This window comes from Lissotriton helveticus, chromosome 4_1 (assembly GCF_964261635.1).
Source record: "Lissotriton helveticus chromosome 4_1, aLisHel1.1, whole genome shotgun sequence".
NCBI classification, from domain to species: Eukaryota; Metazoa; Chordata; class Amphibia; order Caudata; family Salamandridae; genus Lissotriton; species Lissotriton helveticus.
This window is the reverse complement of record NC_136063.1, coordinates 65,790,201-65,934,379: the sequence shown is the minus strand read 5'-3', so window position 1 is coordinate 65,934,379 and position 144,179 is coordinate 65,790,201. Positions and strand designations below refer to the sequence as shown.

Genomic DNA, 144,179 nt, shown 5'->3' with positions numbered 1-144,179 from the left:
CGCTTTTTTGGTTAGCGAGTGTTATGGTTAATGTTAGTTTAGATCAGTCATAAGTGTGCCACGTGTTAGGAATTGTTGGTAAAATCAAAATATTAGTTTTTCACCCGCCCAGTACAGAGCCCTTCAACCTTAGCTTCCAACTGGGCAGTTCTGATACGCGCACCTCCTTTCTCCACCATTGGTGGTTATGCGCTTTCACAATGCGTTATTGGCAGCTTAATTTTTGCTCTACAGTTATATTGCTTTGTGCGAGGGATGCTTTGAGGTATATCCCCCTTTTTATGTCACAAGTGCCACTACCAGCGCTAGCTCCGCCTGCGCATGTACTGTTCTCGCATGTACTAAGCCTCACAGGTGCCACTCGTGCCACTCATGCACGTTCATCTTTACCGTGCCACCATTCTTGTACCGACAATCACCTGTGGCACACCTTTGAGCAGCTGCTGGCCTACATTTACACACACCCCGCATTGCTGAGCGGGTGTCTCTTTGTCTTTGCCAGCTTTTAATCCATGTTAGGACAGGTCACATTCCGCTTGGTTTGTTGAAGCTCTTCTGAGTAAACCCCTTGTTACTTATAACGACACTCGTACTCTCTTCTCTTCTTGACCTTAACGCTACCAACTTTATTCACTTGGCTGGTTGGCATATATACCTTGGCTCAAAGCCCAGGACAGATGCGGGAAATTCCCTGACTATTGTAGGTCAGTCTTGCATTAGTAACCACGTATTACTGTTTTAGAGTGGTTTGATTGATTACATCATGTGATGTACTGTATTGTTTGTCTTTTGTGCAGTGGTTCTACGTTTTTCTACCTCATTGTAAATGGCGCTGTCTTTTTTGTTTTGCCACCGGTTCCACCGTTGAATTTACTGAACAACAGGACAACTGGTTCAGTATTACATACCGGTGTCCATTGTGATTTCACTCACTATTGTACATATTCATATTCACTAATTGCAGTAGCTGAAATTTTATCCTGATGAAGGCCACAACACTTTTATAATTCTTGAGTCCGAAACATGTTGACGTTTCCGAATGCAGCTGTCTCTAATGTCTGCAGTTACATTGTAAACTATCTGTTTTTAATCCTGTCACAGGGTAGCATAATAAAGTTTGCCTTAGCTAACCTTGTAGTCAGTTTTAAACCGCTACTCATTATAGCACTGCACTTCACCTACAACATACCACGCTCACATAGGGTTTTAGGACCACCCTCTTTTCAAAAAACATCCCTGAGCTCCTCCCTCATAGCAAGGGGGTTGTAGCCCTTGTCACGACTAGGTTCTTGACGCGAGGAGGCACCCCTATAATGAAGCATGACACCTCGGGTGTTTGAGGGGAACAGCCCTTAAAAAGGGATTCCCCTCCTGAGCATTGTAGGCATAATTCACACGCCTCTAGAATTACGATTGGGACCCGTGGGCTCTTTCTGTATTTGGCATTCCTATGGTAAGCCACTGAGATTTGAGCGGGCTGGTTGATGAATCCTCCTAATCGGGCTCACAGCATGGAACAGTTGGGCACTAGTTTTTCCATGCTCTGCAGAGACTCCAAAGTGAACGTTTCACCCATTGAACAGTTTATTTAGTCCTTGGTTATCTCTTGGTGTATGGTCGGGGACTCGACGTGATCGGGGGGAGCAATTGTTATGTTGTTTTACATTTGTTTTTATGAAGCATTTGTATCTTGTCGAGCTTATCTGGAATGCATATTGGTATTGGGAAGGATACGATGTGCTGGTGTGAGCAGTGTTGGACATGGAGTGCATAAGGACTTGGGGCATCAGTTTGTTGCCTGACAAACACAGGACCATTACACGTCATAGGAAAACCCGCATTTATAATCTTACCCTACAGTACAATGTGATAACATGGAATGTGCGTGGGAGGACAACTCCTGCTAAACAATATAGAACGTATGCCTACCTTAAGCACAGTCATACACATATTGCCATGTTTCAGGAAACACGCCTCACAACCACAGAACTCTAAAAGGTCTGTGCAAAGTGGTGAGGTCAGGTCGATGGTACATCTCCATCAGCATTTGCATGAGGGATGCTTATATGGATTGCTCCAATGGCCCCCTATGGGGTGGATTACCACAGTGGGGATACCGAGGGTAGATATGTGATAACGGAGGGACACTTAGACCGAGCCAGCTGACACTAGTGGGGGTCTTTGCACCCAACTCCAATCAGTTGGACTTCTTCAACACACGTAATCCTGCACTTTTCCAAAATCCCCATGCACTGGGCCTTTGGGGTGAGGACTTCAACTGTGTGCCAGATGTGGACAGGGACTGTTCTCTACCTCCCTTGCGCAATGCGACCTGTATCAGAACGCAACACTTCCACAACTGGCTGACCCAAATACTATAATATGATGTGTGGATAACCAATGCTACAATAACCAATAATATGATGTGTGGTGCCTGAGGCACTCGGTGGACCGTGAATATTCATTTTATTCCCTGGTTGACAATCTCCAAACCAGACTAGATTTAATTCTATGTACCGAACGACTGGGGATGCAGGTTATCCAATCTGAGTATCCAGTTCCCACACTTTCGGACCATTGTTCTTTGGAAATAGCTTTCAAGTGGCGCTGGCTCTGTGGGGGTGAGCCTTTTCAGGGGCCCACCGGTGCATGGGTTCGCCCTTCTTTGCGCCTTGGTCCTTTAGGCTGACAAAGTAGAGATTGGCACGGAAGCTGTAATATTAAAGATATAGTTTATTAACACTCATGAGTGGAACTGCATCAAAACATAACCCTCAGGCAATGTATGAGGCAGTACATGGAGTACAGAAACCATGGTGCTCATATACTGTGATAGTTGCAGTGTAAGCATGCAGGTTAAAAAAGAGGCAGTACATGTGTACACACAAATAACTTTTCACATATAAGGGTACATGACAATCACTTAGTCAACAGAGTGGGAGGAGTCACATAGTTGCTGACATCAGTAAAAATAGCCTGACAGTAAAGTTTGTAACAGGTTCATTCCAGCAGCCACAGGCCTTTCTGAGCATGCGCAGTGCCCTGGCTCAGTACTGAAGGAGTTAACTATACTGATGACTCAGACGAAATACAAGGGCAGGCAACAGTGAAGAAGGGAGAAGCACATGGCGAGCACATGGCTAACAAACAATGGCTGCCACAAACAAAATGGCTTCAGCTCATGCTAACAGCGATCTCTGCTAGTTTCCACAGACAACCCTTTTAGCATTAGCTGAAGACATTTATGATTTAGAAGGAACAAAGAAAATATCTTGTATATCAATTTGCATCATCTGATTAACTTCTTGGTCTAATACATATTGGACGTTTACATTCTTAACGTTGCGTTTGGTAGGTATACAAGCAGTGACACTATAGGAACAAAGCATTGGACCACATTGTAGACATAAGCAACATAATAGTAGGATCGCAAAGAATATACATATTGTCAAAAGTTTCCAGCTCCAGGTAACAAATAGTGTCCACAGCCAACCGGTTACAGTCCATGTTCCAGTATCAGGGTGAATCTCAGCAGCGATTTTATGCTGTTTACAGATTGCATCAAAAACTGAAGAGGTGTGATCAGGGATGTAAACATAACAACTGCTCCCGATGATGCGACATGCACCACCTCGAACAGCCAACACGATGTCGAGGACCATTAGATTTTTGAGAGCCACAATCCTCTCAATTTGCAGTTCTTCTGTGATGTTTCCAAGTGCCATAGCTGTCTGGTTGGTCACAGCCTCTACAACACGTGTCAAGCGTCTGATTTTCCGACTGTTTAAGGCGGCACCAACAAAGAAGAACAATCCCAAATTAAAGTCAACATATTGCTGCAGTGCAGTATCAGTCTGATCCACCTCATCATGATTTATTGTCCTCTTGTATCGGTTCTTGGAAATGTCATTATACAATTTATAGTCTTTATGGTAGGATGCAGGAGCCAAAAACACAGGGGGTAACAAAAAGGACACATAGCAAGCTCCTGACCATCCAATGGGTAGATGGTAGTATCCTTTATTCCCACATATGAAGTAGGTATTATGTGATAACATAAAACTGCTGTTATTTACCCCAGTAATATTCAACACCGAAGTACAGTTGCTTTTCCCCACAGGAATTCTTCCAACACTGTTCACACACAAGTCTGCTCGTGCTATAGTAACAGCTATAACAGGAGGTCTATTACCCTTGGTTGTTCGAGTGTTTGGGAAAACATAGCGCATGGAGGAGTTTCCTCGGTGATACTCCTCCATTTCCCATACAGTTCCTTTAGCCTGTGGATCTCCTTCTTCAGAAGGATAACACACTTTATTAAGCTGAAAATGTAGTCTCCCTACAGCAGCATCAGTAATATCAGCAACTTCAGAAGCCCACAGCAATGCAAACCAGGCTTGACAAGAACCATTGTGTGAAAACAGCAGAAGAATGAAAGGTGTCCCTCCCTTTTTCTGATGAGCTGGCATGATTCCACACACCCAACAGTTGGTGACGTTCGTAGCATTATGGGTGTGGTGCAACATCTGAATAAACGTATTAGCGTTTGTCGAGCAGGAGCCACTTCCTTTACAACCCAAGTTATTATTGCCATAATAATCACAACCCAACACTGAACATAGTCTTCTTGTCGCAGATTCTCGCAGCAGTCGATGTCTTTTCCATAGGCATGTTTATCTTGTTGTTGAAATAACAAAGCAGGTGGAGCTCTAAAGTCCTGGGCAGCCATTGGTTTCTTCACTGAGAGTTAAGACGGGTGTCACTAAGAAAAAGATCCTCCCCCTCAATCTTTCACTAACCCAAGACGGTTGCTCAACCAGTCTTTTTCGGCAATGCAGTTTCTCTCCGGGGTCGCAGCTGATATCCAGATGCACCAGGGATCTTGTGGTCCGGGAAGACTTCCTCAGGTTCTTCAGGTGATATGACTTGGCCTCTCTCTGTGTCCAGGATGTCTCGATGGTCGGTGAGTGCAGCGCGCTCCACCAGGGCAGATGGCACACTCTTACAGTGGGTGGAGTTAACCCAATTTTTCCTATTGGTCACTCGGACTGCAGTTCTGGTCTCCAAGAGCACCTGCTCGGGGCCGTGCCACATCGGTTCCAGGCTATTCGACCTCTGGAAGACTTTTACCATCGATTGGTCGCCGGGCCAGAGATCATTGCCTTCACCTCGCGACCTGTCAAGAAGAGCTTCTCGAACCTGCTGATGAATATAATGCAAGCTGTCAGTCAACTGTGACAGGTAGTCACTCATCAAGACACAAGGTACATCATGTATAGTACATGGCTTAGGAATCCACCAAATATTCATGGGCCTTCCAAATACCTCATACGGTGTGAGGCCAGATTGTGTATGTGGTACCGATCAATGGATAACAATGCCAAGGGTAGTGCATCAGGCCATTTCAGAGATGTGGAAGCCTGGATTTTTGCCAACTTAAGTTTGAGGGTGGAATTGTATCGTTCCACTAGCCCCGCTGATTGTGGGTGGAAGGCAGCATGAAACTTCTGCTTGATTCCCAATCCTTTCAAGACATACTCAACCACTTGCCCAATGAAATGGGGTCCGTTGTCACTCCACAAAAGTTGGCAAACGCAGAATCTAGGGAAAAACTCCTTTAGAAGCACCTTTGCTGTAGTAGGAGCTGTATTATCTTTCGTAGGGTACACTTCTATCCACTTACTGAAGTAACATACCACTACTAGGACATACTTTAAGTTATTACAGCGATCAAGCTGGATGTAATCCATTTGCAGAACCTCTAAAGGTGCAGTAGGTGTGGCAAACCCTCCTGTTGGAGTTCTTGTCCCTTTCCACAATCATACTGAAGACAAATCAGACAAGGCTGGACTATCTTTTCAGCTGTGCTGGCAGTTTCAGGAGGATCCCAAACTTGTGTAAGCAACTTCGCTATTGAGGATGCTCCAACATGTGCCGGCCCATGTGCCATGTGAATCATAGGGTGTAAATAGGCTGTGGGCAATCTCCATTTGGTCATGTCTTTACTTCTCCAATAGCCCTCATCATCCAATATTCCCTCCTTAGCCCATTGTTTTAGTTCATCTGCAGAGGCAGATCGCTGTATGTCCAGCACTTCTTGTCTGGCATCATGCCAACGTTCAGCCTGTGACTTCACCACATACATAGATGTAGTGCTTCGCTGCATTGCAGTTTCATGGGCTTTATGATCTGTGAAGGCATTGCCCTGTCCTATTTTATCAGTCACTTTCTTGTGTGCACTGCATTTAACGATCGCTATTTTCTTCGGATATGTCAAAGCAATAAGGAGATTATACACTAATTCTCCATGCACTGTTTGTGTCCCATATTATGTAAGAAAGCCTCTTTCCGTCCAAGGTAGCCCAAAAGTGTGAGCCACTCCAAAGGCATATCGGCTATCGGTGTAGATGTTAACAGACAAGTCAGTGCTAAGCTCACACGCCCTTCGTTAATGCTATCAACTCAGCTGCCTGAGCTGACTTCTTTGGGATGCGAGCTGTCTCAACCACCGTCTGAAGTGTTGTAATTGCATGTGCAGCTGATGTCGTGCCATCTAGTAGTTTCAAACAGGATCCATCAACCCATAATTACCCATAAACATTTGAAAGTGGCGTATCTTGCAGGTCAACGTGACCCTTTGTCTGTTCCTCAGTAAGGAATATACAGTCATGGGACTCTTGTAACTGGGACTGAGTAGCTGAGAATGGCAATAGAGTAGCCGGATTAAGAGTCGAACATCTTTTCAAGGTGATATGAGGGGCCAAAAGCGTCAATTCATATCCTGTCAAATGAGCACTAGTTAAGTGCTGCGTTTTGGTTTGGTTCAAAAGGGCATCAACTGCATGGGGTACTAACACAAGCAATCTATGTGACAAAACTATCCCATAACTCTAACTGATGGACACAGCTGCCGCTGCCACAGAGCGAAAACACCCAGGCAACGCACACGTGACTGGATCAAGGACAGGGGAGAAATATGCACAAGGACGCTGCTTATCACAGTGTGTCTGTGTTAAAACTGAGAGCGCAACCATCCATCTCGTGTACATAGAGTGTGAAGGCCTTAGTGTAGTCTGGAGTGCTTAATACTGGTGCAGAACATAGAGCTTAACACAATTGTTGAAAAGCATTCTGGCATTCAGTAGTCCATGGGATGGGCATCGGAGTGTTTTTAGTCAAAAGGGCCAACAATGGTTTAACAATATGTGAAAAGCTAGGGATCCACTGCCTACAAAAAGAAGTAAGGCCAATCAGTGCACAAACATTCTTCTGAGTACGGGGCACAGGCGTGTCTAAAATAGCTTGTATGCGGTCTGGTGTGAGTGCACGTCCCTCCTTAGACAGGAGGTGACCTTAATAGGTAACCTGCTGTCTACAATATTGCAATTTCATCCTTGAAACCATGTGATGGTGAGATGCAAGAAAGGAGAGCAATGACAGTGATCCTTCTTCACACTGTTCAGGGGTATCTGCAGCCAACAAGAAGTCATTTTCAATGCCTGGCTATAAATACTAGGACTCTCTGTATACCCCTGTGGAGCTGTACAAAATCTGAATGATCGATTATTTAAAGTGAAGCCGAACAAATAACGGCTGTCAGGATGAATAGGTATTGAGAAGAAAGCATTCTTCAAATCGATCATACTGAATGTAGTTGCAGTCGGAGGAACCATAGTAAGAAGTGTTGTGATGTCCGAGACAACTGGATATTGGGGCACTACAATCTCATTAACCTCTTGCAAATCAATGATAAACCTGTATATTTTAGTATCAGTATCTTTCTTCAAAATGGAAAGGATAGGACTATTACAAGCATTGTAAGGGACTTCTTCCACAACTCCTACTGTAATCAAATCTTGAACAATACGTATTAGTGCCTTCTCGAGATATTCTATATTGAGGCAGTCGAGGCAATGAAGCACCCTCCTTCACTTGAATATGAACTGGTGGGAAAACCATTTGCCCAACATCAGTATCTGATGTAGCCCACAAAGTGCTAGGTAGTGATGCCAAAGCAATATCTTGTTTAAGAAGGCAAGACGTCGTAGCCATAGGATAGTTGTCATTTAAAATAACACGCACACCTTCTGGGCAACATCGTATTGTGGCACGAAAATGTTTGAGTATATCGAGACCCACAATATTATTCGGTGTGTTAGGAGAAAGCAAGAATGGACATGCAGTAGAGAATTTATCAACATGAAATGCAAGTGGTTGTGACAGAGGGCTAAGGGAAGGTGCCCCATCGAATCCTATCAATGTTATTGTTGAGCCAGACAGGGGAGTCCTAGGAACCAATTGTTTAGACGGGGCACTACGAGTAGCTCCTGTGTCGTCCAAAAACCGATCAGTAGAAACCAAAACGTTTACATTAACATAGGGACCCTTCTGATCTGGGATTTCATCTGATTCCTTACCCCATCATAGGCATTCCTATGCATAATTAGAATCCTTCAAATCATTGGGCGAGTAATCAGACATCTGATACTGATTTCATCTGTCAAAAGTATTAGAAGAATTATGAGTATGCTCTACTGCCTCAAACCTAGTGCGATAATCCATACCTCCCCTATTCCCTTAGGTCCCTGGGTGGATTCTCATTTGTCCTCTACCACGCTGATACTGTTGACCTTGCAAAAGTGGGCAGTCAACACACCAATGTCCAATCTCCTTACAATAAGCACATTGTTCAGAAGACAAAGCAGCTCGAGGGAAATAGGGTGCGTCAGGACGAAACATCGCACGTCCGCCTCTACCACCACCTCTATAAGATGACCATAAACCTTGAGCTAACATAACTTTTGTTTTTAAATCCTTAGCATTTTTCTCCTTCTTGCCTTTTTCTTCCAATTTCTGACGTTCATAGTACTGGGCCATAGACAAAAGGGAAATGGGGGAAGATATAGTCCATGAACTCTCGCTGGCCTTTAGAGGACTGGCTATTCCTGGCAACATGTTCACATCAAATTTGTCGACAGATGCTTGCCCGTGTCATCTGTCAATGACTGCCCACTAAAGTCATGGAATTTCTCCTCAAAATGTGTAAAGAAATCAGAAACTGACACATCCACCTTTTGCTTACAGGATGCTAACATAGTCCAATCTATCGTTTTAGGAGGTGTAAGGGTTTTTAATTTAGTTTTGATAGCCTTTGTAAGGTCTAATATCTCTTGTTGCGGTTTCTGCGCAGGCTCTCTTTCTGCATCTTTTCTCTCTATTTCCTTCCAAATATCTTCAAAAGCGGTATGATTGTTTACTCTACGAATAGATCTCCACATATCGGGGGGTAAGATAAGCCCACAAAACATGTCAATATCAGGCAAAGTCATAGTGCAAGGACTAATAGCCCCTTCAACTTCTTCAAAAAAACAGCCAGATTTTTCCGCGGGTCAGGCAAAGCAGCTTTAAGAGCCATGACATCCGCTCTACTCCAAGGAGTATAGACCCAATTATAAACAAAATATCCTTTTGCATCAGTTGAATCTTTATTGTCACTTATTCCCGCACCCCTAGGAGGGACATACAAAGGTGCAGCTTCAGGCATTGGTTTCCCATGAACTACAATATCCTTATCTGTCCCAGGATCTTCCTCCTGCGGCACGGGTCTGAGCTGTTTGGTCAGCTGCAACTGCTGCCTTTTTCTCCTCTCGCAAACGGAATGCATCAGTTCGTAGTTTAACCGCACGTCTAATTAACGCGGCCACCTGGGAAGGGAGAAAAAGACCATTACTCAATTGTTTATGATAAGTTTTTATATCAACAAGCTCTAAGTCTTTGAAATGTTTCCTGAAATTTGCTGTTACTTCTCCAGTAAACAACTCTGCACAATGTAACTGCTCTGATTCCGGCCATCGCTGAACATTTGCTATAATGTCTAGAGCACAGAGCAGCAGAGCTAAGAGTGGCCTCATGGTCAGCAGTCAAAATGGAGCGAGTCTGTCGTTTAGCGTCTAATTCTGACCCTTACTGACCTGCGGGAGATTTGTCATCATCAGAATTATCCTCGGGGTCAGAGGGAAAAGTATATGGAGGCAAAGATCGATCTAATAGAATTGAATCATCCTGAGGTTGATTAAGTAGAGGATAAAGGGGGCGCTGAACAGGGTATTGGCCATTTACCTGTAGACGACGCTCCCTAACCTCTTTCTCTTTTATTTCCTTCATTTCTTTATTTTTCATCTCCAGCACTTTCACATAAATATTTTTGCGCTGTTCTTTTTCTACTACTGCTTGTTCTTTTTTTTATTTTTTATTTCATTTTCTGAACTATACAGCCGTCAGCAGGGTACAAGAAATCCTCAATATGCACAGTAAAGGTACATTATCATCATAGGCAGTTTAGAAAAATGCAATCTTCAAATGTCAAACTGTGTCATTTAGAGTAAATGGATGTCAATGAGCAACAAAATACATTACAGGTATATAACAGTACTATGATTAGCGATGGCAAAGCATTCTGTATAGCTTATCACAAACAAAACAACGGGAGGGAACTTCCACAGCGGGTTTCACAGCCACAGGCGGGAAAGGCACAACCAAATAACGTTCGAAGCAGGCAGATTTCATGAGTCAGCAATGACAGGGTGTTCAAGCAAGTACGTCTGCAGCGGGCCCCATATGTCACGGGGTCGTGAGGAAAGGGGAAGTAATTCAGTGTAAGTGCAAATTTGATCTTGCCAAAGGATCATGTCACCTAGCCACTCCTTAAATTTAGGTGCACGGCCACGGCCCCACCTACAGGCAACGCGGCGCCTGGCCAAAACTAAACAAAAGGAGATAAACTGTCTGTACGTGGCAGGAATGTGTTCAGTATAGCCCAGAAGTGTAATAGGTGGTGATCCGGGGATAGATGTGGAGGTCATGGAATCAAGGGCCGCAAGGACCTGGTGCCAGTAGTCAAACACCCCAGGGCAATTCCACGCTAGGTGTAGGAAGTCTGCATGTTCCGCCCAACATCTAGCACATGTCAGAATCGTGCAGCCCATACCTGTGGAGCTTAACTGGGGTATAGTTGTTGCGGTGAAGAAATCTGTAATGGATAACATGCAGCCTGCTATTCGAGGAGACCTGCTCAGTCTGCTTGCAGCAGTAAGCCCATTGGTTGTCGGTTACGTCCTGGTCTTACTCTGCCCCCCATTTAGCACGGGAAGTGCAGGGCGGGTAGTCTCTATCTAAGTACAAGGTGTGGTAAAGTGTAGATACTAAGTGTGAAGCAGAATCCACCCGCAAAATTTGATGTAAAGGTGTCAAGGTGGCTGGTTCAGAGAGGAACGTGGAGTGGCAAGCCTGTACACCATGACGTAGACGAGCATACAGAAAAGTGTCCATATTGTCTCGTGTCTGTATTCCTGGGCTTTTCTCACAAGCAGCAACTGACTCACTGATCATACTGAACTTTTGAATCTCTGTGACGTAGCCCCTCCTCTCCTGGTGAACCAATAGTGAATCGGCAATCATTTATCTCCCATACTTTAGACTACCCTCCCCACAATGCAATGTTTCTGTACGTGCTCATTCACGAGGAGAGGAAGGGCTATGTCACAGAGATTCAAAAGTTCAGTATGATCAGTGAGTCAGTTTCTGCTTGTGAGAAAAGCCCAGGAATACAGACACGAGACAATATGAAGGTATGCGAACACCAGGGTGAACATTGGAGTGAGGGCATGGAGTCACGGGAGATTGATGTTGGTTTATAATGTTGGGGGTTTTAACAACTGTACGACAGTATAGAAAGTGCAATGTGAAGTACTTTGATTATGGGACTTCCAGGACATTTATTGGGTAACAGAATGTTACGGTTGTAGAGGGAATACGTTGCCTTAGTGTTTGTTATAATATGAGGCATGGCATTTAAATACCTAAAAAGTGCAGATTCCTTGTAGTTACGGCTTGGTAGTTGTAATTTATTGACTGATGTTTTTCTTATTTTTAGTGAAACACCTGAGCTTATTCACAGCTCGAAATGCATTGGGTATTTTATAATTCACTTCTGAAGATGTTTTATGTGTTGTGTCGTGCCCAGAGAAAGGCTCGGATGGGCATATCTGAGGCATTAGAATCATTTCAAGACATATTGTCTCACGTGTGATTTAACATCTGAAAAATAAATGAAGTTACGAGAATTTGTGGAGGATATGGACTAAGTTGTTGAAAAACTGAAAACAGACATTAATCTATAGGAAAACGCTGTGCGTCCGTGCAAGGAACGCAAACACGGTCCTACTTTTCAAGTCAGTTACGCAAGCGTGAACCAGGGCGGATCACGCAGCCGGGCGGCACGCTAAGTATGTTTAAGAAGAGTACGTTGATAAATTACAAAAGGAATAAGGTGTGCACAGAAGCATGTTTATGATTAATAAAATGGCTGCCACAAATAAAAAGGCTTCAGCTCATGCTAACAGCGATCTCTGCTAGTTTCCACAGCACCGCCTGAGAATTTCCACCTGGCGCCTATAAACTGAGGTGCTGCTTGATCCCCCATTTAGGGATGACTTACTGAAATGCATCACTCACTATATTGACCTCAATAAAGGGTCCACCCCGTTTAGGGCTCTGGAATGGGATGTGCATAAAGTGGTCATAGGGGGTCACTGCATGGCTGCCACATGGGAGGCCCACCGAGTACTACAGGACGAAGGGATGGAGATAGACAGGGAGCTGTGCTCCTTTGAGAGGGATGTGGCTAATGGCACAGCAGGGATCCAGCATTTTCATCCACTGTGCAAACAATATAGAGAGACGGATACATGATTGGAAAGGCAGGGCTATAAACATCGCCTGACCATGCTGCATGCAGTGGATGACTGGTCGGGTAGGTTGCTGGCGTGGTGGGTTAAGGGGCAGGGGCAAGTGCACGTTGGCACTTGCAATGGATACATGGTTAAGGAAGACCAGCAGCATGCTCCCATTAGAGCTATTCAGTACGGTGATGGCTCATTGGTACTCACACAGGCTGGTGTAAACGATTCTTTTCGGGACTACTGTCCCACTCTGTACGAAGATGGGGTTCCCTTGATCTTGACTTGGTACGTGGGTTTTTGAGCGGGCTGCTGCTGCCTCGCCTGTCCCCGCTCCAGATGGCCAACCTAGATGAACCAATCCAGTTGGAAGAGAAAAGAACAGCTATAGTGGAACAAGTCTCCGGGCACAGATGAGTTGCCAGTTGATTACTACGCCACATTTTCGTCCCTGATTACCCAGCACCTCCTAAAGGTGTTTAATGAAGCCAAATCGAATGGCTAGCTCCCAGACTCGCTACACAAGTCTTTGATCGGGTGCTTCCCAAACCGTGATGTGACCTCTTAGACTTGCATTCATACCGCCCATTATCCCTCCTTAACCTTGACTGTAAAGTCTTGGGAAAGGTGCTCGCAAACAGTTTGCTTCCTATAATCGGCAGCTTGGTGCATGGCGATCAATCAGGATTCATACCTGGGCATAGCGTTTTCCTCAATATCCGGCGACTCTTGCCGCCGGATATTGAGGAAGACGCTATTGTCTTTTTTTCATGATAGCCATGGAACCATTTGCTTGCCTCTTATGCTTGCAAGCACGGGAATGGGGAATCCCAGAGATTGACATCCACCACATCATATCACGTTATGCAGACGATGCCCTGGTCTTCTTATGCAAGGCCGAGACCTCCCTTTCGGGATTGATGCGCTTGTTAGATGACTGTGGAGTTATATCTTGGCTAACAGTTAATTGGCCCAAATACTGCCCGTTTCCTCTCACTCCATCTGTGCCCCATAGAGGTGATTCACTAGAACACCATCTCAAATGGTGTTATTACACATTTAAGTACTTGGGCGTCCAAATCTACCACACTGACAGAGCCCTAAGGGAGGGCTAAGTGGGTGGGACACCAAAATCGATTCAGGGATCCCTCTCCTTTTGGCGTTCACTACCTCTCTCCGTTGTGTGAGTAGCGATTGCTTAGATGCTCATGCTACCCAGATTATTATATTTTTTGCAGCCCTTCCGTTCCTGCTCCCCAAATGTTTTTTTCCCGGGAGTTGAATGGTCTTCTAATGGAACAGATATGGCAGGCGGGTTGCCGATGCGTGGCTCTTGCCATTGCACAAAAAACCCTGCTTGAGGGAGGGCTTCGTGCGCCCAACTGTGAAATGTATTATGCAGTGGCACAGCTATAATGGCCAGTGCACTGGCTAGAGATGGCTCCTTATCCTGAGAGGGCGGGCATCCGAAAGAAACTGGGTGACACTGGTGTTTATACCTGGATGATGGATCATGACTGTCTACTCAAGACAAGGGCTGGGAGATTTCTTAAACACATTCAGGCTTGCACAAGCCAGAATGAGCCCTGTCTGAGTGACACCGAATTTTGGCAAGCATCTTTAAAATTAACAAGCCACAGAAGAGGACTGCCTTATTTTAGACACTGCAGCTAGAAACTAATCTGCAGTGCAAAAGAGTTGATGGAAAGCCTGTTAAGGGGATTGTTCTGTTCAGATGCTGCAGCCACAAATTACAAAGGCATATAACAAAGCCTCGCTAGTAAAAATCTGATTCAAACATCGCTGAGACACCACCAAATACACTTCCAGCTTTTGTGTTTAAAAAATCACCCAGCTCTTGTCCTGAGGAGAACCTGTTAGAAATTGGATTTCTGGTTGGCTAAGGCTTGCGCCAGCCAGGCAGAAACCACCACTCTAGTAAGGGCAAGGGAGTTACACGCTGAAGATAACCCCTGCTCACCCCCTTGGTAGCTTGGCACGAGCAGTCAGGCTTATCCCAGAGGCAATGTGTAAAGCATTTGCGTAACACACACACACACAGCAGCAACACACTAGGCACACCACAAAAAGGAACTCCACACAAGGTTATATATAAAAATAGCCTTTGTATTATCATAACCACTTTAGAATAGTAATCACACAATCTACACTGTGCCAACTGGCACTAGGCAATATTTACCAAGGATTATATACACCTGACAGGGCCAATTCGGCCACTGTCAGAACCATCACAAGCACAAATAGTGAATGTAGAACACAACCATTAATGACTGGCAAAACACTGTACTCAGCATTATATCCTGCAACATAAATCATATTATGCAATCAGCATCACATTAGGCGTAACATACATTATGCTCCAACCTCATAAGCCTAAATGCATTAGACAATAACCTCACAAGCATAAACACAGTATTCCATAACCTCATAAGCATAAATAAATTATGCAATAAACCTCACCAGCAGCATAAATACATTAGCAACAGTGCCCCACCATGCCCACTCTCAGCGGGCACACCTAAGAGAAAAGCATTAGGCATAAATAATGAGCATAAACATATGCATATTAGCACATAAATCACATTAGGGCCTGGCGCCCTACCAACCTCACACTGTCCCCCTGGCCAATTGGCCTTCTCAGAGTGCTCAAATGCTCTATGTCCAAAATGTCAGGGAGGGCTGCCTATGCAGCAGAATCCAAAAGTGAGCAATGGCGCTGACCTAAACGTTGCAGCTGCCACTAATTGCTGTGCAGCTATGAAAATGACTGTAGGCCCTGGCACTCACTGTGCCATTGGGCCCCCACTGGGGCTTTCTCAACAAATGTTCCCCCACGTTGCAGTTGCCTGCTATGGCGCGCAACTTAGGGAAATACAGCAGAACTGGCACCATTGTGCCTCTCCAGTCCCACTGGGACTAACTAAACAACTATGCCAATCGCTGCAGCTGCCCACTGTCAGGGGGGTGGCAGCTGTGACAATATACACAAAGAGGCCCGGCACCACAGGGCTCTAAAGACAAATATGCCCCCATCGTTGGAGCTGCCCGCTCTCTGGCGAGTCCGCTCAGGAAATAGGAACTGGCAATGTGCCACGATCTGCACTAACGATGCTTGCCCCACTCACCGGATCTGCTGGGGAACTCTGCCCCTCTCTGCCTTCGTTTGGCACCAGCGCTGTCCCCAAGTGAGCCCCATTCATCGGGCTCTGGTTGGGGACTCCTCCGGTCCAGGGCGGCATGCAAAGGGACAGCCCCCACTCCTCGGAGTCTTTCTCTTCTTCTGCGGTGCACGTGGGGCTTCGAGCCCCGCTTGGCATTTTCCGGACTTCCGGCCACACGCTGCTGCCACTTCTGGTTTTGGGCCCCGCCCAGAGTCAGGCGCACACGCCTTGCTTCTGGGCTGCGTTGACAGTGGCCCGGCAGTTCACTTTCTCTTCGGCCACAACGTGGGGTGGGCACGTGCTTTAAATAACATAAGAGTGGGGTGGGCACCCGCTCGTTAAAACAAACTCATCCATGCGGGGTGGGCACCCACGAAGAAATAGGTGAATGTGGGGTGGGCACCCACCTCGTTCATATTGATGAAGCGGGGTAGGCTCCCGCTCGGCAGCAAACTCAAATGCGGCAATTGCGGGGGAGTCCCCACGTCAGGATTTTCCCCAAAAAGGCTGCAGCACCGCGCTGCGAAGCCCAAGCTCTTCATCTTGGGAAAATTAAAGAAAGCGCTCACAGGGGGCAAGCAGCAACAAAAAGTCCTTGGAGATTAAGGGGGCAAGGCTGGGCCCAGGGAGGCAAGCCTTTATGGCGGTTCCTCCTGGGCCCCAGCAGCAACACGCCCCAGCAAGTTCAGGAACAAGCACAAAATCATGGGGTCACAGCCCCTATATTTATACTACTTCTTCCTTTGCAGTACAGGGTTTGGGGGAACCAGACGCAACTGGTTCAGGGGGGAATTAGAGCACTTTGTTTACAATGCTCCTCTTCCCCTTTGTCAGGTGGAGGCTTGGTGATCAGACACACCACAGGGGGTGGAGCCAGCATTGTACAGGATTGGCACAGACCTATTCAGGGTCAGGGGATTACTCCTCCCACTACTCACAATGCAGATGTCCCATTCAGCCTAGTGCTGACTCACCCTGCCCCTCCTGGAGCCACACACACCTCCCCGTTCCTGTCACTCAACAGCCAGACTTGCAATTCACATCAGGCAGGCAGACACATAGCACACAGAAATGCCACCTTCTAAAAGTGGCATTTCTAAAATAGTTATAATAAATCTGCGCACAACATTGTGCAACATTTATTAGGACAATTCCAAATATACCATACTTGACCACGCTGCTCCTATCTTATCAGGAATTACCACTGAAACACTTATCAGGGAATCCCCAATGCATTCCTATGGGAGGGCAGTCCCTCAGTAGTGAGAAAACAAAAATGGCTGTTTGTCACTACGAGGACATGTCACAAATTTAAGGTACATGTCCTATCTTTTACCTACAATGCGCCCTGCCCATAGGGCTAGCTAGGGCCTAACTTAGGGGTGACTGACATGCAGGAAAAGGGGGGGTCACGGACATGGCACACACTTTACGTGCCACGTCACAGCGGCAGTGACACTGCACGCACAGGCCCTGCAATGGGAGAGGCCTGGGATAGGTTGAAAGGCTACTTTGGGGGGGTGGCGCAACCAGCGCTGCAAGCCCACCAGTAGCATTTAATTTACCAGCCTTGGGTATATGAGATACCACTTTACAAGGGACTGACAGGTAAATTAAATAGGCCAAACAGGTGTAGACGAAGCTTAACATCTTTAACACAGAGAGTGCACGCACTTTAAACTGGACAGCAGTGCTACAGTGCCCAGAGGCTTAAAACCACCAACACCATGTCAGAAAAAAGGCTAGGAGAAAGGCAAAAAGTTTAGGGAGGACCCTGCAAAAAGGGCCACGTCCAACAGAACCCATAAAGGAAGTGGGGTTTGAAACATGCAGACCACGAACAATGGGTTATCCTTGTATAACACACATCAATATAGATCAATACAATTAAGTTGTAGTGAAAGACACTTTCTCTGAGTCCATATTCGAAATATCTGTACCCCCATACTCTGTTCCAAGAGCATCTGTTGTTAATGTAACGTTCTCCCTCTCCAATGGAAGGACTGGTGGAACACTGATTACCACATGCTTTTATTTGTCTTTTGTATACATTTCAATTTGTGTTTGTTAATTTTTTGATAGAGCACAATGTCCCTTTAGAATCAGCACATCTCAGAATCAGTAGTTGGTATCACTCCCTTCTTTGTAATGAGATTGAAGCTTTGAAAAGTGTTATAATCAAGTGTTAAAAATAACCAGAGATCATGTTTATTGAATAAGATGATTTTTACACAAAAGTAAAAATGTGTTCAAAATCAAGCAGCCAGCTAGTGTTGTTACAAGACCACAATAAGAGGCACTCTCACCTACGTACTCCCAGGATCCAGTCCAGCTTTCTGTGATGCCATCTCCAACGTCATCGCCCCCCTAGCCATCGATTCCCCCCACTACATCCTACTCGGCGGCCTCAATTTCCACATTGATGATCCCAGCGATGCCAACTTCATCACGCTCCTGTAGAACCTGAGCAACATCAGCCTCACCCAACTGGTCACCGAACACACGCACAAAGCCAGTCACACACTCAACTCCATCTTTACCTCCAGTGACAGGGTCAAATTAACCCATGTTACTGATCTCACCTGGACCGACAGCTCCATTGTCCACTTCACTATCTCCGACCACCAGCACACCACTGACAAACACCCATGCCTTTCCCACCAAAGCTGGAGCTAGGTGACTGAGACTCAGTGGACTCAAGCCCTTAGGACCTCACATCCTGAAATGGCAGCAGACCTCAACCAGGCTGCCCAAAACCTCACCGCCTGGATCACCCACCAAATGCACCAACAGAGGCTTCCTGTGGAAATCAATCAGCAAACGCCAACAAAACCTCAAAACAAGCAAGTTGGTACACCCCAGAGCTCAACCCCACCAAATGCAACTGCTACCGACTCAAGAAGATATGGCACACCACAATTCCTCCAACAAAGCCACTCACAAAGCAGTCCTCAGTAACTACCACCTACGCCTCAAGGAAGCCAAGAGGGCAACCATCACCACTTGCATCGATACAGCAGCCAACCACACGAAGAATCTTATCAAAATAGTCATGGAATTCTCCAACTAGACAGCCACAGAGAACACCATCCACCCCTCCCAAGAACTCTGCGACACTCTCTTGGACTACTTTCACAGTAAAATCACCACCATCGACAACAACTTCAACTCCCAACCCACCTCTCTCAGTCTCGGCGACCCCAACCTCACAGCAGATACCAGCTGAACGATCATCACCTGATCTTCACTCAGACCACTACAGTCATCATGTCGTCCATACACTTTGGGGCACCCACCGAACCCTGCCTCCACCATCTCTTCAACCTTGGAACCAGCCCGATCAGCATGGAGGGCACCCGCATCAACACCTACATCTCCACAGCGACCTTCCTGGAAAGACGGAAACAAGCAGAGGTCAGACCCCTCCTGAAGAAACCCTCTGCAGACCCCAGAGAACTCAAAAACTACTTATCGATCTCCCTGCTCCTCTACCCAGGCCAAAGTACTTGAGAAAGCCATCAATCAACAGCTCACAGAATACTGGAACACAGACAACTCCTCAACACCTTACAATCAGGATTCTCTGCCAACCACAGAACCGAGACCACGCTGTTCACTGCCACAGATTACATCAGAACTCTCCTCAACCATGGAGAAACTCTGGCCCTGATCCTCCTCGACCTCTCTGCTGCATTCAACACCGTCTCTCACCTGAACCCCATTAACAAACTCTATAACATCTGCATACAGCAAAACGCCCTCAAGTGGTCACCTCCTTCCCTACAGGTCACAAACAGAGCATCCGACTGCACCCTTTCACCTCCGCATCCAAAGACATCATATGCAGCGTACCACAATGATCATTACTCAGCCCCATCCTGTTCAACATAAACATGACCCCCCTCGCAGATGTCATCAGAGCCCACGGACTCAACATAATCTCTGACGTAGGTAACACTCAGCTAAAAAAGACAACTGCCCCAAACTCAACTACGACAAACAGAACTGATCTTCTGGAAGAACACCTCCATTTGGGACCACAGCTGATGGCCAGCAGAACTCAGACCCATGTCCACACCGACCGACCACGCACACAACCTCAGCATCATCCTCGACTGCCAACTGACCATTAAAAACAAGTCAACGCAGTTGTCTCCTCCTGCTTTCATACCATCTGCGGAAGCTTCAGATGGATCTAAATCAACACTAGAAAAACCGTCACACAGGCCCTTGTCACCAGCCGCCTCAACTATGACAACGTTCTCTACATCTGAATCCCAAGCCAGCTCCTCACAAGACTCCAGACCATACAGAACACTGCAGCTAAACTGATCCTGGATCTCCCCAAATGGACACCACAGAAACCTCAACTGGATTTCCATCCAGAAGATATACCAGTTCAGGACCCTCACACAAGCCTACAAAGCTCTTCATGACCAAGGACCATCATTCATCAACCATCGACTGAACTACCATCAGCCCTCAAGGAACCTGCACTCCCCCTCACTCTCCCTTGCACACCCCTCCCGCATCCAACACAGCTGCATCCGTGGCCACTCCTTCTCCTACATCACCGCCAAGACCTGGAACAACCTACTCTTCCACCTCCGGACAACACCCTCCCTGGCAGACTTCAGGAAGAAACTCAAGACCTGGCCTTTCGACTGAGACACGGCACCCTCAGCACCCAGATACTATTAGGGGTGACATACAGCACTATACAAATGACTGATTGATTGAAGTACCACAGCTGTCCAAGTGTGAAATAAAGCGATCAAGGACCATAACTGATTTAATAAGCTGTTTGCAGTTTCACTGTATTGGTCCTGTGTACTTGCACATGCATAGATTAATCTTTGAGACAAGCATATGCTACTGGCAAGATGACTCAAGTAGCCGCACCTGCTGGAAGAGCCATGTGGCCATCTCCTACTGACCTCCACACCACTCTAGAGTCTGTGGGCCCCTGCTGCCATTAGGGGCTGGGTGGTTACTTTGATTGCACAGGCACCAGCGGGCCAGACTGCACCTAAGTGTGAAAGGGAGCAGTGGTCTGATGCACACCGTAGGGGATACATAGAAGTTCCTAACTCACCATCAGCATGGATGATGGGAACAACCTACAGAACAGTTCTACCAAACTGCTGCAGATATGCACTGGAGGGGAAGAAGGGCAATGGCATAAAATAAGGGGCTGTGATTTCCAGGCAGCATGCAGTGCTTGTAACATCCAATGCCATCCTCCCTGGTAAGAACACTGGAGTGACAGCCTGCTAAGATGATTGGTCTTAACTGTCATGGCTAGGGGGGCCCTCTGAGAGTGCCTCCACAAAATGCAGACCCTAGAGTTAGACAATTCCAGGCAGGATGGAAGCTCTTTAAGTGAAACAGTTAATGCAAGCCCAGCTGCCCATCCCTAATTAGACCATGTATGATCACTAGACTAGAGTACAATGCAAGTGAGCAGGCACCCTGCTTAAGATGTCTGCTTTGCACCCCTGCCTGAGTCAGGCTCAATGAACTGCTAATTGATCAGAGTATGGTGCTGGTTAGACCATCCTAGAACAGGCTACCATGCATGCAATGTTTGCTTTGCACCACTGCCTGCACTTTAGGAATGAAGGGATGAAGTGCCCTTGGAGTAGTCTGGAAGATATCTGCAGACTCAGGCGCCTGGGGGACCTGTTCAGGGTGGCGCCTGGGGGACCTGTTCATGCACTGTCTGAGGAGAACAACCCGATGAACAGAAGGTCACACACACCTTCTCTCTACTGATTTGGAGCAAGGCCACCAGCCTTTCTTGTAATATGTTCACTTGGCCACTGGATTCAAGATAGCCTGGCTGATTAGGATTATGAATCCGAAACCGGTCCCAGGATGCTTGTTTCCGGTCCAGGGAAGACATGGCTTGGCAGTTCGGGCTGGACTGTTCCCATAAGGCACAGGGTCAGACTGATTTGCATATAGCCATGTCTGAACTGGGGTGGCTGAGTGAACTAAAGAATGGTGATGGATTAAACCCAGATCAGTTGACTGGGGGTGAGTGTTTGATTTGTTCAAACGCTCCGTCCATCATCCCCTTTTGTATCGCTTTCTTGTAATATGTGCACAAAAGGTGACAGGGGGAAGTTTAAGTGAATGTATGAGATTATCTGAAGCCCTGGCTTGGCTTTAAGCTTTGAATGAGCCATTATCAGGAATTGCAGGGCAGAATGACCATCTGCTTGACCATGCATTCCAATGGCGTGCTCAGCAAGACGGTTTAACACATTTATGACTGGTACTCAATCAGACATTTCGACTTTTGCAAAACAGGAGAGCCATCACAGGGTCTGTGGAAACCCATCCTGGGCACTTTGTGGCACAGCAGGTTGACATATGAAGCTCAGTTAGAGCTTTCCATACTGCCACACATAGAGACTGACTACCTGGTCGCTTGTACAGGGTGGCCAAGGCCATTGCACTGTTTGGGGAGAAGAGCCAAAGGTCACATAAACCCAACTCCTACTAATCTGGAGGAAGGCCACCACCCTTTCTTGTAATACATGCACACCGGGTGGCAGAGAGGGAAGTTTGGCAAGTGTATCGGACCTCCTGGAGGCCTGTCTAGGTTTGATACTTCAAATGAGCCCGAATTGAGACTTCCAGAATTCTTTCTCAGCCCTGAGTTTTGCCCAGGAATCATGCGCTTTCTTTAAATATTTTTTTTTTTTACAAATTTTCACCATTGATGGTGGCATGGCAAAGGAGAATGTCCTCTTGGGGAGGAGATTATAAGGCGCCCTCATTTATGAAAAGTGATGCATTGCTGCGAGAAAACAGTGATGCGTCACTTTTCATTGCGTCCTCCTTGCAACACCAAAGATGCGTCATATTTACAGAATGGCGTATCAAGTCTCAAGGAGTTACAGATACGTCAGTATTTCTGACTTATCTGAAGACACAAAAATGACACATTGCTGGAGTGTGTCACAACCCATTGCTGTGACGCAACCAGCAATGGGTCTTTTACACATGGGCAAGTCTCAAGGTAAATGTGCCTGCGTCAGTCTTACACCTGCCATAAGATATTGACGTATTTGCGTCCTAGAAGTGGCGCAGTGAAATCTCATAAATTTCACTGCATCACTTCTACGACCCTTTCCTGCGTCGGAACGCCCCCCTGAATACATTATACCTGGTGCAGGTATAATTTTGTGCAGGGGTTTACAAAGTGACGCATCTACCTCGATGCATCACTTTGTCAATATGGAGCAAGATGGCTCATTTTTTACACCGCTGGTGCGTCACAAAAAGTGACGCACCAGCGGTGCAAAAGTGATGGAGGAACCCATAAATAAGCCCCTAAGCTTGTATCATTTGCATAAGGATTATACAAAATGGTTCAGTTTCAAAGTAAAGATTAAAAAGAGCTGGCAATGGAATTGAACCTTGTAGAACTCTCTGGCATACAGTTGAATCGTCTGTAAAGTTACTGCTACGTTTTATTTGCATGCCTCAGTTTTCAAAGTATTCTAGCTATCTCAGTACTGTGCCATTTACTTCCATATTTACCTTGAGTGTGATAAGTACAATTTAGCCAAATGCTGATCTGTAAACAAGGACAAAGCTCTTCAGGGCATGGAGTCTGACACCGGCACAATTTCATAAGCCCTTTGGATTTTGTGACTCCAAAAGATTTCATCTCCTTGTGTTTGCTTTGTTCGCCCTAAATTGGCATGGTATGCCCAGACGTGGGTCCTTTGCTCACTTTGCCACTGGATTCAAGCAAGCCTGGCTAATGAGGGCTGCTAGCCCGAAACCGGTCCCAGGATGCTTGTTTCCGGTCCAGGAAAGACATGACTTGGCAGTTCGGGCTGGACTTTTCCCATGAGGCACAGGGTCAAGGCTGATTTGCAAATAGCTCTGTCTGAACTGGGGTGTCAAAGTGAGCTAAAGAAGGATGATGGATTCAACCCAGATCTGTGACTGGGGGTGAGTGTCTGAAAAGTTTCAGCGCTCCATCCATCATCTCCTTGTGTTTGCTCCAGAAAATCACAGAGCAACAGGGGAGGTGCCTTGTAGTAAGCATCCCAACCAAGGCAATATAACATCACCCCAGTTTTACGACAGTGATATTTTACAGAAATCACTGACAGGACTACCAAAAGCCTTTGAAGAACCAACGAGGTTCTTCGGGCTCCTGAGGCAAAGACACAAACGAGAGTTCCTCGCCCTGTGTGTTACCCCCATCCTCAACTCTGAATTGGGGATATGCGGTGGTTCAGTATGACCTTATATTGTTAGGACAACACTACACATCTTCGGGTACTACAGATTGTCCAGTGCACTGAAATGAAAGCAAAAGCTGCCATGCTGTCTCGATGGGCTACATACAGGGGCATAGACCTTCCCCCTCTTCCTTCGCAAACCCCCTAAGCATCAGTTCCCACGGGATGTTTGTGACCATACTATATGATTATGAGTTTTCTCTCTCTGGACATTTGTTTGTTTCTAAAAATGCTCGCCAGTGTGGGTGGGGTAGAAATGTCTGGGTAAAGTTTTGGTTTTCCCTTTTGTCATATATATACAAATTGTACCCAATGATATTTCCATACTTGGTAATTTGTCCGTATCCTGGTTTCAAATGGTATATGTCGGGCGAATGCCCATGTAGTACTGTAAAAACTAAATAAAATGTTTTTTTTTTTAAATAACTGCCATGCTGCCCACCAGCCAGAGAACATCATAACCACATTGAACTAATGCCACACAAAATCCTTGATCTTCTGCCCACAGGTGCTGTTGAGAAAGTACAGAAGAACCAATGCTATTAAGGTTTTTATTTTATAGTCTTAACAAAAAAAGACGGGGGCCAAAGACCCATCCTAGATCTGCGGGAACTCAACATGTTCCTGAAGATGCAGTCCGTCAGAATGGTTACACTTCAGCAACTTCTCTTGATGCTCCAAGAAGGGGAGTTCCTGATGTGCTTATACCTTCAGGACACTTAGTTCCATTTCCTAGTTCAACAGAGTCACAGGCAATATGTGCATTTTTGTAGATAAGCTGCCTTTTTAATACAGAGCTCTAACAGTCTCTTTCAAGTTGACCCAAAGAGTCTTCACCAAATGCTTGGCACCAGTGGCAGCGCATACGTGGAAGGAAGGCTGTCTGACTTACTCATACTTGGACTACTGGCTGATAAAAATATCACAATCACAGGAGGAAACAGAAGACTCCACAAACACTTGCCTGCCACTCTTCCATTGCTCAAAGTGTGTCACACTGCAGAGCCTGGGGTTGTTGTCCCGCGCTGATCCAGAGGGATCGTTAACACCTTGTCATGGGGGTGGGAGTCCCCGAGGATTCCTCACTGTCCCTGAATGCATGAGCCCACACTTCACAGAGACACAGCTAGGTGGAGGACAGACACTAGGATTATTTCAATGGCTTGGCTAATCCTTTATGTCCAGGGCAAGGTACAAATGGGCTCCTTTTTTCCACTTCATACTGAGGTGGCTCTATTTAGTGAAACTATTTCAAATATTTAGGAAGGTTATCCACGGGGGTTAGAGGGTGCCATTCTTAAAAAATTGGTGTGATTGCAATAAGTGAAAGTGCTGGGAAGAGTTGTACGTTTCTTGCACACTCAGCGTCACTCTATCACTCAGCACCACCACAGCATCACTCTATCACTCAGCGTCACCACAGTATCACTCAGCGTCACCTGAGCATCTCAGTGCCACCACAGCATCCCTTAGCACTACAACAGCATCACTCAGCATTACTTTGCGCCACCCCAGCATCACACAGCGCCACCACACCATCCCTTAGCACCACCACAGCATCACTCAGTGCCACCACAGCATCACTCAGTGCTACAACATCATCACTCTGCGCCACCACAGCATCACTCACCGCCACTGCACCATCTCTCAGCGTCACCACAGCATCACTTAGCACCACCACAGCATCACTCAGCACACTTCAGTGTCACCACAGCATCACTCAGTGCGACCACAGCATCACTCAGCGTCACAATAGCATCACTCAGCCCCACCTCAGCATCTTTCAGCGCTACAACAGCATCACTCTGTGCCACCTCAGCATCACCACAGCATCACTCAGCGTCACCACAGCATCACTCAGCACCACCACAGCATCACTCAGCGCCACCGCAGCATCTCTCAGCGTCACCACAGCATCCCTTAGCACCACCACAGCATCACTTTGCGCAACCTCAGCATCATTCAGCGCCACCACAGCATCACACAGCACCACCACAGCATCACTCAGCGTCACAACAGCATCACTCAGCAACATCTCTCAGTACCACAACAGCATCACTCACCGCCACCACAGCATCACTCAGCATTACTTTGCGCCACCTCAGCATCTCTCAGCGCCACCACGGCATCCCTTAGCACCACCACAGCGTCACTCAGAGCCACCTTAGCATCACGAAGGACCACCACCGCTACATCACTCAGCGCTACCTCTGCATCTCTCAGCGTCACCACAGCATCCCTTAGCACCACCACAGCATCACTCAGCGCCACCACAGCATCACTTAGCATTACTTTGAGCAACCTCAGCATCACTCAGCACCACACCACAGCATCACTCAGCCCCACCTAAGCATCTTTAAGAGCCACTACAGCATCACTCAGCACCACCACTGCATAGTTCAAGTTCCAAAATTTGTATAGCGCACTACTCACCCAGAGGGTCTCAAGGCGCTTGGGGGAGGGAGGTGTATTTATTTATCGAATATCCAAGTTTTTAGTTGCTTTCTGAAGGAGAGGTGGTTCTGTGTAAGGCGGAGGTGGGTGGGGAGAGAATTTCAGGTTTTGGCCGCTAAGTAGGAGAAGGATCTTCCTCCCATGGTGGATCTGTGGATGCGCGGAATTGCGGCGAGGGCTTGATTGGACGATCGTAGTTGTCGGGAGGGGGTGTAGAAGGATAGACGCGTGTTGAGACATTCGGGTCCTAGGTCGTAGAGGGCTTTGTGTGCGTGGGTGAGGCGACGGAACGTTATTCTCTTGTTGACAGGGAGCCAATGGAGGTCTTTCAGGTGGCTGGAGATGTGAGCTTGTCGAGGGATGTCCAAAATGAGTCTGGCTGAGGCGTTTTGGATGCGTTGGAGTTTTTTCTGTAGTTTGGCTGTGGTTCCGGCGTAGAGGGTGTTTCCGTAATCCAGTCGGCTTGTGACCAGTGCGTGGGTGACCGTATTTCCTGTTTCGGTGGGGATCCAGCAGAAGATTTTTTTGAGCATTCGTAGGATGTTGAAGCAAGATGATGAGACGGCGTTGACTTGTCTGGTCATCGAGAGGGAGGAGTCCAGGATGAAGCCCAGGTTACGTGCATGGTCCGTAGGTATGGGTGCGGTTCCGAGGGCCGGAGGCCACCAAGAGTCGTCCCAGGCAGAGGGGGATGGCCCTAGGATGAGGACTTCTGTTTTGTCCGAGTTTAGTTTTAAACGGCTGTTCTTCATCCATTCGGCTACTTCTTTCATTCCTTCGTGTAAGTTGGTTTTGGCGGTGTTTGGGTCTTTGGTGAGGGAGAGGATCAGCTGGGTGTCGTCCGCGTAGGATATGATGTTGAGGTTGTGTTGGCGTACGATGGAGGCGAGGGGGCTCATGTATACGTTGAAGAGGGTGGGGATGAGTGAAGATCCTTGTGGTACGCCGCAGATGACTTCCGTGGCCTCTGATTTGAAAGGGGGGAGGCGGACTCTCTGTGTTCTTCCGGTGAGGAACGAGATGATCCAGTCCAATGCTTTTCCTTGTATTCCGACGTTGCTGAGGCGTTGTATGAGGGTGCTGTGACAGACTGTGTCGAAGGCTGCGGAGAGGTCAAGTAGGATGAGAGCGACTGTTTCTCCGTTGTCCAGTAGTGTTCGGATGTCGTCTGTTGCAGCGATGAGGGCAGTTTCGGTGCTGTGTTTGGCTCGGAAGCCGGACTGTGAGGGGTCGAGGGATTTGTTGGATTCGAGGAAGGCAGCGAGTTGACTGTTGACCGCTTTCTCAATGACTTTGGCAGGGAATGGGAGGAGTGAAATGGGGCGGTAGTTCTTAAGTTCAGTGGGGTCTGCTGTGGGTTTCTTCAGGAGGGCGCTCAGTTCGGCATGTTTCCAACTTTCCGGGAAGGTAGCGGAGTTCAGGGAGCAGTTGATGACGTCTCGGAGATGGGGTGCGATGATAGAGTCTGCTTTGTTGAAAATGTGGTGGGGACATGGGTCGGTTGGTGATCCTGAGTGGATGGAGTTCATCAGGCGGATGGTGTCTTCGGTGGTGATTGGGTTCCAGTCGCAAAGGTTGTTAGGGTGCGGTTTTGGTTCGGAGGTGGGTGGAGTGGACTGGTCTTCTGACTGGTTTTCAAAGCTGTTATGTATTTCGGCGATTTTGTTGTGGAAGAACGAGGCTAGAGAGTCGCAGAGGTCTTGGGAGGGAGTGATGTCGTTAGTGCCGGCGGAGGGGTTAGTGAATTCTTTGACGATGTTGAATAGCTCCTTGCTGTTATGGGTATTGTTGTCAAGTCTATCCTTGAATGCTGATTTCTTGGTGGATCGGATCAGTTGATGGTGTTTGCGGGTGGCGTTCTTGAAGGTGGCTAGGTTGTCAGTGGTTGGGTTTTTTCTCCACGTTTTCTCGAGAGTACGACAGAGCTTCTTGGATTTTTTAAGGTCATCGTTGAACCAGGGGGCTTTTTTGCCACCTTGCTTGATTAGATGGTTTTTCAAGGGTGTCAGTTCGTCTGCGCTGTGGGTGATCCACTGTGTGAGGTTGGCGGCTGCTTGGTTAGGGTCCGATGAATTGGCAGGGGTGTTTTGGTGAAGCGATGTGAAGAGCTGGTCGGTGGTGATTTTGTTCCAATTTCTTTTGGGAATGGGTTGTGGTAGGTTGTGGGTCGTGGACTTTTTGTAGTTGAAGTGAACGCAGCTGTGGTCCGTCCAATGGAGAGCTGTGGTGTGATCGAAGGAGATGTGCTTGCTGGAGGTGAAGATAGGGTCAAGCGTGTGTCCGGCAAAATGGGTGGGGGTGTCAACGAGTTGTTTGAGTCCGAGATTGGCCAGGTTTTCCAGGAGGGTGGTGGTGTTGTTGTCGTTTTTCTTTTCCAGGTGAAAATTGAGGTCTCCCAGTAGAATGTAGTTCTCGGATGGGAGGGCGTGTGGGCTGATGAAGTCAGTGATGTCTTCGCTGAATTGTGTGCGGGGCCCTGGGGTCTGTAGATGAGGGTGCCTTTGGGGTCGGTGTGGATCTGGAAGTGAAGGTGTTCGGCGGTGGCGAGGTTATCGTCAGAAATGGTCGTGATGCGGATGGTGTTCTTATGGACGATGGCGATACCTCCTCCTGTTTGGTTGGTGCGATCTTTTCGGATGATCTTGTAGGTGTCCGGGATGGCTATGGCGATGTCGGGGGCTGATGAGGCGTTCATCCATGTTTCTGTAAGGAAGGCGACGTCCGGCGATGTAGTGTCGAGTAGGTTCCAGAGTTCGATGGAGTGTCTGTGGACAGAGCGGGTGTTGAGCAGGAAGCACTTTAGGTGGTTGGTGTCGGAGCTCAGTTTGGAGTTTGTGGATTTGGTGTGGGTCCCGATGCAGTCGAACTTGCAGGAGTAGCAGGTGAAGGATCCATGGGTGTGTCCTGGGGCGGCTTGGTAGCAGTTTGGTGAACAGCCGGGGTTAAGGGCAGAGGGTAGCGGCGTCGTAGGTAATGCGGGTGGGATGGGATTTGCGGGGAGCAGGGGGTCTGGCGCTGGGCGCGGTCCAGGCACGGACGGGCGTAGATGGGCTTACCTTTGGCGCACCTTCGGCGCGCATGGGGCGCGTCCACTGCGCGCAAAAGCATCGGTCATATGTGGATGGTGGAGGGGGCGAGGGAGGAGCAGCTGGGAGGCGGGAGCGGGGCGGAGAGCCGGGCTGGGGGTCACCACAACAACAACAAAATGGCAGCAAGCCAAAAGGCAAGCAGGACGAGATTGGGGCACAGGTAATGCTAATGGCAATGAAATGGGCAGTGGAAACGGCACAATCAGGCACAAATCGGCAAGCAGGCAAAGGCAGCAATGTACAACAATAAATAATTAATGCGCAGTCTAGCGGCACAGCGCTACGATAAAATCGAATTCAGCAATAGCAGTGCGAGCAATGCGACAACGCTTCGAGGTCAGAGAGCAGCTTTGATCAAATCGAGTTCAGCAATAGCAGTGCGAGCAGCGCTACGATACCAGATCAGGTACTGGGCTGGGAGCAGCGTGGGGAGCGACCGCCTTCGAGGAGCTCAGGACGGTCACAGCGCTTAATGCGAAGGGTAGGATCTATACTCTCAGAGAGAGGGAGGAGCAGCTGGGAGGCGGGAGCGGGGCGGAGAGCCGGGCTGGGGGTCACCACAACAACAACAAAATGGCAGCAAGCCAAAAGGCAAGCAGGACGAGATTGGGGCACAGGTAATGCTAATGGCAATGAAATGGGCAGTGGAAACGGCACAATCAGGCACAAATCGGCAAGCAGGCAAAGGCAGCAATGTACAACAATAAATAATCAATGCGCAGTCTAGCGGCACAGCGCTACGATAAAATCGAATTCAGCAATAGCAGTGCGAGCAATGCGACAACGCTTCGAAGTCAGAGAGCAGCTTTGCATCACTCAGTGCCACCGCAGCATCTCTCAGCGTTACCACAGCATCCATTAGCACCACCACAGCATCACCCAGTGCCTTTGCGCAACCTCAGCATCACTCAGCGCCACCACAGAGTCACTCAGCGCCACCACAGCATCACTCAGCGCCACCTCAGCATCTCGCAGTGCCACCACAGCATCCCTTAGCACTACAACAGCATCACTCAGCATTACTTTGCGCCACCTCAGCATCACTCAGAGCCACCTCACCATCTCTCAGCGACACCACGGCATCCCTTAGCACCGCCACATCTTTCAGCGCTACCTCAGCATCACTCAGCATCACCACAGCATCACTAAGCACCACCAAAGCATCACTCAGCGCCACCATGGCATCTCTCAGCATCACCACAGCATCCCTTAGGGCCACCACAGCATCACTTAGCATTTCTTTGCGCAACCTCAGCACACCACAGCATCACTCAGCACAACAGCATCTCTCTGCATCCCTTAGTGTCAACACAGCATTCCTTAGCACCAACACAGTATCACTCAGCGCCCCCTCCGAATCATTTAGCATCACTCAGCGCCACCACATCACCTAGTGCCACCGCATGATCACTCACCGCCACCACAGCATCACTCAGTGCCACCACAACATCACTGAGTGCAACCACATCATCATTCAGCATCACTCAGTGCCACCACAGAATCACTCAGCATCACTAAGCGTCACAACAGTACCACTCAGCGCCACCTCAGCATCTTTCAGCGTCACCACAGCATCACTCAGCACCACCCAGCATCACTCAGAATTATTTTGCGCAATCTCAGCATCACCACAGCATAACTCAGCACAACAGCATCTCTCTGCATCCCTTAGTGTCAACACAGCATTCCTTAGCACCAACACAGCATCACTCAGCGCCACCTCAGCATCTCTCAGCATCACCACAGTATCCCTTAGAACCACCGCAGCATCACTCAGCTTTACTTTGCGTAACCTCAGCGTCACTCAGTGCCACCTCAGCATTACACAGCGCCACCACAGCATCACTCAGCAGCACCACCACATCACTTAGTGCCACCACATCATCACACAGCGCCACCTCAGCATCACTCAGCACCACCACATCACTCAGCGCAACCACATCATCACTCAGCGCCACCTCAGAACCACAACAGCATCACTCAGCACCACAACCATCACTCAGCGTCACAGCATCACTCAGCACCACATCAGCATCACTCAGCGCCACCACAGCATCACTCAGCGTCACCACAGCACCACCTCAGCATCACTCAGCGCCACCTAAGCCTCACACAGTCACCACAGTATCACTCAGCACCACCTTAGCATCACTCAGCTGTGGCTTTGTCCCCACCTCTTGGAAGCAAGCGCTCATCACCCCGCTTCTGAAGAAACCTACGCTCAACCCAGAATGCTTGTCCAACTTCCGCCCCATATCACTTCTGCCATTCCCGGTGAAGGTGCTGGAACGTTGGGTCAGTAACTGCCTCTCGACCCACCTCGAGCAGCACCACATTCTGGACGAATTCCAATTCGGTTTTCGCCCAGCCCATGGCACCGAAACCGCTGTGCTTACCACCATGGAGGAGCTTCGAATGCGTGCAGACAGGGGCCAAGCTGTGGCCTTGATTCTATTAGACCTGTCTGCCGCATTTGATACGGTCAACCACGGGATTCTGCTCGAGCGGCTGAGAGAGGCAGGGATCGACGGCACGGCCCTGATCTGGCTCCACTCTTACCTCAGTGACAGAGCACAGGCGGTATCCCTTCCCCCTTTCCAATCGGCCTTCTCCCCTGTCCCTCACGGTGTTCCTCAGGGCTCCTCCATCAGCCCGATTCTATTTAATGTTTACTTGAAACCTTTGGTCACCCTAATTAAATCATACAACATGACCACAGTAAACTACGCGGACGACACGCAGCTTCTTCTCTCTTGGGAGGGCGAAGATTCCATCCCCTTAGAAGCTTTTCACAACTGTCTAAGAGACACTGCGAGCTGGCTGCACAGAAACTCCCTCCAGTTTAACTCCTCGAAAACCGAGGTTCTGTTTTGCCCGGCGAGCCGAATACCGCGCCCTCTGCCTGCTGAGTTTTGGCCCCCGGAAAACTCTAATAACCCGCCACCGGTCACTAGTGTCCGCAATCTGGGCGTCATGCTTAACCACCAACTAAGCATGGAAACGCAGGTTTCAAGAACAGTCGCCACCTGCTCAGGCCTCTTACGCTCACTGCGCAAAGTCTTGCCTCTATTACCATCTTCTGCCCGAGCACTGATAGTCAGGTGTACTATTCTTAGTCGCCTAGACTATTGTAATGCGCTGCTGTTTGAATCTCCTGCGACACTATTGGACAGACTCCAACGAGTTCAGTCGGCAGCAGCCAAACTGGCCCTTGGCTGGACCAGGAGATCCTCGGCCACTGCAGCACTGGCCGAGCTGCACTGGCTGCCGCTGAAGCAACGCATTGCCTTTAAAGCCCTCTGCCTGGTCTTTAAGGCACTACACGGTGCCGGACCCAGGCCTCTCCAACGTCTGTTCTCGTGGTATACTCCCACCAGAACACTTAGGTCGACAACTGCCTGCCTTGTGAAAGTGCCCAGATGTAAGAAGACCAGGACTGGGGGAAGATCGTTCAGAGTAGCTGCTGCCAAGTTGTGGAACAGTCTGCCTGTCGATATTCGCCAAATCCCCCATCTCCTTCCCTTCAGAAAACGAATTAAAACCTGGCTCTTTCCCCCGTCCCTTTAAATCCCTAACCATTGTTTAACTCCCGTCTAAGAACCTTTAGGAGTAGCCAACAGCGCCAGGATACCTGCCAGGTGACAGTCGCGCTTTATAAATATTTTAAATAAATAAATAAACTCAGCGTCACAACAGCACATCAGCATCACTCAGTGCAACCACAGCATCACTCAGCGCCAGCACCGCACCAACACAGCATCACTCAGCGCCACCTCAGCATCATACAGTCACCACAGTATCACTCAGCGCCACCACAGCACCACCTTAGCATCACTCAGCGTCACAACAGTATCACTCAGCACCACATCAGCATCACTCAGTGCCACCACAGCAGCACCTCAGCACCAACTAAGCATCACACAGTCATTACAGTATCACTCAGCACCACCACACGATCACTCAGCCCTGCTTCAGCACCAGTGCAGCATCACTCAACACCACCACAGCACCACCTCAGTTTCAGCACAGCACTGCTTCAGCATCAGTGCACCAACTCAGCATTACCCGAGCTCCACCAAACCTTCGCTCTGTATCACCTCACCATCACTCAGCATAACACCACCCCCACATCAGTGCACCACCACCAGCACAGCCCCACCTTAGCACCATTTCAGCATCAGCTCAGCATCAGTGCAGCACCACCTCAGCACAGCACCAACTCAGTGTCACTCAGTACCACCGGAGCACCAGCTCCGCACCCCCTGAGCACCAGTGTAGCACCACCACCTCTGCATGACTCAGCTCCACCACATCAGTGTAGCACCACCTCAGTACGGATCACTGACATAATATCGAGGGACATAATATCGACTAGCAAAAATATTGGCGAAAAAATATCAACTTTGTATCTACAAACAGGTAAGTACAAAAATATAGAGTAAAAAATATTGTTTACAAAAATAGTTTATAAAAATATCGACTTTATTAAAAACAATATTAAATTTAATTAATACTAAAAATTAATTACTAAAATATACTTAAAAATACTTAAATTACCTTATAATGATAACATAATTAATTAAAGTTATAAAAATTACTATTCCCACTCCAGAGAGTGCAACAGTAGGTAAGGCGCTGGATAGCGTAGAGGTAAAAATTACTATTCCCACTCCAGAGAGTGCAACAGTAGGGAAAGCGTTGGATAGCGTAGGGGTACAAATGACTATTCCCACTCCAGAGAGAGCAACAGTAGGGAAAGCGTTGGATAGCGTAGGGGTAAAAATTACTATTCCCACTCCAGAGAGTGCAACAGTAGGGAAAGCGTTGGATAGCGTAGGGGTAAAAATTACTATTCCCACTCCAGAGAGTGCAACAGTAGGGAAAGCGTTGGATAGTGTAGGGGTAAAAATTACTATTCCCATTCCAGAGAGTGCAACAGTAGGGAATGCGTTGGGATAGCGTAGGGGTAAAAATTACTATTCCCACTCCAAAGAGTGCAACAGTAGGAAAAGCGTTGGATAGCGTAGGGGTAAAAATGACTATTCCCACTCCAGAGAGTGCAACAGTAGGTAAGGCGCTGGATAGCGTAGAGGTAAAAATTACTATTCCCACTCCAGAGAGTGCAACAGTAGGGAAAGCGTTGGATAGCGTAGGGGTACAAATTACTATTCCCACTCCAGAGAGTGCAACAGTAGGGAAAGCGTTGGATAGCGTAGGGGTAAAAATTACTATTCCCACTCCAGAGAGTGCAACAGTAGAGAAAGGGTTGGATAGCGTAGGGGTAAAAATTACTATTCCCACTCCAGAGAGTGCAACAGTAGAGAAAGGGTTGGATAGCGTAGGGGTAAAAATTACTATTCCCACTCCAGAGAGTGCAACAGTAGGGAAAGGGTTGGATAGCGTAGGGGTAAAATTTACTATTCCCACTCCAGAGAGTGCAACAGTAGGGAATGCGTTGGATAGCGTAGGGGTAAAAATTACTATTCCCACTCCAAAGAGTGCAACAGTAGGGAAAGGGTTGGATAGCGTAGGGGTAAAAATTACTATTCCCACTCCAGAGATTGCAACAGTAGGGAAAGCGTTGGATAGCGTAGGGGTAATTATTACTATTCCCACTCCAGAGAGTGCAACAGTAGGGAAAGCGTTGGATAGCGCAGGGGTAAAAATTACTATTCCCATTCCGGGGAGTGCAAGAGTAGGGAAAGCGTTGGGATAGCGTAGGGGTAAAAATTACTATTCCCACTCCAAAGAGTGCAACAGTAGGGAAAGCGTTGGATAGCGTAGGGGTAAAAATGACTATTCCCACTCCAGAGAGTGCAACAGTAGGGAAAGCGTTGGATAGCGTAGGGGTAAAAATGACTATTACCACTCCAGAGAGTGCAACAGTAGGGAAAGCGTTGGATAGCGTAGGGGTAAAAATTACTATTGCCACTCCAGTGAGTGCAACAGTAGGGAAAGTAGATACTTCATATATTATTTAAAAATATATATATATTAATATCTATAAAAAACTTAATTAAATGTAAATACCAATTTAAAATAATATAATAATTAATTACAAATACTATTTAAATTAATCATTACAATTAGTTATCTATTAATACTAATTAATTACAAATTAACAATTAATTATTTAGTAATCAAAAAGTTACTTAACCCCTTCGATGCTTATGACGGAACGGTTCAGTCATCAGCGTCGGTTGAGCTGTGCTGATGACGGAACCGGTCCGTCATGACCACACCCGTTTTTTAGAACCTTCAGCACAGCGCGAAAATTCGCACCACGCTGAAGGTGTTAACAATTACAATTTAATAAATACCAACAAAAAAATTAACATATGTAATTAGGTATAATTAAATTACTTCCCACCCTATTCCCCTATAAACCCACAACCCACTACAGAAAATAAATTAGTAAAATTAACATAATTATCAATTAATTAATTTAATAAAATTAATTGTCAAATAAAATTTAATTAATTACCAAATAACAATTATTTAACAATTAATTATAAATACCAATACATAAATTAACATATTTAATTTATTATAAATAAATTACTTCCCACCCTATTCCCCTATAAACCCACAACCCGCTAAAGAAATTAAATTAGTTAAATTACCATAATTATCAATTAATCAATTAAATAAAAATTAATTGGCAATTAAAATGTAATTAATTACGAAATACAAATTAATTAACAATTAAATATAAACAAATACCAATAAATACATTTACATATTTAATTAATTATAATTAAATTACTTCCCACCCTATTCCCCTATAAACCCACAACCCGCTACAGAATTAAATCACGCAAAATTTAAATAACATTAAATTCATTAATTAAATTACATTATAACATAAATAAACACTTTTCACACATAAAAAAACACTATAAAAATTTCGATATTACATTTTAGATATTTTTATTAACCTATATTATGTACTTCGATATTTTGACTATCTATATTTTAAAATTCGATATTACATTACTTACCTTCAAAACGATATTTATGATGTCTATATTCTGTCCATTCGATATTTTGTCCAGCCTATATTTTGTACTCGATATTATGTCCATTCGATATTTTTTAGTCGATATTTTGTCTGTTTACCCCTCAGTACAGCACCAGCTCAGTGTCACTCAGTATCACCGGAGGACCAGCTCTGCACCCCCTGAGCACCAGTGCAGGAGCACCACCTCCGCATGACTCAGCACCACAGCATCAGTCAGCACCACCTTGGCATCACCCAGCTCCACCTCAGTATCACTCAGCATTGCCTCTGCACCAGTACACCACCACCTCAGTATCACTCAGCATTGCCTCTGCACCAGTACACCACCACCTCAGTATCACTCAGCATTGCCTCTGCACCAATACACCACCACCTCAGCAAGACCGGAGTATCATTTAGCATCACCTGAGCATCACCTCCGCACCAGCCACCACCACCACCATAGCATCACTCAGTCCCACCTTAGCCTGCCCTCAGAACCTGGCATCTGTTGATTCTCCCCTAGCGTCCTTCCGCTGCTAGTGTTGTAGTACAAGTACTATTTCTCAGCCTTCACCCTCCCGTTGTTTATGGCCCCCATAATAACAAAAAAAACTATAACAAATAACCATTGGAACAGGCAGAAAAAAGTTGCCAGCATTGCAAGGACAAAAGAAAACTGAAGACTTTTATTGTAAATACTTTAAATGTTGTCGTTCAGTTGTACATAATGCATTCTTGATCATACACAAGGCAACAAAAATGCTTCTGACACTTTTTTATTGTAACTTTTCATCGTGCTGCACAGCAGTCATACTTCTCTACCGCAAGACATTGGCAAAGTCAATATCTGTGTCTGAAACACTTATCAGGGCCCAAAGGTGAGACCTATTGGCTATGCCAATGCTTGTTTATTATGTTTTCATTTGGAATATCCGCATCATTCTCGTTACTTCTTCTGACATCTTTGGACGTTTCACAAGCTTCCTAGTATCCAGTCTCCTTACTGTTCTCTGGCCTTTCCTGTTATAAGTTGACTACCCACAACCCTAATGCTACTTCTTTCGTGTTTTCAAAACGTTCCTAGTTCGTATTATCTTTGAGGCATTCAGACAGTTTTCTCATTGGTTCTCATTCTTTACACTTTTTCAGCTCTCCTGTCGCCCCTTGTTCTCCTTGGCATCACAAGTTAGCAGTGAGCCATTCATCAACTTTTACAAGCATTCCATTCTTGTCAGACTGGATCTGTTACTGGTGCTTACCTATTATCTCTTTGGCCTTTACCTGTTGCTATTGGGAATATTCCAAGCTCTCTTATGTACAAATATTCAGTCTTAACTGTTATATTAGCCTTTCCACAGCCCAGCACAGTTCTCATCAATTTATTGCATTTTTTTTAGAAATAAAACTATAAAATAATAAATAAGGCATGTACATAAAAAGTTAAAATTATAAATCCACAAGAGATCTTAATTTGAAAACATCTCGTAGATCAGAGGAAAACAATTATAAATACAGCAAGGGCGGCCTGGGTTGAATAAAATTCAGATCTTAACAAGGGCAAAATATAGCTCGACCCGAGCTGTGCAAAGCACCTGCAGAACAAAGAGAAGTGTGACATGTCCTGGACAGGAAAAGAGTCACAACCCCAGCGGCACAGACTTTTGACCTGGGGCCAGCACTTTGGAACAGCAGATAAACAGTGCACCGAATGTATTTTGGACCTCGTTAAAAGGTAACATGGTTCTTGCTTAGCACTGAGGCCAGAGGGTGCCATGAATAAGGTAGATTTCAAATGAGCGCGAGCTCGAATGCATGGATTTCTCTTGATTCCACTTGAGCCTGTCTCGGGTCTTCTTTCATAGTACAGGCCAGGATATCGCAAGGTTTCGGCCGCCCAAACACTCTAAAAACACATGTAATGTAGTTGAACACAGGGATCCTACGTCCCCCAACAAGGTTCACCCAAACCCTCAAAATGGCTCTGGTTAGGCTCAGTGTCACAGTTGACCCAGACAGCAAGCCATCTGGGCAAGTGCGATAGGCAGTGACATCAGAAATATAGCCCAAACCTAGCTATATATATATATATATATATATATATATATATATATATATATATATATCAGACATCTTGCAAAATTATTCTCAGCAGATTGTAATGCAGAAGTATCCACATAGCCCCAAATATACCATATTAAACTGCTGAAACACATTTAGCTTGATAGAATTTTTTAAAATTTACTTTATTCAATTTTAAACAACTGAGCAGGCGTACAGTCTTCAACAACTCCATCCAGTGACATATCAATCATGCATTTTTATATACGACAAAAAGCTTGATTGAATTTTAACACAGCTTTCATTTTTTTGTGCCCCACTCGAGGCAAAATCAAAAATAGAAATAGTGCTCACTAATCATTGTTTTTTGGAGGTCAAGAGCACGGACCATGACCCTTCATCGTCAAATTGCACACCTAAATAAGGGAATGCCAAGACCCTGCTAATTTCACGTCCCTGAATAAAAGGTCTTGATTTTGTTGATTTCGGGCTTGCTACCGTTACGTGTGGTTTCCTCACAGTACTTAATTCTTATTGGATCTTTCAACCAGCTCCCTTATTGATTACCTATTATCAGCATTCTTACAAGTAATCACCGTCCTTCAATATGACTGGCTGAAGAGTTTCCTATCTGATCGCACCCAGAGAGTCACCATGGGTGCGTATCACTCAGCGGAAATAGAGGTTTCTAAGGGGGTGCCACAGGGCTCATGTTTGAGCCCCACTCTTTTTAATATCTACGTGGCACCCCTGGCAGGAGTACTGCGTAGGTACGGCTTCATCCCCGTATCATACGCAGATGATACCCAGCTCCTCTTTCCTTTTAAAACTCTTTCCGCTGAGGTTAGGAACTCTTTTTCTTCAGGTATGAAGGAAGTGGCAAAATGGATGTCTACCAACTATCTCCAATGTAATGTCAGCAAAACGGAGGTCATGTTGTTTGGAGAGACTAAAATACTATGGACTCCGGAATGGTGGCCATCAGAATTAGGAGCAGTCCCTGAACCTAAACAGGTCGTGAAGAATCTGGGAATTCGGTTTGATCACGACCTGTCATTAAAACAACATACAAGCTACATCTCAGGGATATGTTTCCATACCATCGGTCTGCTCCGCAAAGTCTTCCCACTTCTACCCGACTCTGTTAGGAAAACATTAGTTCAGGCACTGATCCTTAGTCGGATCGATTACTGCAATGGCTTGTTGCTCTCTGCAAACGAAGGAGTGTTGGCTAAGTTACAAGTCATTCAGAACACAGCAGCCCGCCTTGTTCTGAATGCCCCCTCGAGAACTGCCTCTAAGCCCCTCCTCGAACAACTTCATTGGCTCCCAGTTCGACAAAGAGCCAAATTCAAAATATGCTGCTTGATCCATAAGTGCTTGAATGGACAGGAGCCGATTTATCTTGAGCGGAAATTTGTCCCTTACGTTCCAGCACGATCCCTTAGATCAAGTAATGATCTCCTCCTCGTGGTTCCTCGAGTTAAAAAAGCCAGACACGGAGATAGAGCTCTGTCCATCATGGGTCCCAAGTTGTGGAATAAACTCCCTTTGTATTTAAGACGATGTAAAGAACATCTTATATTCCGGAAATCTTTAAAAACCATCTTGTTTAAAAATGAAATCTAAACGTCAGCTTCATACCATGCCCATTAACCTACCGGTTCTAAAAAAGCGCAGAGATACTCCTGCTGGAGTGGATTCAAGCGCTATATAAACCAATAAATAAATATTTTCAGCATGTTTTACCTGTTAAGCAGAATATGAGTTTAAATACTGTGGTAAACGTATAGCACCGAATACCAGTTCATATAGGCTTGAAAGGGATATTCTCCCACTTGCCATTTGGTGTTTGTAACCAGTAACAAGAACAAGTGAAGATAGGATCCGGTCACAAACAGCCACAGAGCTGTTTCACTGCCTTTGCAGATATGTCCAGTTTCTAGGAGATATAAATTGCTGTTGTGTGGGCCTCTCCTGTGAAAGATCTGTAAACCTCTTCAGAGCACTATAAATATGTATAGAGCGTCCTCTGTACAAAAGACCTAAAGGTAGATAGGTAGATTCACATGATGTGATCCCTAAGAAAGCGCAACCTTCAGAGCAAGCAAGCAAGCAAAAAGGCCTTGGCATTAAAGGGGGTTGAGTGTATTTTGCATTAACCGTAGTCGCTGGCTGTGGTCTCTCAACACAAAGTCCAAGAACCCCTCTAAAATCTGAGAGTCTTGTAGGCAGTAGAGTTCTACTATAATGGGGATCTCAGAGGTCTTGGTAAGGACATAGAGTGCTGCTGCCAATGGGAATTCTACTCTCCAACTGATAGTTCAAATTTGGAAAACTAAGATTCGGACATTACCCCGGAGGGATTTTTTATTTCATATACCCTGTAATGTTTAATGATTTGCATATAATTGACACTGAATACCAGTCCAAAAATAGTTTTTTCCCTAAGAATTGCAGGCAATTCACATTTTCGGAGAATGACTTAATCGCTTTCATTAATTTTTATAACTAATTATATTAAATGACTTATTAATCTGCTGCCTGGATCAATCAGATTTCTAATTAATGCCCCTTATCATTTGCACTTTCCCCAGCTATCCTACCAGTCATGCATTTAGGTCTTACACCGGTCAATTGTCCTTACCTGTTTTTATTAACCTTTTTCTCACATTGCCATATTGTAACCAATGACCGCTGTGCCCTGTAGTCATGGCTCTGCCTTAAACCCTTACCTGTTCTCTTTCCGTCTCTGGCACATCCCTTCCTGGTCCCCTGCACACTGTTCCAGTGATCCATCCAGGCGAGATTTATGCATGACCTCGTGATCTTTCTTCAGACCCCTGCTGAAGTGAAGGCCCTCACTGACATAGACACACACCAGTTGTGTTTTCAGGTATTTTAATGATTTTCTATCTGGTTGCCACAGGCAGGACCAGATTTGATCAGTAGTGATGGTTTTCTGGAATGAACTTTAATGGGGGGATTCATGGGTCTGGAAATGTTTTACCAGTCAAGAGTTTCTTTCTCTCTCTTGTTCTACCAGATGAAGAGGGGTTTCCCGTCTTCCTTTGCCAGCTGTACTAAGCAGTTGAGTAGAAGATGCACATCCTTCAGCACATCTGCGGGCATGGCCTCGGCTGCCATCTTGCGCAGTACCTCCGGGTCACTGAAGGAAGCCAGCTCTCCACTGCCTGGCAGGGGCCGGTCTTTCATGATGCCATACGTATTAACCAGATACTCTGAGAAGAGGGGGTGCACTCGTGGGTCATAGCCATACTTCTTAAGGCGGCACATCATGTCCTGGTATCGCCGGTTCATCTCACAGCGTTGAGCCTCGTCCACCTTGATGTTCAATGGACAAGTCGTTGCCTGTGGAAAAGAACACCATGGTCATTCTATAGGTGGAGATGCCACGCTACACTGGAGGCATTTAACCAATAGTTATAAGAGCTGTAAAAATAGGCAATGTAATATAATGACTCTCACTCATGACTGACCCTCTGGAGTATTACACAATCTTTAAGACGGGCGATAGACGTATAAACCAAGACAATGGTCATTAGCCTAAATGAGCTTTAGTCACTATTTTCGGTTCTCATTTTTTGCAACAAAATAAAATATTACATTGCAAAAGTAATACTTTCTTATCAGCTGTGATATTAAAATCATGTTACAGAACTACATCTTTGTTTCTCCAACCAATCACCGTCTATCAAGGAAAGTACATTTTGTCTACATTAAAAAAAAAAATTCACACACAGAAATTACTATAACCCTTATTCCCCACTCATTCTGGGAACTCCAAAAGGGCTGTTGAAACACTCATTTAGAGTTACCGATTGGTTAAGAATTGGTTAGTTATTGTAGCTTCCTCCGCTTACCCTTATCCACATGTATTAGCTCTATAAATGGAAAATGAATTACAAACTAAATACACATCCAAAAGTGAAGGAAACATAGTAAATAAGAACAATAGTTACTTACCTGTAATCTGTGGTTCTCCAGTATTGGTGTCTTTCATAGATTCACATGCCTGAATCATTCCCCGTCGTCGGAGTAGGAGTCCCACGGTACATAAAAAAGCAGTAATATGCCATTTGTACATAGCAAATAACAGTTATACTAAACCAGGAAGTAAAGTAGCCCCAGCTACCAAGGAAAAACTTCCACATTAGTGACTATCTAAGTCATTATGTTAGACCAAACTGCAGCCAATCAGGCCACAGCTCCCACCAGAATACTCTCCCCAGAGACCCAGGCTGCCAGATTTTTGTAGCACCGGAGTGTACCAAGTGTATATAGATATATCTGAACAACCTGGGTGAGACTCTGAGGGGAGGTGGGTGGGTGCATGTGAATCTATGAAAGACACCAATACTGGAGAACCACAGATTACAGGTAAGTAACTATTGTTCTTCTCCAGTATTAGGGGTGTCTTTCATAGATTCACATGCCTGAATCCGAGTAGTTAGCAGTAATACCATATGTCGCTCTTAGATGCCAAGGAACAGTTTTCATGCATGAAAATAAAGTAATGCAATAACATATGAAAGCGACAAAAGAGCAATAGGAGGTGGGAGAGATCATCAGAGGCTCACCTTATTGAAAAAGATTGCGCAGGACTGCTCTCCCCACCGAGGCATCGGTATCACTTGAAGAATCCAGACAGTAATGCCTCGTGAATGTGTGCCTGCTGGACCAGGTTGCAGCTCTGCAAATCTGTAGGAGAGGCACTCCAGCAAACAAAGCAGTCGAAGAGGAGACTGCTCTCGTAGAATGTGCTCTAGGTCAGGTCTGTAAGGGTTTACCTGCTTGCTGATGGCAGAGCCCTATCGTGGATGAGACCCACCTGGCGATAGTCTGTTTTGTCACTGCACAGCCTTGTCTCGGTCTGCCATGCGCTACAAATAGCTGATCCGTCTTTCTGATGGCAGCTGTCCTTGAAAGATAAAACTTAAGGCATCGGGGAGGAGCTACGCCGCGAACCAAGATGGCCACATAAGCTCCCGGCTCCGTCGACCTCCGCCGGCGGCTCGTATATCCTGTCGAATATCCTCTACCCATGCCCGATACCTGTGTGTATGAAGGTTGCCTGATGCCGCTGGTGCCATCCCAGACTTCCTACCTCACTCGGTGACGGAGTTATGTCGTGTCTCCTTCTCGGCCTGCTCCAGGGCTGCCGCCGGGTCCTCGATTCCTAGCCCACCCGGGTTGGGATTATCAACATCGGCTGCGGGACCAAGACCTCGACCGGTCTTCCGGGCTCGGACCAATTTTTGCATCTCTGCTTTGTGCTCCAGTTTCTGGAGGGTGCCGACGATGTGGCATCGTGACGAACGCTATTCTTCCTAAGCCGCTGCCGGGGGTTGCGTGCCCGGAACCCTGTTGCGGGATGCGGGGCTGAAGGGCTGCTCCCGCGGCGGTGTTGAGCCTGCCAGCTTGGAGCGCTCCTGTTGTTGTCATCGACTGTGTGTGTGCCTAGAGCCTAGCGGCGCAGTCCGGGGCTCGCGTCCTCCGTCTTCCGAGGCCCGGGATGGAGGGGACAGATGGCGCACTCTCGATGGGATCCGTAATGGCGGCCATCGGGGCGCTCCGCTCCCACCTCACCGTCACGTATGTCAATCTGGTCGCAAATTTGGACAATATCTGCTTGCGTCCGGCCGAGGATGCCGCTCTGTCTGAACAGTATGCTTTCGTCCCGTTCAGCGATTTGGCCCACCATTTTGAGGCTCCCGAGCGGCAGCCTGACTTTGCCCACTTGGAAGATTTTGGCCCCGTTTATACTTCGCCAGTAACCTTGACTGGCCTTCCCTTTGAGTCTCCTGTTCGGTGGAGTATCGTCGCTGGAAGTTCTGCACGCCTGCATCATGTCTCAGGTTTTCGTTTGAAGGGACTGCCTTTCTTCTTTGTCTTTCCCTGTCTGAAATGCAGATGCCGCCATTTTGTGCTCGATCTTTCTTCCATCTTTTGTGACTCGGACTGTCGTGGATGCTTCTACCGACTCCGGATGGCTGTGGCCTGGTTGGCGTGTGTGACTCGGCGGATTCGCACTGGACAGGGCTGAAATTTTTCTTGTAAGCGTTGCTCGATCCTCACCACTGTTTGGACTACCTGAGACGCTCCTTCGGATTGTGACTGTTGTGACTTTGGCGATATGTGTTTCAGAGGGACACCGGACCTTTCAGGGTTGATTTTTGCTTTTTGGGATTGCTTGGCTAATTTGTCTGCCGGGATGGTGCCAAGTACTTCGCCGGGTGCCGGGGTGGGGGGGGTTTTCTTTTAGTGGTTGTCCTCCCCATGTTACTGCTGGATATTTGCTTTTATGGATGGCGTACACGCCTTGGGGAGGTCGCTGCGGGCGGGGGGTAGCGGAAGTCCGGGAGTGTGTTTGTCTCCCTCTCCTCCTCCATTTTCTCTTTTTCCCTTCTGTGGGGCAGTTCCGGGGCGACAGGCACGCTGTTAGTGGGTTAGGCCATAGCCATTACAGGGGTGCAGGGTGGCGGGTGTGGGGGGGGTTTGTTATGTTAGTTTGTTTTGTTCTATGGTCCCTTTCGCTCTTTTCCGTCTTCGGGAGGGTCTTCTGTAGTACGGTTGGCTGTCTATCTTTGTTACACTCCTTCCTCTCGTTGGTGTCTGAACGTGACTCTGACTTTCGGTCTTTGGGGGGTGGGGTTTTCTGGGACGAAACTCAGCTATATCGCATTCTGTTGCATTGTTTTTTGCCCTGTTCTGCCTCAGCGGCTGGTTGGACTTATTTGTTACCGGTGTCACCACCTGCTTCTGGCTGTACCAGGGTGCGTCCCCCCCCCGTCTTTTTTGTATTTCTCCTGTACGGTGTGACACCATTTTTGATGCAGCCATTACCCTTCTCTCTTAGTTGAAAAAACGAAAACCTCATATCCTCTGCTTCGCAACTCCCACAGCCACGTGTGGTCTATATCGTAATTCCTGATTGTATGTTCGATGTGTGTTTCTCCAATGTATGTTGGCTGTTTTTGCGGCCGGCCCTAGTGGTTGTGGGCCTGCGCATGTTACTCTTTGCTTTGGACAATAAAGGTTTAAAAAAAACAAAACAAAAAAAAAAACTTTAGGCATCTCTTAATGTCTAATGTGTGTAAAGTCCGCTCAGCTGGGGACTGCGGATTGGGAAAGAATGTCTTAAGTATCACTGGCTCATTTAAATGAAAATCCGATGGCACCTTGGGCATGTACTTCGGGTTGGTGCGTAGTATCACAGAGTCGTTTGTGAATTGCAAGAAAGGCGGCTTAGACGTGAACGCCTGCATGTCACTCACCCTTCTGGCTGATGTTAATGCCAGTAGTAATGCAACCTTCCAAGTGATAAACTTGAGATCAACTTTATGGATTGGCTCAAAGGGATGGCGCATGAGCTGAGCTAGTACTATATTCAAGTGCCAGGATGGGGGTGGCCGACGTATTGGAGGAAACATACGAAATAAACCTTTAAAGAATTGTTGGATTATTCTTGAAGAATATAGAGAATTCGTACCATCCTGACGGTATCGGGATATGGCCGCTAAAAACACTTTAAGTGTTGAGTGAGCCAAACCTGATTTAGCCAACTGTAGAAAGAAGGGTAAGATCTTTTCCGGTTCCGCATTCATGGGATGTAAATTCATAGTTTGGCACCAAACACAAAAGCGCTTCCATTTAAGCTTATAAGTTTTGTTTGTTGAAGGTGCTCTAGCATTGGCTAGGACTTCTTGACAGTCATGCGGAATGTTCAAGTGTGCAAACTCATGGTGTTGAGGAGCTAAGCCGATAATTTCAGAGAATGAGGATCTGGATGATACACCCTGCCTTCTTGAATTGTCAGAAGATTCGGAATTTGAGGCAGTTGGACTGGTTCGCGTTCTGATAGAAGAAGAAGCTGTGTGAACCAATACTGTCGTGGCCACCGTGGAGCAATCAGAATAAATTGACACGGCTGTCTCCTCATTTTCTTGATGACCTTGGGAATTAAAGGAATTGGCGGGAAAGCGTAGGCAAATATCCGCTCCCAATTCATTGACAGCGCATCCCCGCAAGATTCTGTGTGGGGAATCCAGCTCGCAAAGTGTGTACATTTTTTGTTCTGATACGTTGCGAAAAGGTCCAGATCGGGGTGACCCCATCTTGGAAGATCCGATCCAGCGCTGGCTGATGCAGTTCCCACTCGTGAGTGCTGCTCTTGGATCTGCTCAATGAGTCTGCCAGCACATTGACTACTCCTGGAACATGCACCGCTGACAAGTTGATGTCGTGAGCCAGAGCCCAAGTCCAGATCTCTTGAGCCTGCTGGGACAACCGGGCTGATCTTGTGCCCCCCTGCTTGTTCAGGTAATGCATGCTCGTTGTGTTGTCTGTTCGAATTAACACTGTCGAGCCTTCCAGAATCGCCTGAAAAGATTTCATGGCGAGGAAAATGGCCCTTAATTCCAATAGATTGATGTGCAATTTCTTTCTTCATCCCTTGAAGGTGCGCGCCCGAACCTTCTAGCGAGGCATCTGTGGTTACTATGAATCTGGGGAATTCTGCGAGGAAAGAACAACCCACTTGCAGGTTGTGTGTCTGACTCCACCACAGGACTGTATTCTTCATTTGAGGTATTAAGGTGATGATATCCTCGAAGGAACCTGATACCTGCACCCATTGGTGACTGAGTTCCTCTTGTAATGGTCTCATCCTCAGACGACAGTTTGGAGTGAGAGGAATGCACGATGAGATCATCCCTAGGAAAGATTTGAATTTCCGAACAGAAACGCACTCTTTTCTGAGGAGTGTAGTCGCCATTTTTTGGATCTTCTCCTGTCTTTCGCTTGAAATGAAGACCTGAGCGAGCCTGGAGTCCAGTGTTGCTCCTAGGAAAGACTTCCCTTGTGATGGTATCAGATCTGATTTCTCGAAGTTCACTGAGAAACCCAGGCTTTGAAGCAGGCAAAGGCATTTCTGGACATGTCTGCTTGTTGTGGTGTAGGAATTGGCCTTGATAAGGCAATCGTCCAGATACGGGTATATCTGAATACCCTGTAATCGCAAGTGGGCCGCTACAGGTGCCAACATCTTTGTGAACACCCTCGGGGCTGAACGTAGTCCAAAGGGAAGCACCTTGAATTGGAAATCCCTGCCAGCCATTCTGAACCTCAGGAACTTCCTGTGTCTGGGGAAAATGGGTACATGGAAGTAAGCATCCTGAAGGTCGAGTGTTGCCAAGTGGTCTCCTTCTGCCAAGAACTGGAGGATCTCTTGGAGGGTTAACATTCTGAACGTTAATTTTTTGATGTATTTGTTGAGGGCCCGCAAATCGAGGATTGGGCGCCATTCCCCTGATTTTTTGCGTATCAAGAAAAAACGAGAGTAAAAGCCTTTTCCTCTCTGATGTTGAGGTACTCTCTCGATTGCCCCCTTCCGAATCATTGTATTGATTTGGATGAATAGCTCCTTGAGATGAGCTGGGGGCGGCCCTTTTGGGGGTGAATTTGGAGGGGTTTTTACAAATTCTAATATGTGGCCCTTGGAAACCACATCCAGCACCCATTTGTCTGTGGTAATATTTGACCATTTTGAGTAATGTAGGGATATTCTTCCTCCAATTTTTTTCTGGCTGGGACAAAGTGGCGGCAGGAAGTGATTCTCACTTTTTGCTGGTGTTGTCTCTACCCCGATATGTTGTTTTCCCTCGGGGCTGTGAATAATTATTTCTTCTCTGGCCATAAGGTTGTTGTTTATATGGCTGGTACCTCTGGGTATTTTGGGTGTTCGTATAGGAACGCTGTTGGTAATATCCTCCTCTATCTGTGAAGGTTCCTCTTCCTCTGGCACCACGAAAGGAAGATTTCCGATACTGCAAAGTACCCAACGATCGTGCAGTCTCTGTATCCTTTTTGATGGCCTGTAAAGCCTCATCCACATGCGAGCCGAATAGGTACTCGCCATCATAAGCCATGTTTAACACCTTGGCTTGCACCTCCTGCCTAAAGGACGTAGATTTCAACCATCCCTCTCTTCTAAGGACAGCGGCTCCTGCCAACTGTCTGAATCCTGTAGCTGCTACATCTACTGCAGCATCAATGATCTCCGACGAAGCACATTCCCCTTCCTGCAGGATTTTCATGGCTTCGGTCCGGTCCAGTTCAGGCATTTTTTAATGTAAGGCGATATGTCTGACCACATTTGCCTATCATACCTGCCTAGAATTGCCATAGAATTAGCAACCCTAACTGTGGTCGCTGCAATCGTTGATACCTTTTTCCCAATGGTATCGAGTCGTCTCACGTCTCTGTCCGTTGGAGTGGAGATTTAAGACGACGGGTTCTTTGCTCTCTTTTGAGCTGCTTGTGAAATGACTGACTCCGTCTTGGCCTGGCCAATCAGGCAAGCAGGTGAAGATGCTGGTGCTCTGTATTTCTTATCCACTCGTGGTAAAACCGCAGGTAAAGAATTCGGCGTGGCCATAATCTTGAGACCTTCTTTCCAAATAAAGTCTATAATAGGAATAGACCAGCTTTGCCTCTGAGACAAACTCTTAAAGTCGTATAGGAAACATTCATCCTGTTTAGTCTCCATGGTAATGAGAAATCTCTTGGTTGCATTGTCCATAATCCTATGGAAATTCGCAATATCCACCGGTGGTGACTCAGCCTTTGGTTGTTCATCCGGAGACGGTGTGTCAGCCTGATAATCCTCATACTCCGACGAATCCGATTTATCTAATTCACCTTCTTCCTGAGCCTCCTCCTCAGAGTTCTCATCCTCCGTTTGGTTATAAGGCACCGGTATGGAGGGGTTATGCCCCGTTTCTTCTGGCCTAGTAGGCATTGAATTCAGGGTCACTTGAGGCTGTGGGGACGAGATTTGAGATTCGCCAGACTCTGAAGGCGGAAAACGGCGATAGTAATCGCTCAACATGTACTGTAAATTGTGGAACAGTTCCATAGGCATATGCATTCCTGGTGTTGGTGTAGTATCCAACCTGGGCGGTTGCGTCACTTGCTCTTCTTCTTCCTGATCTTTCACCAGAATAAGCAAGTCAGATGGACTCTTGGCTGCTTGAAATAATTCATCACCAGAGTCCTCTACCTCAGAATCCAAGAGCCTGTCTGGCAGCGTCAGTGGCGACATAGATGCAGACTGAGATGGGTGCTTTTGTAATAGCGCCGCAGTGGTGGCTGGAGATGGCAGCGATATCACATCGCTTCTTGCTGACCAGACTTGGATGTCTGTGCAGGATGACAGCTTTGGTGTTATTGGAGTTTTTTGAGGCACTGGCAAGTCTTGTGGCTTAGACTTGGCTGTGCACGATGCACTCTTCGACGACGATTGCTCCGTTGACGACTGCGGCTGGTTAGAGTTCATCGATGCGGATTTTGTCGTCGACGACGAAGTCTTCGACGGGACCATTTTCTTCGTCGACGGGGCCGTCGACGAGGTCGTCGGCGGAACTATCTTCTTCGTCGACGAGACCGTCGACGACGACTTCGTCGACGAGGTCTTCCGCGTCGACGGGGTCTTCCTCGTCGTCGATGGGATCGTCGACGGCTGCTTAGTCGACGGCGTCGTCATCGACGGTACGGTCTTCTTCGTCGACGGTAAGGCTGTCGTCGACGGCAAGCTGTTTGTCGACGCTGATCTGTGCTTCGTCGACGGGGGCTCGTCGACGGGGGGTGAAATTTTCTTCGGCGACGAGATGGGACGTACCTGTACATGAACAAAGGTAGGAGAGGACGCTGAGGACATCACCAAAGAGGGTTTTGGTGAGGAAAAAGTCATGGTAGAAGTTACTGCAGTGGCTGTTTGGCAGGAAACCGGCAGAGAAGTTGCTGCCTTGGTTATGGGCCTCTGAGGTGACATTAAAGACGCAGTCTGTTTAGTTTCTGGTGGCCTCACAGATTTTTCAGAGGATTTCTTCAGTTTTGAGGTAGAAGGCTCATCAGCGTCCTGAGAGAGCTGGGCCTGCCTCGCCACCTTCGCCTTAGGAGTAGTCACCTTACCCTCAGCCATCCTTTTCCTAGAGCCCATAGAAGACACTGAGGCCAAACTTCCTACCTCAGAGAGTGGCAAATCCTTGTCCTTAATCCTCTGTATCCACAGCAGTAGGCGACCCTCTCTGTCCCTGAGGGTTTTAGCAGGAAAAGTGCGACAAATCTTGCACTCCTTTGCTTGATGATCAGGATACAAGCAATAGATGCATAGAGTATGCGGATCCTCTTTGAACAGCCGTGCCTTGCCACAGGATTCACAGGCCCTGAATAAGACTTTGATTTAGACATGTTTGAAAGTGAGAACTTTCAAAAATAGAGAAAAAACTGAGCAGAGCTCAGAGAGACTCCCTATCACACGACGTGCGGTAAAAAATCTGACAGCCTGGGTCTCTGGGGAGAGTATTCTGGTGGGAGCTGTGGCCTGATTGGCTGCAGTTTGGTCTAACATAATGACTTAGATAGTCACTAATGTGGAAGTTTTTTCCTTGGTAGCTGGGGCTACTTTACTTCCTGGTTTAGTATAACTGTTATTTGCTATGTACAAATGGCATATTACTGCTTTTTTATGTACCGTGGGACTCCTACTCCGACGACGGGGAATGATTCAGGCATGTGAATCTATGAAAGACACCCCTAATACTGGAGAAGTACCAGCATTCCACAGAGAAGGACCTCAACTTGTTTGAGGAATACCCCACTCCGGCTTCCATCTGGGCCCAAGAAGTCCGCATTGGGGAACGTGTATCGCCCATTTAGCAGTAGTTTCTGAAAATGATATGAACTGGGCTCCTTCTGGAGTGCAAAAAGCCAGAGGAAGCTGTGGCTCCCTCTTAATTCCAATTTGACGTCTATGCCCTATCGTGACCTTTCTGGGGTTTTGAGGGTGTGCGTTAGTTAATTTTACCACTTCTGTTTGAGAAATTAACTAGAGGCTAGTGTTGCACGCTTTGTAGTGTCTTTTCAGGATGAAGCCAAACGCCTAAGCTGTAAAGGGTTTTGCCTCTGTTGGTGTGAAAGCCCTCGTTCTTTGCAGGTCTTTTGACTTTTAGTAATTTCAGTGCCATCAATAGGCGTGTCTAGACTTTTGTGTGAACGTCAGGCCTGGGGTTTGGAAACAGTAACCAACCATATCTCTCTCCATTACATCTGAATAAGATACTAAGGAGTTAACAGTTCTGACGGTGAAAATGTGTTTTTCCTAATAAGCTAGGTGTACTTTCTCATTTGCAGGAGTAGGTTATACTTTGGCAACAATGTACTGAAAACGAGCCTGGAATCGTCCTTTTTGCAGTGTTTGGAGAGGGCTCTGCTGGTAAAGTTCTGTTTAACCCGCTTCCAGTGTGCTCATCTATTACGACCCCCAGGTGCTCCAGGTTCCTTCATAAGGATATCCATGAACTACATCCAAAATGAGTCTTGGCTTGACAAGCTGTCATCTGTGCAGCTCTTTAAACAAGGAATTACGTTCTCCACTGCTCTTCTTTTAAGGGGTCAGCAGCATCTAAGACACTAAAGGCCACTGTTAGCTTTGTGGTGCACAGTCCACGGTTTAAAGAGATCCTCCAAGGAAACAGACTGATGAGCCAAAACTGTGGTCATTAGGCTAAAGGAGAATCTGCAGCTATATTAGATTCTAATTTTTCCAGCTAATTTATTAACAATAAATCGCAGCCGTCATACAGTTTTATCGGCTGTGATATGAAATAATGTTACAGAGCTCCAGCTTTGTTGAATTAAACGGTGCACACAAAGAGGCTTTTGAAAGAGCATTTCAGTTAAACCCCATCCAGGAGTAATGGACACGCTGAAAATGTCTTGGTAACAAAGATGGCTCTACAAGACCACAATCTTGAAGGATTGACAGAGCGGGAGACGCGGCTCTCTCTTTAGGACAGCATCATACATGACAATAAGGTAAACATCCAAGATTCATGTCCCAATTATAGATAGCACAAGACAGACCGGGTCCAATCACCAAGTTTATTCAGGAAAAACGCAGAGGGTTTGTGGTCTGTACAAGTCTGAGCAACAGTTCGTTGAATCGGTCCCGCAAGACCCGTCTCTGTCTTATGTAGGGCGGCAGACCATCACTGACTCCCCATGGGCACCCTCGGCCCTGGGACTCTTTAAAACCAACAGAATATTTTTCCAGTCCTGAATCGAAAAACGGAGGAGTGAGCCTTAAAGAACTAAGACATTTTCTGGAGGATGGAATGGTAGGTTTTAGGGACAGTCAAATCACATGATTCTCTGAGAACATGGGTGAGATCTGGAGCCTTTACAGAGAAGTTCATGAGTGTCTGTTACATACTGATGCCTCAGGAGGGCCAAGAATACAAATGAGTCAATCATCTTAGCCTTGGAGTGGAAGATAAGCTGCCTAATTAGAAAGGACAGTGGAGACTAATCTTGGAGACAATGTGTTAAATAATAGGTCCATGGTCATGCTGTTCCTCTTCCAAACTTCACTTCGGATGCTCTTCATGGTAGTGTTTCGGGTTTCTAACAAGCATATCCTAGATCCAAAACTCTGAAATACTAACAAAATACAACGATTCCAAAACTAGAAATTGCTTATATAGAATATGTCTGAACCATCCTGATGAATGGGGACAATGTAACAGGAGTAAAATCGTTGACTTCCGATTCCCTTGCACAAGCTTAGTTGCACCGGAATCTCTTGAAGGGAATGAGTTCTAGCATTTGTCCGCTTCCACCCACATAACCCAACAACGCCAGTCACTTGCAATCTTTTCCTTTGACCCCACACGACACTCTGCTTCATTATTCCTAGGTTTCTCTTTACACGTTCCACAAGCACTTATTTCTCGTCGAGTGATGTAGATAATTGTAAACTGTTCTTTACAAGGATGAAGGAAGGGCTGTCTTCTCTTCCATATCAAGACCGGAGACTCTGTGTCCATCTTGAGGGCTCTGTTCAGCGTTCAGAATGTTATAGTTTGTGTATAGGAACCTCTGAAGGAGCTAAGGGAGTCTGACCTTTGGAAAGTACTTGTGCCATGGGATGCTGACACTGTTAGCAAGCACATGCATCACATGATGTGTAGTAATGAAGGATATGGGTTTTAAAGAATCTAGAGCCATTTCTTTCAGGGTCTGAGCTAGAGGAGCTGAACGATCGCTGTCCGAGGCACAACGCAACACAGCTGAAGAGGGACTATTTTGAAAGACATTGAAGAGTCGCTCCACAACATGAACTCCAGCACGAACAACTGGCAAAGAAGCATTAGGACAGCTCTAGACTCGGCTAACGTTGGGGGCCTTAAATCTAGAGGTGGGAAGGTGCAACGTTCAGGTGTCCGGTTGGATCATAAGCTGTAGAAATTAAACTAGCGGCCTCCAGCCTTTTCTATACTAAGAGCTACTTATGTTCAATTAAACTCATCCCGAGCTACTAATATTATTAGTGTTGTATTAGTAACCACAACAGACAAGATTCCGTTAGTGGTCACTCTATACCAAATTACCAGCAGCGAGCACCTCAGTGCATCAGGCAGGGTTATACCAGCAGAAATGTAAAAAAGGCTTGGTCACTTTGGAATGTCCACACAGTTAACAAATAACAGCCATAGTGCCATACCTGTGGCACCAAGGTAATTATAATAGTAGTCATAAGTATGAACAATTGCACATTATTTAACACTCAAATAGCTTTTAAATATATTTGGGAAATTCAACCATTTTTCTTCAAACATCAGTTTACGAGGTCTAAAAATACATTCGTTTTCGTCTTAAATACACACTTTACAATATTGGTATGAATATATTAATTCAACTAAGCAAAAGCTTCTAATTAAGTATCCTGGGCTGTATACAGGAGAGCTACTTATAGTTGTCAAGGAGAGCTCCCATTAGCTCACAAGCTACTCGTTGGAGAAGGCTGAAAAGGTTGAGGCTCTCCGTTGGTAACAGAAATAACCTGAGCAGCAACTAATAAGCTGCAGACACTGAAGGTTGAGGCTCTCTGTTGGTAACAGAAAGAGCCTGAGCAGCAACGAATAAGCTGCAGACATTGAAGGTTGAGGCTCTCCATTGGTAACAGAAAGAGTCTGAGCAGCAACTAATAAGCAGCAGACACTGAAGGTTGAGGATCTCCATTGGTAACAGAAGGAGCCTGAGCAGCAACTAATAAGCTGCAGACATTGAAGGCTGATGCTCACCATTGGTAACAAAGAGCCTGAGCAGCAACTAATAAGCTGCAGACATTGAAGGTTGAGGATCTCCATTGGTAACAGAAGGAGCCTGAGCAGCAACTAATAAGCAGCAGACACTGAAGGTTGAGGATCTCCATTGGTAACAGAAAGAGTCTGAGCAGCAACTAATAAGCAGCAGACACTGAAGGTTGAGGATCTCCATTAGTAACAGAAAGAGTCTGAGCAGCAACTAATAAGCTGCAGACATTGAAGGTTGAGGCTCACCATTGGTAACAAAGAGCCTGAGCAGCAACTAATAGGCTGCAGACATTGAAGGTTGAGGCTCACCATTGGTAACAAAGAGCCTGAGCAGCAACTAATAAGCTGCAGACATTGAAGGTTGAGGCTCACCATTGGTAACACAGAGCCTGAGCAGCAACTAATAGGCTGCAGACATTGAAGGTTGAGGCTCACCATTGGTAACAAAGAGCCTGAGCAGCAACTAATAAGCTGCATACATTGAAGGTTGAGGCTCACCATTGGTAACAAAGAGCCTGAGCAGCAACGAATAAGCTGCATACATTGAATGTTAAGGCTCTTCATTGGTAACAGAAAGAGCATGAGCAGCAACTAATAAGCAGCAGACACTGAAGGTTGAGGCTCACCATTGGTAACAAAGAGCCTGAGCAGCAACTAATAAGCAGCAGACACTGAAGGTTGAGGCTCACCATTGGTAACAAAGAGCCTGAGCAGCAACTAATAAGCTGCAGACATTGAAGGTTGAGGCTCTCCGTGGGTAACAGAAAGAGCATGAGCAGCAACTAATAAGCTGCAGACATTGAAGGTTGAGGCTCTCCATTGGTAACAGAAGGAGCCTGAGCAGCAACTAATAAGCTGCAGACACTGAAGGCTGAGGCTCTCTGTGGGTAACAGAAAGAGCCTGAGCAGCAACTAATAAGCTGCAGACATTGAAGTTAGAGGCTCTCCGTGGGTACCAGAAAGAGAATAAGCAGCGACTAATATGCTGTAGACATTGAAGGTTGAGGCTCTCCATTGGTAACAGAAGGAGCCTGAGCAGCAACTAATAAGCAGCAGACACTGAAGGTTGAGACTCACCATTGGTAACAAAGATCCTGAGCAGCAACTAATAAGCTGCAGACATTAAAGGCTGAGGCTCTACATTGCTAACAGAAGGAGCCTGAGCAGCAACTAATAAGCTGCAGACATTGAAGCTTGAGGCTCTCCATTGTTAACAGAAAGAGTCCGAGCAGCAGACATTGAAGGTTGAGGCTCTCCATTGGTAACAGAGAGAGCCTGAGCAGCAACTAATAAGCTGCAGAAATTGAGGGTTGAGGCTCTCCATTGTTAACAGAAAGAGTCTGAGCAGAAACTAATAAGCAGCAGACACTGAAGGTTGAGGCTCTCCATAGGTAACAGGAGGAGCCTGAGCAGCAACTAATAAGCTGCAGACATTGAAGGTTGAGGCTCACCGTGGGTAACACAAAGAGCCTGAGCATCAACTAATAAGCTGCAGACATTGAAGGTTGAGGCTCTTCGTGGGTAACAGAAAGAGCCTGAGCAGCAACTAATAAGCTGCAAACACTGAAGGTTGAGGATCTCCATTGGTAACAGAAGGAGCCTGAGCAGCAATCAATAAGCTGCAGACATTGGAGGTTGAAGCTCTCCTTCGGTAATAGAAAATCTGAGCAGCAATCAATAAGCTGCAGACACTGAAGGTTGAGTCTCTCCATTGGTAACAGAAGGAGCCTGAGCAGCAACTAATAAGCTGCAGACATTGAAGGTTGAGGCTCTCCATGGGTAACAGAAAGAGCCAGAGCAGCAACTAATAAGCTGCAGACATTGAAGATCGAAGCTCTCCGTAGGTAACAGAACGAGCCTGAGCAGAAACTAATGAGCTGCAGAAACTGAAGGTCGAAGCTCTCTGTGGGTAACAGAAAGGGCCTGAGCAGCAACTAATAAGCTGCAGACATAGAAGGTCGAAGCTCTCCATAGGTAACAGAAAGAGCCTGAACAGCAACCAATAAGCTGCAGACATTGAAAGTTGAGGCTCTCCATTGGTAACAGAAAGAGCCGAAGCAGCAACTAATAAGCTGCAGACATTGAAGGCTGAGGTTCTCCATCAATCAATCAATCAATTGTAAGCGCGCTACTCACCAGTCTCAAGGAGCTGAGGTGTGGTGGTGGTAGGGGGGTCCGCCAATCTGTTTTCCCGAAGAGCCAGGTCTTGGGGGTCAGGGACGGTGCGCGTCTGATGACTGCCAGTAGCTCGTTCCAGGTCTTGGCTGCAATGTGAGAGAAGGATCTTCCCCCTGCTCTGGCTCTGTGGATGCACGGGGTTTCGGCCAGTGCGAGGTTGGAAGATCGGAGGTTTCTTTTGGGTACGTGGAAGTTGATTCTGTCGTTGAGGTATTTGGGTCCGTTGTTATGTAGGCATTTGTAGGCGTGAGTGAGGATTTTGAAAGTGACTCTTTTCTCCACGGGGAGCCAGTAGAGATTTCGTAGGTGTTGGCTGATGTTTTCGTGTCGGGGGATGCCGAGGACGAGTCTGGTGGTGGTGTTGTCTGGAGCTTGCGGTGTAGGGACTTGATGCCGGCATAGAGTGTGTTTCCATAGTCCATAGTCCAGTCTGATGGTGATGAGTGCGTGGGTGACTGCCTTCCTTGACTCAGGGGGATCCACTTGAAGGTCTTGCGGAGGGTGTTGAAGGGGCTGGAGGTGACGGCGTTGATCTGTCGGTTCATGGTGAGTGATGAGTCTAGTATGATGCCCAGGTTCTTGGCGTGGTCTGACTGGTTAGGTGGGCTTTCGAGGTCGTCGGCCACCAGTAGCTGTCCCATGCAGAAGGGGTGGTACCGAGGACTCCCGTCTTCTCGGAATTGAGCTTCAGGCAGCTGTTCGTCATCCAGACTGCGACATCTTGCATTCCTTTCTGGAAGTTGAGTTTGATAGTGGTGGGGTCTTTGGTGAGGGAGAGGATGAGCTGGGTTTTTTCGGCGTAGGATATGATGTTGAGGCCATGTTGTCGGACGATGGCTGCGAGGGGGGCCATGTAGATGTTGAAGAAGGTGGGGCTCAATGATGAACCCTGTGGGATTCCACAGGTGATTTTCATGGGGTCGGAGAGGAAGGGTGTGAGTGTGATCCTTTGGCTTCTTCCGCTGAGGAATGATCGGATCCAGTCCAGTGCTGTTCCTTTGGGGGTGGTCTGGAGCTGGAAGTGCAGGTGTTCGGCGGAGGGAAAGGTTTAGCTGGAGGTGGTAAGGTGGAGGGTGCTCTTGTGGGCGATGGAGAGACCTTCTCCTGGGTGGTTGGGGCAGTCTCCTCTGAATCTTGTATCCATCTGGGATAGCGGTGCTGATGTCGGGGCGGGAGGAGCTGCAGGGGTAGCAGTGGCGAAAGGAACAGGCAGGCATGAGAAAATAAAATCGGTGGAATTAGAGCAAGACACAAACGGGCACAATAGGGAGAAAAATTAAGAAAATAAAACGGCTGAGAAAGGTTACGATGGTTGCAGGCAGCAGCCTCGAACCTCCCATGGAGGAGGTCGGGGTCTGGCTGCAAGAGACAGCACAGCAGAGCTGCGGGGAGAGAGTGGACCTAGACCAAGGGTTGGAGGTCTTACTCCATTGGTAACATAACAGATGGAGCCTGAGCAGCAACTAATAAGCTTCAGACATTGAAGGTTGAGGATCTCCATTGGTAACAGAAAGAGCCTGAGCAGCAACTAATAAGCTGCAGACACTGAAGGTTGAGGCTCTCTATTGGTAACAGAAAGAGCCTGAGCAGCAACTAATAAGCTGCAGACATTGAAGGTTGAGGCTCTCCATTGGTAACAGAAGGAGCCTGAGCAGCAGCTGCTTGGCCCTCAACCGGATATCAACAAGAGCAGTAAAGACAGTATTGAAGCACACTGGCTACTCTTCAGTCTTTCCATCTTGAGCTTATGCAGTGCACTGAGTATGGATCATAGCACCAGGCAATCTCAGAGAGAAAGCCATCTTTTAAGGGAGACCTAGCATGGAAGTAGTGATCTCACCATTCACCGAGCAGGGAACACCAAGCTGCTATGAATTGATGCTGAATCCCTCAGAATCCAGTGCCCAGTCACCATAAACCAAGTACTGACAGGACAGATGTTCTGCAGTCAGGTGATAAACGCTGTCTATCACAAACATTTCATTATTTCAAGCAGGCAGGCTTTAACATGCCAGAGGCAGCCAAGAAAAGGGTTACCAGAAGAAAACTGGCAAAAATGCTAACGCCAGGGGAGAGGCCATAAACAAGAGGTGCCATCCAAATACCATACCTGCAAGAGAAAACAATTCCTGATTGGGGGAGAACCACTGCCTGGGAGGGAATGTCAATAGTAATACCTGCACAGGGACGTCTGTAAAATATTGCAAATCTTTTTCCACCCTGAACAGCTGGGCGGGAGAGAATGGAATGAAAAGATTATAACCTTTTTCTCAAATGGAGGCTGTGCCAATGCTTCTGGACTGATTTATTCAGCCACTATGGGTTTAGTGTGGTGGATTCACAAATGTGGTTGTTGAACCACAGGAGGAACATAACACGCCTTCTCCGAGCTGTCGGTAGCTAGGGTACACCTGGGTTAGTTGTCACTAGTCTAGCATATTTAGGTTAGAATGGGCTAGAAACCCCAATGGAAGGCCAGTGGGAGGTGAATCTTGAATAACGTTGTAATCTCAACCAGGAAATCACCCCTGAAGAGGCCTCGGTCCTCATACACCTTTTGTGTAGAGCATGGACTTTCTGGAGTGTTTACAAATGCAATATTCACACAATTGAATATGCTACTTACCAGTATGCATCTGTTCTTGGCATGTAGGGCTGCTGACATTCATATCTATAGCATAGATCGCCGCCTAGTGTTGGGTCCGGATGATTGCACATTGTTGTCCTGGAAGAGTCTTCGAAGTATCACGAGATAGGTGGCTCCTCCCCTGGACTACAGTGCGCATGGGCATCGACTCCATCCCCAGATTGTTTTTAGCCATTGTGGCAAAGATGGAGTGTAACAGTGTAATGGCCATGCTAGGAGTAAGTGTAAAAAAGTCTGCAGCCGCTACAGGCGCCGGGGAGGAGGGCGGGCGATATTAATGTCAGCAGCCCTAAATGCCAAGAACAGATGCATACTGGTAAGTAGCATATTCAGTTCGAGGCATGTGGGCTGCTGAATTCATATCTATAGCATAGAATACATAGCAGTCCCTCCATTAACGACGGCCGCTTGTGCCAGCTGCAGAAGTTTGAAAAAGTGTTTTAAGAACAGCCTGCCCTACAGCTGCCTGCTGCTTGGAGTGCACATCTACACAGTAATGTTTAGTAAATGTGTGTGGTGTAGACCATGTGGCTGCTCTACAAATATCTTCCAAAGGGATATTACCAAGGAAAGCCATAGAGGCCCCCAACTTGCGGGTGGAGTGGGCTCTTGGAGGGACCATCAAAGTGCGCTTAGCCTTGTGATAGCAAATCTGAATGCACTTAACGATCCACCTGGCTATACCTGCTTTGGAAATGGGGTTGCCTTTGTGCTGGGCTGAAAAGGCAACAAAGAGTTGTTGTGTTTTCCTAAAGTCTTTGGTCCTGTCGATTTAGTACATCAAAGCTCGCTTGACATCAAGAGTGTGGAGCATTCTTTCGGCCACTGTTTCTGGGTTTTGAAAGAACGCGGGCAGTTCAATGGTCTGGTTGACATGAAACTGCGAAACCACTTTAGGAAGGAATTTAGGGTTAGTGCGCAGCACCACCCTGTTTGAGGGAATCTGTATGAAAGGCTCTTGTACAGTGAGCGCCTGCAGCTCACTAACACGTCGTAGAGACGTAATAGCAATGAGAAAAGCCACTTTCCACGTTCAGAACTGAATCTCACATGAATGTAGAGGCTCAAAAGGTGGGCCCATCAACCTGGTGAGGACCACATTGAGGTTCCATACAGGAGCTGGTGGGGTCCTGGGAGGGATGACCCACTTCAGCCCCTCTAGGAAGGCTTTAATGGCAGGCACCCTGAAAACGGAGAGATGCTGCCTGTTTTGGAGATAAGCCGCTATGGCGGATAAGTGTATCCGAATGGAAGCATATGCAAGATTGCATTTGTAAAGATGCAACAAATAACATGATGTTGGGAATGGACGCATCAAGTGGGTTGATGTGGCGTTCAGTACAGTAAATGACAAACCGCTTCCATTTCACTGCATAGCAGGCTCTAGTGGTGGGCTTCCTCGCCTCCCGAATTATATCCATGCATTCAGGAGGCAAGTCAAGGTAGCCAAACTCTAAGACCTCAGGAGCCAGATCGCCAGATTGAGCTGTTGCGGATCTGGATGCTGAATGTCGCCATGGTTCTGCGTCAAAAGACTGGGCGTGAGGTGCAGCCGTTGATGTGGTACCACGGAGAGTTCTAGAAACGTGGTGTACCATGGCTGGCGTGCTCACGTTGGAGCAACCAGGATTAGTGTCATCGAGTGTTGCATGAGCTTTCTTGCCACCAGCAGTATGAGAGGTGCTGGGGAAAAAGCGTACGCAAATCTGCCTGACCAGTTCATCCATATCGCATTGCCTTGCGACTGTGGGTGAGGGAACCTGGCGGCAAAGCTTTGGCATTTTGCGTTTTCCCTTGTGGCGAACAGGTCTATCTCTGGATGACCCCACTGCTGGAAGTACGGGTGGAGTACAGATGGATGCATCTCCCACTCGTGCATTTGGTGGCTGTACCTGCTGAGCAGGTCCGCCATCTGATTGTCTGTGCCCGGGAGGTGTTCCTCTGAATGGCCCACTTCCACATGCTCTGAGCCAGATGAGACAACTGTGGAGAGTGTGTACCTCCCTGTTTCTGGATGTAGTACATGGCCGTCATGTTGTCCGTCCGGATCAACACGACCTTGTTGCACAGATGCACTTTGAATGCCTTTAGTGTCATGAAGATTGCCATCAGTTCTAGGTAGTTGATGTGCATCTTCCTTTGCTGCATTGTCCATAGTCCCTGCACCGTGTAGTGGAGTACATGAGCTCCCCATCCCTGGAGAGATGCGTCCGTTGTCAGGATAATCTGTGGCACAGGCTCCTGGAACGGTCGGCCCTTGCAAAGGTTGTGTGGATTCCACCAATGCAGAGAGTTGTATGCCCGACCGGTCACCAACACTAGGTCTTTCAACTGCCCCTGAGCCTGAGTCCACTGATGCGCCAAGCATTCCTGGAGCGGACGCATATGTAACCTCACGTGCGGGACTATGAAAATGCAGGAGGCCATCATGCCTATCAACTGCATGAACACTCTCGCAGGAAGCGAGTGTTGCGGTTTGAACTGTTGGATTAGCGCTTGGATGTTGTTGATTCGCGCTGAAGTTGGCTGAGCCGTGGCTGCCAGAGTATTGATCGTCGCACCCAGATATTGCCGCACATGGGCCGGCTGAAGGTGCGACTTTGGATAGTTTAGTGAGAAGCCCAGACCGTGAAGAAGGTGAATGGTGTGGGACATGTCGGCGGCGCACTGCTGGGCCGACTTTGCCTGAACCAGCCAGTCGCCCAGATAAGGGTAGACATGTACGTTTTGTCTCCTGAGGTGCGCTGCCCACTGTCGCCAGACATTTGGTGAACACTCTGGGGGCCGTGGTCACTCCGAAAGGAAGGACCTTGAATTGATAATGCCGATTTTGAATGGTGAATCTGAGGTATTTTTTGTGTGATGGATGGAGTGGAATGTGGAAGTAAGCATCCTTGAGGTCCAAGGTTGCGAGGAAGTCCCCCTGAGTGAGTAACGGAAGAACTTGCTGCAGCGTTAGCATGTGGAAGTGTTCTGAGAGAATGTATTGGTTTAGGGGCCGGAGGTCCAGAATAGGCCTGAGGGACCCGTCCTTCTTCGGGATTAAGAAGTACAGGGAGTACACTCCTGTGCCTTCTTCCTCCACTGGCACGAGCTCTATAGCGCCCTTTTGCAGCATGACAAGAACCTCCTGCTGCAATAAGTGCAAATGCTCTGTGGACATAGGACGGTGTTTTGGTGGTATGTTGGGTGGAGTGGATGTGAGCTCCAAACAATAACCAAACTGGATAAGTTTCCTGACCCACCTGTCTGTGGTGATGGATTTCCAGACTGGCAGGAACTGCTGGAGTCTCCCCCCGACAGGTGTGGAATGGTCGGGGGGCAGTGACAGGGCGTCACTGTTTGTTGGAGGCGGAGGAACGGGAGTTGTTGTTGCCCCTGCCTCTGCCCTTGGCGTTGTTGCCTCGATAACCTCCTCTACTCTGCTTGGGGTAAGAGGATTGCGCCCCACCTTTATTGAATTGTGTTTGCTGGGACATCTGGCCTCTGGAAACACCCCTATTGCCTGAGCGACGAAAAGTGCTCCCCCGAAACTGTTGGGACTGGAGAGCTCCCATGGACTTCGCAGTCTCAGTATCCTTTATTTTTTCCAAGGTGGTCTCCACCTCAGGACCAAATAATCTGTCAGGGTTTACCGGCTGGTTGAGGATGGTAGTTTAGATCTCAGGCTTAAACCCGGAGATTCTGAGCCATGCCTGACGTCTTAACATCACACTGGTGTTAATTGCCCTGGCTGCAGTGTCCGCAACGTCTAGTGCACACTTAATGGAAGCGTTGGAGATGAGCTTCCCTTCCTGGATAAGCATCTCCGCAGCCTCCTTATATTGGTCTGGGAGATGTTGCACAGGGTCTCTAGTGTGTCGAAGTGTGCCCTGTCGTACCGAGCCAAGAGTGCCTGCGTGTTAGAGATACACCAGATATTGGCCGCCTGAGCTGCTACTCTTTTTCCCGATGCCTCCAGCACTTTGGATTCTTTGTCCGGGGGAGGAGCTTCACCAGTGGTCTGCAAATTCGCCCTTTTGCGGGCATTAGAAACGACCAGGGAGTCCAATGGCAACTGGCCCTTGATGTAGGTTGGATCGCCAGGTGCCGGTCGGTACTTTTTTTCAATTCTAGGGTTGACTACCCTTGACCGTGTGGGTTCCTTGAAGATGTCCGCAGCATGTTTCAGGACCCCCTTTAGCATAGGGAGAGTTTTCAGTCTTTTCAGCTGTTGAAAAAGTGTCAAAGAGGAAGTCCACCTCCACAGGGTCAGCATGCAGTTCAACGTTGTGGTTTTTTGCCGCCCTCTCGATCAAGGCATTGAATGCCGCAGAATCCTCAGTGGGAGAGGTCTTGACATTGTAGACCTGAGGGTAAAGGGCGGGTTGCTGATCCCCTTGGTCTCCCGCGTCCACCCATGAGTCCTGTTGTACATCAGGATCTGTGTGGGCCGGGAAGTTGTATTCCTCGTCCTGATCCCCAGCATCCTCAGCATCCGAATAAGTTGGTGAGGGTGTGGCAACTCTTTGAGACCGAGGAGCCAGTGGTTCGACCAAGACCGGTGAATCCGAAGCAGGCTTTTTGCGCTTTAGAGGAATGGTGTATGACTCCAAAGGCGTCGTCGCAGTAATTTTCCGTTTGTAAAGCGTAAGCTTCCCGGTGTCGGCATCGATGAAACGCTCCGACTGATCCTCCACCAATGGTGGTCAATGCTTCAAGCCCCCAGCCGGGAGAGTAGGCTACGACCCCGCAATACCTTGCAAGTTCGCTTCGGGCACCGACGGTGGTGCGAAGGCCTTCGGTGCCACCTTCGGCGGCAACGTGAAGAGGATGGGCGTCGATGACTTGGAGGTGGGGACCGACTGCTTCGGTGCGGAAGGTGCCTTGGGGTCTTCCGCCGAAGCCTTGTCCCTGATACGTTTCAGGGAGTCCGAGACCTGCAGCGTAAAGGAAGCGGACGGCTTCGTCGACACGACAGACGATCTTGGTCCACCAACGTGTGAAGACTCGAGCGTTGATGACTTGGGCTGTTCCGGCCGAGGCTTTATCGTGTCGGCAGGCTGGGTAACCGTTTTTGGGGTCCCAGCGTCAGGCTCGACGCCCTTGCTGGTCTTTGGCTCGACGCCCTTCTTGGACTTCGGCTCGAAGCCTTTGCCTGGCTCCGGCTCGACGCCCGTATTGGACTTCGGCTCGACGCCCTTGCTCGACTGTGGCTCGACGCCCTTCTTGGACTTCTACTCGACGCCCTTGGTCAGCTTTGGCTGGACGCCTTTCCACGACTTCGCCGGGTCGACAGCTTTCTTTGGCCTGGGTTGTCCCGACATCTCGGAAGACGAGGGTGTCGACGGGGGAGCAGACGTTTTCAGTTTCGATGGCATTTGAACCACTTTCGGTAGTGTTGACACCGAAGGTTTCACTTTCGGTTTCGTTTTGGACAATGGCGGCTCCGCCGAAGTGTCCGTAGCCGGGCCGGGAGGCGGGGCCGTGGAGCCTGGTAGAAGGTCTTGGGTAAGGCCGATTGGCGATCCCTCGACCTGAGCCTTTGTAAAAGTGTTCAAACGGGGCATAGCTCTTCCTCTGAGCTATCTTCCATGGCCCCATAGGCCTCATTGTCGTCTCCTACCTCGTCGACGACTTCTTCTACGTCTAGGCCTTCGGCATCCACTTGATAGTCGTAGTCGATTTCTTCCGCTGGAGATGAAATCTGCAGCTGAACTTCGTGTTCGTCTGCTTCCTCGCTGTCGAAGATGTCCACCGGTGCCGGGGCCGACTGCCGGGCCTCCATGCGGCCACGCGCCGAAGCCGAATCGTCTTCTTCGAACGAAACCGTGAACAAGCCATACAGTTGGCTTCATCGTGGTCCGGCGACAGGCACTTGTTGCACACCGGGTGGACGTCGATGTGTGGGTACTTCGACCCGCACACGGGACACTTCTTGAACGGGCTCCGTTCCATGTCACGTTGTCGAGGGTCTTGCTGCGTCGACTGGGCCTCGAGCACCAAAGAGTCACGCGACTCCCTGGATGTCCAACTCGGGAAGCGAGTCTGAACAGAACCGGGCACCGAACGCAAACAATACCGACGATACGAAAAAGGCCTTTTGGCCTCGAAAAGGTTTATTGTCGATTCCGAACTGGAGAGAACGAAAGTACATCCGAACCCAATGGCGGAAAAAAACAATCTGGGGATGGAGTCGATGCCCATGCGCACATTAGTCCAGGGGAGGAGCCACCTATCTCGTGATACTTCGAAGACTCTTCCAGGACAACAATGTGCAATCATCCGGACCCAACACTAGGCGGCGATCTATGCTATAGATATGAATTCAGCAGCCCACATGCCTCGAACATACGTCTACACCTAACAATAACGTGCATTATACTCTCCACAAGTCTGGGGAGAATGGCTACTACTTATAGTTCTTCTTGGGCAAAGAGATTAAGGAGGATCTTGCCTGAGATGTCAGGCCAATGGTGCTTCAGGGACTCAACACGTGGTACGGTACTAGACTACGGTCAGCTGGTTCGGGAATGGAGAGGGAACACACAAAGAAATGAGTCTGCTGACAAGAACTCCTGCTTATGCTCTGTCCCAGGAGTTCTTACGTGATATCCGACTAGGCTGAGGGCTGTCTAAGGAGGCCGGTCTGGTCTACCCTTCTGCCTGGCCTAGCAGTCTTCAGATAGCCACCTAGTCACTCTCCTAACACTTGAGGTTCTTGTGGGGGAAAGGAAAAGCAAAAAGGTCATCTGTTGAAACAGACTGAGTTTATTTACTCTCCTTGATATCAAGCTGATCTTTTCAAACCTCCTCCTCGATTGATCTGAAGTTCTCTAACGGTGATGGGGCCTGGAATGCCACGGGTTCCTCATTCATCATCCAGTGGATTTTTGGAGACTAACAGCAGCTTCTTCAACTTCCTTATATTAGGAACTGCCCATGCTTGAGCATCGGGCGGACTCGACTGTCGTGGTCCTGTGATCAGTGAGGTGTGGCGAGGACCTGTGCATGTTCATGTTCAGAGCCATGGGATCGCGAGAAGAGACCAGTAATCTGAACCGCCTTTGTTAAGATTAGGTACTAATAAGCGCCTCAGAAGATAATGTTTTTTAACATTGTCTGGTGCTTTCTGACCTGGGTTTCTGTCGGAGGAAGTGCAGGCTTCCTCATGCATTCCTTTTAGCAGGCCTTAAGTCCAATGGGAGAACCCCTGTGGAGAGGATTTAATCATTTTGTGGCAATAAAACACTTCTGTGGAGAAAACAATTTATGGTGGACACATGCACCAACAGAGCTCAATGTATCAGACAAAGTTCTTTAGGAAACAGATGGGGAAGGGCTGCAATTCCTACTCTGCTCTTCCCTAGGATTCAAGACTGTTGTGAAGTTACTAAACTATAGAGTGGTGAAACTGTGTAGGAACTTTATATCTAGTGAGCAGGCACCAGCCTAATGTTAACTCAACTTGTATGTCTTGCATCTTATGCTAAAGAAGTGTGGTTTGGGCAAAGCCGTTGGCCAGGCCTACTGAAAGGGTGTGCTGACTGGCAAGAACATGGGGTTCCATCTTAAGAGTGGTTTGAAGAGCCACCACAGGCTACATGTCTGTTACTTTTCTGGATGATTCGATGCAAGGTGCCGCCATACTGGTAAAGATTGAAGCAAACTCACCTAAGACATGCCAAAGTTTTGCAAACAGGCTCACAACAAAAGCAGGGACCTAGCACCTTCAAGTGAACAACAAAGTGCCCCTTGTTGGATCATACAAGCTCTCAACATACCTGTATAATTTTTTCCTGCACATTAGATACCGTAAAACCATATAATCTGCTTTGTTCCAAGAAGATAGATGAGAGAATCCTCCGGTCCAGCTGGAAGGCGATCTCTCCTACCACTCTCTGGCAGCGCTGAAGCTGCTTGGGGTCTGAAAAGACAAGAATGCAGGGTGAGAGCTCCCATCCTCCTGGTCAAGCCGCTTACCCGACACCATGGCAAATTTACTCATACACAGTGGGGTCACCCACTGAGAAGCGGATACAGATATCCAGAGAGACCAACACAGGAATGATGTAGGGTGTTAATTCCATATCCATGGAGTTAACGATGCTAGGGTTTTATTAACCCCAGGGGTGAGGAATTAACAGGGATTCTGGGTTGAATCTCATGAGGAATGAAGAATTACCTGGGCAATCAAGAATTAAGGGCCTGATTCTGCTGGTAATTCCTCATTATCCCCTACAACTTTACCAAATGTCCCAGAGAATGTCGCATGAGGTCCAAAGTAAGGGTTGACCTCACAGTGGCCAAGGTCGGCTGCTCCAGTGGATACTATGGACCCCTCCTCATGAGGACCTTAGTGATATCTTTTGTCGCTCTTAGGTCTGGCTCGCCAGAGCAGCGGTCAAGCGGTCAGTAAGTGCTATACCTCGTGCTATTGGCTGTTTAGAGTATCATTCTGCCTCCTGTGGAGCCTTTGCATTGCAAAGCACAAGGGTTCATTTTACATCTCAAAAGTACGCTGAGTCATCACACATTACATTCTTTAAAGCCATCTTAGTTTTTTCAATACAACAGGCTTTAACAAAAAAATATTACATATACTATATATTAAATACATGTTATTCCACCAGTCCCGGATGAGACTGGATACTTTGATTTGATGAAGCCCTGAATAAGTCATTCGGTTATTATTACCAAATCTCTAACAATGTGTTGGCTGGCTACAACATTCTCTGCGAGAAAAACTTGTGAATAAAAAATTGGAGGGACTATGAAGACTTTCTGGTGACCTATTTAAAAGTGCTTATTTGTGGAGCATTTGAATGGCAGCCCTTCCCCTTTGCTAGTTGGATACTTCGCAGTGATTTGGATAGGAGTGCGCTGACACTACTATGGCCACCAAATTGTTCATTACTTTAAATATGAATGGTCTTCCACTGTGATTATTAACCCTCTGTATGCAGCTTTGATTCTAGAATGACCATTCATGCATAGTATTCACTGTGGTAATTACCCTCTATATGTGGCTTTCATTCTAGACTGGTGCTTCATGCTCAGCCTTTATTGTGGGTATTTACCCTCTGTATGGAGCCTCCATTCTAGACTGGTCCTTCATGCACAGCATTCCCTGTGGTTATTTACCCTCCCTGCTGCTTCTATTGTAGACTGGCCCTTCATGCACAGCATTCACTGTGGGTATTTCTCTTCCAGGGGTTCCTCATCAATAGTCATAAGCAAAGAATATTCCCACCCACGTGCGGGACCCCGGAAACAATATAAAAATATATATGTAAAAACACATATATCTCGCTCCAAATATATGAACATACATATATCATTTTTCTCACGTCAATGCAGCCCCAAAACCAAGGCTAGACAATTTAAACACTTCTATATGCACAGCAATTAGTAAGGAAACAAAAAACACATTAGGTCAAATAGCTCTTGAACTTTGTGTTTTAATGAGTAAAAACACTCAAAAATCCTGAAAATCGCCCATAAAAGACATTTTTAGCCATAGGCTGCATTGCAAAGTGATAACACAGAAACTGAAAGCATTTTCAGCTAAAACTGGCACCGTGCCTTTAATGCAGCCATGACCCCTGGCTTCCCATCATGCCTCAGGGGTGACAGTTAAGTCAGTTGTTCTTTCCGGCTCCTTCGGTCAGGACCCTGGTTTAACAGCTCCAATTTTTTTTTTTTACTTTCTGTCAAAAATACTTGGTGATTTACTTCAATTTTTGTCTTCACTCGACGGCTTTTGGCCTTAGAGAGATATTGCTGCCTTTTTTGAGTTCAAAAAAGGTTAATTTTTTGTCAAAATGCCTTCGCTTTTTGACCCATGCCCTTCGTGTGGGAAGAAGAAAGCTAGGACAGATACAGATCCTGTGTGTATCCTGTCTTCCGGACTCTCATTCTGCAGGAAATTGTGATCACTGCAAGTCCTTGTCAAGCAGAACTATCAAGGACAGGGAGAAAATCAGAATTTATGGTCTTTCTGAGAGAGGTAGGTCTCCAAAGAGACAGAAAAAGCAGAGGACGCGGTCGACGTCGAGAGATGTCCCGACTTGTTCTCTATCGGCGTCGGGATCGGCGTCGAAGGTTCCACCGACGACGACGGCGAGTCAACTCCCCTCGAAGGTGAAGACTTCAGCGTTGAGAGACAAGGTAACTCAGCTGATGTCAACCGGGCGACGTGCAGCGTCAAGAGAGAGGTCGCCGTTGGAGCATAGGAGCTCGACGTCGAGACTTCCACCATCGAAGCCGCAAGTCCAGTCTTCGACGTTAAAGCCTCCGTCGACGCCTAGTCATCGGTGTTCGACATCGAGACCACCTCCGTCGGCATCTAGTCATCAACGCTCGACGTCGAGGCACCCTCTGTTGTCGTCAGGCCATCGGCGATCGACGTAGAGGCATCCTCCGTCGCCGTCCAGTCATCGACGGTCGACGCCGGGGCACCCTCTGACGGCGTCTCGTCATCGACGCTCGAGGCATTATCCATCTTCGCCAGGACATCGACGTCAAGTCATCCATCGGAGCACCCTCCGTCGGCGTCCAGTCATCGGCGCTCGGCGTCGAGAAGACCTCCGTTGACGTCACCTCACCGGCGTTCAACGTCGAGACATGGGTCCCCAGCGCAGTCTCCACAAGTTCTTCATTCCTCGGCACAGCCTCAGTCAGTAGTGGCTCAGAGAACCAAGTCGTCGAGTCGGCCGGCTCCGTCTTCAGGTCATGGGACTCGATCTCAGAGGTCCTCAAGATCAGTGTCAACTGCAGAAGGTGACCATGGCTCCTCAGTGAGCATCAGACACACTCCCAAGAGGAAGAGAACACCAGAGCATCGGGGTTCTCACAGTCGCTCAAGATCCCCGGCATCTCCTGTGAGCCTGTCTTCATCCTCGTCAGGCTTATCTCCCGTTCGCCATCAGGGGTCACCGGATGTGATCCTTTATACATCAGGCAGCGAGGGATCAAGGCGTTCTCCGGCGCATCCTCCGCATGGGCAAAAGGATGTAACTCCTCCTGCACGCTCCCCAGTGAGGGACACTGTACAGAAGTCACCCTCCATCAGGCTCTCTCCACGATGGTATAGGCCACTACATCACTGGGCTACAGACAAGGAGAAAGCGTCTAGACTGCAACAGCCGGTCGCTAGGCCTAGAGAACGATCACGCTCTCCGGTGAGGCCCAGAGAAAGATCACGCTCCCCGGTGCGGCATATAGAAAGGTCACGCTCCAGGGTGCGGACCACCAGGCGACGATCAAGATCCAGGAGCTAAAGGGGAGAACGAAGATCTCCAACTACCTATTCTTCTCCGACACGCTCCCATAGAGACTATTCGCCTACTTTGACGGACTCCCCTCCATCAAGGATATCTCCGATCGATAATATCTGCACTTTTCAGGACATACTGGGTAGGGGGGCTCTGAAACTGGGAGTGCCCTTAACAACTCCGCAGATCAAAACCTCAGTGATTTTTGAAACACTGCATCACAGGTCTGCACCTAAACACCTGTTGCTGTTGGTGCCTGGGATTATAGAGCCGGTGATGGAGGTATTCCTCACGCCAGCAACGATAAAGGCGGCTCCGGCGAGGATGCTCAAGAAGTACCGATCTCCAGAGGAGGACCCTCTGTTTCTCAGAGCGGATCCGCCCCCGGACTCAGTAATCATCGCAGCAGCGAAGAAGTCCGGTGCGGTCTCCTCCTCCTCAACTGTACCTCCGGACAAAGAGAGCAAGATAAACGATTCGTGGGGGAGGCGAGTCTGTAATACTTCTGCATCTTTTCTCAAAGTTTCCAACGTGGAAGCCCTTTTGGGGCGTTACGATAGGTCCCTGTGGGATTCTCTACAGCGTTTTGTGGACAAAATCCCTCAGGAAGACCGTAAGGATTTTGAGATCCTTTTGGAAGGCAGTCACGTCTCCAATCAGGTCATCAGGGCAGTAGCGGACGGAGCTACCCTAGCGGCGCATGGGTATGCTCATGGAATATTGGCAAGGAGATCGTCCTGGTTGCACCTGACGGCTTTAAAACCAGAAGCTCAGGCGCAGATTTTGAACTTGCCCTTTTCAGGGACTTCATTGTTTGGAGCGAGTACGGACGAAGAAATGCAGCGCATGAAGGCAGAGCTGGACACTCTCAAAGCGGTAGGGCTTGAGAAGAAAAAGGAGTTCAAAAAGAAATATCGCTCCTACAACAAGGGCTCTTCAAAACAGCAGGTTCAAATCCCTCACTGGCAGAAGAGTAAAGACCAGCAGGGACAGCAAAAGTCCCAGTATAGAGGAAAGCGTAATTCAAGAGGAGGAGGGAATGAACGCCAGGGCAACAATACCGGCAAAGCCCAGTCAAAGCAAGCCAAGCTTTATTGACAGTCCCTCGCTTCAGGAAGAAGAGGTCTGGGGGGACGAGATTTGCGGTCCTAGCCCCTTCTTTTTGGAATTCCCTACCTTTTGCCCTCAGAGCTTCCACTTCCTATGTGGAATTCCGTAAACTCCTTAAAACCTTCTTGTTTCCCAGATCCCTAGCAGTCTAGCCCCCGTCCTTACCCCACCGGTTCACCGCTACCTAGCGCCAGGAAACCGTCTCGGTAACAGTGCGCTCTAGAAATCTATTAAAATTCAATTCAAATTCAAAGCAATGAGTCTTTCCTTCCCCCAGTGCCGTGGACCACTCCAGTGGGGGGAAGCATTGCAGGTCATTTGCAAGAGTGGCAAAATATCACAAAAGACCGATGGGTGTTGACTACACTTCAGAATGGATACTGTCTTCGTTTCAGTCATCGGCCTCCATCTGTCCCCCCCCGATGGCAACATCAAGTCATCAGTTTCACCTTCTGCAAAAAGAAGTAGCCACTCTCCTTGAGATGTCAGCCATCGAGAGAGTACCAGAGTCTCAAAGAGGAAAAGGGGTGTACTCCCGATATTTTCTGATCAGAAAAAAGGGCCAAAAGGCAGAATACAGACCCATTCTGGACTTGCGAACACTCAATCGGCAGGTCAAAAAGGAAAGGTTTCGCATGTTAGAGCTTCACCAAATATATCCACATCTCAGGAGGGGAGATTGGATGTGTTCGCTGGACCTGCAAGATGCTTACTTTCATGTCCCTATACACTGCAGTCACAGAAGATTTCTTCGGTTCCGGGTGGGGACCTCCCACTATCAGTTCAAAGTCCTGCCGTTTGGGTTGAAGTCGGCTCCCAGGGTGTTCACGAAGTGTGTTGCAGTGGTAGCAGCCGCACTACGCAGCAGGGGGGTCTTTGTATACCCATACCTGGATGATTGGCTGGTGAAAGGTCCTTCCCCAGACAGCGTAAGAAGTCAATTCCAGACCTGTATCGAGCTATGCCAACGACTAGGGCTACATGTCAACTTCGGCAAATCAGTCTCTCAGCCCACCCAGAAGATTCACTTCCTTGGAGCTCTGCTAAACTCCGAGGTAGGAAAAGTGTTTCCTTCGGAGGAGAGACAGTGTTCCATAACCCAGAAATGACAGCGGGTACTTCGCAGCAAGATTCTGAAAGTGCGCAGGATTGCCTCCCTGTTAGGGTCGATGGCATCATGCATCTTCCTGGTCCCGAATGCCAGACTTTGGATGCGTCCTCTTCAGCAGGATCTGGAGGACAAATGGGACCAACAATCAGCTCGCTGGGACGACCAGATCACTCTCTCAGACGCAGCTTGAGCTTCCATTCCATAGTGGACCAAAAAGCAACATATGCAGGTGGGAGTTCTGTTCCATCAACCTCCCCCTGTACAAACACTGATCACGGATGCTTCCCTGCTAGGCTGGGGAGCGCACATGGGTCAGCTACAAGTGCAGGGTCTGTGGTCTCACAAAGAAAGTACCTACCACATCAACTTGCTAGAGTTGAGAGCAGTCCACCTAGCTCTCAAAGCGTTCCTTCCCTCGATTCAAGAAGCTTCAGTACTAGTACAAACGGACAACACAACCACCATTTACTACTTAAACAAGCAGGGGGGGAACACGCTCCCGAACTCTGTCGTTGGAAGCACAACGGATCTGGCATTGGCTCGTAAGTTGTCCGTCACAGCAGTCCACCTCCCAGGGGAGCAGAATGTGAGGGCAGACGCTCTAAACCGTCATTTCGACGACAGGGAAGACTGGGTCCTCCACAACGCAGTGGTAGAAGACATCTTTCAGTCCTGGGGTTGTCCCACCATAGACTTGTTTGCGGACGACCAAAACACCAAATGCCAAGACTTCGCCTTAAGGTTCTACCGGCCAGGATCGAGAGGGAATGCTCTTTTGATCGACTGGTCAGGGGAATTTGTGTACGCCTTTCCACCCCTTCCGTTGATCCCGAAGGTGGTGAGCAAGATGACACACTCGTGCACAACGATGATCCTCATCGCCCCAGACTGGCCGAGACAATGGTGGTACACGGACCTGCTTCACCTGTCAGTGACCCCCCACAAAAGGCTACCATGCAGGCCGGACCTGTTGTCCAAGATGAGCGGGAGGATTCACCATCCCAACCTTCCGTCACTGAGCTTGGCAGCATGGCTCCTGAGGTCATACAATACGGCCATCTAGGGTTGCCGCAGGACTGCATGTCCATCCTGAAAAAGGCAAGACGTCCTTCCACAAGACATTCTTATGCATGCAAATGGAAGCGATTCTATATGTGGTGCATACAGAATGGTCATAATCCTGTTCAAAGTCAGGAAGAAGCAGTTCTTCCTTATTTGTTATATCTGGCTAAAGCAGGTTTAAAGTTTAATTCTATTAAGGTGCACTTGGCTGCTATAACAGCTTACAGGCGGTCTCCTTCTCAGACTTCTTTTTTACAGTTGCCAGCTGTCAAGGACTTCCTGCAAGGGTTAAAGAAAATGTACCCTCCAGTGCGTCCTCCTCCTCCCTGGGAGTTGAACCTGGTGCTATCAAAGCTAATGGGTCTTCCTTTTGAACGCATTCATAAAGACAGTTTGCAGCATCTTTCCTGGAAAGCAGCTTTTTTGGTGGCGATCACGTCAGCTTGCAGGGTGAGCGACATTCAAGCTCTCTGCTCCTCTGAACCCTATACGGTGTTCCATTTGAATAGAGTGGTGCTAAGGACACATCCGTCTTTTCTCCCATAAGTGGTGTAAGATTTTCATGTAAATCAGACCATTTCTCTGCCCACTTTCTTTCCCAATCCCTCTACTCCAGCTGAGAGGGCTCTGCATTCCTTAGACCTGAAAAGGGTTTTTTAATTCTATCTAGATAGGTCTAAGGCCATTCGTCCCTCTGATCAACTTTTTATTAATTATGGATCGATCAGAACAGGTCATGAGGCCTCGAAACGTTCTATTTCAAGATGGATCATTTCGTGTATCAAACTGCTTACCAGTTGGCGCAGAAAACCCTAGGTTTTTCTCCCAAGGCGCATTCCACCAGAGGTAGAGCTGCGACTACGTCTTTCCTCCATAATGTACCCATGTCTGAGATCTGTAAGGCGGCAACCTGGAGGTCCGTCCATACATTTACCAGACATTACTGTCTAGATTCTGATACGAGAGCAGATACCCAGGTAGGCCAGGCCTTCTTGCGGAATCTGTTTAACAGCTAAGTTTTGGGCTGTTATAATTGGTCTTTTTTGGTTGGGTCATGTACTTCTCATTTACCTGCAGGTGGTTGATGGGCTTGCTATTCTATTCAGTGCTTATGACTATTGATGAGGATCCCCTGGAAGAGAAGGATAAGTTACTTACCTGTAATCCTAGTTCTCTTCCAGGAGTATCCTCATCAAAGTCATAAGCAACCCACCCGCCTCCCCAGGTAAATGAGAGCTATACGTCTCTGACTTGTGATTTAGCCCTGACTTCAGGGTTGTGCAAAGAACAACTGACCTGTCACCTCTGAGGCATGATGGGAAGCCTGGGGTCATGGCTGCCTTAAAGGCACGGTGCCAGTTTTAGCTGAAAATGCTTTCAGTTTCTGTGTTATCACTTTGCAATGCAGCCTATGGCTAACAATGGCTTTTATGGGCAATTTTTACTCATTAAAACACAAAGTTCAAGAGCTATTTGTTTACATTGTCTAGCCTTGGTTTTGGGGCTGCATTGACGTGAGAAAAATGATATATGTATGTACATATATTTGGAGCGAGATATATGTGTTTTTACATATATATTTTCATATTGTTTCCGGAGTCCCGCACGTGGGCGGGAATACTCATGGGAGGACTCATGGGAGGACTCAGGGAAGACTTTCATGAGGATACCCCTGGAAGAGAACTAGGATTACAGGCAAGTAACTTATCCTTACCCTCCATGCTGCTTCTATTCTAGACTGGCCCTTCATGCACAGCATTCTCTGTGGGTATTTACCCTCTGTAAGTGGCTTCCATTCTAGACTTGCCCTTCATGCACAGCATTCACTGTGTTTTTTTTTATCCTTTGTATGGGGCCTCGAGTTTGAACTGGCCCTTCATACACAACATTCACAGTGGTGATTTACCCTCTGTATGTGGCTTCCATTTTAGACTGGTGCTTCATGCTCAGCTTTTTCTGTGGGTATTTACCCTCTGTATGCGGCTACCATTTTAAACTGTACTTCATATACAGCATTCACTGTGGATATTTCCCCTCCATGCTGATTCTATTCTAGACTGTCCCTTCATGCACAGCATTGACTGTGGGGATTTACCCTCTGTATGTGGTTTCCATTCTAGACTGACCCACCCTTCATGCACAGCAGTCACTGTGGTTATTTACCCTCTGTATATGGGCCCTCTATTCTAGACTGGCCCTTCATGCACAGCATTGACTGTGGGGATTTACCCTCTGTATGTGGTTTCCATTCTAGACTGTCCCTTCATGCACAGCATTGACTGTGGGGATTTACCCCCTGTGTGTGGTTTCCATTCTAGACTGACCCTTCATGCACAGCTTTCACTGTGGGTATTTACCCTCTGTATGTGGCTTCCATTCTAGTATTAAATCTGTTTTACTAGTTTTGCAGGAGCAAACATCAATGACAAAATGCGCCTACAACCCAATGGGCCGGCCTGGAAGCGTAATACCGTGCAGTTGATTCAATGAGGACAGTAATACAGTGTTGGACCCATCTCGTGGCGTGGTCCTCCCTGACCCGTAGTGACTCCGCCCTGACCGGTGCACATCACCCGACCATTCCCTCCACGACCCACATCCACGACACTGGGCTTCCCCGTCCTCCCCCTCCATCTTCCTGGTACCCGAGGCCCGGTGCCCATTCCCCTGCACCTAAGATGGCCGCCCCCAGCCCCAGCACGACCTCGGCCCTAAACGCGCCATACCCGGCTGGGGGGTAGAACGCTCCCCGTGAGCGAGAGAGTGAGGAGTAGTGCGATCACACCTCCCACCTCCCCTCGAGAGATGAGTTTCGATCGCCCATCCGGCCTTCCTGAGGGCTGGCTCCAAGCCTGCTGCATGTCTGGGATCCCTCCAGACCCAACTTGAAAGGATGAAAGGAGCCGCCTAGGAGGAACCCCCAACAAACAGCCCCCAGGTGCTAAGACCTCTGCCTGCGAGGACTCCGGACATCAAAGAGGAGCAGTCCTATATCAAGGGTCGCTCTGGGACGATCAAGTTAGTTGTATCCTGGAACTACGAGAGCCCTGCTGACATCGTCGCGGCTCCTACCTGGCAGAGAAGGACTTCTGCACGAAATCATCTGAGCCCTGCTGACCTCGTCGCGGCTCCTACCCGGCAGAGAAGGACTTCTGCCCGAGACCATCTGAGCCCTGCTGACACCGTCGCGGCTCCTACCCGGCAGAGAAGGACTTCTGCCCGAAACCACCTGAGCCCTGCTGACACCGTCGCGGCTCCTACCCGGCAGAGAAGGACTTCTGCCCGGAACCCTCTGAGCCCTGCAGACGTGGTCGCGGCTCCCTTGCAACCTTGAGAACCCCTGCGCCCTGCTGATTCGATCGCGGCTCCCTAAAGACCGCAAGAACTGCCTCATCCTTGCTCGAGCCCTGCTGATTCGATCGCGGCTCAGAGACTATCCTGGTCCGGCTGGACCCAAGATCTACTCGTATCCCCCAGCTCGAGGATTGAGAGCTGTGCGCCGGATACGCACCCGTATCGGCTTTGAACATTAAGACTGTCCCGCTACCCTAATCCTAACCGAGACTCTTTGAGCCCGTGCTCTGATTGTACCTAAGAATCTTGCGGATCATAAAGATCCATTTTGCTTGAGAGATAAAGAATACGTTCTCTTGAAATCCACGGTGTGGTGTCCCTTTCTCGAGTGGTGCTAGCTCAGCGCGTGCGATCCTAGATCAGAGACTCTCCCTCTGAAGGGTCTCCTGCCAGAGCTCGGCAGTATTCCTAGGAGAGGTGGGTCACAGGGTGGTCAGGTACATATTCTGTCCTCCCCTGGGATCGCCCCTTCTAACATACCGTAAGTATTTAACACAGCAAGCCGCCTACAACCCCGAAGGGCCGGCCGCGTCTCAAATCGGGGGCAGGGGTGAAGGGGATGAAAGTATCATGTTTTGCATCCTCAGGAAATACCCGATTAATGAGCCACCCCGAAAATTCTTCCACCAGGCCCCACAAAACGGGTGCTGCCACTGTATAGGCCAAATTGTCAAACAGTTGAGAAACAAAAAGCTAGAAAGAAGAACACCCTACCCCAATCCTCCCCCAAACCCAACAACCCCACCATCCCACCCCCCTCCCCAGGTCCAGGTCCACCATCCCCCGCAAGCAAGGATAAGATCCGTCAGACTTCCTCAGGTTTTGATCTGGGCAAAGCGCAGCAGGCGCAAGTACCTAGGACACGTGACCTCTCTAAATTCCGTGGCTAGCAGGGAGAGGAATGGTTGCCACAGTTCCGCATATCCCACCCTCTCCCCCGCCCTGATCAGGGACAGCTTTTCCATGCCTAGAACCGCCCACAGACGATAAAGCCACCCCTGAAAAGTGGGAACGTGTGTGGTGCGCCAGTTAGACACAATGTTCTGCAATGCTGATCCCAAAGCGATGGCGATCAATCTGCCCCTACGGGACCGCAATGGATACGTGACAGGATTGGGCAAACCCAGTAGTACATAGGAGGAGAAGCGAGGGATTTCGGTATCAAAATGGGTGTCTACTTCATCCAACACTAATTTCCAGTATTCCCGTAGATGGACACAATCCCAAAGAAGATGGGTCAAGGACCCCAACTCCCCACAACCCCGCCAACATGTCGCCTCCCTTTTACGGTCCATTTCGTGCAGCCTCTCAGGGGTATAGTACCAGTATGTTACTATTTTAGTGAGCGTGTCAGTTAGTCCCATATGATTAGCAGAGTGGCGCCGCGGTAATAAATACTGTCCCATTCTTTGGTGCTGAGGGTGCGCCCTAACTCCCTCTCCCAACGAGCCCTACCTGAGTTGTATAACCGAGAGTACCGGTCTAGAAGTGTGCGATATAGGTCAGAAATTAGGTGCTTATCCGTGGTCCTCGTAATCAACCAATGTTCGTATGGCCGCAGCTGTCGATCAGCCCCTTCTCCCACCTGACTATGAAGCGCCCAGTGCCGAGCTTGGAAATACCGAAGTCGTTCCGTTTCCGGTAGGCCGTATTCTTGTTTGAAATCCTCGAATGGGATAATCCCTTCCTTGGTATACAATGGAACAGGGATCTACAGCCCGCCGGGCGCCACCTCGCAAATGCCACCACATCCAGCCCAGGAGTAAAATCCGGGTTCTCGAGTATGGGAGTGAGCGGAGATGTAAAGTTGGTCAGGTTATACTTAAGATTGGTGCTATCCCATACCTCTAGCGGCACCCTTGTGATGTATGAGGCGTAAAGATTGGAGGGACGATGTTGACGGCGGAGAAAGGGCACTTCCCGGAGCGGGCGGCCCGCGACCGCCTGGTCCTGAAAGAGCCAGTGTTTATCTGACTCCCACCTGCTCCATTCCACCAGCGTTCTCAATTGTACCGCCTGATAGTAAAGCAGGAGATCCAGAAGACCCAGACCCCCCTTTTCAGGAGGCAACGTCGCTAGTCTTAGCTTCATTCGAGGTTTCCTACCATTCCAAATAAATTGTGCCAGCTCTGATTGCATCTGGCGAAGCCAGCCATCTGGTGGACGTAGGGGGACGGCGCGGAATACGTAAAGGATCTGTGGTAGGACCGTCATCTTGATGGCCGCCACCTTACCCAGCCACGACATAGGGAGGTGCTTCCATCTGCTCAACTCTTTACGAATGAGCCGGCGTAGACGTGTGTAGTTGATCCCGACCGTGTCCGACAACGTCGGTGCCAGTTGAATTCCCAAATAGGGAACTGACTTCTGCGCCCATCGGAACAGAAAGCGCCTCTATAGTTGGGCCCGTGTATGCGGTGCCAGCGAAAGGTCCAACGCTTCCGACTTGTTCATATTCACCTTGAACCCCGACACCCTGGAAAACGTGTCCAGGGCCTCCACACAGGTCGGTAAGGATGTGTCCGGAGAGGATAAGGACAGGAGGATATCGTCAGCATACAGGCTGATGGTATGGACGTATGCCCCAAATTTGATACCACGTATCTCCGGAGTGGTTCGCATCAATTGTGCTAATGGCTCCATGTACACGGCAAAGAGCAGGGGTGACAGCGGGCACCCCTGTCGTGTGCCACGCTCTATAGGAAATCGGGGTGAGGCGAATCCGTTGACCCGGACCGTCGCAGAGGGGCACGAATAGCAGTTAAGGACCCATGTGTGGAATCTGTCGCCCAACCCGGCTTTCATCATCACCTGTTCAAGATAAGGCCAATGGACTCGGTCAAATGCCTTCTCGGCATCTATCACGAGCAACATGTACTCCCCCGACATTCTCGAGGCCTTCTCAATTAGGTGTAGCGCCCTTTTAGTGTTGTCCACCGTCTGGCGTTCAGGGATGAATCCCGCCTGATCCGGGTCGATCAGCCATCAGTGGAGCGAGTCGCGCCGCCAGGATGCTGGTGTAGAGTTTAAAGTCTACATTGAGTAGAGATATAGGGCGGTACGACTCGCACCTCGAATGATCCTTCCCCGGTTTGGGGATGACAGAGATGTTGGCTTCCAACAGGTCTCTCGTGATCGCCCCGGCGTCCGCGAAGGAATTCAAGAGGGCAGTCAGCAGTGGTGTCACGGGCCGGGCGCTTTTGCCAATTTGAGGCGCGAGATGGCGGCAATCACCTCCTCCGACCGGATAGGTCGTTCCAAAAGATCCGCCTGTTCCGGGGTCAGCGCAGGGAGGGTGACAGAAGCCAGGAACCTTTCTCCTTCCTCCGGGTCAAGCACAGACCCAGTATACAGTGAGGTATAAAAGGCGCTAAATGCCCCCGCAATGTCTGCGTCCTCGGTAACCACCCGCCCCTCCTGCGTGACGACTTCCTGGACCGACTGTTTTCGTCGTGCCTCCCGAAGCACATGATCCAGCAATCTCCCGCAACGGTCTCCCCCGTGTAATATAAGTGTCTCACCCTCAATGCCGCGTATTCCGCCCGATCTCGGTCAAGCGCTGCGCCAATTGTTGCCTAACTTGTCGCAACTGCCTCCAAATCCTCGGCGCCCTAGTCCGTTGGTGCATGCACTCAAGTTCTCGTGTCCTCAACGACAGTTCCTCTCGCTTTCGCGCACGTTCCGCTTTCTCAGCGGCCGAGATCGTGATTAGCTCACCGCGCAGTACCGCCTTTAGCGCCGCCCAATGAGTAGCCAGAGATGTGTCGTCAGTGCTGTTATGCGCCAAATAGTCTCTAATAGCCCCCCGGACCTTTTCCACCACTTCAGCGCGATGTAGCAAAGTGTCGCGCAGCTTCCAGTAGCGCGGGGTGTGTGATAACGGGGGTAGGGAAAACACAGCCACCATGGGGGAGTGATCAGAGAGGGACGCAACTCCTATCTCCACCGCTGTTGTGAGTGCATGCAAGGAGGGGGAAGCCAAGAAATAATCCAAGCGGGCATAGGTTTTGTGGGCATTTGAATAATAAGTGTATTCCCTTTCATTTGGATGAAATCGACGCCACAAATCCACCATGCCCATGTCTGCCAGTCTAGCCAACCCCCCAGCGGAGAGCGTCCCGGCCTGAGAGGAACGCTGAGCTGACCTATCCTGCAAAGTGTCCATAACTAGGTTCAGGTCCCCTCCCACCAGTACATGTCGATCAGGAGACGTGGCCACCTCCGTGAGTGCGGAGTGAAAAAACGTTTGCTGACCTTCATTTGGGGCATATATGGAACAGATCGTGAAGGCCGCCTCTCCGAGGGAAAATCTATAAGACAACAACCTCCCCTTCACCGCCACCCTCTTCTGCAGGACCTTTCCCCTGAACCTGTGGGCCACCAAAATAGCCACCCCCGCAGTTTTAGTGGAAGAGGAAGAGTAAAATTGGTGAGGGAAATAGTGAGAGCGCATCCTGGGGCAATCTCTCGGCAGTAAGTGGGTCTCTTGCAGCAAGCATATGTCAGCCTTAGAGGCCTCCAAAAGTGAGAGAACAGCCTTCCTTTTCACCGGATTGTTGAGTCCCCGCACATTTAGTGTAAGGATACGTAACTCAGTCGGAGGCATAGGTAGGTGTGTGGGCCACATAGACGCCTATCTGGGCGAAATCAAGCGTGAACCAAGCACCCCTACCGCGCGTCAGGCCCTTCGCCAGAGCACATACTGAAACCTGGACCTCGCTGGAATTAAGTGTAGTCAACACACCAAAGTCTAAAAGAGTCCCTGGACCTGGACCCCATCCTACCCGCAACCCAAGCCCACCCACCCCAACTCCCCCCCCCAAAAGAATCAAGAAGCATCCAACAAACCAATACAAACTCAGTGTCCATCAACCATAGGTGATTGGTAAAGAGACTAGTCCGCCACCGTTCCGGGTGAACGGAAAGAGAGAAGGGCTGGGTAATGCAATCGAACCATTAACCTCCCCCCTCCCGCCGCCGCCAACGTCCAAACATTAATCAACCCCTACATTCGAGGGTGGAGTATGTAGCGTTCAGCCTGGTTGCGATGCAGGGCTGTCTGACGCCACAGCCGCCACTGCTGCACGTTGACCATCCTCTATTTCTGTTTTCGGGGGTTTTCCGATCCGGCGTCGTCTGCCCTGCTGGCGCCATTGCGATGACGAATGTTCGGGACCACCGGAGTGGGCCGTCGGTGCTTCCTCCTCCGTCGGTGGATCAAGACCTAAGACATGACACACTTCCTTCAGGGAGCGGAGTTGGCACAGCTTATTATTGAACTTGAACACAATGCGGAAGGGGTGAGCCCAGCTGTAGGGAATGCCCTGTTGTTGGAGATGGCTCGTATCAGGTTTGAAAGCCTGGTGTTTCTGCATGGTAAGAGCAGATAAATCCTGGAACAGGGTCGGCGTTTGCTGTTTTAAGGAGATCGGGTGCAACTGTCTAGCCTTCTGTAGGATCTCTTCCTTGGTCCTGTAGTCTTGCACACAGACAAGAATGTCCGAGGGGGGGGGACGATGCCGATTGCTGGAAGCCCACCCTGTGCGCTCTGTCAAGCCGCAGTTCCGTCTCTAGGGGCCGTCCAAGAATATGATTGAAGAGTGCTCTAGACAATTGAAACAGGTCTTTAATTTCTTCTGTCATCGTTACCCCCGTATCCGAACGTTGTGCCGCCGGGAGCGATTCTCCAAGTCTTCCAATTGGGCTTGCAGGTCCACCTGCTGGTCGTGTATCCTAATTATCTCCTGTTGGAGCGCCTCCACTTCAGTGTCCCTGCTCTCCTGTTTGGTTTCCATGTCCGCCACTCGCTCCCCAATGCCGTCTACATCTCTCCGTATTTCACGCATCTCCTCCGAGAATTCCTTTTTAAGGATATGTATGTCCTTCCTCAAAGAGGTAAACAGCGATTCCAAATACGTCTTTGTGATAGGTTCCGCGCACGCCATCTCGGACTCTGTCTGGGACAGTTGACTGCTTCCCATTGGGTGATGGGGCTGGTTGCGTTTTGGTGAACATTTCTTTGATCGACTTTTCCTTGCGGGCTCTCGCAGTTGACATAGCGGTCTTCTCGCCAGTCAGGGGGCACTCTCCGAGCGTGTACCTCATGTTCCTTCTACTTCCCCGGGTCTGTTGCCTCTCAGCCGAATTTGTGCATAGCGGTTACCTGAGCCGGACATGCAATCCAGTCGGCTTCCGTGCCCCGTTCTGTCTCCCCGGAGGGCACCACGGTGGACGGGTTCTCCACGTCGGAGGAATGAGGCCTGCTATTAGTACCGCACGCGCGGCGCTGCCACCTAGCCTCCTGCCGCCAAGTCTCCGGGCGTAGCCCGCAATGGAGGGTTCACTGCTCTTCATGCACCCTGTCCTGCCGTGGTGCACCTACGCCTCACGGGGTCCCTCAATACCGCCGCGGCCTTCTCCGCTCACCGCCGCAGTAGCCTCTCGGACCTCCAGCTGTGCCGTCCTCCTCCGGGACCCACCGCACTGTCCAGCGCCAGTGCCCGCCTGGCCGTGGGCTCAGCCCTGTGTCCGTGGGGTTCAGTACGTCGATGCTCCCCATTAGGGGCCTCTCAGCCAAGGTCACACCGCGCTGATGAGGGGGCCCTGCTCCAAAATGGCCGTCCCTCTACTCCCAGGTGTCTGCCCTGTGCTGTAAGCGTGGCCTGCGCAGCAAATGTCCGCCCCCTCGTGCTGTCTGCGTATTGCTGGGTGCTGTCCTGCACCCCTCAGACAGAGCCAATTGTGCACGCCGCCCACGGCGGCGTCCCGCGGTGCCGGGGCGCTGTGCTCCGTCTGCCTCAGCGCCGTCGAGGGGCCCCGGACTCTGCCTCAGTGCAGTTCGCCCAGGAGGTGGTGGTCCGCAGAAGCTAACGGGCGCTGTCCAGCCCGAAGCCTCGCGTTTGTCCTCACGCGGGCCGGACCCCCCACCTCCACCCTGGGCCTCGCGTAGTGCGCTGCCGAGCCTGCGCTCACCTCGTCTGCCGCCTCACAACTCGAGTCCGGCTCCTCCCTCCGGCAGCAGTGCCTTCGTAGGCCCCGCGACAGGCTGCCGGGGCCAGGGGATCCACTGATGCCTCGGCGACAACTCTCTCACCGGTAGGCTCCCCGCGCCTCCTACCGGGCTGGTAATGGTGCTTTGGTGGGGCTTCCGAACCACGAAAGCCCGTGCTGCAATCGGCCGGCGACGGGAGCATAGAGAGACACGTCCGCTCACTCCGCCATCTTGGCCACGCCCCCGTGGCTTCCATTCTAGACTGGCCCTTCATGCACAGCTTTCACTGTGATTATTCATCCTCTGTATACGGCTTCCATTCCAGACGGGTCCATCATGCACAGCATTCACTGTGGTTATTTACCCTCCATGCTTCCATTCTAGACTGGCCCTTCATGCACAGCATTCACTGTGGGTGTTTTAACCTCCATGCTGCTTCTACTCTAGACTGGCCCTTCATGCACAGCATTCACTGTAGTTATTTACAGTTTGTTTGGGGCCTCGATTCTAAACTGGCCCTTCATGCACAGCATTCCCTGTGGGTATTTACCCTCTGTATGTGGCTCCCATTACAGACTGGTCCTTCATGCACAGCATTCACTGTGGTTATCTATCCTCTGTATGGGGCCTCGATTCTATACTGACCCTTCATGCACAGCATTCACTGTGGTTATTTACCCTCCATGCTGCTTCTATTCCAGACTGGTCCTTCATGCACAGCATTCACTGTGGTTATTTACCCTCCATGCTGCTTCTATTCCAGACTGGTCCTTCATGCACAGCATTCACTGTGGTAATTTATCTTTTGAATGGGGCCTCGATTCTGAACTGGCCCTTCATGCACAGCATTCACTGTGGTTTTTTACAGTTTGTATGGGGCCTCGATTCTAAACTGGCCCTTCATGCACAGCGTTCACTGTGGGTATTTACCCTCTGTATGTGGCTCCCATTACAGACTGGTCCTTCATGCACAGCATTCACTGTGGTTATCAATCCTCTGTATGGGGCCTCAATTCTAAACTGGCCCTTCATGCACAGCATTCACTGTGGTTATTTACAGTTTGTATGGGGCCTCAATTCTAAACTGGCCCTTCATGCACAGCATTCACTGTGGTTATTTATCCTCCATGCAGCTTCTATTCTAGACTGGCCCTTCATGCACAGCATTCTCTGTGGGTATTTACCCTCTGTATGTGGCTTCCATTCTAGACTTGCCCTTCATGCACAGATTTCACTGTGGGTATTTACAGTTTGTATGGGGCCTCGATTCTAATCTGGCCCTTCATGCACAGCTTTCACTGTGGGTATTTACAGTTTGTATGGGGCCTCGATTCTAATCTGGCCCTTCATGCACAGCATTCACTGTGGTTATTTACCCTCCATGCTGCCTCTATTCTAGACTGTCCCTTCAGTCACAGCCTTCACTGTGGTTGTTTACCCTCCATGCTGCTTCTTTTGTAGACTGGCCCTTCATACACAGCATTCACTGTGGGTATTTACACCCTCTATATGTGGCTTCCATTCTAGACTGGCCCTTCATGCACAGCATTCACTGTGGGTATTTACCCTCTATATGTGGCTTCCATTCTAGACTGGCCCTTTATGCACAGCATTCACTGTGGTTATTTATTCTTTGTATGTGGCTTCCATTCTAGACTGTACTTCATGCACAGCATTCACTGTGGTTATTTATTCTTTGTATGTGGCTTCCATTCTAGACTGTACTTCATGCACAGCATTCACTGTGGTTATTTACCCTCTGTATGGGGCCTAGATTCTAGACCAGCCCTTCATGCACAACAGTCACTGTTTTTTACCCTCTGTATGCGGCTACCATTTTAAACTGTACTTCATGCACAGCATTCACTGTAGTTAATTACCCTCCATGCTGCTTCTATTCTAGACTGTCCCTTCATGCACAGCATTCACTGTGAGTATTTACCCTCTGTATGCTTCTTGCATTCTAGACTGCCCCTTCTTGCACAGCAGTCACTGTGGTTATTTTCCCTCCATGTTCCTTCTATTCTAGACTGGCCCTTCATGCACCGCATTCATTCACTATGGGTATTTACCCTCTGTATGTGGCTCCCATTACAGACTGGTCCTTCATGCACAGCATTCACTGTGGTTATTTATCCTCTGTATGGGGCCTCGATTCTAAACTGGCCCTTCATGCACAGCATTCCCTGTGGGTATTTACCCTCTGCATGTGGCTTCCATTCTAGACTGGTCCTTCATGCACAGCATTAACTGTGGTTATTTATCCTCTGTATGGGGCCTCGATTCTAAACTGGCCCTTCATGCACAGCATTCACTGTGGGTATTTACCCTCTCTGTATGTGTCTTCCATTCTAGACTGGCCCTTTATGCACAGCATTCACTCTGGCTTTTACCCTCTGTATAGCGCCTCCATTCCACACTGGCTCTTCATGCACAGATTTCTATCTGGCAATTTACCCCCTGAATGAAGCTTCCATTCTAGAATGCCACTTCATGCGCAGCATTCACTGTGGTAGTTTACCCTCCATATGCTGCTTCTTTTCTAGACTAGCCCTTCACAGCATTCACTGTGGTTATTTATTCTCTGTATACGGCTTCCATTCTAGACTGTACTTCACGCACAGCATTCAATGTGGCTACTTACCCTCTATGTAGATACTATTCTAGACTGTCCTTCATGTACAGCATGAAAACAAGTTACTTACCTGTAACTTTGGTTCTCCAGTATTGGTAACTTTTACAGATTCCCATTGCTTGCATCATTCCCCGTCGTCGAGATGGGAGTCCCCGGTATATAAGATATAACCATAGAAATAGGTACAAAAAAAGAATAAGGCCTCATCTAGTTTTGTAGCATATCCACCTTTTTTTGTAAAAGAGACCAAACAAAATGAACAGCCAACCAGAACAGCCTCACCCCATAAAACCTTCCTGAGAGAGCCTCAGATTTTCTACCGCATGTTGTGCAAGGGAGTCTCCACTGTTTTCTTCAATATTTTCCTTATTGGGTCTATTTGAACCTAATCTTTCACTTCAACTCTTCACTACGTGTTCAACATGTCAGACAAGGAGACTGTCCTTCATCCACAGCATTCACGGTGGTTATTTATACTCTCTATGGGGCCTCGATTCTAGACCAGCCCCTCATGCACAACATTCACTGTTTTTTACCCTCTGTATGCGGTTACCATTCTAAACTGTACTTCATGCACAGCATTCACTGTGGATATTTCCCCTCCATGCTGCTTCTATTGTAGACTGGCCCTTCATGCACAGCATTCACTGTGGGTATTTACCCTCCATGCTGCTTCTACTCTAGACTCTCCCTTCATGCACATCATTCACTGTGGGTATTTACCCTCTGTTTGTGGCTTCCATTTTTGATTGGCCCTTCATGCACAGCTTTCACTGTAGATATTTCCCCTCCTTGCTACTTCTATTCTAGGCTGGCCCTTCATGCACAGCATTCACTGTGGATATTTACCCTCCATGCTGGTTCTATTCTAGGCTGGCCTTTCATGTACAGCATTCACTGTGGTTATTTACCCTCCATGCTGGTTCTACTCTAGACCAGACCTTCATGCACATCAGTCACTGTGGTTATTTCCCCTCCTTGCTACTTCTATTCTAGGCTGGCCCTTCATGCACAGCATTCACTGTGGATATTTCCCCTCCTTGCTACTTCTATTCTAGGCTGGCCCTTCATGCACAGCATTCACTGTGGATATTTACCCTCCATGCTGGTTCTATTCTAGGCTGGCCTTTCATGTACAGCATTCACTGTGGTTATTTACCCTCCATGCTGGTTCTACTCTAGACCAGACCTTCATGCACATCAGTCACTGTGGTTATTTCCCCTCCTTGCTACTTCTATTCTAGGCTGGCCCTTCATGCACAGCATTCACTGTGGATATTTCCCCTCCTTGCTACTTCTATTCTAGGCTGGCCTTTCATGTACAGCATTCACTGTGGTTATTTACCCTCCATGCTGGTTCTACTCTAGACCAGACCTTCATGCACATCAGTCACTGTGGTTATTTACCCTCCATGCTGCCTCTACTGTATACCGGACCTTCATGCACACCATTTACTGTGGTCATTTACCCTCTGTAAAGAGCCCAAATTCTAAAATGGTCCGTCATGCAGATTTCACTGTGGGTATTTACCCTCTGTATGTGGCTTCCATTTTTGATTGGCCCTTCATGCACAGCTTTCACTGCGGTTATTTACCCTCCATGCTGCTTCTATTCTAGAATGGCCCTTCCTGCACAGCATTCACTGTGGCGGTTTACCGTTTGTAGGAAAGTAGGATCTGCTTTCATGGTTCCACCCACTTTTTGCGATTGTTATTCCTTTTTATGACTAGTGTGACTAGGATCCTGAGAATCAGGACCGCAGTCACTGTGCTTTCTCCCTTAATTTAACAGTAGTAAGTACTTTGGTACCTTCCCAATTGGCTACTTTTGTACCCTTCTAAAGTATATGGTACGAGGCACCCAGGGCATAGGTACACCAGGGGTCTCTCCTGTGCTTCAGCATGTATTGTGCCACCAAGGGGAGTCCACTTAAATTGTGACTACCGGCCTGCCATTGCAGCCTGTGAGACTTGGTGCTTGCCACTCTCACACAGCAGATATGTTTCCTTATATCTGAGGTCACTACTCTTAAAACTTATAAGTCACCTCAATGGCAGGCTCCTTAGTCCTGAGAGCAGGGTGCTTGGTTATAAGTGTGAGGGTGCCCCTGTATGAGCAAGACACAACTACCCCAGAGTCGATTCTCCAGGCTTTGTAAGTGCGGTCTGCCATTTAATACATATAGTGGACATCAAGTCATTTACGAGATGCCTAACTATACATTGGTTGCACGGAAACCGGTCATGGTCGGTATCAATCATGATGGAATCCTACCCAACACCGATTCCAGTGTTGGATATAGGATTCCATGTACTGGGGCTCCCCTAGGGAGCCCCACTGTATTCCCGGTACAAGCCTTTCAGGGTCTAACAGCAAGTCAGTGCTGCTGCCGACCCCAGGCACGTTTCTGCCCTCCTGCTGCTGAGTTGAGCTCGAGCTGGCGAAGGCAGAATAGGTTTCCTACCACAGGGAGGTGTGACCACACAAAGGGGCAGATTTACAAGCCCCTTGCACCAGTTTTGCGTCACTTTCCCCATGTTAAAAGTGACGCAAAAGTGGCGCAAGGGGGCTTGTAAATCTGCCCCTTAGTGTATTAGGCTGGGGGCGCTTGCCAGCACCACCAGACCGCTTTGAAGGGTACATTTGGTGCCCTCCATGCTTACTCCAGTTTGAGCCAGTCCAAGGAGCCTTTGGCTCCAGCTCTGGGGCAAAACTGGACAAAGAACTTGGGAGTATCATCCCCTCTGTCCAGCCCCTCCACTGGGAGGGACCCCTGAATCGTTCCAACTCTTGCCCTAGGGTACTTAAGGGCTTATTTGTGGGTGGCTCTTCAGATTCGTCGTGGGACAAGATTCAAACCCAAAACCATTTCAAATTCGATCATCTGGGCACCTAGACTTTGCCTGGAATTGACACCCTGCAAGCAAGACTCCTGCTGATCCTGGTCTCGCTGTTATGAAAGTCTGCTTCGTTGTCTGTGCTTGTGCTTCTTCTAGGTTCCTTTCCAGGCCTGTGGGCATCAAGGGCACCCAAAGTAATCTCCCTTGGAGTGAAGGAGGTACTCCCCTGCATCTGCAAGCACTGCAACAAAGCTGACTGGTCTGCTGCTCCTGACGTCCCACGGACTTCGAAAAAGTCAGGAACACAGGTGGTGTTTCTGCAACTCCCTCGAGTTTGAGGCCAGCATACCTTGTTGGAACTGCTCTAACAGAATCCGTGTGCACTGCATCAACTTGCCGTAGCCAAGGCTTGTTGACTCTGTACTCCAGAGATCTTTGGACTACAAGAAGCTCTAACCTCCAGCATCTCTTCCTGTCAAGATCTTCGTCCTCACCATAATCTCCGCAATGTGGGCCAGAATCTTTGGTAAGCTGCTCGAGGTCCTCTTGTGACGCCTGCCTTTGGGTCCTCTTGAGGGTCTTCTTTGGCTTCAGTGGGTTCCCCTGCTTGCTCAGGACCTGCTCTGACACTCCTGTAATTGGCGAGTCCCTTGGACCTTGCTGGTCCCAACGTTCTCCTTTTTCGTTTACCATGCCTGTTGCCGCTGCCAAGGCTGGTTGGTGCTCCTGCCGGACACCAGCCCCCTGGTTCTTGACTTCCGGTGTGGGACAGCTCATGAACGGCTCCTGGTCTTCCACAGCTTTGCCTGGTCCTCACAGCTGCAGCGACTAGGTCATTGTCATCACTCCTGCATCTTCTGTCATTGATGATTATTGTTCTTCCATTTCTTCTGGTCATCTCCGAGTGGCATAGACTTTGTCCCCTGTGCTTGCAGGTTCTTCTGATCTAGAATCCACCCTTAGATTCCACCGGACTCTTTCCCCTTCTTCGCCAGCTGCATCTTTCCTGAAGTCCTCCATTGTGGCCTATGGCGGTCACCAACGTGACTTCGTACCTATACACCTGGCTTCCCTGGTGTAGGTATTCTGGTTCCTGGGGTATCCATGGGTGGGGGGACTCTCCAACTTATTGGGTTTCTTCGGGGTCGACTGGGAAGGGGCCTTCTTTAAAACTGCAACCGCAACTTTCCTATAGACTTGCGTTGAGCTTGCCGCTTTGTTTCCACTCGCCACACAGCCTCGGCAGGGGGTTCCTGGGTACTTACCTTGGGTGATTTCCCGTGTCCCCAGCTCTTCTGAGTCTCCTGGTCCAAGTCAAGACTTCAGTCACAGTTCTCATTCCACTTCTGTAGTATATGGTTTGGTCTCCCCCTGGAGACCACTGTGTAATGTGCTTACTTACCTTTTGCAATTGAAGTGAGTTATGTGTTAGTGAGAGTTGTGTAATAAATGGACATTTTTCTAACTATAACTGCGTGGTTCTTTTTCGTTTAACTTACACTATGTAATTAGATCTGGTAAAACAAGCTGCTTTACATTCCTTCTGGAGTAAGCCTGAAGGCTGCTCTCCACAGCTACCACTTAGAGAGCTTTCTATGGTTGTCTAAGGCCACTATAATCACCATAAAGGTTGTCTGGATTAGTGCGGGGTGCTTCACTTAAATAAGTGTGCACCATATACTAAGCCAGCCTCCTGCACCGCCTGTATGCAGCTTCTGTTCTATAGACTGGTCCTTCATGCACAGAATTTACTGTGGTTATTTACCCCTTTGAATGTGGCTTCTATTCTAGACTGGCCCTCCATGCACAGCAGTCACTGTGATTATTTACCCTCTGTATTTAGCCTCTATTCTAGAGTGGCACTTTATGCACAGCATTCACTGTGGTGATTTAACATCCATGCTGCTTCTATTCTAGACTGGCCCTTCATGCACAGCATTCACTGTGGCGGTTTACCCTCTATATGTGGCTTCCATTCTTGACTGTCCCTTCATGCACAGCTTCCACTGTGGTTATTTACCCTTTGTACGCTGCTTCCATTCTAGAATGTCGCTTCATGGGCAGCATTCACTGTGGTTGTTTACCCTCCATGCTGCTTCTATTCTAGACTGGCCCTTCATGCACAGCATTCACTATGGCGGTTTACCCTCTAAATGTGGCTTCCATTCTTGACTGTCCCTTCATGCACAGCTTTCACTGTGGTTATTTACACCCTTTGTACGCTGCTTCCATTCTAGAATGTCGCTTCATGCGCAGCATTCACTGTGGTTGTTTACCCTCCATGCTGCTTCTATTCTAGACTGGCCCTTCATGCACAGCATTCACTATGGCGGTTTACCCTCTAAATGTGGCTTCCATTCTTGACTGTCCCTTCATGCACAGCTTTCACTGTGGTTATTTACACCCTTTGTACGCTGCTTCCATTCTAGAATGTCGCTTCATGCGCAGCATTCACTGTGGTTGTTTAGCCTCCATGCTGCTTCTATTCTAGACTGGCCTTCCATGCACTGTGGTTATTTACCTTCCGTACGTCTACCATTCGGCAATGGCCCTTCATGCACAGCATTCCCTGTGGGTATTTACCCTCTGTATGGGGCCTTGATTCTAAACTGACCCTTCATGCACAGCATTCACTGTGGTTATTTACCCTCCATTCTGCTTCTATTCTCAATAGGCCCTCCATGCACTGTGGTTATTTACCCTCCGTATGGCTTCCATTCTACAATGGCCCTTAATGCACAGCATTCCCTGTGGTTATTTACCCTCTGTATGGGGGTCTAGATTCTAAACTGGCTATTCATGCACAGAATAATTAATGTGGTTTTCACTCTCCATGCTGCTCCTATGCTAGACTGGCCCTTCATGCACAGAATTCCCTGTGATTATTTACCCTTTGTATGGAGCCTCCATTCTAAACTGGCCCTTCATGCACAGCATTAACTGAGGTTATTTACCCTCCATGCTACTTCTATTCTAGACTGCACACCATTCACCGTGGCTTTTCACCTTCTTTATAGGGCCTCCATTCTACACTGGCCCTTCATGCAGATTTCACTATGGTTATTTACCCCTCTGGATGAAGCTTCTATTCTAGACTGGCCCTTCATGCACAGCATTCACTGTGGTTATTTACCCTCTGTATGTGACTTCCATTCTAGACTTTCCCTTCATGCAGAGCTTTATCTCTGGTTATTTACCCTCTGTATGTGGCTTCCATTCTAGACTGGCCCTTCGTGCACAGCATTCACAGTGGGTATTTACCCTCCATGCTGCTTCTATTGTAGAATGTCCCTTCATGCACAGCAGTCACTGTGGTTATTTATCCTCGGTATGTGGCTTCTATTCTAGACTTCCCCTTCATGCATAGCATTCACTGTGATTATTTACCCTCTGTATGTGGCTTCCATTCTAGAATGGTCCTTCATGCACAGCATTCCCTGTGGTTATTTAACCTCTGTATGTGGCTTCCATTCTAGACTGGCTCTTCATGCTCAGTTTTACTGTGGTTTTCACCCTCCATGCTGCACCTATGCTAGACTGACCCTTAACGCACAGAATTCCCTGTGATTATTTACCCTTTGTATGGGGCCTCCATTCTAAACTGGCCCTTCATGCACAGCATTAACTGAGGTTATTTACCCTCCATGCTGCTTCTATTCTAGACTGCACATCATTCACCGTGGCTTTTCACCTTCTTTATAGGGCCTCCATTCTACACTGTCCCTTCATGCAGATTTCACTGTGGTTATTTACCCCTCTGGATGAAGCTTCTATTCTAGACTGGCCCTTCATCCACAGTGTTCACTGTGGTTATTTACCTTCTGTATGTGACTTCCATTCTAGACTTTCCCTTCATGCAGAGCTTTATCTCTGGGTATTTACCCTCTGTATGTGGCTTCCATTCTAGATTGGCCCATCTTGCACAGCATTCACTGTGGTTATTTACCCTCCATGCTGCTTCTATTCTAGAGTGACGCTTGATGCACAGCGTTCACGGTGGTATTTACCCTCAATGATAATTCTATTCTAGACTGGCCCTTCATGCACTGTTGTTATTTACCCTCCATGCTTCCATTCTAGATTGGCCCTTCATGCACAGCATTCACTGTGGTTATTTACCCTCCATGCTGCTTCTATTCCAGAATGTCCCTTCGTGCACAGATTTCACTGTGGTTATTTACCCTCTGTATGCTTTTTCCATTCTAGACTGGTCTTTCATGCACCGCATTCACTGTGGGTATTTACCCTCCATGCTGCTTCTATTCTAGACTGGTCCTTCATGCACAGCATTCATTGTGGTTATTTACCCACCATGCTGCTTCTATTGTAGACTGTCCCTTCATGCACAGCAGTCACTGTGGTTATTTACCCTCTGTATGTGGCTCCCATTCTAGAATGGTCCTTCATGCACATCATTTACTGTGGTTATTTACCCACCATGCTGCTTCTATTGTAGACTGGCCCTTCATGCACAACATTTACTGGGGGTATTTACCCTCTGTATGCTTCTTCCATTCTAGACTGGTCCTTCATGCAGCACAGCATTCACTGTGGGTATTTACCCTCTGTATGTGTCTTCCATTCTAGACTGGCCCTTCATGTACAGCATTTACTGTGGGTATTTACCCTCCGTATGTGGCTTCCATTCTAGACTGGCCCTTCATGCACAGCATTTACTGTGGGTATTTACCTTCTGTATGTGGCGTCCATTGTAGACTGGCCCTTCATGCACAGCATTCACTGTGGGTATTTACCCCCTGTGTGTGGCTTCAATTGTAGACTGGCCCTTCATGCACAGCATTCACTATGGGTATTTAACCTCTGTATGTGGCTTCCATTGTAGACTGGCCCTTCATGCACAGCATTTACTGTGGTTATTTACCCTCTGTATGTGTCTTCCATTCTAGACTGGCCCTTCATGCACAGCATTTACTGTGGTTATTTACCCTCTGTATGTGGCTTTCATTGTAGACTGGCCCTTCATGCACAGCATTTACTGTGGGTATTTACCCTCTGTATGTGGCTTCCATTGTAGACTGGCCCTTCATGCACAGCATTCACTGTGGGTATTTACACTCTGTATGTAGCCTTTATTCTAGTCTGGCCCTTCATGCACAGCATTCACTGTGACAGGTTGTTCTCTGCACATGTCTGTGGTTAGGCCTCATTTGTCACTCTTCACACTCGGTTCTACAAGCTAAAGACACACTCACCTCTGCAAGGGGGCGCGTGGGAGGCGTGGGACGGGTCCTTTTTGCCGTCTTCAGTTTCCAATCATGCAAAGAAAAAAACCACAAGAGGTCGAATTGAGAGATACTTCATCAAATCAGTAGTGACCCACTCTCATTGCATGTGAACCCTTAGTCCTCAACGCACGTTACCCACAGTCCCTTACCGCTTGCAGCCTTCCTTATTCTCTTGCTGCTTATGACCCTCATTCTTTTACTGCCTGCAACCCTCATTCCCTCCATGCGGTCAGTCATTCTCTCAATGCATGTCTACCTCACTCCCAGTGACTATACATCCCACTGTCGCATTACGTGTGCCCCACTCTCTTATTACAGGATCCGCGCACTCTCATTACATTTTCCACTCACTGTATGTTACCAGGCTATCCCCTGTTCTCTCATAGGCTGCGCCTCGTTGGCATGCTCCACTTCCTTGGGTACCATTGTGCTCTCATGAGATGCTCCCCTCCCGCTTCATGTACCTCTCACACTTATCTGCTGCTCGCTCTCACCCTGCCCTCATTGTACGTGGTCCTCGTCATGGCTTCAACCTGTCTCACATTATGCACGCTTCGCTGTCGCGATATGTACCCTCGGTTTTTCATGACAAGCATACCTCAAATCTCCTGTACCTTGTATACTCTTGTGCTTCTCCTCTCGTGCATGTGCTCTCATGGACACTCGTATGTTACCCATCACTGTCACGACAGACCGCTCCAGTCTCATGGCTGAAAGCCCCGGACTCTAAAGTCCCTCTTGCACTCATCTGCATTTCGTTCTCACTGTGTGCTGTGCATCCTCACTGCAGGCGGCCCTCATACTAACAGCTTGAACCCCCCCACTCTCACTGTATGTACCCTTACCCCACATGATATGAACCCCTCATTCTCTAGTGACAGGCACCCCTTGCTCTCATTTACCTCTTACACACATCTCCCTTGCTATAAGTTGCCCCAGACTCTGCTCTCATGATAGAAATCCCACTCTCAAACACCCCTCACTCATATACCTCTTACACACAGCTTCATCTGTTCTCTCATTGTCTGGTTCTCGTTCTCATTGTATGTGGCTCTCATTCTATCACATCTTGAGGCCATTATTGTATGTGCCTTGCTCTCATGATATAAACCCCTCATTCTCTCGTGACATGCACCCCTCACTCATATACCTCTTACAAACAGCTTCCTCTCTGTTCTCTCATTGTCTGGTCCTTATTATACAGGGCTCTCATTCCATCACGTCTTGAGACCCTCTCTCACTGTATGTACCCTGCTCTCATGATATAAACCCCGCATTCTCTCGTGACATGAACCCCTCACTCTCATATACCTCTTACACACAGCTTCATCTGTTCTCTCCTTGTCTAGTTCTCGTTCTCATTGTATGTGGCCCTCATTCACTCACAGTTTGAGGCCCTCTTATTAAATGTACCCTGCTCTCATGATATGAACCCCTCATTCTCTCGTGACATGCACCCCTCACTCATATACCTCTTACACACAGCTTCCTCTCTGTTCTCTCATTGTCTGGTCCTTATTATACAGGGCTCTCATTCCATCACGTCTTGAGACCCTCTCTCACTGTATGTACCCTGCTCTCATTATATAAACCCCGCATTCTCTCGTGACATGAACCCCTCACTCTCATATACCTCTTACAAACAGCTTGCTCTGTTCTCTGTCTAGTTCTTGTTCTGTCTAGTTCTCGTTCTCATTGTATGTGGCCCTCATTCTCTCATGGTTTGAGGCCCTCTTATTGCATGTACCCTGCTCTCATGATATGAACCCCTCATTCTCTCGTGACATGAACCCCTCACTCATATACCTCTTACACACAGCTTCCTCTCTGTTCTCTAATTCTCTGGTCCTTATTATACAGGGCTCTCATTCCATCACGACTTGAGACCCTCTCTCACTGTATGTACCCTGCTCTCATGATATAAACCCCTCATTCTCTCGTGACATGAACCCCTCACTCTCATATACCTCTTACAAACAGCTTGCTCTGTTCTCTGTCTAGTTCTTGTTCTGTCTAGTTCTCGTTCTCATTGTATGTGGCCCTCATTCTCTCATGGTTTGAGGCCCTCTTATTGCATGTACCCTGCTCTCATGATATAAACCCCTCATTCTCTCGTGACATGCACCCCTCACTCATATACCTCTTACAAACAGCTTCCTCTGTTCTCTCATTGTCTGGTCCTTATTATACAGGGCTCTCATTCTATCACGTCTTGAGACCCTCTTATTGAATGTACCCTGCTCGCATGATATGAACCCCTCATTCTCTCATGACATGCACCCCTCACTCATATACCTCTTACAAACAGCTTCCTCTGTTCTCTCATTGTCTGGTCCTTATTATACAGGGCTCTCATTCTATCACGTCTTGAGACCCTCTCTCACTGTATGCACCCTGCTCTCATGATATAAACCCCTCGTTCTCTCGTGACATGAACCCCTCACTCTCATATACCTCTTACAAACAGCTTGCTCTGTTCTCTGTCTAGTTCTTGTTCTGTCTAGTTCTCGTTCTCATTGTATGTGGCCCTCATTCTCTCATGGTTTGAGGCCCTCTTATTGCATGTACCCTGCTCTCATGATATAAACCCCTCATTCTCTCGTGACATGCACCCCTCACTCATATACCTCTTACAAACAGCTTCCTCTGTTCTCTCATTGTCTGGTCCTTATTATACAGGGCTCTCATTCTCTCACGGTTTGAGGCCCTCTTATTGCATGTACCCTGCTCGCATGATATGAACCCCTCATTCTCTCATGACATGCACCCCTCACTCATATACCTCTTACACACAGCTTCCTCTGTTCTCTCATTGTCTGGTCCTTATTATACAGGGCTCTCATTCTATCACGTCTTGAGACCCTCTCTCACTGTATGCACCCTGCTCTCATGATATAAACCCCTCATTCTCTCGTGACATGAACCCCTCACTCTCATATACCTCTTACAAACAGTTTGCTCTCTGTTCTCTGTCTAGTTCTCGTTCTGTCTAGTTCTCGTTCTCATTGTATGTGGCCCTCATTCTCTCATGGTTTGAGGCCCTCTTATTGCATGTACCCTGCTCTCATGATATGAACCCCTCATTCTCTCGTGACATGAACCCCTCACTCTCATATACCTCTTACAAACAGCTTGCTCTGTTCTCTGTCTAGTTCTTGTTCTGTCTAGTTCTCGTTCTCATTGTATGTGGCCCTCATTCTCTCATGGTTTGAGGCCCTCTTATTGCATGTACCCTGCTCTCATGATATGAACCCCTCATTCTCTCGTGACATGAACCCCTCACTCATATACCTCTTACACACAGCTTCCTCTCCGTTCTCCAATTGTCTGGTCCTTATTATACAGGGCTCTCATTCCATCACGTCTTGAGACCCTCTTTCACTGTATGTACCCTGCTCTCATGATATAACCCCCTCATTTGCTCGTAACATGAACCCCTCACTCTCATATACCTCTTACAAACAGCTTGCTCTGTTCTCTGTCTAGTTCTTGTTCTGTCTAGTTCTCGTTCTCATTGTATGTGGCCCTCATTCTCTCACGGTTTGAGGCCCTCTTATTGCATGTACCCTGCTCTCATGATATAAACCCCTCATTCTCTCGTGACATGAACCCCTCACTCTCATATACCTCTTACAAACAGCTTACTCTGTTCTCTGTCTAGTTCTTGTTCTGTCTAGTTCTCGTTCTCATTGTATGTGGCCCTCATTCTCTCATGGTTTGAGGCCCTCTTATTGCATGTACCCTGCTCTCATGATATGAACCCCTCATTCTCTCGTGACATGAACCCCTCACTCTCATATACCTCTTACAAACAGCTTGCTCTGTTCTCTGTCTAGTTCTTGTTCTGTCTAGTTCTCGTTCTCATTGTATGTGGCCCTCATTCTCTCATGGTTTGAGGCCCTCTTATTGCATGTACCCTGCTCTCATGATATGAACCCCTCATTCTCTCGTGACATGAACCCCTCACTCTCATATACCTCTTACAAACAGCTTGCTCTGTTCTCTGTCTAGTTCTTGTTCTGTCTAGTTCTCGTTCTCATTGTATGTGGCCCTCATTCTCTCATGGTTTGAGGCCCTCTTATTGCATGTACCCTGCTCTCATGATATAAACCCCTCATTCTCTCGTGACATGAACCCCTCACTCTCATATACCTCTTACAAACAGCTTGCTCTGTTCTCTGTCTAGTTCTCGTTCTGTCTAGTTCTCGTTCTCATTGTATGTGGCCCTCATTCTCTCACGGTTTGAGGCCCTCTTATTAAATGTACCCTGCTCTCATGATATAACCCCCTCATTTGCTCGTGACATGAACCCCTCACTCTCATATACCTCTTACAAACAGCTTGCTCTGTTCTCTGTCTAGTTCTTGTTCTGTCTAGTTCTCGTTCTCATTGTATGTGGCCCTCATTCTCTCATGGTTTGAGGCCCTCTTATTGCATGTACCCTGCTCTCATGATATAAACCCCTCATTCTCTCGTGACATGAACCCCTCACTCTCATATACCTCTTACAAACAGCTTGCTCTGTTCTCTGTCTAGTTCTTGTTCTGTCTAGTTCTCGTTCTCATTGTATGTGGCCCTCATTCTCTCATGGTTTGAGGCCCTCTTATTGCATGTACCCTGCTCTCATGATATAAACCCCTCATTCTCTCGTGACATGAACCCCTCACTCTCATATACCTCTTACACACAGCTTCCTCGCTGTTCTCTCATTGTCTGGTCCTTATTATACAGGGCTCTCATTCTATCACGTCTTGAGACCCTCTCTCACTGTATGTACCCTGCTCTCATGATATAAACCCCTCATTCTCTCGTGGCATGAACCCCTCACTCTCATATACCTCTTACAAACAGCTTGCTCTGTTCTCTGTCTAGTTCTCGTTCTGTCTAGTTCTCGTTCTCATTGTATGTGGCCCTCATTATCTCATGGTTTGAGGCCCTCTTATTGCATGTACCCTGCTCTCATGATATAAACCCCTCATTCTCTCGTGACATGAACCCCTCACTCATATACCTCTTACAAACAGCTTCCTCTGTTCTCTCATTGTCTGGTCCTTATTATACAGGGCTCTCATTCTATCACGTCTTGAGACCCTCTTATTGAATGTACCCTGCTCGCATGATATGAACCCCTCATTCTCTCATGACATGCACCCCTCACTCATATACCTCTTACAAACAGCTTGCTCTGTTCTCTGTCTAGTTCTTGTTCTGTCTAGTTCTCGTTCTCATTGTATGTGGCCCTCATTCTCTCACGGTTTGAGGCCCTCTTATTGCATGTACCCTGCTCGCATAATATGAACCCCTCATTCTCTCGTGACATGAACCCCTCACTCATATACCTCTTACACACAGTTTCCTCTCTGTTCTCTAATTCTCTGGTCCTTATTATACAGGGCTCTCATTCCATCACGTCTTGAGACCCTCTCTCACTGTATGTACCCTGCTCTCATGATATAAACCCCTCATTCTCTCGTGACATGAACCCCTCACTCTCATATACCTCTTACAAACAGCTTGCTCTGTTCTCTGTCTAGTTCTTGTTCTGTCTAGTTCTCGTTCTCATTGTATGTGGCCCTCATTCTCTCACGGTTTGAGGCCCTCTTATTGCATGTACCCTGCTCTCGTGATATAAACCCCTCATTTGCTCGTGATATGCACCCCTCACTCTCATATACCTCTTACACACAGCTTCCTCTCTGTTCTCTAATTCTCTGGTCCTTATTATACAGGGCTCTCATTCCATCACGTCTTGAGACCCTCTCTCACTGTAGGTACCCTGCTCTCATGATATAAACCCCTCATTCTCTCGTGACATGAACCCCTCACTCTCATATACCTCTTACAAACAGCTTGCTCTGTTCTGTCTAGTTCTCGTTCTGTCTAGTTCTCGTTCTCATTGTATGTGGCCCTCATTCTCTCACGGTTTGAGGCCCTCTTATTGCATGTACCCTGCTCTCATGATATGAACCCCTCATTCTCTCGTGACATGAACCCCTCACTCTCATATACCTCTTACAAACAGCTTGCTCTGTTCTCTGTCTAGTTCTTGTTCTGTCTAGTTCTCGTTCTCATTGTATGTGGCCCTCATTCTCTCACGGTTTGAGGCCCTCTTATTGCATGTACCCTGCTCTCATGATATAAATCCCTCATTCTCTCGTGACATGAACCCCTCACTCTCATATACCTCTTACAAACAGCTTGCTCTGTTCTCTGTCTAGTTCTTGTTCTGTCTAGTTCTCGTTCTCATTGTATGTGGCCCTCATTCTCTCACGGTTTGAGGCCCTCTTATTGCATGTACCCTGCTCTCATGATATGAACCCCTCATTCTCTCGTGACATGCACTCTCATACACCTTACACACAGCTTGCTCTCTGTTCTGTCTAGTTCTCGTTCTGTCTAGTTCTCGTTCTCATTGTATGTGGCCCTCATTCTCTCACGGTTTGAGGCCCTCTTATTGCATGTACCCTGCTCTCATGATATGAACCCCTCATTCTCTCGTGACATGCACTCTCATACACCTTACACACAGCTTGTTCTCTGTTCTCGGTCTAGTTCTCGTTCTGTCTAGTTCTCGTTCTCATTGTATGTGGCCCTCATTCTCTCATGGTTTGAGGCCCTCTTATTGCATGTACCCTGCTCGCATGATATAAACCCCTCATTCTCTTGTGACATGCACTCTCATACACCTTACACACAGCTTGCTCTCTGTTCTCTGTCTAGTTCTCGTTCTCATTGTATGTAGCCCTCATTCTCTCACGGTTTGAGGCCCTTATTGTATGTGCCCTGCTGTCATGATATAAACCCCTCATTCTCATATACCTCTTACACACAGCTCCATCTGTTCTCCGATTGTATGTGGCCCTCATGCTCTCATGTCTTTAGACCCTCTCTCAGTATGCACCCTGCTCAACCCCTCATTCTCTCGTGGCATGTACTCTCATATACCTCTTACACGCAGCTTCCTCTCTGTTCTCTCACTGTCTGGTCCTTATTATACAGGGCTCTCATTATCTTACGTCTTGAGACCCTCTCTTACTGTATGCACCCTCCTCTCATGATAGGCACCCCTCATTCTCATATATCTCTTACACACAACTTCAATCAATCAGGCCGAACTTGTAGAGCGCTGCTTATCACATGGGAGGGTGTCCAGGCGCTAGGCTGCAATTTTCAGTCGAAAAGCCAAGTCTCAAGTCCACTCCTGAAGTGGGTCAGTGAGGGTGCAGTGTGAAGGTAGAGAGGGAGGTTTGTTCCAGGCTCTGGCTGTGAGGTGGGAGAAGGAGCGTCCTCTTGAGTCACAGTGATGGATGTGTGCTACCTGTGTGAGGGCTAGGTAAGCTGAGCAGAAATTCCCGGGAGGTCGATGGAACTGCAGTAAGTGATTAAACTATTCCGGTCCTTGGTCGTGGAGGGCTTTTTAGGCGTGGGTTAGAAACTTGAATTGGCATCTCTTTCAGCTCTTTCGGGTGCTGAGTGATTATGGGTACTCCTGGGAAGGTTGAGGATGAGTCTGGACACTGTGTTCGGGATACTCTGGAGTCTTTGCAGGAGTTTGGTGGTGGTGCTTGCGTAGAGTGCATTGCCATAATCCAGTCGGCTGGTGAAGAGGGTTTGCGTCTACAGTTTTCCTGGTGCTGGTTGGGAGCCACTTGAAAACCTTATGGAGCATTCGAAATGCGTGGAAGCAGGTAGAAGAGACTGCGTTGACCAGACATTTCATGGAGAGTTCGCTGTCCATGATAATGCTGAGGTTGCTGGCGTCATCTTTCGGCGTAGGGGTAGGACCAAGCTTTGCCGGCCACCAAGAGTCATTCCATAGGGCAGTGTCTTGTCTTGTCCATGTTGAGCTTCAGGCAGTTGTTCTTCATCCAGGCCGAGAAGGTCTTCATACAGTGGTGAAAGTTAGTCTTCGTCGAGGTGGGGTCTGCTGAGAGTGAGAGGATGAGCTGGGTGTCGAAGTAGGAGATGTGGTGGAATCTGACAATGTATGCGTGTGGTGTTTTGTACATGTTGAAGAGGGTAGGGCTGAGGGATGAGCCTTGGGTTACACCACAGATGATGTGTTTGGGATGTGAGGTGAAGGGGGAGGCAGATCCTCTGGGTGCGCCCCTTGAGAAAGGATACCATCCACCTGAGTGCATAGTCTGATTCCAGTCTGACTTAGTCGGTCAATGAATGTGTGGTGGGAGACGTGTCGAAGACTCCAGGGAGGTCAAGCAGGATCATGGCGGCTGATTCTCCTCCGTCGAGTAGGGTGCGAGTGTTGTCCATTGCGGTAATAAGGGATGTCTCTGTGCTCTGATTGGCCCTGAAATCTGATTAAGAAGAGTCCAGTCGGTTGTTTCTCTCCAGGTGTTCAGTGAGTTGGAGGTTAATGGCTTTCATCAGGATTTTGACGGCGAACGGAAGCAGAGATGGGGCGGTAGTTCTGGAGCTCACAGGGGTCTGCCAAAGGTTTCTTGAGGAGTCTCTATTCAGCATGTTTCCAGGCTGTGGCAGTGGTTATGGAGGCATTGAAGATGGTGGCGAGCCGGTGGCTGATCATTTTTCCCAAGGTTGAAATGCTGGTGAAGGGTATGGGGCGGCGGGTGCTGAGCTATTCCCATGCAGTGAGTGGGTGTTCAGCAAAAGTGGTCAATGTGACGCGGAGGATGGTGGAGGGTTGGGGATCGAAGTTTTTATAGATGGTTGCTATCTTGTTGTGGAAGTGATCAGAGATGGCATCACAGAGCTCCTGTGAGGAGGTAAGTCGCGTTTTTGGTGGCTGACGTGCAGGCGAACTCTCTGATGATGGTGAGGAGTTTGTTGGTTTGGTTGGCGCTGGTTTCGATCCGGAGGGTTAGTGCCTCCTTTTTTTGAGCTTTGAGCTGGCAGTCGTTGAGGGCTGATTCGTGGGTGGCTCGGTCGGTGTAGTTCTTACTGCTGCATCTTCTTCTCGCCAGATGTTTGCATTTGTGCTTCGATTGAATGAGTTCCGGGGTGTACCAGCTGGTTCGTTTGGTGGGTCTGTACAATCTGGCTGGTTTGTTGGGAGCGACTAGGTTGTCGGCATCAGTGGTCCATGTGCTGAGGTTCTCTACTGCCTGGTCCAGATTGGCGGTCATGTTCAGCAGTGTGATGCTGAAGGAGTCGGTCCATTGCTGCTGAGAAACCTTGGTCCAGCTGTGGTAGGGAGCGCTGTGGGGGTTAGGGGCAGGGCAGGGAGGTTCGACAAAGGGGAAGAGTACAATGGAGTGGTTCGACCAAGTGATTTTGGAGATGTGGCTTTATCCAATTCTGTTGCTTGACATGAATATGGGGTCCAGCATGTGTCCTGCTTTGTGTGTGGGACCGGTTTTACCATCTGTTTGAGGCTGACGTTGTCCAGTCTTTCCAGGAGGAATGGTGGAGTTGGTGTCAGAGGAGTCGTCCAGGAGTAAGTTGAGGTCTCCCAGGAAGACGTAGTGTTCTGATTCAACGGCGAGCAGGGAGATGAATTCAGCGATGGTGTTGCTGAGGCCAGTCTGTGGTCCTGGCGGTCTGTACGTAAGGGTGCCTTTGATGATGGTTCTGTCATTGATGCCGAGCTAGAAATTCAAGTGTTCCATAATCGTATTGGTTTTGTCATCGGTGATGGTGGAGGAGATTTATTCTTTGTGAGCGATGGCGATGCCACCTCCGTGTCTGATGGTGCGGTTGCTGTATTTTGGACCTAAAATTAGCTGGTCCTGAATTAATCTGACTCGCAAATGCGAGCGGTCGAGTGAATTTTTCGAGCCCTGTGGACTTCAGTGGCATATTTGGGGAGTGATCTGGCATTTATCAGGAGGCAGAGAGTTGTGCTGGGGAGATTTATTTCAGCTGTTGAGGCGGTGGTTTCTTCGATAGCAATGGGTCCTGTGGTGGCGCAAGACCAGCAGTGGAAGCAGGAGAAAGGCCCCTCTGTAGAGTGAGGTGATGTGAGGCACCAGTTGTTTCGTCTGGGGTTTGCCGTACAGAGATCAGCAGCAGAGTATCTGGTGGTGTGCGGGGGCAGGGTTCCTGGTGCTGGGCGCAGCCCAAGCGCGGAGTGGCGCAGAAGAGCTTGCCTTTGGCGTGCCTACTTACATAGTCCAGCGGGTGGAAAGGGTGAGGGTTGGGAAAAACCTGCGGGAGCTGGATCCGGGCAGCAAATGGCAGGAGCGAGCGGGCCTGGCAATGGGTAACGAGGCAGGAATAAAACGTAATAAATAAACTAAAGCTAATAGAGACCCAGACAAACATTACCCCAGCTAAACACCAAAACACAAACCCCTTACAAGGGTACTTATAGGGCGGCGGGCTATTTGGCAGCAGGTAACAGGGTCAAACTGGTGGCTGCAGAGAAGGAGGGCTAGATGCCTTGTCAGGGGGGGCCCAGGCGACTGAAGCAGCGAGAGGAGAGCGGCTGGCGCATCTCTGTTCTCTTATTGTCTGGTCCTCATTGTATGTCTGCTTTCATTCTTTCACGTCATGAGATCCGCTCTCACTGTATATACACCCTGCTCTCATGATAGAAACCTCTCATTCTCTCAAGACAGGCACCCCTCACTCTCATATACCTCTACAGCTTCCGCTCTGTTCTCTCATTGTATCATACATACAATGTGTATGTATCCCTCATTCTCGTGGCTTGCACTCTCACTCTCCTATACCCCGTACACTCGCCTGCATCTCTTTCTTTCATAGTGTTGTCACTGTTTGTGGGTCTCATTCACACAGATTGACCCCACGCCCCTTCACTCTCACATTAAGGGCCACAGATTGCCTGGTGCCTTGAACCCCTTCCCTTTCAAGGGCCTCCTACACAGATCTGCACTCGGTCCATTTTGATGCTCCCTTCCTTATCGGATTGTAATGCGGACCCCCTTGGTTACCTCACCCTGACGCCCAGTTGACCTTTTGTGCCCCCTTCTCTGCGCTTGTGCCGACTGTATCACAAGCCCCCCTAGGTTCCACTTCAACCATGGCTGTTCCTGTACTGCATCCCTCCCCCGCCCCTCTTGAATGAACCCAAATCTGCCCTCACCCTCATTCAGCCCTGAGCTCCATGTCTGGCTAAACTAAACTGCTGCACCCCTCCCAGCGGGGCATCGTTCCATGTGCCCCCTCGTGTATCCCTGGCACCGCAGTCAGTGGCCGTGCGAAGGGGCGTGGCTACAGGGCTGCCTGTGACGTCACTTCCTGCCAGGCGAGGCCGCGGTTCCAGAACCTTCACCTACTGTTCAAATGTACAAAAGCACTGACTGCACGATGTTGCACGTCACTGGCAGTGGGAGCCAAAACCTGGGCTCAGGGGGGCTTCAGGGACAAAACCCTGGGCTGAGGGGCCTTCAGGGACAAAACCCTGGGCTGAGGGGGCCTTCAGGGACAAAACCTGGGCTCAGGGGGGCTTCAGGGACAAAACCCTGGGCTGAGGGGGCCTTCAGGGGCAAAACCTGGGCTCAGGGGGGCTTCAGGGACAAAACCCTGGGCTGAGGGGGCCTTCAGGGGCAAAACCTGGGCTCAGGGGGGCTTCAGGGACAAAACCCTGGGCTGAGGGGGCCTTCAGGGACAAAACCCTAGGCTCAGGGGGCCTGGAGGGCCAAAACATGGGCTAAGTGGGCCTTCAGGGACAAAACCCTGGGCACAGGGGGCCTGTAGGGCCAAAACCTGGGCTAAGGGGGCCTTCAGGGACAAAACCCTGGACACATGAGGCCTCGTAGGGACAAAACATGGGCTAAGGGGGCCTGGAGGGCCAAGACCTGGGCTAAGGGGGCCTTCAGTGACAAAACCCTGGGCATAGGGGGCCTGTAGGGCCAAAACCTTGGCTAAGGGGGCCAACAGTGACAAAACCCTGGGCATAGGGGGCCTGTAGGGCCAAAACCTGGGCTAAGGGGGCCTTCAGGGAAAAAACCCTGGGCACAGGGGGCCTTGTAGGGACAAAACATGGACTAAGGGGGCCTGGAGGGCCAAAACCTGGGCTAAGAGGGCGTTCAGGGACAAAACTCTGGGCACAGGGGGCTTGGAGAGCCAAAACCTGGGCTGAGGGGACCTTCAGGGACAAAACCCTGGGCACAGGGGGCCTGTAGGGCCAAAACCTGGGCTAAGGGGGTCTTCAGGGACAAAACCCTGGGCACAGGGGGCCTTGTAGGGACAAAACATGGGCTAAGGGGGCCTGGAGGGCCAAAACCTGGGCTAAGGGCCCTTCAGGGACAAACCCTGGGCACAGGGGGCCTTGTAGGGCCAAAACCTGGGCTAAGGGGGCCTTCAGTGACAAAACCCTGGGCATAGGGGGCCTGTAGGGCCACAACCTGGGCTAAGGGGACCTTCAGGGCCAAAACCCTGGCACAGGGAGTCTGTAGGGCCAAAACCTGGGCTAAGGGGGCCTTCAGGGACAAAACCCTGGGCACAGGGAGTCTGTAGGGCCAAAACCTGGGCTAAGGGGGCCTTCAGGGACAAAACCCTGAGCACAGGGGGCCTGTAGTGCCACAACCTGGGCTAAGGGGGCCTTCAGGGAGAAAACCTGGGTTACGGGTGTCTTCAGGGACAAAGCCCTGATTAAAGAGGTTCTGCAAAATACCATTAGATACTCAAAGACAATACATAAAATACCATTGGATACTCAAAGGAGGTCATAAAATACAATTAGATACTGAAGAACACTCATAAAATACCACTGGATACTCAAAGACCATTCGTAAAATACAACTGGATACTTAAAAGACCGTCATACCATTGGATACTCAAAGACCATCCATAAAATACGATTGGATACTCAAAGGCTATCTATAAATTACTATTGGATACTCAAAGACCGTCCATAAAATACCATTGAATCCTCAAAGACCATCCATAAAATACCACTGGATACTCAAAGACCATCCATAAAATACCATTAGATACTCAAAGGCTATCTAAAAATGACCATTGGATACTCAAAGGCTATCTAAAAATTACCATTGTATGCTGTAAGGGAGTCCATAAAATACCATTGGATAGTGAAAGATCTTCCATAAAATACCATTGAATGCTCAAAGACCATCCATAAAATACCATTGGATACTCAAAGACCATCCATAAAATACCAGTGGATACTCAAAGGCTATCTATAAATTACCATTGGATACTCAAAAAGAGTCCATAAAATACCATTTGGATACTCAAAGACTGTCTTATCATTGGATACTTAAAGACTGTCCATAAAATACCATTGAATACTCAAAGACTGTTCATATAATACCACTGGATACTCAAAGACCGTACGTAAAATACCACTGGATATTCAAAGCCCGTCCATAAAATACCATTGGATACTCAAAGACCATCCATAAAATACCATTGTATAAAGACCGCCCATGAAATACCATTGATTACAGACCGACCATAAAATATTTTGATTGCTCAAAACACCACCCTTGACTTAAAAACAATCTTTTAAATATTCCATGATGGCCAATCGATTCCCTGCAAATGTAATCAATTAGTGTTTTGGATGAGGGCACTAAACAAGATCATACCCTTGTCAGAGCACACTGAACAGAATGATGCATCCATTTTCTAACAGATACTGATGGCCTACTGCCCACGGTTGTCATGTCAGTACATTGTGGCCTGTGTGATCTTCATACTCGTGGCACAAGCTTTATGGTCATGGGGCATTGGGCCCCATATGTGATTTGTAGTGTGTGCTTGGAACACAATTGGCTTCTTTGTAACGCATTATAAAATACACCAGACATGTGTAGTTGCTTTGGGAACCTAAAGTTGAATGTGTTGGTTAAATGCAGAATCTACTAATCATGTGATTTCACTGTCATCAGTGGGTCTGATATCCTTCATGGTTTCCCATTTGGGGGGGTTTGAATGTTCCTCAAGTTTTACAAAGAGGTGTGGAATCAGGGTGCTTATGTTATGTACATATTTTTTTTTAAACTTTATTTATGGATTTTCATACATGAACAATAGAAACATAGTCGTTCACTGTCACTTTCCACACACAAAGCAATACATATGCAAGGATGTACAAGTGTGCCAAATAGCTTGATAACCAAAAAGTCCTGTCTGACCTCAAAAAGCAAAGTCACATAATCGCTGTATTGGTTATGTTATATTTACTTGTATAGTGCACTAATCACCCAAGAGGGCATGCAGACATTTTTCAAGAGACAGTCATGAAAAAGGAGACCATGTGTAGCATCTGAGGTTCAGCTCCATGGTGACCACCAAGTGATGATGTAACTCCCTTTGTGAAGGCATAAGCCATGAAGGGCAGCATATGCATGGTACTTAGACACCACCCTTGGTAGCATGGCCTGCCAGTGAAAGGGAGGGGGGGGTACCCTCTCCTTACACACATTGTTGCATGGGGCCTGGTGTACCACTTGAGGGATAGAGGGGGCCCTCACTCTTCGTCCTATTGTTCTGTGGGGGATTCTCTCATAGTGCCCTCACAAGGGGTCTATTGGGTTCTATGGAGGACCCCGTTGTAGTGCCCCACAGGGTACCCATGGTGTTCTAAGGGGACCCCCTGGCAGTGCCCATGGGGGTGGGATTACCCATGGTGTTCTATGGAGACCCCTGGCAGTGCCCCATGGGGGGGGGGGGGGAGTACCCATTGAGTTCTAAGGAGACCCCTGGCAGTGCCCCATGGGGGGGGGGCGCACCTATGGTGGTGTTCTATGGAGCCCTCTGGCAGTGCCCACGGGGGGGGGGGCACCTATGACGGTGTTCCATGGAGCCCCCCCGGCCGCGCCCACGGTGGGGGGCACCTATGACGCTGTTCGATGGAACCCCCCCGGCCGCGCCCCCGGGGCTCGCACTCACCCTTGCCGCAGTGGCCCTCCTTGTCCTTGTGCTCCTTGCCCGGCGGGCTGAGCGTGCGCACGCGGCTCTCGTGGTCGCGCAGGGTGAAGCGCAGCTCCAGGTTCTCCTGCATCAGGCCCACCATCTTGCGCAGCTCGCCGTTCTCCGTCAGCAGGCGCACGTTCTCCACGTGCAGGGACTCCACCTCGTGGCTCTGCAGTAGCTCCATGTCCGTCCGTCCGTCCGTCCGTCTCTCGGCTCCTGCGACTCCCTCGGCTCCTGCGGCGGCTTGGCTGCTGCTGCGGCGTCCGCGGCTGGAAGCAAGTGATGGCGGCGGGGCCCCGCGCGCACCTCTTATACCGGCCCCGCGCCGTCACGCGCCCATTGTTACCCGCGCGCGTGCAACAGAGGCCGGTCACCCGGGCAACGGCGCCGCGCGGCCTAGACCAGGCCCCTTCGCCCCCAACCGACACCCCGAAAAAAACACGGGGGCCCTCACCGGGAAGAGCGGCCCCAGGGGTGGGGGCGGGCGCTAACTCCCCGTACAGGGGTGCCCTCGGCCCTGGGGGGCTGGTGACGATGGACTCATGGCAAAGTGCGCCCCCCAAAGCTGGCCATGCGAGGCACAGTCACAACAGGGACCTCCCCGGGTGTGGACACTTCCCCCAGCTCTGGGGTGCCCTTGTGCCTCTTATACCGAAAGCAGGGCCTACCCCGACACAAGGGTCTCTAATGGCACGAGGGCTCCCAGCTCTGGGTCACCTGTTGCTGCCACTGCACGCGCAGACCCACCAAGGCCTGGGGTCCCCTGCCACTGCACCTGTAGGACCACCCTGACCCAGACATGAGGTCACCTGCCACTGCACCTGTAGGTCCATTCAGACCCAGACATGAGGTCACCTGCCACTGCACCTGTAGATCCACCAAGGCATGGAGTCACCTGCCACTGCACCTGTAGATCCACCACGGCCTGGGGTCACCTGACACTGCACCTGTAGGTCCACCAAGGCCTGCAGTCACCTGACACTGCACCTGTAGGTCCACCAAGGCCTGGAGTCACCTGACACTGCACCTGTAGATCCACCACGGCCTGGGGTCACCTGCCACTGCACCTGTAGATCCACCAAGGCCTGGAGTCACCTGTAGGTCCACCAAGGCCTGCAGTCACCTGCCACTGCACCTGTAAGTCCATCCAGACCCAGACATGAGGTCACCTGCCACTGCACCTGTAGGTCCATCCAGACCCAGACATGAGGTCACCTGCCACTGCACCTGTAGGTCCACCAAGGCCTGGAGTCACCTGCCACTGCACCTGTAGACCCACCCAGACATGGGGTCATCTGACACTGCACGTGCAGGTCACAAAGACATGGGGTCACCTGTCACTGCACCTGTAGATCCACCAAGGCCTGGAGTCACCTGCCACTGCACCTGTAGATCCACCAAGGCTTGGAGTCACCTGCCACAGCACGCGCACATCCACCAAGGCCTGGGGTCACCTGCCACTGCACCTGTAGGACCACCCAGACATAGGGTCACCCGCCACTGCACCTGTAGGACCACCCAGACCCAGACATGAGGTCACCTGCCACTGCACCTGTAGGTCCATCCAGACCCAGACATGAGGTCACCTGCCACAGCACCTGTAGGTCCATCCAGACCCAGACATGAGGTCACCTGCCACAGCACCTGTAGATCCCCAAGGCCTGGAGTCACCTTCCACTGCACCTGTAGGTCCACCCAGGCCTGGGGTCACCTGCCACTGCACGTGCAGGTCACCAAGACACGGGGTCACCTGCCACTGCAGGTCCACCAAGACATGGGGTCACCTGCCACTGCACCTGTAGATCCACCCAGACATGGGGTCACCTGCCACTGCACCTGTAGGTCCACCCAGACATGGGGTCACCTGCCACTGCACCTGTAGGTCCACGCAGACATGGGGTCACCTGCCACTGCACCTGTAGGTCCACCCAGACATGGGGTCACCTGCCACTGTACCTGTAGATCCACGCAGATATGCGGTCACCTGCCACTGCACGTACCGGTCCACCCAGACATGGGGTCACCTGCCACTGCACCTGTAGGTCCACCCAGACATGGGGTCACCTGCCACTGCACCTGTAGGTCCACGCAGACATGGGGTCACCTGCCACTGCACCTGTAGGTCCACCCAGACATGGGGTCACCTGCCACTGTACCTGTAGATCCACGCAGATATGCGGTCACCTGCCACTGCACGTACCGGTCCACCCAGACATGGGGTCACCTGCCACTGCACCTGTAGGTCCACCCAGACATGGGGTCACATGCCACTGCACCTGTAGGTCCACCCAGACATGGGGTCACCTGCCACTGCACGTAACGGTCCACCCAGACATGGGGTCACCTGCCACTGCTTATACCGATCCACCCAGAGATGGGGTCACCTGCCACTGCACCTGTAGGTCCACCCAAACATGAGGTCACCTGCCACTGCACCTGTAGGTCCACCCAGACATGGGGTCACCTGCAAGTGCACCTGTAGACCCACCCAGACATGGGGTCATCTGACACTGCACGTGCAGGTCACCAAGACATGGGGTCACCTGCCACTGCACGTGCAGGTCACCAAGACATGGGGTCACCTGCCACTGCACCTGTAGATCCACAAAGGCCTGGAGTCACCTGCCACTGCACCTGTAGATCCACCCAGGCCTGGAGTCACCTGCCACTGCACCTGTAGGTCCACCCAGACATGGGGTAATCTGGTGCTAATGCCACTGCACGTTCAGGTCACCCAGACATGGGGTCACCTGCCACTGCACATGCAGGTCCACCCAGACATGGGGTCCCCCGCCAGTATATGTGCAGGTCCACCCAGACATGGGGTCCCCTGCCACTACATGTGCAAGGCACCAAAACATGGGGTCATCTGGTGCTAAGGCCACTGCATGTGCAGGTCACCAAGGCCTGGAGTCACCTGCCACTGCACCTGTATGTCCACCCAGACATGGGGTCACCTGCCACTGCACGTACAGGTCCACCCAGACATGGGGTCACCTGCCACTGCACCTGTAGGACCACCCAGACATGGGGTCACCCGCCACTGCACGTACAGGTCCACCCAGACATGGGGTCACCTGCCACTGCACCTGTAGGTCCACCCAGACATGGGGTCACCTGCCACTGCACCTGTAGATCCACCCAGACGTGGGGTCACCTGCCACTGCACCTGTCGATCCACCCAGACACGAGGCCACCTGCCACTGCACGCACAGGTCCACCCAGACATGGGGTCACCTGCCACTGCACCTGTAGGTCCACCCAGATATGGTGTCACCTGCCACTGCACGTACAGGTCCACCAAGGACTGGAGTGACCTGCCACTGCACTTGTAGATCCACCCAGACATGGGGTCACTTGCGACTATACGTGCAGGTCAACCAAGGCCTGGGGTCACATACCATATACGTTCAGGTCACCCAGACATGGGGTCACCTGCCACTGCACCTGTAGATCCACCCAGACATGGGGTCACCTGCCACCGCACCTGTAAATCCACCCAGACATGGGGTCACCTGCCACAGCACCTGTAATTCAGAAAAGGGGGTGGTGATGAACAGAGTACCTGAATTAAGCAGACCACTCTTACCCAGTCCAAAGATCAGGGCTTGATCCATCACCGTTTTTTAGCTCACTGCACCATCCCAGCTCAGAACTTGGCTATATGCAAATTAGTCTGTTCCTGTCCCAGTGCATGATGGGAACAGGGCAAACCAAACTACCAAGCCAATTCTTGTACTGGGAAGAAAACAAGCTTCCGGGGACCGGTTTCTGCCATTTCAGGCGTCGTCGGCCCGGCTTGCTTGAATCCTGATGGTGCAATGAGCAAGGGACTCACATCTGAGTATACCCTTCCACGCTTATGGTGGACAAAATGATTCAGAAAAGGGGGTGGTGATGAACAGAGTGCCTGAATTAAGCAGACCACTCTTACCCAGTCCAAAGATCAGGGCTTGATCCATCACCGTTTTTTAGCTCACTGCACCATCCCAGCTCAGAACTTGGCTATATGCAAATTAGTCTGTTCCTGTCCCAGTGCATGATGGGAACAGGGCAAACCAAACTACCAAGCCAATTCTTGTACTGGGAAGGAAACAAGCTTCCGGGGACCGGTTTCTGCCATTTCAGGCGTCGTCGGCCCGGCTTGCTTGAATCCTGATGGTGCAATGAGCAAGGGACTCACATCTGAGTATACCCTTCCACGCTTATGGTGGACAAAATGATTCAGAAAAGGGGGTGGTGATGAACAGAGTGCCTGAATTAAGCAGACCACTCTTACCCAGTCCAAAGATCAGGGCTTGATCCATCACCGTTTTTTAGCTCACTGCACCATCCCAGCTCAGAACTTGGCTATATGCAAATTAGTCTGTTCCTGTCCCAGTGCATGATGGGAACAGGGCAAACCAAACTACCAAGCCAATTCTTGTACTGGGAAGGAAACAAGCTTCCGGGGACCGGTTTCTGTCATTTCAGGCGTCGTCGGCCCGGCTTGCTTGAATCCTGATGGTGCAATGAGCAAGGGACTCACATCTGAGTATACCCTTCCACGCTTATGGTGGACAAAATGATTCAGAAAAGGGGGTGGTGATGAACAGAGTGCCTGCCACTGCTTATACCGATCCACCCAGAGATGGGGTCACCTGCCACTGCACCTGTAGGTCCACCCAAACATGAGGTCACCTGCCACTGCACCTGTAGGTCCACCCAGACATGGGGTCACCTGCAAGTGCACCTGTAGACCCACCCAGACATGGGGTCATCTGACACTGCACGTGCAGGTCACCAAGACATGGGGTCACCTGCCACTGCACGTGCAGGTCACCAAGACATGGGGTCACCTGCCACTGCACCTGTAGATCCACAAAGGCCTGGAGTCACCTGCCACTGCACCTGTAGATCCACCAAGGCCTGGAGTCACCTGCCACTGCACCTGTAGGTCCACCCAGACATGGGGTAATCTGGTGCTAATGCCACTGCACGTTCAGGTCACCCAGACATGGGGTCACCTGCCACTGCACATGCAGGTCCACCCAGACATGGGGTCCCCCGCCAGTATATGTGCAGGTCCACCCAGACATGGGGTCCCCTGCCACTACATGTGCAAGGCACCAAAACATGGGGTCATCTGGTGCTAAGGCCACTGCATGTGCAGGTCACCAAGGCCTGGAGTCACCTGCCACTGCACCTGTATGTCCACCCAGACATGGGGTCACCTGCCACTGCACGTACAGGTCCACCCAGACATGGGGTCACCTGCCACTGCACCTGTAGGACCACCCAGACATGGGGTCACCCGCCACTGCACGTACAGGTCCACCCAGACATGGGGTCACCTGCCACTGCACCTGTAGGTCCACCCAGACATGGGGTCACCTGCCACTGCACCTGTAGATCCACCCAGACGTGGGGTCACCTGCCACTGCACCTGTCGATCCACCCAGACACGAGGCCACCTGCCACTGCACGCACAGGTCCACCCAGACATGGGGTCACCTGCCACTGCACCTGTAGGTCCACCCAGATATGGTGTCACCTGCCACTGCACGTACAGGTCCACCAAGGACTGGAGTGACCTGCCACTGCACTTGTAGATCCACCCAGACATGGGGTCACTTGCGACTATACGTGCAGGTCAACCAAGGCCTGGGGTCACATACCATATACGTTCAGGTCACCCAGACATGGGGTCACCTGCCACTGCACCTGTAGATCCACCCAGACATGGGGTCACCTGCCACCGCACCTGTAAATCCACCCAGACATGGGGTCACCTGCCACAGCACCTGTAATTCAGAAAAGGGGGTGGTGATGAACAGAGTACCTGAATTAAGCAGACCACTCTTACCCAGTCCAAAGATCAGGGCTTGATCCATCACCGTTTTTTAGCTCACTGCACCATCCCAGCTCAGAACTTGGCTATATGCAAATTAGTCTGTTCCTGTCCCAGTGCATGATGGGAACAGGGCAAACCAAACTACCAAGCCAATTCTTGTACTGGGAAGAAAACAAGCTTCCGGGGACCGGTTTCTGCCATTTCAGGCGTCGTCGGCCCGGCTTGCTTGAATCCTGATGGTGCAATGAGCAAGGGACTCACATCTGAGTATACCCTTCCACGCTTATGGTGGACAAAATGATTCAGAAAAGGGGGTGGTGATGAACAGAGTGCCTGAATTAAGCAGACCACTCTTACCCAGTCCAAAGATCAGGGCTTGATCCATCACCGTTTTTTAGCTCACTGCACCATCCCAGCTCAGAACTTGGCTATATGCAAATTAGTCTGTTCCTGTCCCAGTGCATGATGGGAACAGGGCAAACCAAACTACCAAGCCAATTCTTGTACTGGGAAGGAAACAAGCTTCCGGGGACCGGTTTCTGCCATTTCAGGCGTCGTCGGCCCGGCTTGCTTGAATCCTGATGGTGCAATGAGCAAGGGACTCACATCTGAGTATACCCTTCCACGCTTATGGTGGACAAAATGATTCAGAAAAGGGGGTGGTGATGAACAGAGTGCCTGAATTAAGCAGACCACTCTTACCCAGTCCAAAGATCAGGGCTTGATCCATCACCGTTTTTTAGCTCACTGCACCATCCCAGCTCAGAACTTGGCTATATGCAAATTAGTCTGTTCCTGTCCCAGTGCATGATGGGAACAGGGCAAACCAAACTACCAAGCCAATTCTTGTACTGGGAAGGAAACAAGCTTCCGGGGACCGGTTTCTGTCATTTCAGGCGTCGTCGGCCCGGCTTGCTTGAATCCTGATGGTGCAATGAGCAAGGGACTCACATCTGAGTATACCCTTCCACGCTTATGGTGGACAAAATGATTCAGAAAAGGGGGTGGTGATGAACAGAGTGCCTGAATTAAGCAGACCACTCTTACCCAGTCCAAAGATCAGGGCTTGATCCATCACCGTTTTTTAGCTCACTGCACCATCCCAGCTCAGAACTTGGCTATATGCAAATTAGTCTGTTCCTGTCCCAGTGCATGATGGGAACAGGGCAAACCAAACTACCAAGCCAATTCTTGTACTGGGAAGGAAACAAGCTTCCGGGGACCGGTTTCTGCCATTTCAGGCGTCGTAGGCCCGGCTTGCTTGAATCCTGATGGTGCAATGAGCAAGGGACTCACATCTGAGTATACCCTTCCACGCTTATGGTGGACAAAATGATTCAGAAAAGGGGGTGGTGATGAACAGAGTGCCTGAATTAAGCAGACCACTCTTACCCAGTCCAAAGATCAGGGCTTGATCCATCACCGTTTTTTAGCTCACTGCACCATCCCAGCTCAGAACTTGGCTATATGCAAATTAGTCTGTTCCTGTCCCAGTGCATGATGGGAACAGGGCAAACCAAACTACCAAGCCAATTCTTGTACTGGGAAGGAAACAAGCTTCCGGGGACCGGTTTCTGCCATTTCAGGCGTCGTCGGCCCGGCTTGCTTGAATCCTGATGGTGCAATGAGCAAGGGACTCACATCTGAGTATACCCTTCCACGCTTATGGTGGACAAAATGATTCAGAAAAGGGGGTGGTGATGAACAGAGTGCCTGAATTAAGCAGACCACTCTTACCCAGTCCAAAGATCAGGGCTTGATCCATCACCGTGTTTTAGCTCACTGCACCATCCCAGCTCAGAACTTGGCTATATGCAAATTAGTCTGTTCCTGTCCCAGTGCATGATGGGAACAGGGCAAACCAAACTACCAAGCCAATTCTTGTACTGGGAAGGAAACAAGCTTCCGGGGACCGGTTTCTGCCATTTCAGGCGTCGTCGGCCCGGCTTGCTTGAATCCTGATGGTGCAATGAGCAAGGGACTCACATCTGAGTATACCCTTCCACGCTTATGGTGGACAAAATGATTCAGAAAAGGGGGTGGTGATGAACAGAGTGCCTGAATTAAGCAGACCACTCTTACCCAGTCCAAAGATCAGGGCTTGATCCATCACCGTTTTTTTAGCTCACTGCACCATCCCAGCTCAGAACTTGGCTATATGCAAATTAGTCTGTTCCTGTCCCAGTGCATGATGGGAACAGGGCAAACCAAACTACCAAGCCAATTCTTGTACTGGGAAGGAAACAAGCTTCCGGGGACCGGTTTCTGTCATTTCAGGCGTCGTCGGCCCGGCTTGCTTGAATCCTGATGGTGCAATGAGCAAGGGACTCACATCTGAGTATACCCTTCCACGCTTATGGTGGACAAAATGATTCAGAAAAGGGGGTGGTGATGAACAGAGTGCCTGAATTAAGCAGACCACTCTTACCCAGTCCAAAGATCAGGGCTTGATCCATCACCGTTTTTTAGCTCACTGCACCATCCCAGCTCAGAACTTGGCTATATGCAAATTAGTCTGTTCCTGTCCCAGTGCATGATGGGAACAGGGCAAACCAAACTACCAAGCCAATTCTTGTACTGGGAAGGAAACAAGCTTCCGGGGACCGGTTTCTGCCATTTCAGGCGTCGTCGGCCCGGCTTGCTTGAATCCTGATGGTGCAATGAGCAAGGGACTCACATCTGAGTATACCCTTCCACGCTTATGGTGGACAAAATGATTCAGAAAAGGGGGTGGTGATGAACAGAGTGCCTGAATTAAGCAGACCACTCTTACCCAGTCCAAAGATCAGGGCTTGATCCATCACCGTTTTTTAGCTCACTGCACCATCCCAGCTCAGAACTTGGCTATATGCAAATTAGTCTGTTCCTGTCCCAGTGCATGATGGGAACAGGGCAAACCAAACTACCAAGCCAATTCTTGTACTGGGAAGGAAACAAGCTTCCGGGGACCGGTTTCTGTCATTTCAGGCGTCGTCGGCCCGGCTTGCTTGAATCCTGATGGTGCAATGAGCAAGGGACTCACATCTGAGTATACCCTTCCACGCTTATGGTGGACAAAATGATTCAGAAAAGGGGGTGGTGATGAACAGAGTGCCTGAATTAAGCAGACCACTCTTACCCAGTCCAAAGATAAGGGCTTGATCCATCACCGTTTTTTAGCTCACTGCACCATCCCAGCTCAGAACTTGGCTATATGCAAATTAGTCTGTTCCTGTCCCAGTGCATGATGGGAACAGGGCAAACCAAACTACCAAGCCAATTCTTGTACTGGGAAGGAAACAAGCTTCCGGGGACCGGTTTCTGCCATTTCAGGCGTCGTCGGCCCGGCTTGCTTGAATCCTGATGGTGCAATGAGCAAGGGACTCACATCTGAGTATACCCTTCCACGCTTATGGTGGACAAAATGATTCAGAAAAGGGGGTGGTGATGAACAGAGTGCCTGAATTAAGCAGACCACTCTTACCCAGTCCAAAGATCAGGGCTTGATCCATCACCGTTTTTTAGCTCACTGCACCATCCCAGCTCAGAACTTGGCTATATGCAAATTAGTCTGTTCCTGTCCCAGTGCATGATGGGAACAGGGCAAACCAAACTACCAAGCCAATTCTTGTACTGGGAAGGAAACAAGCTTCCGGGGACCGGTTTCTGCCATTTCAGGCGTCGTCGGCCCGGCTTGCTTGAATCCTGATGGTGCAATGAGCAAGGGACTCACATCTGAGTATACCCTTCCACGCTTATGGTGGACAAAATGATTCAGAAAAGGGGGTGGTGATGAACAGAGTGCCTGAATTAAGCAGACCACTCTTACCCAGTCCAAAGATCAGGGCTTGATCCATCACCGCACCTGTAAATCCATCCAGACATGGGGTCACCTGCCACTTCACCTGTAGATCCACCAAGACATTGGGTCACCTGCCACTGCACATGCGGGTGCACCCAGACATGGGGTCCCCTGCCACTGCACGTGCAGGTCCACCAAGACTTGGGGTCACCTGCCACTACACATGTAGGTACACCCAGACATGGGGTCACCTGCCACTACACCTGAAGGTCCATCAAACCATGGGGTCACCTGCCACTGCTCCTGTAGGTCCACCAAAACATGGGAGTACCTGCTACTGCACCTGTAGGTCCACCAAAACATGGGGTAATCTGGTGCTGCTTCTACTGCACATGCAGGTCCACCAAATGCTTCATACCAGCTCCATGGGTGGGTGAATGATTCATACCAGCTCCACGGGTGAATGATTCATACCAGCTCCATGGATGAATGATTCATACCAGCTCCATGGGTGGGTGAATGATTCATACCAGCTCCATGGGTGAATGATTCATACCAGCTCCATGGGTGGGTGAATGATGCACACCAGCTCTACGGGTGAATGATTCATACCAGCTCCATGGGTGAATGATTCATACCAGCTCCATGGGTGGGTGAATGATTCATACCAGCTCCATGAGTGAATGATTCATACCAGCTCCATGGGTGGGTGATTCATACCAGCTCCATGCGTGGGTGAATGATTCATACCAGCTCCATGGGTGAATAATTCATACCAGCTCCATCGGTGAATGACTCATATCAGCTCCATGGGTGAATGATTCATACCAGCTCCATGGGTGAATGATCCTTACCAGCTTCATGGGTGAATGATCCATACCAGCTCCATGGGTGAATGATCCTTACCAGATCCTTGGGTGGGTGAATGATTCACACCAGCTCCATGGGTGGGTGTATGATTCATACCAGCTCCATGGGTGGGTGTATGATTCATACCAGCTCCATGGGTGAGTGAATGATTCATACCAGCTCCATGGGTGGGTGAATGATTCATACCAGCTCCATGGGTGAATGATTCATACCAGCTTCATGGGTGGGTGAATGATTCATACCAGCTCCATGGGTGAATGATTCATACCAGCTTCAAGGGTGGGTGTATGATTCATACCAGCTCCATGGGTGAGTGAATGATTCATACCAGCTCCATGGGTGGGTGAATGATTCATACCAGCTCCATGGGTGAATGATTCATACCAGCTTCATGGGTGGGTGAATGATTCATACCAGCTCCATGGGTGAATGATTCATACCAGCTTCATGGGTGTATGATTCATACCAGCTCCATGGGTGTATGATTCATACCAGCTCCATGGGTGAGTGAATGATTCATACCAGCTTCATGGGTGGGTGTATGATTCATACCAGCTCCATGGGTGGGTGAATGATTCATACCAGCTCCATGGGTGGGTGAATGATTCATACCAGCTTCATGGGTGGGTGAATGATTCATACCAGCTCCATGGGTGAATGATTCATACCAGCTTCATGGGTGGGTGAATGATTCATACCAGCTCCATGGGTGAATGATTCATACCAGCTCCATGGGTGAATGATTCATACCAGCTCCATGGGTGAGTGAATGATTCATACCAGCTCCATGGGTGGGTGAATGATTCATACCAGCTCCATGGGTGGGTGAATGATTCATACCAGCTTCATGGGTGGGTGAATGATTCATACCAGCTCCATGGGTGAATGATTCATACCAGCTTCATGGGTGGGTGAATGATTCATACCAGCTACATGGGTGAATGATTCATACCAGCTTCATGGGTGGGTGTATGATTCATACCAGCTCCATGGGTGAGTGAATGATCCTTACCAGCTCCACGGGTGAATGATTCATACCAGCTCCATGGGTGAATGAATCATACCAGCTCCATGGGTGGGTGAATGATTCATACCAGCTCCATGGGTGGGTGAATGATTCAGACCAGCTCCATGGGTGAATGATGCATACCAGCTCCATGGGTGAATGATTCATACCAGCTCCATGGGTGGGTGATTCATACCAGCTCCATGGGTGGGTGAATGATCCTTACCAGCTCCACAGGTGAATGATTCATACCAGCTCCACGGGTGAATGATTCATACCAGCTCCACGGGTGAATGATTCATACCAGCTCCACGGGTGAATGATTCATACAAGCTCCACGGGTGAATGATTCATACCAGCTCCATGGGTGGGTGAATGATTCATACAAGCTCCACGGGTGAATGATTCATACCAGCTCCATGGGTGGGTGAATGATTCATACCAGCTCCATGGGTGGGTGAATGATGCATACCAGCTCTACGGGTGAATGATTCATACCAGCTCCATGGGTGAATGATTCATATCAGCTCCATGGGTGAATGATTCATACCAGCTTCATGGGTGGGTGATTCATACCAGCTCCATGGGTGGGTGAATGATGCATACCAGCTTCATGGGTGGGTGTATGATTCATACCAGCTCCATGGGTGAATGATTCATACCAGCTCCATGGGTGAATGATTCATACCAGCTCCATGGGTGGGTGAATGATTCATACCAGCTCCATGGGTGGGTGATTCATACCAGCTCCATGGGTGGGTGAATGATTCATACCAGCCCCACGGGTGAATGATTCATACCAGCTCCATGGGTGAATGATTCATACCAGCTCCATGGGTGAATGATTCATACCAGCTCCATGAGTGAATGATTCATACCAGCTCCATGGGTGAATGATCCTTACCAGCTTCATGGGTGAATGATCCATACCAGCTCCATGGGTGAATGATCCTTACCAGCTCCATGGGTGGGTGAATGATTCATACCAGCTCCATGGGTGGGTGATTCATACCAGCTCCATGGGTGGGTGAATGATTCATACCAGCCCCACGGGTGAATGATTCATACCAGCTCCATGGGTGAATGATTCATACCAGCTCCATGGGTGAATGATTCATACCAGCTCCATGAGTGAATGATTCATACCAGCTCCATGGGTGAATGATCCTTACCAGCTTCATGGGTGAATGATCCATACCAGCTCCATGGGTGAATGATTCATACCAGCTCCATGGGTGAATGATTCATACCAGCTCCCTGGGTGGGTGATTCATACCAGCTCCATGGGTGGGTGATTCATAACAGCTCCATGGGTGAATGAATCATACCAGCTCCATCGGTGAATGACTCATATCAGCTCCATGGGTGAATGATTCATACCAGCTTCATGGGTGGGTGATTCATACCAGCTCCATGGGTGGTGAATGATTCATACCAGCTCCATGGGTGAATGATCCTTACCAACTTCATGGGTGAATGATCCATACCAGCTCCATGGGTGTGTGAATGATCCTTACCAGCTCCATGGGTGGGTGAATGATTCATACCAGCTCCATGGGTGAATGATTCATACCAGCTCCATGGGTGGGTGTATGATTCATACCAGCTCCATGGGTGAATGATTCATACCAGCTCCATGGGTGAATGATTCATACCAGCTCCATGAGTGAATGATTCATACCAGCTCCATGGGTGAATGATCCTTACCAGCTTCATGGGTGAATGATCCATACCAGCTCCATGGGTGAATGATTCATACCAGCTCCATGGGTGAATGATTCATACCAGCTCCCTGGGTGGGTGATTCATACCAGCTCCATCGGTGAATGACTCATATCAGCTCCATGGGTGAATGATTCATACCAGCTCCATGGGTGGGTGATTCATAACAGCTCCATGGGTGAATGAATCATACCAGCTCCATCGGTGAATGACTCATATCAGCTCCATGGGTGAATGATTCATACCAGCTTCATGGGTGGGTGATTCATACCAGCTCCATGGGTGGTGAATGATTCATACCAGCTCCATGGGTGAATGATCCTTACCAGCTTCATGGGTGAATGATCCATACCAGCTCCATGGGTGAATGATTCATACCAGCTCCATGGGTGAATGATTCATACCAGCTCCATGGGTGGGTGATTCATACCAGCTCCATGGGTGGGTGAATGATTCATACCAGCTCCATGGGTGAATGATTCATACCAGCTCCATGGGTGGGTGAATGATTCATACCAGCTCCATGGGTGGGTGATTCATACCAGCTCCATGGGTGGGTGATTCATACCAGCTCCATGGGTGGGTGATTCATACCAGCTCCATGGGTGGATGATTCATACCAGCTTCAAGGGTGGGTGAATGGTTCATACCAGCTCCATGGGTGGGTGAATGATTCATACCAGCTCCATGGGTGGGTGAATAATTCATACCAGCTCCATGGGTGGGTGAATGATTCATACCAGCTCCATGGGTGAATAATTCATACCAGCTCCATGGGTGGGTGAATGATTCATACCAGCTCCACGGGTGGGTGAATGATTCATACCAGCTTCATGGGTGGGTGATTCATACCAGCTCCATGGGTGGGTGAATGATCCTTACCAGCTCCACAGGTGAATGATTCATACCAGCTCCATGGGTGAATGATTCATAACAGCTCCATGGGTGAATGATTCATACCAGCTCCATGGGTGAATGATTCATACCAGCTCCATGGGTGGGTGTATGATTCATACCAGTTCAAGGGTGGGTGAATGGTTCATACCAGCTCCATGGGTGGGTGTATGATTCATACCAGCTCCATGGGTGGGTGTATGATTCATACCAGCTCCATGGGTGGGTGTATGATTCATACTAGCTCCATGGGTGGGTGTATGATTCATACCAGCTCCATGGGTGGGTGTATGATTCATACCAGCTCCATGGGTGAATGATTCATACCAGCTCCATGGGTGAATGATTCATACCAGCTCCATGGGTGGGTGTATGATTCATACCAGTTCAAGGGTGGGTGAATGGTTCATACCAGCTCCATGGGTGGGTGTATGATTCATACCAGCTCCATGGGTGGGTGTATGATTCATACCAGCTCCATGGGTGGGTGTATGATTCATACTAGCTCCATGGGTGGGTGTATGATTCATACCAGCTCCATGGGTGGGTGTATGATTCATACCAGCTCCATGGGTGAATGATTCATACCAGCTCCATGGGTGGGTGAATGGTTCATACCAGCTCCATGGGTGAATGATTCATACCAGCTCCATGGGTGGGTGAATGATTCATACCAGTTCAAGGGTGGGTGAATGGTTCATACCAGCTCCATGGGTGAATGATTCATACCAGCTCCATGGGTGGGTGAATGATTCATACCAGCTCCATGGGTGGGTGTATGATTCATACCAGCTCCATGGGTGGGTGTATGATTCATACCAGCTCCATGGGTGTATGATTCATACCAGCTCCATGGGTGGGTGAATGATTCATACCAGCTCCATGGGTGGGTGTATGATTCATACCAGCTCCATGGGTGGGTGTATGATTCATACCAGCTCCATGGGTGAGTGAATGATTCATACCAGCTCCATGGGTGGGTGTATGATTCATACCAGCTCCATGGGTGGGTGTATGATTCATACCAGCTCCATGGGTGAATGATTCATACCAGCTCCATGGGTGGGTGAATGATTCATACCAGTTCAAGGGTGGGTGAATGGTTCATACCAGCTCCATGGGTGAATGATTCATACCAGCTCCATGGGTGGGTGTATGATTCATACCAGCTCCATGGGTGAATGATTCATACCAGCTCCATGGGTGGGTGAATGATTCATACCAGCTCCATGGGTGGGTGAATGATTCATACCAGCTCCATGGGTGGGTGAATGATTCATACCAGCTCCATGGGTGGGTGAATGATTCATACCAGCTCCATGGGTGGGTGAATGATTCATACCAGCTCCATGGGTGGGTGTATGATTCATACCAGCTCCATGGGTGGGTGTATGATTCATACCAGCTCCATGGGTGGGTGTATGATTCATACCAGCTCCATGGGTGGGTGTATGATTCATACCAGCTCCATGGGTGGGTGAATGATTCATACCAGCTTCATGGGTGAATGACTCATATCAGCTCCATGAGTGAATGATTCATACCAGCTCCATGGGTGGGTGAATGATTCATACCAGCTCCATGGGTGAATGATTCATACCAGCTCCATGGGTGGGTGTATGATTCATACCAGCTCCATGGGTGAATGATTCATACCAGCTCCATGGGTGGGTGTATGATTCATACCAGCTCCATGGGTGAATGATTCATACCAGCTCCATGGGTGGGTGAATGATTCATACCAGCTCCATGGGTGAATGATTCATACCAGCTCCATGGGTGGGTGTATGATTCATACCAGCTCCATGGGTGAATGATTCATACCAGCTCCATGGGTGGGTGTATGATTCATACCAGCTCCATGGGTGGGTGTATGATTCATACCAGCTCCATGGGTGGGTGTATGATTCATACCAGCTCCATGGGTGTATGATTCATACCAGCTTCATGGGTGGGTGATTCATACCAGCTCCATGGGTGTATGATTCATACCAGCTCCATGGATGTGAGAATGATTCAGACCAGCTCCATGGGTGGGTGTATGATTCATACCAGCTTCATGGGTGGGTGATTCATACCAGCTCCATGGGTGAATGATTCATACCAGCTCCATGGGTGAATGATTCATACAAGCTCCATGGGTGAATGATTCATACCAGCTCCATGGGTGGGTGTATGATTCATACCAGCTCCATGGGTGAATGATTCATACCAGCTCCATGGGTGGGTGTATGATTCATACCAGCTCCATGGGTGAATGATTCATACCAGCTCCATGGGTGGGTGAATGATTCATACCAGCTCCATGGGTGAATGATTCATACCAGCTCCATGGGTGAATGATTCATACCAGCTCCATGGGTGGGTGTATGATTCATACCAGTTCAAGGGTGGGTGAATGGTTCATACCAGCTCCATGGGTGGGTGTATGATTCATACCAGCTCCATGGGTGGGTGTATGATTCATACCAGCTCCATGGGTGGGTGTATGATTCATACCAGCTCCATGGGTGAATGATTCATACCAGCTCCATGGGTGGGTGAATGATTCATACCAGCTCCATGGGTGGGTGAATGATTCATACCAGCTCCATGGGTGGGTGAATGATTCATACCAGCTCCATGGGTGGGTGAATGATTCATACCAGCTCCATGGGTGGGTGAATGATTCATACCAGCTCCATGGGTGGGTGTATGATTCATACCAGCTCCATGGGTGGGTGTATGATTCATACCAGCTCCATGGGTGGGTGTATGATTCATACCAGCTCCATGGGTGGGTGTATGATTCATACCAGCTCCATGGGTGGGTGAATGATTCATACCAGCTTCATGGGTGAATGACTCATATCAGCTCCATGAGTGAATGATTCATACCAGCTCCATGGGTGGGTGAATGATTCATACCAGCTTCATGGGTGAATGACTCATATCAGCTCCATGAGTGAATGATTCATACCAGCTCCATGGGTGGGTGAATGATTCATACCAGCTTCATGGGTGAATGACTCATATCAGCTCCATGAGTGAATGATTCATACCAGCTCCATGGGTGGGTGAATGATTCATACCAGCTCCATGGGTGTATGATTCATACCAGCTCCATGGATGTGAGAATGATTCAGACCAGCTCCATGGGTGGGTGTATGATTCATACCAGCTCCATGGGTGAATGATTCATACCAGCTCCATGGGTGAGTGAATGATTCATACCAGCTCCATGGGTGAATGGTTCATACCAGCTTCATGGGTGGGTGTATGATTCATACCAGCTCCATGGGTGGGTGAATGATTCATACCAGCTCCATGGGTGAATGATTCATACCAGCTCCATGGGTGGGTGAATGATTCATACCAGCTCCATGGGTGAGTGAATGATTCATACCAGCTCCATGGGTGAATGATTCATACCAGCTCCATGGGTGTATGATTCATACCAGCTCCATGGGTGTATGATTCATACCAGCTCCATGGGTGGGTGTATGATTCATACCAGCTCCATGGGTGAATGATTCATACCAGCTCCATGGGTGGGTGAATGGTTCATACCAGCTCCATGGGTGAATGATTCATACCAGCTCCATGGGTGGGTGAATGATTTATACCAGTTCAAGGGTGGGTGAATGATTCATACCAGCTCCATGGGTGAATGATTCATACCAGCTCCATGGGTGGGTGAATGATTCATACCAGCTCCATGGGTGGGTGAATGATTCATACCAGCTCCATGGGTGAATGATTCATACCAGCTCCATGGGTGAATGATTCATACCAGCTCCATGGGTGGGTGTATGATTCATACCAGCTCCATGGGTGAATGATTCATACCAGCTCCATGGGTGAATGATTCATACCAGCTCCATGGGTGAATGATTCATACCAGCTCCATGGGTGGGTGAATGATTCATACCAGCTCCATGGGTGGGTGAATGATTCATACCAGCTCCATGGGTGAATGATTCATACCAGCTCCATGGGTGGGTGAATGATTCATACCAGCTCCATGGGTGGGTGAATGATTCATACCAGCTTCATGGGTGGGTGTATGATTCATACCAGCTCCATGGGTGAGTGAATGATTCATACCAGCTCCATGGGTGGGTGAATGATTCATACCAGCTCCATGGGTGGGTGTATGATTCATACCAGTTCAAGGGTGGGTGAATGGTTCATACCAGCTCCATGGGTGGGTGAATGATTCATACCAGCTTCATGGGTGGGTGTATGATTCATACCAGCTCCATGGGTGGGTGTATGATTCATACCAGTTCAAGGGTGGGTGAATGATTCATACCAGCTCCATGGGTGAATGATTCATACCAGCTTCATGGGTGGGTGTATGATTCATACCAGCTTCATGGGTGGGTGAATGATTCATACCAGCTCCATGGGTGGGTGATTCATACCAGCTCCATGGGTGGGTGTATGATTCATACTAGCTCCATGGGTGGGTGTATGATTCATACCAGCTCCATGGGTGAATGATTCATACCAGCTCCATGGGTGGGTGTATGATTCATACAGCTCTTACACAGTGGGCACAGTTGCCCCCCATCCTGTGTCGTGTTTTGAGGGAGGGGTGTTCCCTAACTAGATGTCCATGACAGATACGCTTTATTTCGTCTGGTGTCCAAGGTCTGATCTCCTAGGGCTCCCTCCCACCACTACCCTTGTGACGTCATATTTCCACGTGTCCGGACGGGTGTGTCACCAGGAGGTGCCCTCGGGCCTGGCTCCTCGCCCCGATTACTGGCCCCTCGGGCGCCCTCTGCAGGTGGGGCCCCGTCCAGTCTGGAAGAGGCGCTCTACTGCAGATCTGCGGCCTTCTGGGCGCTGCCTCCGCCGCCCCCGCCTCCGCCACTGATTAGACACAATCCCGGGCCGGGCCGGGCACTATGAGCCGCACAGGGCCCCCGCCGGCCAGGGACAGACGGTCGGCCGCCCTGCCGGACGGATGGCCCGCATCCGAGCTCCCAGCGCCGGCGTGGCTCAGCTGGAGGACAGCGCCTGGAGGCGGCCCAGCCACGGCGGGGGTGAAGCGCTCGACGCCTCGGCCTGCGCCCCCGGGATCGACCGCAGCGCCGGCCGCAGGGCCTCGGTCTTCAGCGCCTTGAAGGAGCGGGGCTTCCGAAGCAGCACTCCCCCAGGAGACGACGACGCCCCCTGCAGCACCGCCCCAGACCGAGGCATAGTGCCTGGAGCGGCGCCCTTCGGCGCTATCCCAGAGCGAGAGTCTAGGCGCCCGACGCCGCCCTACAGCCGGACAGACAGCGAGGACTGGAGGGCCAGGGCGTCCCCTCAGGCCCAGAGGGAAGAGCAGAGCTGGGAACCCACTGCTTCCCCTCAGCCCCCCGCCAGGGACCAGGGCTGGAGGGCCGGGGGTCCCCCGCAGGTCCCCATCCGAGATGAGGTCCACGAATCGGGCATTTCCTCGGGCTTCCCCATCAGAGGCCAGGGCTGGAGACCCGGGACTCCCCATCCCTCCCCTGACAGACAACAGGACCAGAGGCCCTGGACTCCAGCTCACCACCCTACCTCAGACCAGGGCCGGAGAGCTGGGACTAGCAGACACGAGGGCTGGAGGCCTGGGCCCTCCCCGGACAGAGAGCAGGACCAGAGGCCTCACGACCCTACCTCAGACCAGGGCCGGGGAGCTGGGACTAGCAGACACGAGGGCTGGAGGCCTGGGCCCTCCCCGGACAGAGAGCAGGACCAGAGGCCTCACGACCCTACCTCAGACCAGGGCCGGGGAGCTGGGACTAGCAGACACGAGGGCTGGAGGCCTGGGCCCTCCCCAGACCCCCCTGTCTCAGACCAGAACCATCCATCCGATCAGAGATGGAGGCCTAAAACTTCACCCCACATCTCACGAGCAGACCAGAACCCGGAGTCCAGAGCGCCTCCGCTATCCCTTGGCGCAGATCTGAACCGGGGGCCTAGAACTGCGCGCCATGCCCCTCTCTCAGATGTGAACCCGGGCTTTAAAACCTCTCCACAGGGTCCTTACACCGGCCAGCTGGGGGGACAGCAACCCTCTCTGCATTCCTCAGTCACAGCGAACAAGTGGGGGACTAGAACCCCTTCCCAAGCGCACAACCCAGGTCAGAACCAAGAGCCTAGAACCCCTCCCCACATATCTCTCTCAGTTCAGAACTGGGCGCACAGAACCCCTTCCCAAGCACCTATCCCGAATCAGAGCCGAGAGCCCAGAACCCCTCCCCAAGTATCTGTCTCGGAGTATACCTGGGGGCGCCGGACCCCTCCCCAAGCACCTGTCCCAGATCTGGACCGGGCGCCTAGAACCCCTCCCCAAGCCTCAGTCTCTGATCAGCACTGTGGGCCGAGATCTTCCCCATACGCCCCACTTCCAGATACAAGATGGGCGCCTCGAACTTTGGTGCAAGCGCCTCTTGCAGACCAGCATTGGTGGCCACATTCTACCCCGTGCATGCCCGATCACGACTGGAGACAAAGGACTATACCCCAAACTGCTAAGAGCAGCTATGGACCCAGAGCATCACCCTGCAACGCTATGCCAGACCAGAGCTGGGCCACTGCTCCGGCTGCGCATGACCAAGGATGCCAGGGGGAGCATTCACCGACCAGACCTAATGGGTCTGAGCCAAGATGGAGCAACAGGAGCACTGCAAGTGGCAAGCGGCGTGAGCCAGACACTCAGGACGACAAGCTACTGTGGTACCGGCTGTGGTACCCAGAGACTGTATCCTCCAAACCAGACCAACTTCACCCACTGGGAAGGGACCTACCCGACGGCCTAAGGAGGGAGGATGGCCAGGAACCCAGCTTTTCATCGCAGGATTTTGGAAGAGATCCTGGCTTGGAGCTTGGGACCTTATCTCAAAACCCAACTCCACCATGGGAGCGAAGATGCTCGCCCAACAGTCCAAGGACACACGAGGCCTGGGAGCAGGACCCGCAGCAGAGTCGTGGACATGGACACGTGCAGTTGAGACCGCCTCTCTTCAGGCCCGGAGATGGGAGGTCTAAGGATGGCACTCCCGGACCAGCAGTAGCAAAAGGTGAGAACCTCTCGTATGTTGGTCACTTCTAGTCCACTTTTGCCACCTTCTGTATCTGCTCCCTCAAGTTTGACCTGACAGTGTTCTGAACCTCTTGTTGTAGGGTTAACTCCTGGTAGCTATCCCTAACTCCTAAATACTTGGGTTCTCCCTAGCTCCTAAAAGCGTGGCTGCATTGTCTTGGCCCTGCGTAGAAGTGGAAAACAGGTTCTTGTCACCTGTCCTGTGAGCTTTAGGTGAGGATGCTTTTTGAGTCAGACAGATCTTCAAGAGAACCTCTGAGGCAGCATACCCCGGATTCTCTGAATCAGCACAGAAACAACCTTAGCATTTTATACTAATTAGTACTGCATGATGGATAACTCAGCAAGAATGAACAGCTTTTCTATAAATGATAAACCACAACCATTGTTCATCACAAATCCCCCCAGATCCATTAGTTCAAGAACTGCAGCATTATTCTGTCATGTTGCTTGGTTGCAGAGTTGTGCAATACCCCCAGATATCTATTGTAGACCTGCTGGCCTCCAGTTAATGTCACTGACAGCATGTCCTCAAGCATCCGTTCTCTCTGCCTTCCCCAAATGTATGGGGCGCTCATGTACTGTGTTTCTCTTCGCATCTCTCGGAAGTGGTGGGGCCCCTTTTCCACAGAACCCTGTGATGGGCCAGTAGCAACATGGAGCTGGACACATTCCTTCCATTTGGAGCTTCAGAAGCCTTAGTATACGGTACACCCAGAACTTAGTTCACACAGAGCCGTAGCTCTTACAAAGTCACTCTACGTGAAAAGTTCGACCACCTTGCTGAGCGGTGGGAATGCCAGGTTACTTACTCTTAATCTTCATTACTCCAAGTCCATGCCTTCCCAGATACAGCCCTTGCATGCGAGATGGAATCCCTTACGGAAACACAATTACTTGCTTCAATATGGCCACCATACTCCCTAAAGACCATAGATAAGGGAGGAACTTCCACCATAACTTCCTGTCAATAGGAAAGCTGAAACAAGAATCAAACACGTGACATAATGAAGCCCGTACCCCGGTAAGGGGATGGGGGCATGGGAAGAGGACTTTACCAGGGAAGAACTGGACTCAGAGTAATAAGGATTACAGGTAAGTAACTGGGTATTACATCCTCCGCCATCTTCCCCTGTACAGTCATACATGCAAGATAATACCCAAGCAAATGTATTTGATTATACTTATTGTGACATCATTGAGAAAACACACCAGGTAGGACGCAATACATGTGATTTAATAAAGTATGTATTCTAATTCATACTTTGAAAGAAATGTAGTGAAGCCAAACTTGATTATGTCCAGGAAACAGAAGACAAAGCATGGTCACTAAACGAAGCTGAAAACATCTTCACCTAATGGTAAACAATGATGTGAAAGGCAAGTATCTGGAGACTACCATACTGCTGCACAGCAAATGTCTCTAAGCAAGGCTGCTCTAAAAGAAGCCTGGGAGGTGAAGATGGCCCTTGCAGATCTCCATGAGTCTGAAGGGTCACACTTGTAATTACAGTCTCATAACTCTCAATGATGGCGGATTGGATCCATCTAGAGAGTGTGGCTGTGGATGAGCGAGTCCCTCTATTGGGAACCCCAAAGGTATAAAATAGGGAATATATCTTGAGGAACACCAGTGTCCCGTTATAAATAAACAGAGAGAGCCCATGTATATCAACAGTCTGTGGGCCTTCCTCCGCAGCCGAGAAGGTTGTCGGATGGGATATCGGGAGAACAATGTTCTCAGTATAGTTAAAAGAAGGTGTCACATTGGGTAAAAATGAGAGAAACAGAAAGAGATGTTCCAATTTCACAAACTCTTCTGCCCGAGGAGATAGCAATCAAAACGACAACTCTCTTAGATATTTGGATTCAGCCAAATTGAGGGATTCGAAAGGAGTTCCTGTCAGTGCTCACAGAACCAAAGGTAAATCCCAGGCAGGGATAGGAGAATGAATCAATGGTTTCTGAAGAATAAAAACCTGTAATGAACGGAATGCCTGAGGAGCCACCTCAGACACTCCCTTCCCCGAAAAGCCTTGATTGCTGCCCACTGAGCTCTGATGGTAGAAACGCTAAACCCAAGGCAAACCCATCACACTAGAAATCTAAAACCTTTACATGCTCACAGGTAGTTGACTCAATATTCTTGGTCAAGCAACAGGTCTCAAAATTGTGCCAATGTGGAATGTAAGACTTACCTGTAGAGATTTCACGGGAAAGTTAAATAGACCCAGCAACCTCAAAAGAACAGCCTTAAGACACAAGAGTCAGCTGTTCCTGAGCCAGACCCCACAATTGAGATGGCTGAGAGACTCTAGGGAAAGATGCAGAAGACTCAATTGAAAGGGTTGAAATGTCAAGTCCTAGAGAGGAAACCATGCCAGCTGAAGTTGGAGAGTAAAGCAAGGCCTCCTCGACCCTCTACAACCAGAAGAACTCTGGTGAGATCGTCTGTAAGACTCAGGCTATTAACTGAAAAGGTGTTAGGACACAATTCAAAAGACCTTGTGGCCAGGTCACCGAAATGGTATCTATTGCCCATGCTGCTGGAGACGGGATCCAGGAGTAGAATTGAGGAAGGAGGGAGTTGGATACTGTGGCAAAGAGGTCAAGGCAAGGGTGGCCAAATCTCTGTGTCGTCATCTGAAATATGTGCCGAGAAAGACAGAAGGAAACAGATGTCAGAAACCTCCTGCAGGAAAATATACATCCCTCCCTGGAAAATAGAGTGCCCCGGCAGTGGAGACTCACCTCCGACCATAAGCATATCTCCCGGGAAAGGAGAAACAGAGTCCCTGTCAATTCAAGTAAGCTTTGACTACATGCTTGTCCATTTGAATACAGACAGGTTGGTTCCTGATTAGAGAAAGAAATTATAATAGAGACTCACTTTTTCCAGCTAATTCCCTCGAATCGGAGAAATAGCGGGCTTCCTGGCTGCTTCACCTGCCCTGAGCAGTGGCTGAACTGAGGACTGCCCCCACCCCTTCCTGCTGGCATCCCTTGTTATAGTGATAGAGGAAGTCTGAATTAACTAGTACCCTTTATGTACATTGGCTGGAAGAAGCCACCACTGCAGATCTGACCTTATCTGAAGGGTTACTGGAACTGATGCTTCATAGTCCTGGGACAGAGTAGCCCAATGATGCAGGATATGATGCACTAAGTACATAGGTGGAGACGGTTCCAGGGAATTATCGACAGTGCTGAAGCCATCTCCCCTGGTTGCTGTGCCATTACTTTTTAGAAGCTTCAGGACGTCTCAAAGGTTTCAATAAATGAGTCAGTCTCTTTTTTGGTCAGAGACAAACACCTCTCTCAAATCCAATGCGAAAAAGAGCTCCATTGAACTGCAGGGATTGTGGTGGTAGAAGGTGGGACTTCTGGAGGTTTAGAAGGTACCCATAGCCTTAAAGAAGGCTGAAAACCTCCTTGACATTCTGTTCCACCTTAAGGAGCGAAGAAGCGATTAATTAGAAATTGCCGATAGGTATATAACTGATTTCCTAGATTGTGCAGAATACCCACCAGAGGGGCCAAGAACTTCGTGAAAACCCCTGGGGCCGAGGTCAAACCGAATTGGAGGGCACAAAACCAGAAATAAGGATTCCCCACGGCAAACTTCTGGTATTTTTGGTGAACTGGAACAATTTGAATGTGAAGATATGCCTCTAACATATCCATTGAGGCCAGATAGTTCCCTTTTCTTAAATGCTTTGCAGGGTTACCTTCTTGAAAGTTCGATGTTCTAGTAAACGAGTCAGCCCCTTTAGGTCTAGCACAGGGCAGGAATTTCCTGGCAGATTCTGCACCAGAAATAATATGAACAAGATCCTTGACCTTGTTCATGAGGAGGAACTGGGTCAATAGCTGCCTTGAGGATTAGCTCTTGGACACTGCCCAGAAGAGCCTGCTGTCGCAGAGTGTTCCTTGGAAAAGGGGTCAACCTGCAATAGGAGGCTGGGTCTCAGAACATTCCAAGTTGGAACCCTCTGATACCATTTTCCCTGACTAGAGATCTGGAGCTGTACAACTAGAAATGTTTAAAAAAAATATAGACCACCTGCCACTGGGGAGTCCAAGTGGAAGCGGTGACTTTGGAGGAAGCGGGTTGGTGGTGTACCTGGCGTGTCTGAAGATAGATTTTTCTGGAATTAGGGCCTCCCTTCTGCGACCCCTTCCTCAAAAGGGCTGGGAAGCCCCCCTTGAAGAACTAGGTTGAGTTAAATGTTTTTTGTTCTCCACCATCTTTTTAATCATTGTGTCCTCCAGTCGTTGACCGAACAACCTAGATCCATCAAAGGGTAACTTCATTAAAATTGATTTTGGCGCTGCATCGTCTCCCCATGTGAGCTTCCAAAGATGCCGACTAGCAGAGATAGTAGATCTTGAAGCTGCCACAGATGCACATAAATTATTGAACAACAATGTGTTCGCTGTTATGGAAAAGTTGGAAGCCACATAAGAATTTTCCACTGCACTCTCCACATTCTTATTGTGAGGAAATGTGATGTGTTATATGGTGTGGTTTGTGACTTCACTGTAGAATACACTCACGTTACCGACTTGGGTCAGTTCATGCTCGTCTGTTAACCCCTTCAGTGCTCATGACGAGCTGAGCTCGTCATGAGTTGCGCCGCTCGCATGCTCATGACGAGCTCAGCTCGTCATGTAACGCGGCTTTTTTTAAAATGCCGCACAGCGTGTAAATCGGCGCCGCACGCATGCGGTTAAACCCTAGCTCAACACCTGGTAGCTGTGGCTTTGAGCAGTCAGACTTAAACAAAGTAACAAGTGCAAAGCATTTTGAAGTACCAAAAAAACAGATTAAGAAAGTCATGAAACACAAAAGAAAACCAACACCAGCTTATAACATTAGATTGTATTTTTATGAATTGTTTTACAACAAAATGAACAAAATCCACCAGAGGGTTCCAGAGATAGAGATTTTAAGTGAAACGTAAATCTCAACTTTTCACTAAAAAGCACGAACAGGCATTGGTAACCACAAAGTTTGGAAACTTAGTAAAACTTTTAAAGGGTTGTGTTTGGCTACTTTGGGCAACTAAATCTGTCAGTAGAAAGGTAAGAGGGACAATAAGGTGTAGTTGAACAGTTACCTTGGCACCAAAGCAGTCACAAGGCCAGTTCTAGGCGCTATGGGCATACCGCTATAAACGGAGTGGGCCTGATGCAAGGGATATAGGATGCTGAAGATGCTGTGTGATGCTGAGCATGATGTGCGATTAACGGGGTGTCCCCCTGGGGCTATGCTTGGGTTCACAGTTGAGCCCTTGAAGTCCTCTTCAGTCCAGCAAAAATCAGCCAACTGACTCTTGGAGTTCACCTCTTATGTCTGAGGTTCCGGAACAGTTTCCATGAGCCAGGCACCAGAGGCACAGTTCCCTCTCTGCTAGCCCAAGGATCAGCAGGTGCCATCCATTCTTCAGTACAGGCTTGCTTTGTCAGGTCCATTGAGCAGCAGGCTCGTCCTTCTTCAGTCCCCTTTTCAGTCCAGATGTGATCTGAGGTCTGGGTGTCATAATTATGCATCAGGGTAGGTAGCGGTTACTAGACAATGGGCTAGTAGGACCCTCCCCACCTGGTGATGATTTCCTGTGATGTGTGGCATCTAGCTATCCCAGAGAGCACTATTCTGCCCACTTCCTAGATGGTATAACCCCTCTCTTGGTGAATGGAGGTTTGTAGCCCGCCTTAGAGGTGTGGCTACATGAGGGCTACACGCCCACAGAAAATACGGTTGGCTACTGATCTCCCCTCTGTGACCTTGGCACCAAGCCATCTACTACAACAAAAGAACAGCATCTCTTGTGTGTCTTCACCATTTGCCCTTCAAATGCAGCTTTCCCATTGAAGCTCACCTTTTGGGCTCTCACCCTGTTTGGATTCTTCCCAGGGAAACACCTCTTTCAGCAGCAGGCCTCTATTCTTACTTCTGGGAGATGGTCTCACTTCTCCCAGGAGAGCAGAGGGCTGTCTAGTGGCCAACATATGTAAAAAAGTTCTACTAATTGCTTATAATCGAATTAGACATATACTTTGAGGGTCAGTACACTGGCACTAAGGTCTGGTTAGCAGGCCTCAGTGCGCTCTCACAGTCTAAAACAAACAGCATCAGTCCAAATGTTTGGTATGATCATGCAAAAAGAGGCATTTCCTTTCCCTTATCAGTAGGATCTGATGGTAAAGCATGATCCGAGATTACATTACCCTGAGAAGAGAGGTCTACCATCAGGTTATCTAACTTTACCACAAACGGGAATTCATCTGAAAATGTATCCACCGTGTATCACCTGGATAACATTTTCTGAAAATTAGGTTTGTCTATCTCTTTCCATATATGCGACAGCACCTGCCACATAGCTCCATCCAGTGGAATATACTCTGTTTCTGTCCGCTGGCACTGTGATAAGAAGTAATTCTCTTCAACCAAGGGCATCGGGGCAGATAGGCTGAGGTTCTCACATAAATACTGCAATAATTCTATGAGTTTGGCCCCTATATAAAAAGGCCCTTTCTCCCTTCTTCCTCAACATCCATTCTGGGTCGTCAAATCAAATCCTGAAATCTGGGCCTTCTCAGGTTCAGAATCTTGCCTCTACAGCTACCACAATCATGTACTGAATTGAAACCAGAGGCAGAACCTACCTGGATGGTCAACCACCTCCTCACTTGTCTGCTCCATGCTCAGGCAATAATAGGGCTCACCAACTGTCTGAAAAAAGCAGTCTACCCGCCTCTCTGCAGAACCGGCTAGCACAAGATTGATAACCGACTGAAACTTCCTTTTTGTGGCCGGTATCTAAGCAACAGAGATTTTGTAACTCCACAAGAAGCTTCATCTCGGATTGAGCGCACATGATCACCATACTTTGCCTAGTGCTAAGTGCTAAAAGCAGTAAATAGCTCTTTCACCATGAACTGTTTGAATATAGTGAATATCTTAAAATCCATATGGGTGCTCAACTGAAAGACTGCTAGAGCAATTCCTGGTTGAGTGCTAGTATTCACTAGTATTCAATTACAAACACGCCTTCATAAGCTAGGATCAACTCATAAAGAATACTGCTATCGTAAATCTCTGTGCGTACATGTAAATCAGGGAAACATTCAAACAGAAAATCCTATCTGCATCCGCTAGGTTATACATGGATGCAGAATTAAAACAAAAGTTATGGTGGAAGTTCCTCGTTATCTAGGGGCTGCTGGGAATATGGTGGCCATATTGGAGGACTAATTTTGTGTCAGCTACGGTACAGGTTATGCAGAACAGAGATTCCACCTCACTTGTAAGGAAAGGCCTCTTTTTGTATGGTCACTCCCAAAGTTTTGGATTGATGCCGCTTATTTTTCAACCCTGAGAGTGCACTAAAGCCAGCTAACCAGACCTTGACCTTGCCTTGACTTTAAAGTGTGTTTCTTTGATTGGCGTGTACCCAATTGGCCTATGCTAACTTACCTGTAAGTCCCTAGTATATGGTTGCTATTCAAATATGAATTTACCTTGAAAAAACAAAAGACAAGAGGTGCTTGGCAAAACAGGAATAGTCAGTTTAGTTATACACTTCAGCCGGGAGCACAGTTACAGAAGCAGGTCTGAGGACTGTTTCAAAGTGCAATCAGTCTGAACAGGGTTTTATAAATTTCTTTTGAGTGCCATAAAGGATTTTCAGCGATCCTTTTTCAGCAAAATAATGCAGGCCTTGTCTTTGGAGTTATAAATAAGGCCCCTGATAACAAACGCTTGTGAGCTCGATCTTGGGTGGACCTAATGGTAAACAGACATAATATCGATTCCAAAATATGGACTGGACATAATATCGAGTTCAAAATATAGACTGGACAAAATATCGACTGGACAGAATATAGACATAAAAAATATCGTTTTTTAAGGTAAGTAATGTAATATCGAATGTTAAAAATATAGACTGTTAAAATATCGAAGTATATAATATAGGTAATTAAAAATGTCTAATTTTTAATAGTATCTATTTTTTTATAATGTTTTTTATGTTATTATATGTGTGAAAATTGTGTATTTATGTTATAATTAATTTTAAATAATGATTTTTATTTTTTTTGCGTAATTAAATTCTGTAGCGGTTTGTAGGGGAATAGGGTGGGAAGTAATTTAATTATAATTAATTAAATATGTACATTTATATATTGGTATCATATTTTAATTAATTGTTAATTAATTTATATTTGGTAAATAATAAACATGTAATTGGCAATTAATTTTAATTAATTGAATAATTGCTAATTATGTTAATTTTACTAATTTATTTTCCGTAGCGGGTTGTGGGTTTATAGGGGAATTGGGTGGGAAGTAATTTAAATAAAATTAATTACATATGTTAAAAAATGTATTGGTATTGTTTTATAATTTATTGTTAATTAAATTGTTATGGATAATTAATAAAATTTTAATTGGCAATTAATTTTATTTAATTGATTAATTGCTAATTATGTTAATTTTACGTATTTATTTTCAGTAGCGGGTTCTGGGTTTTGTAGGGAAATAGGGTGGGAAGTAATTTATTTATAATTAATTAAATAATTAAATTTATGTAATTGTATTTCATTTGAAATAATAGATAAATAATTTTTAATTGTTAATTAAATAATTTTTAATTTGTAATGAATTTGGATTAATAGGTAACAAATAGTAATCATTGATTGTAATTTGTAATTTTAATTGATTAATTGTTATATTAAAATAAATTGGTAATTACTTTAAAATAATTTGTTATAGATATTAATTTATATTTTTTTTAAAAATATATGAAGTATTTACTTTCCCTACTGTTGCACACTCTGGAGTGGGAATAGTAATTTTTACCACTAGGCTATCCAACGCTTTCCCTACTGTTGCACTCTTTGGAGTGGGAATACTAATTTTTAGCCCTACGCTTTCCAATGTTTTCCCTACTGTTGCACTCTTTGGAGTGGGAATAGTAATTTTAACCCCTACGCTATCCAACGCTTTCCCTACTGTTGCACTCTTTGGAGTGGGAATAGTAATTTTTACCCCTATGCTATCCAACGCTTTCCCTACTGTTGCACTCTTTGGAGTGGGAATAGTAATTTTTACCCCTACGCTATCCAACGCTTTCCCTACTGTTCCACTCACTGGAGTGGGAATAGTAATTGTAACCCCTACGCTATCCAACGCTTTCCCTACTGTTGCACTCTTTGGAGTGGGAATAGTAATTTTTACCCCTACGCTATCCAACGCTTTCCCTACTGTTGCACTCACTGGAGTTGGAATAGTAATTTTTACCCCTACGCTATCCAACGCTATCCCTACTGTTGCACCCACTGGAGTGGGAATAGTAATTTTTACCTCTACGATATCCAACGCTTTCCCTACTGTCGCACCCACTGGAGTGGGAATAGTAATTTTTACCCCTACGCTATCCAACGCTTTCCCTACTGTTGCGCTCTCTGGAGTGGGAATAGTAATTTTTACACTTACGCTATCCTACGGTAATAATATTGATTATTATTTTATTATATTATGTTACTATATATATATGTTTTAATAAATATGATTGTAATTTTTTTTATATAACTTTCATTAATTATTTAAATATTATAAGGTAATTTAAGTATTTTTAAGTATATTTTAGTAATTAATTTTTAATATTAATTTAATTTAACACTGTTTTTAATAAAGTCGATATTTTAATTAACTATATTTTTGTAAACGATATTTTGTACTCGATATTTTTGTACTTACCTGTTTGTAGATACAAACTCGATTTTTTGTCTGTCTATATTTTGTCAACGATATTTTTTCACCTCAATATTATGTCCTCGATATTATGTCAGTGATCCGTACCTAATGGGGCCAGTGAGCAACGTTTCCAGATGTCCCACGTGAGGGGCGCATGAACACTGCGTCTTCTGTGTGTGCTAGGTCCTGATTGGCTGTGTTCCTGACTTCATGTGGCATCTGACTTTATGGTGTTTTTGGGAATGTGTGCACCCCTCTGGCCATGTGTGCTTTATTGGGACCAATCTCCCTAGACCATTGTGGTGTCGCTACGCTTATCTGGGGGATTGACCTGAGTTTCAAGTTCATGTGTTTGTCTGACGGATACGTGCCACCCCACCTGTGGCCTGTCCATCAGTATCCTCAAGCCTAGGTTTCAGAGCCTGCCTGCCCATGTATTTCTATGTCCTGGTTGATGGAGAGTTCATGACCGGTCAGAATTCGGCAATAGAGAAGAAATTCCGTTATTGCAATAAATGTATAATTATAAGCATTGGCATAGATTTTATCAATATTAACATTCCCCCATCTAGCTGAAATTTCAACTACACTATCTATCCCATATTTCTTGACAGTCACATTATTGGGGGCTTGTTGTTCTTTAGTTTTTACTATTACTACTTTCCTAGTTACTTGTATTCTACCCAATTTGAGGACTGCGTTTTTACAGGAGGAAACCCTCACTTGCAGGAAACCACACAAACACAATAGGAGTATGAAAACAGGCAACAATGCTGTGCACAAACTGGTCAACCACCAGGGTAGCCAGGAGAACCAGTTCGAAAACCATTCCTTCTTAGGGGTACCTCCCTCCTCATGCATGTCTTTTTATAAAAGGTGCAATGCGTGCATGGCAAGAGTCATAGTCTTGTTGTCCATGTCATTGCGTGGAATACACGTGCAGCAGGAAGCACCATTCTTGGTACACACCCATCCCTCCATTGAGGGCATTAAGTCCAAAACATTTTGATGTTGCATCACCATGAGGCGGTTGGCTCTTAGTTCTTCCTTGATCGCATTAAGGCAGAGCTCAGTGCTGTTCATCATCTTGAGCATTTCCCACTTTACCTCTAAAACACAAGGAATACAGTGTACGTTTCCGTACAATTAGGGGTTGCCTCTCCCCTTCTAACCATGTGTATCTATTCACCTCAATATCCCAGATTTCCTGAAATGAGGTATCCATGCTGTTGTTCAACCCACCCCTATGAGACTCATTTCCCTTTGTATCATTGTGGTGGATGGCCCTACACTACTCCAGGTCTAGGGTCCATTAATTATTAAAGAAGACAGCCCCAGATAAGCTAAGGGCCACCCTGGGATCACAGATAGAAGCCGGAGCAGACATGTTTGTGCATTGGTGTGGTGGTTTTGCTACCTCCAGGAATCCCTTCTCTGGAAAGTATTGGGGCCAAACAGTATCCGCCTGTTAGAAATGGGGGTCGCTAGTTGGCAATGGTTTGTACCTTTGTCCAAATAGGGACCCTTGCTTCTAGGCAGGATAAGGGAGATACACTCCTAGATAACCCCTGCTCACCTCCTTGGTAGCTTAGCACGAGCAGACAGGTTTATCTTTATCTTAGAGGCAGTGTGTAAAGCATTTGTGAACACATACAGTTATACAATGAAACACTACAAATGGACACCACACCATTTTAGAAATATAAGTAATCTTTACTAGACTTAACACACGACCAAACAACAAAAATCCACAATACAGTAATCAAAAATAGGACTCTAAAATGGTAGAAATAGCTTAGTTTAATGTAGATGGTAAATGCAACACTTTACTCTCAAAGTACCTTGGATGCGTCATGCAATACAAACAAAAGGGTCTCAGGGAAGATGATGCGTCGGTTCCTTGCTTCGGGGGAGGTGATGCGTCGGTTCCTTACTGCAGCTCAGGGGACGTGATGCGTCAGTTTCTTACCGGAGAGGAGGTGATGCATCCGTTTCTTACTGTGATCCAGTGCGATGCGACAAGATGGCGCCTCGATGCGATGCGACAAAATGGCATCTTTGATGCGATGCGACAACGTGGATGCAATGCGTGCATGCCCGACGGCTGTGCTGCGAAATCAATGAACTTTGGAGCCGCGACAGGCCCTGCAACACGCTTCTCCGGTGCTGCGACGGTGACCTCTGCGGTGGCGGCACACTTCTCCGGTGATGCGACATGCTTCGGATGCGATGGCGAACAGCTGTGGCAGCGGCACGCTTCTTCCGCGCAGAGACGGCAAATGCTGCGGCGGCGACACGCTTCTCCACGTTGCATCGTGCTTCCAGCTCCCTGCGACACGCAGCTTTCTCAGAGGGCCCAAACAACAGTAGGCACCTCTCTGCAGGTAGAATTCCCAGCAAGGGAATTCAGTGGAGCTGGTGGTGAAGTCTTGTATCCCTGAGACATAAGGCAGGAGACAAGCACACTTCAAGCCCTTGGAGATTCTTCTTCAAGATGATGAAAGTTCACAAAGTTCCTTTTCTCCTTTCCTTGGCAAATAAGTAGCCACTGCAGGCCAACCCCAGAAATAGCACAGGACAGGGGCAGTCTCCTCCTTCAGCTTCTTTTGGTTCTTCTCCTTGGCAAAGGTTTTGTTTTGATTCCCAGAAGTGATCTAAAGTTCTGGGGTCTGGGCCCCAATATTTATACTGCAAAATCCTTTGTTCTCTGAAGGCAAAGAGTGTCTGTACCTAGTCAAAACAGTTCTGTCCTCCTGGGTGCAGCTTCCTGGCAGGAGGTGGAGACATCATTGTTCGAGAGCAGACCTGGCTCAGGTAGCTGAAAGGAAATCTCCTCCCCCTACTCTCTATTCTATGAAGGTCCAGGTCACTGAAAGGAAATCTCCGCCCCCTACTCTCTATTCTATGAGGGCTCAGGTTGGTGAAAGGGAATGTCCTTTCCCTACTCTCTATTCAATGCCGGTCCTATTCAGCCCAGCCCTGATCCATCAGGCTGCTGGAGCAAGGCCCTCTCCAGCCTCCTG

The 144,179-nt window shown here is 48.5% G+C and overlaps 1 protein-coding gene across 1 annotated transcript; it reads right to left on the bottom strand.

Annotated features, from left to right (window-relative positions):
- Nucleotides 1-41,638: 41,638 nt before the first annotated feature.
- LOC144828325 (speriolin-like protein) lies at nucleotides 41,639-110,515 on the bottom strand. Its single transcript, XM_078686434.1, has 4 exons — nucleotides 110,204-110,515; nucleotides 95,369-95,416; nucleotides 67,560-67,702; nucleotides 41,639-42,165 (listed from the first exon to the last, which is right to left on the bottom strand). The coding sequence occupies exons 1-4, from the start codon at nucleotides 110,409-110,411 to the stop codon at nucleotides 41,833-41,835; spliced, it is 732 nt and encodes a 243-aa protein (XP_078542560.1). The 5' UTR covers nucleotides 110,412-110,515; the 3' UTR covers nucleotides 41,639-41,832.
- Nucleotides 110,516-144,179: the final 33,664 nt, after the last annotated feature.

Excerpts from the sequence above, each read along its gene's own strand:
- LOC144828325 (XM_078686434.1), bottom strand. The coding sequence starts at position 110,411 with ATGGAGCTACTGCAGAGCCACGAGGTGGAGTCCCTGCACGTGGAGAAC. Across the intron at positions 95,417-110,203 it reads GGAGGGCCACTGCGGCAAGG|ACGGCAAAAAGGACCCGTCC; the intron begins GTGAGTGCGAGC and ends TGGAAACTGAAG. Across the intron at positions 67,703-95,368 it reads CCACGCGCCCCCTTGCAGAG|ACCCCAAGCAGCTTCAGCGC; the intron begins GTGAGTGTGTCT and ends TTGTCTTTTCAG.